At 41.0% G+C, this 144179-nt stretch overlaps 1 protein-coding gene and 1 pseudogene across 3 annotated transcripts; both read left to right on the top strand.

Moving 5' to 3' along the window:
- Positions 1-64937: 64937 nt before the first annotated feature.
- LOC122110966 lies at positions 64938-65846 on the top strand (annotated as a pseudogene).
- Positions 65847-73418: 7572 nt separating this feature from the next.
- On the top strand, positions 73419-141391 carry Ppp4r1 (protein phosphatase 4 regulatory subunit 1). Of its 3 annotated transcripts, none has more exons than XM_042683679.1 (20): positions 73419-73447; positions 73861-73905; positions 94113-94197; positions 95809-95915; positions 98935-99077; positions 99512-99658; positions 102476-102583; positions 103089-103154; positions 103735-103893; positions 105710-105837; positions 112166-112692; positions 118037-118209; positions 119603-119698; positions 129832-130017; positions 131965-132126; positions 135092-135192; positions 137059-137179; positions 137272-137406; positions 138964-139105; positions 140259-141391. In XM_042683679.1, exons 3-20 carry the CDS (start codon positions 94139-94141, stop codon positions 140420-140422), a joined length of 2724 nt encoding a protein of 907 aa, XP_042539613.1. In that variant the 5' UTR covers positions 73419-73447; positions 73861-73905; positions 94113-94138; the 3' UTR covers positions 140423-141391. The 3 variants fall into 3 exon arrangements, with proteins under 3 accessions (XP_042539613.1, XP_042539612.1, XP_042539611.1); XM_042683678.1 differs by lacking the exon at positions 73419-73447 and adding an exon at positions 73535-73637; XM_042683677.1 differs by lacking the exon at positions 73419-73447 and adding an exon at positions 73535-73637 and having other exon boundaries at positions 94062-94197.
- The last annotated feature ends 2788 nt before the right edge of the window (positions 141392-144179 follow it).

Here is a 144179-nt window from a genome sequence, read left to right as displayed (position 1 = left end):
TGGTAGTCTTGACGCAGGGGCGCTGTTCCTGGCTTGGGCATTTAAGCTCCCTTCCAGGGGCGCTCTTGCTCTGGCCTGGCCAGCAGAGTGTGCTCCACCGGCTGGTGGAGCTCTCGAACAGTTCCCAGTTTTAGTGGGTCCTGTGGTCCGGGTGTTGGGGTAGGGAGTCTAGGTCAGGATCTGGGGATTCCCTCCAGCTCTGGTCTCCCTTGAGGGATTCACTGTCCCCTGATGGGTACTCACCCTGTAGGTCGTCAGTTGTTGTTGCAGTCCGTCAGTTGTTGTTGCAGTCCCAGTTCAGTTGGGGTGGTTGCAGGCTGGGTTGGGCGGCCCCCGCCGGGTCGTTGCGATCGTGATTGGGCGGGTGGTCTGCGGGCAGGTCCCTTTGTCGCGCTGCTGGTGCCTCTCCGCTCCGGTGGAGAGTGAGGGGTGGGGGTGGGATCCTCCTGGAGACTCCCGGCTGGTAGGTTTCTCTGTTCCTGGCGATCCGCTGTTCTGCAATCCAGTACCTGGTGATCTGCAAGCAGCCCCCTGTGTCTCTGTGGCTCCGGCAGCCCCCGCCGGGCCGGCTGGCCGGCGGCTTGGCGCACTGCCGCGCGGCAGGTAAAGGTTGGGAGAGGGGTCTTCGCTCTTCTCTGTTCTGAAATTCTTCTTTTCCTCTCTTTCTTTTTTTGTTATTTTCCACCTCTGGTTTTTCTCTGAGTGTTCGTCTTTTTGTTGTTGTCAGTCTCCTGGGGAGATTAAGCGTTGGAACTCGAACCTCACTTTTTGGTTGGAGAGAGCTGTGGCATTTCCCTACTGCCCCGTCACCATCTTGGTCCCCCCCCTCGATTGCTTTTAATATTTAGTATTTAGAGGCTTTTTTCGGGGGGCTGGTTCTGGGGTTCAAGCTCTGGACTTAGTTGCTGTCCCTGAGCTTCTTTTCGTTCAAGGCTAGTGCTATACCACTGGAGCCACGGTGTCACTACCAGCTTTTTTTCTGACTAATTGGAGATAAGATTCTTTTTTTTTTTTTTTTTTTGGTTGGTCTTGGGGCTTGAACTCTGGGCCTGGACGCTGTCCCTCAGCTCTTCAGCTCAAGGCGAGCACTCTACCACTTGAGCTACAGCGCTACTTCCGGTTTTCTGGTGGTTTTTATTGGAGATAGGAGTCTCATGGTCTCTCCTGCCTGGGCTGGCTTTGAACCGCGATCCTCAGATCTCAGCCTCCTGAGTAGCTAGGATTACAGGCGTGAGCCACCAGCGCCCGGCCGGAGATAAGATTCTTATGGACTTTCCTACCCAGATTAACTTCAGATCCTCAGATCCACAGTCCTCAGATCTCAGCCTCTTGAGTAGCTAGGATTACAGGCATGTAACTAGAGTGCTTAACTAGAGGATATTTTTGAGCTGAAGTACAGATACTCCTTGAGAACTGCTAAATGAATGGAGTATAAAGCTTGAAACAGGTTGAGGACAAGAGTTGATCAAAGGAAATTTGACGAATTCACCAGAAGGCATGTGTGTCTGTGGTGGGGGCTGGTGGTGGAGGAGAACAGAAGCAAGGGGGGAGCAAGACCATCGGAAATGCCAAAGGAGGACGGAAAACCTGTATAGTGGCTTCCTTATAGCTTCACTGGGAATATTTACACGTTTTACTACCTAGCAGGACACTTGGTATATATGGTCACCTGGATGTATTTGAACAAGAAAGGATGATTCCATCCTCAGAGCTTGATAAAAAGTGTTTTCAGAATTGAATTTTGTACTTTATGAAGTAGGCTTTTGGTCAGCTCATTTTAAGTCCAAGAAATGCTGCCTATTTCCCAGATGAGTTTTTTTTTCTTCTTGTATTTCACAATTCCTTTCAATAAATGCTTTCCTTGAAACAAGAAAAAAAGAAAAGAGAAAACACGCTGAAGTCACATTAGTATTTTTTATATCTAGAAACAAACCCAGATGCAGAGTGGGAGGGAAGATCTGTAGTTGTCAGACGCTGTCATAGATATTATCTTTCTATGTATGTCTTAAAACTCTAGAAAACAAGCAGGTATTTTTGTAGCGAAGGAAATATATGTTAGATACTTATTTAAGTTCACATTGACAGTTCATAAGTCATGGAACATGAAATTTGAACATAGGCCTGACTTACCTTTAAAAAAAGTTTCCCTTTTCATTGCATTTGCTCAGTGAACTTTTAAAAATGCAAATATTTTAGACAATGTTTTCCTTAAAACAGCTGAAAAGTGGGATGTTGGTTTCTGTTTTTATGTATTGCTGTGTTAGGTGCAGAAAACTGGGAGTGATTTTGTCTGTTCTGAATGACCTGACATCTTTATACAGTTCTGTATTAACAGATAAATGTCCTTACTAAATGTCCTTATATGTACTTGATTCTATTAGGATTCCATTTTATATTAGTAAATGATTTGTCACATAGCTTTTTCATGGAACGATCCTGCTTTACAATTAAATATTAGATTTTGACGAATGCCTACATAGATTTTGCTGGAACTGTGCCTCGTGTGGACCCTATAGAAGATCTCCCTTTCTCTCTTTCATCATTGCTCCCCTGTGTCTAGCCCTAGCAGCTGAAACAGTAAGTTCACAGAGAAACAATGTCAGGATTTGAGGAAGGTGGATATAACTTGGAAAAGGCATTACAGAATGACCATTTTTTAAAAAACTATTCATTTCCACAGTTTTTTTCTTTTTCTTTTTTTGAATAAGTTTTTTATTGTGAAAATACTGTACAGAGGGGTTACAGTTACATGAGCAAGGTAATGAGTATATTTCTTATCAAACATTGTTGCCTCCTCTCTTGTTTTTCCCCTACCATCCCTTCCTTCCCATCTCCACAATTACACTCCCCCCCCACCCCGTCCTACAAATTGTAAAGTTTGCTTTTCAACATAGTGTCTTGTACACCTAATTGTTACAATGGGGGCAAAACCTGTATCCCTATTTAAACATTTTGCTTTTTCCCTTCCCCTCCCCAAATTATACCAACATCAAATACAGTGAAAACAGGGGTTACACTGTGGGGAAGAAACATACAAAGCAACAAAAAAATCACATGATACCTTATAAATATCTTAGACACAATAGCAAGCAAGAAAAAAAACCAGTGTTCCTATCTTGGGGTTAATTTTGCTTGACTTCATCTTTTCTTGTCACATGTACATAGCTTTTTGACCTTTTCTACTTGTTCCAGACATATACTAGTTATTGCAAATAAGGGAAACCATGGGACCTATGTTTCTTTGGACCTGGCTTACTTCACTTAATATAATTTTCTTAATATAATAGTCTTTCCATTTCCTAACAAATGGGGCGATGTCATTCTTTCTGATGGAGGAGCATATGGGTTGGTTCCATATCTTAGCTATGGTAAATAATGCTGCATTAGTTGTGCTAGTAGCTTTAGTATGATCCAAGATCATTTGGGTAAATGCCCAAAAGTGGGATTGCTGGGTCATAGGGGAGCTCTATGTGGAGTCTTGAGGAATCTCCATACTGCTTTCCAAAGTGTTTGAACAAGTTTACACTCCCACCAACAGTGCAGTAGGGTTCCCTTCTGGCCACATCCAGCATCTGTTATTATTAGATTTCTTGATTATAGCCATTCTAACTGGGGTGAGGTGGGGTCTCAATGTTGTTTTGATTTGCATTTCTTTTATGGATAGGGAGGTTGAGCATTTCTTCATGTGTCTATTGGCCACTCTTATTTCCTCTTCAGAGAAGTTTGTCTTTAAGTCTTTACCCCACTTATTGGGCGATTGTTTTTTGAGGATTTGTTGTTGGGGGATTTAATTTTTTGAGTTTCAGGTATATTTTAGATATGAGACCCTTGTCCGTTGTATGGCTAGTGAAGATCTTCTCCCTATCTGTGGGCTTTCTATTGATCTTGCTAGCTATATCCTTTGCCATGCAGAAGCTCTGCAGCTTCATGCAATCCCATTTGTCCAATCTTTCTTTGATTTGTTGTGTTTCTGGGTCTCTATTAAGATTTCAACCTGGGTCAAGGAAACCTAGGGTTTTTCCTATTCCTTCCTATAATGTTTTCAGGGTGTCTGCTTTGACACCATGGTCTTTGATCCATTTGGAGTTGATTCTGGTGCAGGGTGATATAGAAGGATCTAGCTTTAGTTTTCTACAAGTGATAAACCAATTTTTCCAGCACCATTTACTGAAGAGGCTGTCTTTTCTTCCATTCTATTTTTTTAGCTCCATTATCGAAGATTAGGTGGCTATAGGTCTGTGGGTTCATTTCTGGGTTTTCAATTCTATTCCATTGGTCTTGAGGTCTGTCTTGTGCCAGTACCAAGCTGTTTTGATTCCTATAGCTTTGTAGTAGTTTGAAATTTGGTTTTGATATTCCTCCAGCACCGTTCTTTCTGTTAAGGATCATTTTTGCTATTTGGTGTCTTTTATTGTTCCATATGAATTTTTGGATTGCCTCTTCTATTTCCTTGAAGAATGAGGTTGTAATATTGATAGGTATCGTATTGAATTTGTAGATAGCCCTGGGAAGTATTGCCATTTTTAGGATATTGATCCTTCCAATCCAGCAGCATGGGAGGTTTTTCCACTTTCTAAGTTCTGCTTTGATTTCCTTTTTCATGTTTTTACAGTTTTCATTGTAGAATGACCATTGTTTTTTATATACTTTTTAATCATTATAAAATTTCAAATGACTTTAAAGATAATATATAATTTTGATTTTTATTTTGTCAATGAGGATACCCAATGAGAGTTATGAAACTAGTGTATTGTTGGTGGTGGTCTTTAGTGTTCAAGAATCTATCATCTTTTGTTATCTAGAAAGAAATGTCACACAAGAAAGAATTCAGTCTTCAAAGTATTGACTATTGGTATACTTATGAAATATCTCTCTTAACTGTCTGTCTTCGTATCCTTTTTGTCATAATAATATGGCCACTCCAGCTATTTATGCTTTTTTTGGGGGGGGGGGCGTCCGGTCGTGGGGCCTGAACTCTGGGCCTGGGCGCTGTCCCTCAGCTCTTCAGCTCAAGGCTAGCTCTCAACCACTTGAGCCACGGCGCCACCTCTGGCTTTTTTCTTTTTGCTTATGTGGTGCTGGGGAATTGAACCCAGGGCCTCATGCATGCAAGGCAAGCGCTCTACCACTGAGCCACCTTCCCAGCCTTATGCTTTTTAATTTTACTTAAAAAAAAAAATGCTTTTCAGGCTGTGTGTATTCAGTGGCTCACAGCTGTAATCCTAGCCACTCAGGAGGCCAAGATTTGAGGATTGTGGTTGAAAGCTAGCCAGGCAGGAAAGTTCCTGAGACTCTCAATTAATCACCAAAAACCTGGAAGTAGAGCTGTGGCTATAGTGGTATAGCACTAGTCTGAGCTCAGGACTTTATTTTAAGCCCCAGGGCACACACACACACACACACACACACACACATACACACACACACACACACACACACACACACACACACACACACACACCCTTTTCAGGACTTTATTTTAAGCCCCAGGACACACACACACACACACACACACACACACACACACACACCCTTTTCAGTTTGACAATTTGAATTTCAGGTGGTTGAAATTTTGAGGTAGACTAACCATAGTTCAATGTTATTTTTTCATTAATCTGGTCATTTTTACCTCTTTACTGAAATAGTTTATTTCTCTTCATTGGTTGAATTTAGGTCTCCTCTTTTGCTGTTTGTCTTTTGAGTTAACTAAATATTTTATTTAGTATTCCATTCTTACTCCCCCATTGACTTCTTGCATGTTTTAGACATTCCTCTCAAGACTGTAAATGTTTATCTTTAATTTGTATATATTTAAAGATAGGAGGACTGGAGGCATGGCTTAACTTGTCAGAGTGCTTGTTTGCCTAGCAAGTATGAGACCTTGAGTTCAAAACCCGGTTCTAATTAACAATTGGTACCTTGTAGCAAAATAGCTTCATTTATTCCCCTTATGCTGTTACTCACTTAAAGGTATTACTAGTTATGCCATCCATTCAGGTATATATGACACAGAAATTTTCCAGTAGTTGTAGTAGTATTACTACTTGTGAACACATTGGTTCTGCTGGGTTAGGGATAAAAAGGGAACAGCTGTCTGTTCTGTGTGCTTGTTTGCCAGATTTTTGGTTGCTGGCACATCCTTTTGCCAGAAATGAACTTTGCCTTGTCAAGTTCTTTCAAGTTGGTTTTCTTATTCCTATGTGACACCCCAACATCATGAGTTATATCTAACATATTTACACACAGTCTTGACATTTCTGACATTCTTTGTCTTTTTCCACATTCAATTCCCACCTGGTGGTTTTTTGGATTTTTTTTTGAAAAGTTTAATATTAATACCTTCTATAACAATGCTCAATAGGAAGTGTACTCATTACCTTACTCATGTAACTGTAACCCTCTGTATAATATCTTTACAATAAAAAAAATTAATATCTTCTAACATACGTACTGTTTGCTGGTTAATGTTGGTTCAAATAATTCTGCTCTCATTATTAATCATTTTCTCAATATAAAGTGAGGTATTCTGGATAGTTAAAAATTTTTTATAATTGGCTTTTAAGCCACTTATATATATATATATATATATATATATATATATATATATATATATATGTATATTTATTTATTTATTTATTTATTTTTGTCAGTCATGAGGCTTGAACTCTGGGCCTGGGTGCTATCCCTGAGCTCTTCAGCTCAAGGCTAGCACTCTATCACTTGATTCACAGTGCTACTTCTGGTTTTCTGTTGGTTAACTGGAGATATGAGTCTCACAGACATTCCTCCCTGGGAAGCTTTGAACTGTGATCCTCAGATCTCAGCCTCCTGAGTAGCTAGGATTACAGGTGTGAACTACTGGTGCCTGGCTTTAAGCAACTTTATGATATGGGCTGTTGTAATTTTTTTTCTCATCAGATTTTACTGAATCCTTTAATGAATATTTTTTCATCAAATCTGGACAAATTTTATCCATTCTTGCTTCAATTTTCTTTTTTTTTTTTTCTTCTGGTTCTAGGGACTGAACTCAGGGACTATGAGCTGTCCATATTATTGGTATTTTCCTGCTTTTTCTTAAAAATTGAATTGTAGACCTTATGTATTTTACTTTATTGATTGCTAAATACTTTAACATTGATTTATATACTTTTGGATGTTTTTTGAGACACAGATAATGTTTCTAGGAAACAATCTGGTCATTTTGTGGCTTGCCTGATGCTTTGTTAGGACAAACTAGGGCTTCCATTAATATAAAGCTAATTGTTATTTGCCTAATCCAGTGTCATACCTCTTTCAATACTCTGCCTCTCACCCTATGTATTACATTTATTGTTGTTTTTTGTTGTTTTTGCCTTTTCCCATTGTGAATCCACCATTCACAATAAATATTCCTGATCCTTTGTAATAATCAGGGTTTTCTGTCCAACTGATCTTTTCAGATAAATTTTCCTGGATTCTCATATATATACAGTTCTAATACTAAAAACTCAAAGAAGGAGACCTTCTATGGTGTCAAGTACAGTGGTTCATGCCTGTAATCCCAGCACTCATGAAGGAGGATTGAGAGTTTGAGACTACCCTGTGCTAATATTAGTAAGGCCTCGTCTTGAAAAACAAATTAAGAAGGGAATCTTGTGTAGCTCATAGAAGCTCTTCCCTTTTTTTTTTTTTGGGTCCGGTTGTGGGGCCTGAACTCTGGGCCTGGGCACTGTCCCTCAGCTCTTCAGCTCAAGGCTAGCACTCTACCACTTGAGCCACAGCGCCACTTCTGGCTTTTTTCTTTTTGCTTATGTAGTGCTGAGGAATCGAACCAGGGCCTCATGCATGCAAGACAAGCGCTCTACCACTGAGCCACCTTCCCAGCCCCGAAGCTCTTCCTTTTTGAATATCTTCTCTGTTTCTGTACCCTGAAAATTCTTACTTCACTGACTCCCTGGCCTCAGGGATTTCCCTGTCACTCTCTTTCCAGGCAGTCAGCTATATAAGTATAAGGGTGAATCTTAATTATTTCATATTTCTCAGGAACCACTATCCTGTACTGCCTTTTGTCCAGTATCTGAAACCATGATTTGTTGTGGTCTTTCTTAGCAAAATTTAGAGTAATAGACTTTGCCAGAGAAGCACACAGACATCCAGGTACAGAGACCAAAGGGAGGTTTATTGCTAGGAAAGAGGCCAGCAAGACTCCTTCTCACAAAGGAGGAATGAGGGCTGGGAAGGTGGCTCAGTGGTAGTTTGCCTTGCATGCCTGAGGCCCTGGGTTCGATTCCTCAGCACCACATAAGCAAAAAGAAAAAAGCCGGAAGTGGCACTGTGGCTTAAGTGGTAGAGTGCTAGCCTTGAAGTGAAGAGCTGAGGGACAGTGCCCAGGCCCAGAGTTCAGGACCCACGACCGACCCAAAAAAAACAAAACAAAAAACAAAAAAAAAAACAAAGGAGGGATGAGAAGAAGCCCTGGCTCTTGTCTGAGGTGACTTATATAACCTAAGAGGTTTAGGAGGGACTAGAAGGGGCTAGGAGGTAGAGACCCTGGTGTGGATGTGAGGGCCAGGTGCTTCATCATGGCAGACTAGGATTTATGGCTGCTATCCAAATAGTAGATAAGGGGTCCTGCAGCTGCCCAGACCTGAAGGTCACTCTAAGGGGCTCTTGTTGCCTTATATGGTGGTAGCTGCTCCAGAGAAGTGGCATCCCAAGGTAGAGAGGGTTGGAAGTTGATTATTTACTGTCTTTACTAAGCGGGCCTAGTGTTGCCTTGGAAGGGAGCATGCTAAGCTGTGGAGAGGGGAAGGAGTGGACTAAGCTATGGAAAGGGACTCAATTTGCTAACAGTCTTTTAAAAAATTTTTTGATATACAACATATGAAGGTAAACTTTCCCCTTGATATTTCATCTTTGTCACAAGTGGAATTACATGTTTAGATTTTTTTTTTTTACCATCAGTACTTGTTTTTATTTTAGCAAGTTCAAATATTTTAAAGTAAATGCTACTTTTTGTAGGCTTTCTGATGATAATCTGTTGGGAGTAAAAATATTCTCCTATATTATCTGTTTAGTCAGTTTGCCAAGATTGGCCTTTGCTAGTATGTTAATTTTCTTTAAAAAATGGCATTTTAAAATATCAAAGGACAGGCTGGGGATGTGGCTTAGTGGTAGAGTGCTTGCCTAGTATGCATGAAGCCCTGGGTTCAATTAGTCAGTACCACATAAACAGATTCTTCTTTTAAAAAGCCTGAAGTGCCATAGTCACTCAAGTGGTAGAGTGCTAGCCTTAAGCACAAAAGCTCAGGGACAGTGCTCAAACCCTGAGTTCAAGCCCTAGGACTGGCAAAAAATAAATTATTTAATTAAATAAAATATCAAAGTAATAGCATTGGAAATTGGCTCAGGAAATAATGCCTCTTTTCTATTACTCATATACCAACACTTGGGAGAAACTTGTTATATGTTGTTTTCCTCCTAAGGAAAGTGGGTGGAGCAAAGATAAAATCTTATTTTGAGTGAAGAGCAGATTGATTTAAAAAATACTAAGTGTTGGGCTGGGAAGGTGGCTCTGTGGTAGAGCGCTTGCCTTGCATGCCTGAGGCCCTGGGTTCGATTCCTCAGCACCACATAAGCAAAAAGAAAAAAGCCGGAAGTGGCACTGTGGCTCAAGTGGTAGAGCGCTAGCCTTGAGCTGAAGAGCTGAGGGACAGTGCCCAGGCCCAGAGTTCAGGCCCCACGACCGGACCCAAAAAAAATACAAAGTGTTTACTTTGTGCCAGGCAATATTAATGGAGATAAACAGTGAATAAGGTGGAAATTTCAATCCTGGTTCAGCTCAGATCTTAATGTGGCTTACTAGACTACTGATTTGTCAGGAGGTGGCAGACACTGATGGGGAAAAGTCAGTCAAAAGCACCAGAGTAGGAATGCAAAAAAATGCTTTGAAAGCAATTAGGAATTGGGAAAGGCCTAAAGTGAATGAGATCAGATTTTAAAAGATAGTAAGAGCTGATGAGCAGATTGCTATAGAAATAATTTTAGTAAAGTTTGATTTAAATTCAAAATTTATGAAAGTAACAAATGAACAATATAATTTTAAAACAATGTTATACAACATTTGATAGTTTAAAGTGACTGATTACAGAGTGCTGTGATATTCCAATGTTAGTAAGTCAATTGATGCCCAAGGGGACAAAATTACTTCCTCAAGAAACAAAGCTCCTGCCGGACACTGGTGGCTCACGCTTGTAATCCTAGCTACTCAGGAGGCTGAAATCTGAGGATCGCGGTTCAAAGCCAGCCCGGGTAGGAGAGACTGTTAGACTCCTATCTCCAATAAACCACCAGAAATCCGGAAGTGGCGCTGTAGCTCAAGTGGTAGAGTGCTCGCCTTGAGCTGAAGAGCTGAGGGACAGTGCCCAGGCCCAGAGTTCAAGTCCCACGACCGACCAAAAAAAAAAAAAAGAAACAAAGCTCCTAAGTTCAGAAAGGATATTCACCTAGGCCTTCTGATTTTAAATATTAAGTGTTATCTCTTCAATTGTTCAATTTATAATGCTAAGTAACCCAAATGTTGTATTAAGTGATTTGTTTAAGCCTATGCCTAAAATAATACTGACAGTATAGGGTGCTGTATGTTTAGCCTGAGATGGGGTGGGCTTTGGGTATAATTTTGGTCTTAATTAGTCTTCGTTTGCTTTTATAGTATTAGCACTAATTAGCGCTTATTAGTTTTATTAGCACTAAGCTTAATGCTAAAGAGCTTTTGAAGCTATTTCTGGAGTATACCCCACTATTGATTTTCCATTGTAGAAGTTTTGAAATCTTTTTATACTGCTGTTTTGGGGGCTTAAGGTCAGTGTTGAAATTAAGTGCAGAAATGATAGGTCCAAGGGCTGAGAAGGTGGCTCAGTGGTAGAGCGCTTGCCTTGCATGCCTGAGGCCCTGGGTTCGATTCCTCAGCACCACATAAGAAAAAAGTCGGTAGTGGCGCTGGGGCTCAAGTGGTAGAGCACTAGCCTTGAGCTGAAGAGCTGAAGAACAGCGCCCAGGCCCAGAGTTCAGGCCCCACAACCAGACCTAAAAAAAAAAAGAAAAAAGAAATGATAGGTCCAGAACCCAGTCCAGATGACTGACTGCCCTGGTTGCTTTCTGCTCAGTCCCCAGGACCTGCTGCTACTTTTGAAAAATAGGTCTGAGAAGGTTTATACAGTACTTGCCACTGGGGGAGGTGAGAAAAAAGTAATTGGGACCGTGTCCAGTAGCAGACAAGAAATAATTCAAATACCCTAGAAAAATATCCTTGACTGGTGATACTGAGGTGTTAGAGGAATTTGAAGAGCTGAGCATGGAAGTGCAAGTCTATAATCCTAGTGAGATGGGAAGGGGGAGGAGGATCTGGAGGAGGGTAGCCTGAGCTACATAGCAAGACCTTGTCTCAAGGTCTTGAAGGAGGAGGGAGAGAGGGAAGAGAGAGAAAGGAAGAAAGGAAAGAAAGAAAGGGAGAAAAATTTAAGAGAGTAATTGATGAGGCTTGGCAACAGGTTTGGGTTGCTAGTCACAGAATTGCACCAATAGAAGTCTTGATTAGAGATATCCAAGGAAGGAGTGTTTTAAGATAGTTCTAGGTGCCACATATGTATTGTATCAGTTAATGATGCCTTAGTTAACTGGAGATTAAGAGTCTCACCATCTGTTTTTTTCCCCAGGCTGACTGAGCCACTGCTCTCCTTGGATATCAGCTGTTTGAGTACTAAGATTAGAGACATGAACACCTAGTACCCACTTTGAACTTTCTTTTTAATTAACAGATTTATGGAATTGTATTATCTGAAATATAAGTTAAATAGTTCCTAAAATCTCTCATTTACAAGTGTCCTTCCCTCCCTCATTCCCTTCCCTCTTTCCTTCAGCTTCAGAAACTTGTTAACTAGTAGGTTTTGCCTTCTCTCATTTGAAACTCAGATTCTTTAAGAAGATGGATTCTGGACCTCCATGGGCAAGAGTGAGGGTTGAATAAGCAGAGGTGAGGGAACCTTCCAATTTACCTGCACACTTGGAAAAGGAAAGAGGGTGAGTGCTGGCTGAGAACTGAAGGAGCCTCCATCTAAGGCAGTAAGTGGCCCAGAAATCCCCAGGAACATATGTGGCAGCTGGGAAAAGGTGCTGAAATGTAAGAGTAGTGAAGGACTATCCTCTCCTCACAGCTCAGGTAACTTTGTCACCATTGGAAAGGACAATGAGGTCTCTCAGAAGCTCAGGCACAGCTGTTAGAGGATTCTGACCACTCAGATGGTCAGACGGATGGGAGCGGAAGAAGGCAGGAATGCTCTCCAGTGTTGTCCCTTCCTGTGGTGATACCAATTGACCTGGCTGGACAGGCTTCTGTGAGGATTGGTGTCAGATGGCCATGTTAAAATGTTCCAGATGGCTGGGCATTGGTGGCTTACGCCTATAATCCTAGCTATTCAAAAGGCTGAGATCTGAGGATCGCAGTTCAAAGCCAGCTCAGGCAAGAATGTCTATGAGATGCTTATCTCCAATAAACTACTCAGAAAAAGCTGGAAGTGGCACTGTGGCTCAAATGGTTCTAGAGTTCTAGCCTTGATCCAAAGAAGCTCAGTGAGAGCACTCAGGCCCAAGCCAGAGTTCAAGCCCCAGAACTGGCAATAATAATAATGATAATAATAATAATGTTCCAAATGCACCTTCTCAGTGCCAGAACCAAGAAGCTTACAATATTCTTGTCATCAAGGTAGCCTCCGTGTGGCCAAACAAATGCAAAGACCTTGATGCTCTTGAAACTCTTGCTTGAGCTAAAAGTGTCAAAAGAAAATAAGATACAAGGTATGAATTAACAATTCCCTTGAATATCAGACAAATTGAATCAGATTCAGGCACCTCCTAAAAGCCATAATAACATAACCCAGCCAGTCCATTCTTACTGCAAAAATGAAAAATTCAAATTACAGTGATGCAGATCATGTCCTTATCACCAGGATTTTTTATCTTACACCATCAATAGGTTGTGCTTTCTGCCTGATTTTCTGAGATTTATGGCAATTTCTTTGAATAGTACTGTGTAGTTTAGATAATTTTGTGTCTCTATTTTTCATAGTTCACCCATTCAGGAGCTTACAGATGCCATCTCTGTGCACCACACAATCAAGCTGAAAAAGAGGATACTTGCTGGTGTGGAGTTCATATCTATCATTGTACCTATTCAAGAGGCTTAGGTCTAAGGATTGGGTTTTGATCCAGCCCAGGCAAGAAATTCCCTGTGCCTCTTATCTCCAATTAACCAACAAGAAAGCTAGAAGTGAAGCTATGACTCCAAGTGTTAGTGTACCATCCTTGATTTTAAAAACTCAAGTGAAAGCCCTGAGTTAAAGCAGCCCCCTCCCCCCACAGATGTATTGTTTGGGGATTACTTAAGATTTGTGTATATCAGTAGTACAGCTAGATGATGAGCTGCCATTTGCATGGGATCCATATATCAGCACTGAAAATGCTGCATCCTAGGAACCCTCAGCCTCAAGGAAACAGTAATGATTTCTGTCCTTATTCTCTTTTCTTAGGAAACTGTTTTATATTGCTACATATTAAAAAGAGAGTATTAACTTCCAAATACCTTCAGTTCCTTCCTCAGTTTTTCAGAACGGAATGTAGAAAACATCCCAGGTTCAGAAAACAGTATCATTACTTTCCACAAAAAGATAAACATTAATTATTCATGGTTGTCTCTCCCTCTCACACTTGGTTCACATGGCAAACTCACCATGCAAATTAAAACTTCAGCTAAATAACAACTCTTTTACCGAAAGACATAATCATGTGTAGAAAAAGGAAAAGCAAAAAACAAGAAAGGATGGGTTTACCAGACCCCCCCAAAAAACCATTGTTTCCTTCATTTGTAGTAATTAGAATGTGCCTATAAATCTACCAGTAAACACTGGACACCAGTGGCTCACGTCTATAATCCTAGCTACTCAGGAGGCTGAGATCTGAGAATGGTGGCTCAAAGCCAGCCTGGGCAGGAGAAGTCCATGAGACTCTTATTTCCAATAAACCACCAGAAAACTGGAATTGGCGCTGTGGCTCAAGCGGTAGAGCACTAGCCTTGAGCTGAAGAGCTGAGGGACAGCGCCCAGGCCCAGAGTTCAAGTCCCACTACCCACCAAAAAAAAAAAAATCTACCAGTAAACTCAAGAAAAAGAGGGAGGAGGGAAGAGGTGACACTATTTAAGAGAAATGTACTTATTACCAGATATGTAACTGGGACCCCACTGTACATCACCTTTACAATTAATAATTAATTTTTAAAAAAGAAAGGATAGCTCTTTGTGCTAACAATGAGGCCCTGACCTATACCACATTCAGTGTGTCTCTTCCTTTCTTCCACACATTTGTGTCTCCAATGTCACCTTCTTCTACTGACCTCAGCCTTTCAGCACCAACCATCAATAACTGGCACAAGAGATGTGTGTATATGCCAACATTGGGGCTTGAATTCTGGATCAGCATTTTTGCTTACATCTGGAAGACTACAACTTGAGATAAACATCCAATTCTGACTTTTTGCTAGTTAATTGGAGATAACAGTCTCACAGACTTATATGCCCCAAGCTGGCTTCAAACCTCCATCCTCAGATCTCAGCCTTCTGAGTTAATTAGGATTACAGGCATGCACCACCAGCATTAGGCTTGGCACAAGCAACTTTAAGATCTTCAAAGTAGAATTCTCCTTGGTAAGCATTTCTGGGATATTCACTTTCTTGCAAACAATCATTCACTTAGCCCACAGATGGTACCTGAGTTTTTTTTCAAGCTATGGAATAATTACAAAGAGAAAAATGGCAAGAAATTGCAGATTATAATTAGCTTTGTGAGTCTAGAATCAGGCAGCAATTTAGACCAAAGATGGACCAGAAAGGTCCTTCCTGGCCTACTCTTTGGGCCAAACTTATAATATGAAAAGAGGTAGAATTAGACCAAACTTGACAGAACCTATCTTGGCCCTACTGTCAGTGATTTTTTTAAAAAGTAAGTTACCTAGAGCATCTTGTGGTTGCTATGAATAAAACAGATAAAATCAAATAATTCACAAGTAGAATGTGCATACATATAGGAGATATAGAGTTTCTGCTGGACACCAGTAGCTCACACATATAATCCTAGCTACTCAGGAGTCTGAGATCTGAGCATCATGGTTAAAAGCCAGTCTGAGGAGAAAAGTCTGAGACCCATCTCTAATTAACCATCAAAAAGCCAGAAGTGGATCTATGTCTCAAGTGACAGATTGTCAGCCTTGAGCAAAAAATCTAAGGGACAGAGAGCCTCAGCTACTAGGGCCAGCTCCATTGCCAGCACAGAAAGCAAGCAAGCAAGAAATAAATAAGAGGAGAGAGGGCTGAGAAGGTGGCTCAGTGGTAGAGCGCTTGCCTTGCATGCATGAGGCCCTAGGTTCAATTCCTCAGCACCATGTAAGCAAAAAGAAAAAAGCTGGAAGTGGTGCTGTGGCTCAAGTGGTAGAGCGCTAGCCTTGAGCTGAAGAGCTGAGGGACAGCACCCAGGCCCAGAGTTCAGGCCCCACAACCGGACCCAAAAACAAAAAAAACAAAAAACAAACAAGAGGAGAGAAAAAGAATGTATGAGACAGAGAAAGTGCACTCTTTCACATGTAAAAAATTTATTAAATTCAAGACAGGTAAAGTTTTAAACATAAAGCCCCATATTGGAGTGAACGGAATGAAAGAAAAATGCTGAATCCGGCTGGTGACCTAATCATGGGTCTGTGCTTTTGAGTCACACTTTTTTTTTTCCTCGGATACAACATCCATTTTATGTAACTCTATAACTTTTATATTCCTGTTAACAGGTTTAATTCTGTGGCTGGTGAATATGGAAGCTAAAATGTCTGAAAGCTCTTTTCACCAAATACACATTTCTATATAGAGGATAAGGAAAGGGAAGACAGACTGAAAGGGGGGCTAGTAGGAGTAGATGATTAAAAGAAGGAACAAAACAAATATTGCATGAATACTCAATATACATGTATGTTTTTCTTATTGTGAAAATACTGTACAGAGGGGTTACAATTACATGGGCAAGATAATGAGTACACTTCTTATCAAGCATTGTAGCCTCCTCCTTTGTTTACCCTTCCCATATTCTCCCCCCGCCCCCCCAGCGCCGCTCCCCCAATCCTCCTCCCACATGTATGTTTTTTTAAAGTGAGAAATGTGAAATGAGTCTAAGGGGAGGGAACAGATGGGATGGGGGAGAATGATGGAAGAGGTGACTGATCAGGAAGCACTGGATACCTCCATGGCTATGTTAAACTTAATCCCCTTGCACAACCTTTTAAAGTTCAGAAGTAATTAAGTGAAATTAAACTTAATAAAATAAGGTAAAGCCAGGCACCGGTGGCTCACACCTGTAATCCTAGCTACTCAGGAGGCTGAGATTTGAGGATCACGGTTCAAAGACAGCTCGGGCAGAAAAGTCTGTGAGACTCTTACCTCCAATAAACCACAAGAAAACAGGAAGCAGTAGTGTGGCTCAAGTGGTAGAGTGCTGGCCTTGAGCTGAAGAGCTGAGGGATACCCCACCCAGGCCCAGAGTTCAAGCCCCATGACCGACAAAAAAAAAAAAAAGTGAGATGGCCACTGGTATTTCATGGCTATAATCTTAGCAGATCTTAGAGATCATGCCGATAATCTTAGAGATCTCTGAGTTTCTAAGATAGCCTGGCCTATGCAGACAAATTCAAGAGACTCTTAGAGCTGTGGCTCAAGTGGTAGAGTGCCATCTTGAGCAAAAGAGCAAAGTGAGAGGGCAAGGCTCTGAGTTCAAACTTGGTATTAACACAAAGAAGAAGAAAAATGGATTAGCCAAAGACATGAACAATCTTAAGTAGGTCGTGTTTTCAGTTGACAAGACAAATTAAGGGAGAAAGACCTGTGTGTCTCTGAGCACCAGCACAATAAATAAGTAAACAAATAAATGAGAAGAGGAAAGGAAAAAGACTTTGAATCTACTTAGTGGGATACTTCTCTGCATATATATGTATGTGTATATATATACATATATATGTGTGTATATATGTGTATATATGTGTATGTGTGTGTATATATGTGTGTATATACATATATATACCTGAAAGGAGCCTGGCACCGGTTGCTCATGCTTGTAAGCCTAGCTACTCAAAAGGCTGAAATCTGAGCATCTTGGTTTGAAGGCAGTTCAGGCAGAGAAGTCCATGAAACTCTTATCTCCAATTAACCACCAAAAAGCCAAAAGTGCTGCTGTGGCTCAAGTACTAGAGCACCAGCCTTGAGCAAGGTAAAGAATAGTACCCAGTCCCCAAGTTCAAGATCTAATAACTGCACACACAGAAGAAAAGGAAAGGAAGACAAAAGATTAAAACACCATGAAAGGAAGAGCAGCTCAACTCAGCCACTGAACTTTACTCTGAACTTTACTACTGAACCTTAATCACTAGCTAGGTACCAGTTACATGCCACTTGTGCCAACATCTGATATCAGTGAGTCACTGCTCTCTGCCTTCTCATGGGAAGGGACAATTGGTTCTCCACTAAAGCAAAGATCCCTGCAAAACTGTGGCAGGATGCACCTCAGGCAGCAAGGACTCATCCCAGAAGCTTCAGGAAACAGAGGAACTACCAAACCATGTTCACTTTACTCAACTTTGAGTTTGAGGCAATGGCGAGAACATCAGATAAAAAAGTAGAACAGAATGGGAAATAAAGCTTCAGAGCTCTATGTAAAGAATCACCAGCAATTGTTTCTTTGAGGGTTTGTTGTTGGGGGATTTAATTTTTTGAGTTCCAACTATATTTTAGATATGAGACCCTTGTCCGTTGTATGGCTAGTGAAGATCTTCTCCCAGTCCGTGGGCTTTCTATTGATCTTGCTAGCTATGTCCTCTGCCATGCAGAAGCTCTGCAACTTCATTCAATCCCATTTGTCCAACCTTTCTTTGATTTGTTGTGTTTCTGGGTCTCTATTAAGAAAATTTCGGCCTGATCCAAGGAGACCTAGGGTTTCTCCTATTCCATCCTGTAATGTTTTCAGAGTGTCTGCTTTGACTCCATGGTCTTTGATCCATTTGGAGTTGATTCTGGTGAAGGGTGATATATAAGGATCTAGCTTTAGTTATCTACAAGTAGTTAACCAATTTTGCCAGCACCATTTACTGAATAGGCTGTCTTTCTTCCATTCTATTTTTTTAGCTCCCTTATCAAAGATTAGATGGCTATAGGTCTGTAGGTTCATTTCTGGGTTTTCAATTCTATTCCATTGATCCTGAGGTCTGTTCTTGTGCCAGTACCAAGCTGTTTTGACAACAAATCCTCAAAGAAACAACTGCCCAATAAATAAGTGGGCTAATGACTTAAAGAGAAACTTCTCTGAAGAAGAAAGAAGGATGGTCAGTAGACACATGAAGAAATGCTCAACCTCCCTAGCCATAAAAGAAATGCAAATCAAAACAACATTGAGATACCACCTCACCCCAGTTAGAATGGCAAAAATCAACAACTCTAACAACAACAGATGCTGGAGAGGATGTGGACAGAAGGGTACCTTACTTCATTGTTGGTGGGAATGTAAACTTGTTCAACCACTTTGGAAAGTAGTATGGAGGTTTCTCAAAAGACTCCACATAGACCTCCCCTATGACCCAGCAGTCCCACTTTTGGGCATTTACCCAAATGTTTACAAACAAGACCACACTAAAGCTACCAGCACAACTATGTTTATTGCAGCATTATTTACCATAGCTAAGATCTGGAACCAACCCAGATGCCCCTCAGTAGATGAATGGATCAAGAAAATGTGGTATATATACACAATGGAATTCTATGCCTCCATCAGAAAGAATGACATTGCCCCATTTGTTAGGAAATGGAAAAACTTGGAAAAAATGATATTAAGTGAAGTAAGCCAAGCCCAAAGAAACATAGGTCCCATGGTTTCCCTTTTTTGCAATATCTAGTATATGTATGAGTCAAGCAGAAAAGGTCAGATAATGTGATGTTAGGAAAATGAACCCTAAGATATGTATTTAAATGTTTTTTTTTCTTTCATGCATTTGTTTCTAACGCAATTATAAGATTATCTCTTTGTTGCTTTGTATGTCCCTCCCCCACAGTATAACCCCTGTTTTCACTGTACTTGATGTTGGTATAATTTGTGGAGGGGAAGGGGAAAAACAAGTCGTTTAAATAAGGATACAGGTGGACCTGTTGCAACAATGAGAAGTACAAGTTGTCATGTCGAAAACGAGCTTTACAACTTGTGGGGGGAAGGGGAGGTGGAAGATCGGGTGGGGGGGAGGGAGGATGGGAAGGGATGGGAAGGGTAAACAAAGGAGGAGGCTACAATGCTTGATAAGAAATGTACTCACTATCTTGCCCATGTAATTGTAACCCCTCTGTACAGTATTTTCACAATAAAAAAAATAAAAATTAAAAAAAAGAATCACCAGAAAAAATTAGCAGCAAAAATAAGCAAATTCATTGAAGTTGGTATTATCACACATTGTTACTGATACAGATACAATGTCTCCTGTTGGTCAGTAGCTTCTAGGGGATTGACAACTACAGCCCAAGATTTTTATGTTACATATAGAAGTGAGGAATTTTTTGGAGGGGGTGTCCGGTTGTGGGGCCTGAACTCTGGGCCAGGACGCTGTCCCTCAGCTCTTCAGCTCAAAGCTAGCGCTCTACCACTTGAGCCACAGCTCCACTTCCGGCTTTTTTCTTTTTGCTTATGTGGTGCTGAGGAATTGAACCTAGGGCTTTATGCATGCAAGGCAAGCGCTCTACCACTGAGTCACCTTCCCAGCCCAGAAGTGAGGAATTTTTTTTTTTTTTTTTGTTGGTCGTGGGGCTTGAACTCTGGGCCTGGGCGCTGTCCCTCAGCTCTTCAACTCAGCCACTTCCCAGAAGTGAGGAATTTTTAACTCCCTAAATAACAAGTTAACTGACCACAAGAGATCATTTCTATGAAACACATCTTCCAATCAACTATATTATAATTATTATGACATCTATCATGGCATTATTATTAATTTTTAGGGTATTACTAATTGTTAGCAAAATAAGTCCCTTCCCATAGCTTAGTCCACTCCTTCTCCTCTCCACAGCTCCTAGGCAGCACTAGGCCCACATAAGAAAGGCAGTAAATAACTTCCAACCCCCTTTACCTTGGGATGGTACTTCCCTGGGGCAGCTACCACCATATAAGGCAACAAGAGCCCCTTAGAGTGACCTTCAGGTCTGGGCAGTTGCAGGAACCTTTATCTACTATTTGAATAGCAGCCATAAATCCTAGTCTGCCATGATGAAGCCCCTGGCCCACATGTCCACACCAGGGTCTCCACCTCCTAGCCCCTTCTAGCCCCTCCTCAACCTCCTAGGTTATATAGGTCACCCCAGACAATAGCCGGTGCTTCTCACTTCTCCCTTGTGAGCAGGGGTCTTGCCAGCCCCCTTTCCTGGCAATAATCTTTTCTTTATTCTCTGTACCTGGATGTCTGCGTGGTTCTCTGGCAAAGTTTAATTAATCTTAATTTTGCTAACACTAATACTATTGAGTTCTTACGTTAATAATCACAACAGTATTTGTAATTGTCCTTTTTATGTTTGAACTTGGCTAGCCTATAGTACCTGACTGTGTAACCCCTTTGTATATCACCTTTATAATAAAAATTAAAAATTAAAAGAAGACATGGCTTAGAGAAATAAAACAAAGAGGCCTTACTTCTTCCTTGTCCACAGGAACTAAGAGAAAGGGCTAAGTCCAGTCTAGGACTAGAAAACAGCCTATCTAAAAAATGAGAGAAAAAAATCCACAAAGACTTTTACATTAACCAATTCCTGTTAGCCAGACTAACAGAACTGTGGGCCTGCAAGTTAGCTACATGGACCATGGAGCTGTACTGGGACAGAGAGTAGATACTCAGCAAGTATTATTGAGAAATGAATAGGTGGATGCATAAAATCTGTGGGAGACATGACATGAATCAAAGGAAAAAAATGAAAAGGAAGCAAAAAAAGAGATGCAGTACTGAGGAGACAACTATGAAGCCTTGGGTGAGGCAATGGGTCACCACTTCTGCTCTATGGATCTCCATCTGCTGTCACTCTGCTACCCTTTCTTCCCCCAGGGTAGTCCCCTTCTTAAGTCCTCACACCAACTCACAGCTCTTTCCCCCTGCTCAGACTCAATATTCCTTTCCTAGACAAGACTCAGTTTCAGTGACATTATCATATCCAAATTGGTCCTTTGCTTTTCCTCTTTTTAAAACCTTTATAAAAATTTTAATTATTGGTAAGATTTGGTTATTACTGAAAAGAAAAATTCTGAATAAATAAATCACATTACTTTAGCCATCTAACATACACACAGAAACACACATACACCCAATGTTTATTATAGTAACTTACTTATTTCTGATCTTTTTTTCTGTAGATAAAGTTGAGGCATCATATAGTTATAACTATTCTACATAGACAGTTTTGTAACTTTTATCTCTTAGGATTGTATCCCAATATTTTCGGATTATATGATCTAATCTAATCATTGTGGTAAAGAATATGCTGCTTTTGCTGGGTAATCCTAGCTACTCAGGAGGCTGAGATCTGAGGATCAAAGTTCAAAGCCAGCCTAGGTAGAAAAGTCCATGAGACTCTTATCTCCAATTAATCACAGAAAAGATTGTAAACAATGTTGTAGGTCAAGTGATAGAGTGCTAGCCTTGAACAAAAGGAATTTAGGAATAGTACCCAGGCCCAGAGTTCAAGGCCCAGGACTAGCGGGGAAAAAAAAAATGCTACTTTTTATTATAATAAAATACACATTATTTTAGTGGCGTGTAGTAAATCATTGTTGTGTAGTTATCATTATTTTTTTTTAATTCCAAAACATTTGATCACCCCAAAAGGACACTGCATACCCATTTGTAGTCCCACTCCAGTCCCTCTCTCCCAGCCCCAGGCAACCACTGATGTTTTCTGCCTCTATATTTACTGAATCCAAGTATTTCCCAAAAATGGAATCAAATTATATGTGTCCTTCTGTCTATGGCTTCTTCCACTGAGCATGACGATATTTCATCCATCTTGTGGTATTTTTCAGCACTTCATTTCGTGTGTGTGTGTGTGTGTGTGTGTGTGTGTGTGTGTGTGTGTGTGTGTGTGTGTGTGTGTGTGTGTGTGTGTGTGTGTACCAGTACTGAATTCAGGGCTTCATATACTTCCCTTGACTTTTTTCTGTTAAAGGCAAGCCCTCAACTACTGGAGCCATATCTCGACTTCCAGCTTTTTGCTGGTTAATTGGAGATAAAAGTCTTACAAATTTGTGTGGCCTGCCTTTGAACCAAGATCCTTATATATTAGTTAGCCTCCTGAGTAGGCAGGCTTACAGGCATGAGCTACAAATACCTGGGCTTCCAATCCTTTTTATATGTTACAGTAAGGGAGATTTAGAGCTGTTTGGGCAGATAGGGAGAAACAGTGACCTGGGGAAGGCAACACCATCTCCTCTTTCTGGATACCCTGGGGAACGCAGAGATGGCCCTAGAAACCATACCTCTACCTCTTTCAAAAGACCTTGGGATTACAGAGACTGCCTAGTGTAGACTATACCCCTTCCTCTAGGAAAGTTAAGATAACAGAGATAACAGCTCTGAGAAACCAAGGACCTTGAGGACTCTGGAACAAAATCTCACAGGGGACAGAAATCCCTTGCTTTGGTGGTTAGAGATAAGCTAGGTACTGACTACTCATTCCTAGCTTCTTAGCAGATTGAGAATTCAGAATTCTGGTTTGTAGCCAGCCCAGGGAAAGATAGGCCTAGAGACTCTTACACCAGTTAACTACCAAAAATGCCAGAAACAGAGCTGTGGCTCAACTAGTACAGCCCCAGCCTTGAGTAAAAAACCTAGAGAGTGTCTTTAAGCCCCAGTACTAGTGTGTGCATACATGCATGCATGCGCACAACACACACACACACACACACACACACACACACACACACACACACACAGACAAGTGCTGAGGGTTAGAGCCTGTAATGCAAGCTACTCAAGAAGTCTTAAGAAGTAGAGCAGTGGCTCAAGTGGTAGAGCACCAGCCTTGAGCTCAACTGTTCAGGGACAATGCCCAATCCCAGGACTAGCACAAAAAAAAGTAATTTCAGCCAGGTGCTGGTGGCTCATGCCTGTAATCCTGGCTACTCAAGAGGCTGAGATCTTAGGACCATGGTTCAAAGCCAGCCCAGGAAACTTGGTGAGACTCTTATCTCTAATAAACTACTCAAAAAAGCCAGAAATGACTGTGTGGCCCAAGTGATAGAGCACTTGCTTTAAGCAAAAAGAAACTCAGGGACAGTACCCAGGCTCACAGTTCAAGCCCCAGGACTAGCAGAAAAAAGTAAAAGAGGCTGAGATCTGAGGATTATGATTCAAAGCCAGACTAGGCAGAAAAAAATGTTTTAATTTAAAATTTTCATTGCTTTAAGAAAGGTTGTAGTTACGTAAGTCAGGTAATGATTACATTTTTTTATTTTTTATTTTTATTTTTTTAATTTTATTTTATTTTATTTGAGAACATACTGTATAGAGGGGTTACAATTACATGCGCAGGATAATGCATACATTTCTTACCAAGCATTGCAGCCTCCTCCTTTGTTTACCCTTCACCTCCCTTCCCAGCCTCCCCCGATTACATTTTTTTAAAATAGTGTCACCCATTCCCCCTGCCTCCCCCCCAGGTCGTATAGTTTATTTTCAACATAGTGTCTAGTGAGTATCACTGCTGCATTTGTCCCACAATTTCTGTTCTCCCCCTCACACTCCCCCAAACAGTTAAACTTACAAATAAGAAAAAGGGTACAGAAAACAAAAATAGCAACAAAGGAGAAACAACTTTGTTTCCATTTGGGGGGGATTCATTGTGATAAACATCATTTTATATGGTCATCATATACACATAGTATTATGCTTTTGTGATTCTCTCCTAAGAATATCCTCCTTTGGTCTCACTGTGAATGTCTAGAGTCCTATATAATTTATCATGTCTGAGTGTAGGTTTTGTTTTTTACCATCCAATGTATTTACTTGTAGATTTATAGGCACATTCTAGTTACAACAAATGAGGAGAAACATACTATGTATATTTCTTTAGGTCTGGTTTACTTTGCTTAATATGATTTTTTTTCCAAGATTTTCCATTTCCTTACAAATGGCACAATATCATTCTTTCTAACGAAGCATAGAATTCCATTGTGTATATACACCACATTTCTTGATGCATGTGTCCATTGAGGGGCATCTAGGTTGATTTCTTATCTTGGCTATGGTAAACAGTGCAGCAGTGAACATAGTTGTGCTGGTGGCTTTAGTGTGGTCTTGATTGTCTTCTATTGGATAAATGCCCAGGAGTGGAATTGCTGTGTCATAGAGAAGCTCTATGTTTAGTCTTTTAAGAAACAGACTGGTTGAACAGATTTACATTCCCACCAACAGTGTAGAAGAGCTCCCTTTTGGCCTCATCCCACCAGTGTCCATTATTATTAGTTTTCTTGATAATAGCCATTCTAAGTAGAGTGAGATGAAATCTCAATGTTGTTCTGATTTGCATTTCTTTAATGACCAGAGATATTAAACATTTCTTCCGGGCTGGGAAGGTAGCTCAGTGGTAGAGCGCTTGCCTTGCATGCCTGAGGCCCTGGGTTCAATTCCTCAGCACCACATAAGCAAAAAGAAGCCGGAAGAGGTGCTGTGGCTCAAGTGGTAGAACGCTAGCCTTGAGCTGAAGAGCTGAGGGACAGCGTTCAGGCCCACAGTTCAGGCCCCACGACCAGACCCCCCCCCCCCCAAAAAAAACAAACAAACAAACATTTCTTCCTATGTCTATTGACCATTTTTACTTCTTCTGAGAAGTTTCTCTTTTAAGTTTTTAGCTCATTTATTAACTGGATTATTGTTTCTTTGAGGATTGATTTTGGGGGGAGTTCATTTTTTAAATTCTAAGTGTGTATATATATATATATATTTTTTTTTTTTTTTATTTTATTTTTATTTTTTGTTAGTTGTAGGACCTGAACTTTGGGCCTGGGCGCTGTGCCTCAGCTCTTCAGCTCAAGGCTAATGCTCTACTGCTTGAGCCACAGCACCACTTTCAGCTTTTTCTGTTTATGTGGTGCTGAGGAATCAAACCCAGGGCCTCATGTATGCAAGGCAAGCACTCTACCACTGAGCCACCTTCTCAGCCCTCTAAGTATATTTTTGATATGAGGCCCTTGTCTGATGCATAGCTAGTAAAAATCTTCTCCCATTCCATGGGATTTCTATTTATCTTCCTAGCTACATCTTTGCCATGCAGAAACTCTTCAGTTTGATGTAGTACATTTATCCAGTATTTCTTTGATTTGTTGTGCTTCTAGATCTTAGGAAGTTTTAACCCATGCCTAGGAACCCTGGTGTTTCCCCTCTCCTTCCCTGTAATATTTTCAGGGTATCTGTTCTTACATTGAGGACTTTGATGCATTTATCTGGTACAGGGTGATATATAAGGATCTAGGTACCATTTTCTGCATGTGTATAGCTAATTTTTCCAGCATCATTTGTTGAAGAGCCTTTCTTCAAACCTGTGTATTTGGCTCCTTTATCAAATATTAGATGGCTATATGTCTCTGGGTTCATTTCTGGGTCTTTGATTCTATTCCATTGTTCCTCAGACCTATTCTTGTGCCAATACCAAGCTGTTTTTGTTACTATGGCTTTGTAATAGAGTTTGAAGTTTGGTATTGATATTCCTCCAACACTGTTCTTCCAGCTAAGGATTTATTTTTTTATTTTTATTTTTGCTATTTAGGGTCATTAGTATTCCATATTAAATTTTGGATTGCTTTCTCTATATCATTGAAGGATGTTGTTGAGATTGTGATAGGTCTTGCACTGAATTTGAAAATAGCTTTGGGCAGCATTGAAGTCTCCATGATGTTAATCCTTCCAATCCAGGAGTGTGGAAGGTTCAGGAAGAGTTCTTGAGACTCTTTTTTTTTTTTTTTTGTCGGGCGTGGGGCTTGAACTCTGGGCCTGGGCGCTGTCCCTCAGCTCTTCAGCTCAAGGCAAGCGCTCTACCACTTGAGCTACAGCGCCACTTCCGGTTTTCTGGTGGTTTATTGGAGATAGGAGTCTCACGGTCTCTCCTGCCCGGGCTGGCTTTGAACCGCGATCCTCAGATCTCAGCCTCCTGAGTAGCTAGGATTACAGGCATGAGCCACCAGTGCCCGGCTTTCTTGAGACTCTTATCTCCAATTAACCACCCAAAAAAGTTAGAAGTAGAACTGAAACTCACATGATAGAATTCTAGCCTTGCACATCATGGGCAGTGCCCAGGCAATTGAGTTCAAGCCCCAGGAATGGAAGAGGGAAAGAGAAAGAGAAAGAGAGAGGGAGAGGAAGAGGGAGAGAGAGAGTAGACAGAGACAGAGAGACAGAGAGAGCGCACGCGGTAAAATTCTCACCTGCTTTGTGTGATCACACAACTTTCTAGGGCTTTAAATGCTAGGAAGGAGTGTGACTGACATAATGGGAAAGAAGCCTGCCTGTCCTCCAGCAGAACTTAAGTGAAGTCCCAGTCCTTCCACTGCATTATTTCTCCACCTCTTTATTCAGACATTTCTTGAATTTACAAATTTTAGCCAAGAGCTTGAGCTGTCTATTCAAGTTTGTTCAGCAAGTTTGTTCAGCATAGCATCATTCCCATCATTGCTCAGGAATGCAGAGGCTCCAGGCTGTCACTCAATATGTGGTTCTGACTCAGGCTTTTTTGTTCTGACTGGATTTCCAAGGTTGCACCCTGGTCATTTGTAACCTCTGGAATGCTGGGTAAGGCCACCTGAGCTTCCTAGTTGTTTACTAGCCTTTATCTTAGCATTAAAAATGTGTGGAATTTGTTTTCCATAAGTGTCATTATGTTTCAGAGGATTCTGAAACAAAAGAATGCTTAGAGGGAGGCTGGGAATGTGGCTTAGTGGTAGAGTGCTTGCCTAACTTGCATGAAGCCCAGGGTTCAAAATCTCAGTACTACGTACATAGAAATAGCCAGAAGTGGCACTGTGGCTCAGTGGTAGAGTACTAGCCTTCAGTAAAAGAAGCTCAGGGACAGTGTCAAGGCCCTGAGTTCAAGCCCTAGGACTAGCAAAAAACAAGCAAACACAAAAGAATGCTTAGAGCCAGAGTGCTTCTGTCTGTGGCTCAGAGTTCTGTGGTGTCCTCATCCTGACACTGTAACTGCCCCCAAACCTCAGCTAGCCTTGCTTAGATTCCAAACTATGGTGAGAGGGGCCAGGACTCCTGTGCTGTTCTTTAAGAGTGTTACAAGGTATGGCCAGTCCACTTCCTGAGAGACTTACTAGTCAAAGTTAATTATGACCTGGTTCTCCTCTCACACTCTGGAGCATTTGCACAAGCCTTCATTGCCCCCGGCCCAGGTACATGACAAAGAAGACTGACTCTTATACTCCAAATTCATCAAATTAGCTAAACTCACAGGGAGCCCAAGAACCTGTTCAACCACACCTTGCTGGAAGTGAGATGTTCTTTATCCCAGCTCATTACCACTCAGTGAAGCCCTGCCTGTCAGCATGCTCCCTGCCTCTGAGATACACATAACAAGCAGATCCTCTTCACATGTCAGGCAGGATCACTGTGTGGTATTCTGCCAGCAGAAGAGCCTTTAACTCTTTTAAGGATCCCAAAAAAAGCTCTGAACAAGGGTCTGAATGTAGATAGGATAGGCCACTCAGATTGATGACTCTCTTTCCCAAGATCATCATATACATAAACCAGACCAAGCCTTTGAGGAGAGTGTGGGATCTGCTTCCTTGGTCATCAGGAGCCTGAGCAGGGCTCTGCTAATACACTGCTGTGCTTTGGGACACCCCAACATTACCAGTCTGCTCACTCAGGATAGGTGTAAATAGTGCAGGTGGCTGAGCCAATACCAAGCTCCACTTTATTCCAGGTCACACAGGACTGAGTTGTGTGGCACTGTGGCATAGAGCTTTGCCTCCACCACTTCACTCCCCAGAACCAGGGCTTCACAGGTGGTATACCTGCAGAAGGCACCTACAGAGACCCTAAGGCATAGCTAGTGACTCCAAACATGGTTGCTGACCCTTGTGTCTTGTTCTGTGCACCCACCACAAAAGCAGGATGAGTTCTTTCACCCTTCCCACACACTCTCAGCAGACCCCACAGGAACCCAGGGCAGTCCAGCAAGGGACTTCACATCAGTAAGACTCACCTGGAACTGCTAAAGCTCTTTATGGAGGATTAGGGAGGTTGTGGTGGGGGAAGGTTTCCTAGGACAAGGGAGGCAGGTGGGTGCAGACAACTAGGTCCAGGAGAGGTTCTTTCCATGTTCACCCAGCTCAACTTGGTGCTACTCTGGGGCTGATTTGGAGCCTGTGGCCTGGAAAGGAGAGGGGTGCATGGGGTCCAGGGAGGAGAAAAGCCAGTGACTGTCAGCATAGAGGCTGCCCTCCATGCCCACATGCAAAAAGAGAACAGGTGATGTCAGGCCAATGAAATGGTAGTGGTGGGACAAGGATGTTGGCTGGGTCTGGCCCTGGCCCATCTGGGCAGATGACCTGGGGCAAGCAACTGCACATCCAGCTCTCAAATAGCACAGCCATGAAGGACCTAGGAATTGTGAGGTCCTCCAGCATAGCTGCCTCCTGTCTTTAAAGGACATTCAGGAAGGAAATCTGAAGGGAACGCTCAGGGGCTGGGAGTGCTGCAGAAGCAGATCCCACACCTGCTATGACAGCTGGAATTTCTCCTGCCCAGAGGGGTCCAGGGCAAAGAGAACAGACCAACAAGTCTCTTGAAACCTCATCACCACAGAGCACCTGGATATTCCCAAGTGTCCTCCCAAATGGACCTCTTACCCTAACCACTTCCTGGAGAGTAGGTTTCTGTCAGAGAAAGGAAAACAGGATTCAGACCCAGCAAATCATACAGGACCTCAAAGCTCCAGGGACCCCAGAAGAGACAGTGAGGATGAGATGCAGCCTGTTCCTGTATAGTGACTTGGTGACTTTTCCTCTCTGGGCTGTGGGGAGCTCAGCAGGCATATACTTTACCCCTTTGCTTGGGATGAAGATGATCTCCGAGTTGAGATCTCTGGCTCCTGTGACCCGCATTAAATCCTTTGGGGATTCTTGGTTGGTTACTGGGTCTCTGACTATAGGTGAGGTTGGAGGAAGACGAGAATGTGAGCGACAGGCTGGCATATAATACCAACATGGAGGACTGAGCAGTGCTGGGCTGAGCAGGAGACCTTGCACAAACATGAGGGACTTGGCTTGGATGCCTGGAGCCAGGAGAAGAGCCTGGCTAGGAAAGGAGGACCAGAGAGGCCTGAATGTTCCACCAGGGGACCATAGCAGCTGACCTGGAGGAGAGGGGCACGCTGCCCCTCAGCATACCTGTGCCTCTCCCAGAGCAGGAGGGGATGGCAGGACTGATGCCGCCCTGCAGGAGTCCCTGTTCTTGGGGCTCATGGCACAGTACCTTTTGCACTGTTCTGTGTTCACACACATCTGGCCCTGGCGAGAGTGCCAGAGGTTCTGAACCTTTATCTCTGATAGGAAGAGAACTGACAGCCAGCCAGTGAATCCTCAGAGTTGGATTTGCATGCAGCCCTCTCTTCCTGTTCCAGTCCCTCTCTCTTGCTGGACACCCCTCAGGAAAGCTGCTTAGGAATCACCCTATGAGGTTTGCTCCTGGAGTACTGGCATTTCTGACATTTGAGTCCCTCTGCTTCCAGCAGCAACTCCCTCCTGCCTTCCAAGGCAGAGACCTAAATTGGGTGATCCAGACCCTGATCTCTGGGGTGGGACTCAGCTTCCTTCAGGAAAACCTATCATAAGGCTTCTGTCTATGGGGCCTTGCATTCCTGTTGCTTTTCCTAGAGGAGAAATAGACAGGAGGCAAAGGGAACAAGGGGAAGGGCAGAAGACTGTGGCTGTTGGATGACATTACTCACCCACAAGGCTTGCCAGTCGCTTCTGTTACTCACTCAGCTCAGCTTCACAGAAGATATAGTCAGCCTCGATATGTGAGGTTAATGATGTGCACTGTATGCCTGTCCTCACTTGCAAAGGGGCCATGACACAGACCTGAATCAGCACCTGATCCTTCAGCAAGATTGAAGATGGTCTGGTACCTGGCTATGCAAACACCTCAGTATCCAAATCTGACATGTTCCCCACTGGACCTCAGTTCTAACCCCACAACTGTGGAGTCCCCACTTTCCAAGATCTGAACATTACCAGTGTCACAAGCAAGGTTTTAGGGGTGAGATGGCAGAGGCTATAGTCAGGGTCACTCAGCTCTGACAGCCAAATTCAATCCTGCTCCTGACTCCTGGCCAGGGCTCAGCTAGAGCCCTGCTACTTCCTGCTGCAGACAAATCCATCATACCTAGTACAGTGTTTGGTGTCAAATGTTTGGATCTTTCAGACAAATTCACCAGTGGGAGCAGAAGATAAGCAAATAATAAAGACAATGAGGAGACAAAGGCTCTGAGGCCAAAAGCATACACTGAAGGCCTGCTGTCTAGCTCCCTGCCTGTGTTTTCCAGGTGACTGGAAAATATACAGGATAAGCTTGGCTGTGTATCTGCATGGCTCATCAGTTTCTTCTAGGATGGTGTTCCTCTGCAGGCACTGACCCCCAATCATGGAAAGAGAAGCCCATCGGCAACTCTGTTGTGCCATGGCTCCCTGCTTGGAGCAGGCCTAGTGTGTGCCCTACATGTGCTTACCACATCTCAGGTCCAGGCAAGAGCCAGCCCTCCATGTCCCACTCCTTTGACAACTTCCAGGGTTCTTCCATGGCCACAACTCCTTTCCAGACTTCCAATTACCTGACTGACCCACCTCTACTCTCTGCCAGAGAAACCTTTGGGCTGCCTGGTCAATGTATACCATTGGTGACCATGGACCTGCTCCTTAACACTCACCCTGTCCAGATCCTGTCCAGCTGGACTACTTGGTGTTGAGAATTTCAGGGACCAGCCCCACGTAGATTTTCACCTACCACAGTGAGGGAAAGCGTCCATTAGAAGGATGTGGGGGAGGCCAATTACCCCTTCATTTCAAGGATGGGAGGCTGCCTAAGAACCAGAGCACAAGCCTGGTGCTGGTGGCTCACGCCTGTAATCCTAGCTACTCAGGGGGCTAAGATCTGAGGATTGTGGTTCAAAGCCAGCCCGGGCAGGAGAGACTGTGAGACTCCTATCTCCAATAAACCACCAGAAAACCGGAAGTGGCGCTGTAGCTCAAGTGGTAGAGTGCTAGTCTATAGCTGAAGAGCTGAGGGACAGCGCCCAAGCCCAGAGTTCAAGCCCCACGACCGACCCAAAAAAAAAAAAAAAGAACCAGAGCACAGACACACCATTATGCCACTCAGATGGGAAGGAGGGAGGTGCTGATGACAGACGCACAGGTGGAAGCCTCATCACACAGGTAAAGTCATGCAGGTGAGAGAAAATTCACACAGAAGGAGCTACAAGTCTGGAGTCACACGTGTGAACTACACAAACAGGAGCCACACCGGGATTTCAAGGGTGATATGCTTTGCCTCCTGGTGTCTTTTGCTTCCAATGAGTCATTCAACAAACCTCATCTCCGCAGGCCTACAGAGACCAAATTTACCATAACAGTCATAAACACCAGGGTTCAGGACACTAGCCTGCCAGCTCTTATTGGGTCTGACAGTCCCCAATGGGCCTGTGGGGTTGGCAGGTCTTCTGCCTTCAGGGAAGAAAATGGAACCACACCTTGACATGAGGTCTGCCCTGGGGTCCTCCCCTCCCCCACCTCTCTGTGCATGGCACCCTCAGTGGCACAGTGGCTCCCAGAGCGCCAGGTGCTGACTGTCCAGAGGCTGTGAAGGGACACAGTGCACAATCTACCTGCTGTACCCCAGCCTCCAGCTCTGCTGTGTGAGGCAAATGAAAGCCAAGCAAGTCCTTGGCCTTGTGGCCCATCTCCAGGATCTTGATGGTCATGGGGTTCACAGACACACACTTCTGCTTCTTCCAAGGAATCTCTGTCTTGCTCATGGTCTCTGACACCTGGAGTAGGAGCCTCCTGTCAGAGTTCAGAAAGCCCCTTCCAAGGCCTCTCCCTGCTCTGGTCTGCAGGCTGATAGTCTTCTTTGTCCTCCAAGAGCTGAAGGCCAGAAGCATTCTCCAGTCTCCCTCCTCACCCCCAAATCCCCAACCCCTCTTGTCAGGGCCACTGTAGTACAAACTCTGAATCCCTGGAGGTCAGCCAGGACCACAGGCTCCCTCAGTCCCAGGGATGAGTGAAGTGTGATGGATGCCTACCTCCCAGCCCAGCTCTTTCTGCACCTTGGTCCCCTGTGATCTGATGCTCTGTGGTCTTTAGCACACTCCCTTAGGGCAAGGGTTCAAAGGCGGACCCTAAATGTTGGGATCTTTTGGTGTAGGGAAGACAGGGATCCTCAGCCAGTTGTGCCAGCCTCCTTCTTCCTGCATGCCTCTGTTTGCTCCATCTCCTCCACTGCTGGGAGGGTCTTTACCTGAATGGCAGCAATGAGGCTGCCTAATAGCTTACTTAGAGGGTCAGTGTGGGTTCCTCTCTCTGCTGGCCTGAGTCTTCAGAGCATTTGGTACAGAACACCAACCTATTTGTTCCAGGCCAGGAATGTTGTCAGTTCAGTTAGATGTCACTATTGTTGGAAGTTGCTGAGGAATATTCTATACCCAGAGGATGACCATGACAGGGCAGCTGTCCAGAGGAGTGTGGCTGGCAGGAGCGTGAGTTCAATGGAGGTGTGATCTGTGTGGGAGCCCTCAAGTGCATGTGTTTTGCCAGTGACTCCTCATTCTCCTCTTTGGACACTGGGCTAGCACTTGCATATGTGCTCAACTACACAGAAAGCCATCATGGTAAATAAGCACAGGCTGGGAAGGGGTTGAGGCCACCGGCTGAGGTCTACAGAGCCCACTCTGGAAATGAGTTGAAGACCTCCTTTCTCCCAGAAAGGGGTCTGAGAGCCCTCTTCCCATCTCTTTTAGTGTCCCAGATTGTTATAATGCAGTGGGGAACTGCAGATCTAGGAATACAGGTGTGGGATTCTGTTCAGGGCAGTTGGTAGGCCAAGCTATTCTCTGACAGTCGACTCCATGTCTGTGTCAAATTCTCTGGCAAACATGTCGCCCGCACCCATCTGTATGTGGTCATCTGGTTTAGATGATACATTCCCATTTCCATTCCTCTAGTCAAGACCAGAGAATTCTCACACCATACTGGTGTGCCCAGGAGAAACCAGAGGCATTTCAAGAAAAAACATCCTCCTGGGAAGGATTTCCCATAAACTTGCTTCAAATTTCAACCTGCTTATTCTAAGTGTGCTAATCACCACATGTCCTTTGATTCTTAATGTTCTAACACCTGCTTCATGGTGTGTGTGTGTTTGTGTGTGTGTGTGCGCACGCTCGGCATAATATGTGCACCAGGACGTGTAAGTAGTAAAATCTTTAATTCATCTTCTGTCTCTCCTGCCCAATGAACACATTGTCTGTACCTTAATTATCCTAAATTAAGTGTCATAACAGAATGGAGAATGGGGCTAATGGTAGAAGTGAACAAAAACTGCTAGACTAACACAGCAGGGTAAAGACAAAATTTCACAGACACAGTGAGGTCTCTGTCTTAATAGATACAGCAAAGCAGTGTACTGACATGGAAAAGAAATATTACACAAAGAGATCAAAGTTTAAAAAACTTGAGTAGAAACTGTTTACTAAATATGTTAAAATTTAAAAATATGAACAAAATTCTATGAGGTACAAAAGAAGGAGAAGGTTGAGAGCAAGAAAATTCCTCTTTTTTCCCCACAATTTTCACAATGAGGGCAGAATCTTCTTCCCACCAACCTCACCTGAGGACACAAGAAAGTTCCCCTGCCATGGAAGAGGACCAGAAGCTAGAAGGCAAAGTATTTTCATGCCTCAGTGGTGCAAACCAGCCTTGGGGGGTTGGGTAGAGGCTCATTCCCACAATCCTAGCTAATCAGATAACTGAGGTCTGAGATTCCTACTTTCAAGCCATCCCAGGTCGACAAATCCAAGAGAATCATCTCCAATTATCTTCCAAGAAGCCAGAAGTGGCGTTGTGGCTCACGTGGTAGAGAATAGAGTGTGATAAGTCACATGGAAGATAAGTCACTTGTTCCTGCTGACCTCATCCCACAGCAGCCACTGCTATTGCCAGCTCCTATCAGTGCTCCATTGCTGTTTCTGGCTAGTTAGTGTCCTCATCAAGAAGTTAGTAGTGTCTCTCAAGCAAGTGCTCATGCTGCCAATTCTGATATCCTCCACCTCCATCAAATGGCTGGTTCCTGGAAAGACTGAGGCCTTGAACTTCTCTCTGTCCCTATGTCCCTCTCTTCTTCTTCTCTCTGTGTCCCTCCCTCTCTTTCTCTCTCTTTCTCCCTCCCTCCTTTTCTCTTTCTCTCTCTTTCTCTCTGTCTCTGTCTCTGTCTCTGTTTCTCTCTCCCTGATACTTGGCATAGCAAATGTGATTTTTAAAGACATTCAAATTTCAGGGTTGGCTTTAAAGTCTGGGAAAGCAGCTACACTTTCCAGTTTGAACACTTGGTCTGTGCATGGTGGATGAGACCTTTCCTTTGAGTAGAGAAAGATGGCAGCATTCCCTATATCTATCTGTATAAAGTCCACTGAGCATTGTGTAAGCTTTGCTGTTTCAAACCAAGTGGAAAAATATTTCATGAACACTGGAAATGAAATTGTAAAACCACAATGACCATACCACTCTAGAAACAGAATCTTAATATCAATATTCAAGTCTAACATTTTCTGCTTACAATCTTCTTCACCCAATTAGTAAATATTTTACTTTCTGCTATTTATACAAACATTCCTTCCTGAGCTCTCCAATGCCCAGCAAGTTCTCTCTGTGTTAAATTCCATTGGAGCTGGCATGACATTGACCCAAAGCGACTGTCTGCAGTGCAGGAGTGAAGAATAAGCCCATCAGGGGCCTTTCCTCTATGATCTAGAGCCCTGAGGTATGGGGCAGGAAATACTCAGTTAATCTTGATGGCAAGTATCTATTCTTAAGCTTTCCAACCCTTTCTCTTCATGTAAAAAAGGGTAGACCTGGATCCATGCTTGACTTGTGTTGTCAGGAGGTAGGTGTACTTCTGGAGCACAATGTTATATTTGGGCATAGATCTTCAAGGCATAGAAAACACTCACCTTGTCAGGGTCCTCAGCTCTGGTGCGAGAGGGACAGAGAGCTAATCAGCAGTACTCATGTGGCCTGGCATACAACAAACATTTGAGAGCCTTCTACTGCCCAGGTCTTAGCCTTGACCCTGAATTCCTCCAATCCAGTGCCAGGACCACCAAAGCCCTATAGGACCAACTCTGTGAACTCTGCTGAAATCCTTCCTGTGCTTTTCAGGAAAGAACCTGGGATTCCAGCTTATGCCAGCTCAGCCTGGAGGCAGCACAGGGATTCCCTGCCCTCACTGATGCCTTGAAATCATGACCTCCAAGCACAGCAGGCTTCCTGTAATGCACAAAGCCTCCTGTGAACCCTGGCCTACTGAGAGCAAGGTCCCAAAACTGCACAGGGGCTGGCCATGACTCAGGCTTCCTGCACTGAGTTATAGGGGCCTCCAACCCAGTGAGCCCCAAGCATTCAGCAGGTCTTGCCTTTGGGTGTTTATTTCTCCCATCTCCCCTGGCTGAGGTCTGCTGTCAACTAACCCCAGGCTGCACTCAACCCCTGCCCACATGGTAGTTTCTCATTCTAGTTCATTAGCCTCCCTATGTTTCTGACTTTCTTTCCTATAAGAGAGGAGCCCATGCTGCCTATATAATGAGAATATGTCAGGAAGGTAGGAAATTATTTATGCCACATCGCTAGGGAAGTTCTGATCAATGCTGATCATCTGCACAAAGAACTTCTTATATTCTTCAGCTTATTGCGAAGACAATACAGCAATGACAAAATGCATGATCATTTTTGTGGTCCAGGGATATATGAAATCTGTCTGTCTCTCTAGCTGTCTGTTTTGCTGTATTTCTCTCTCTTTCTCTCTCTCTTGATCTCTTTGTCTCTGTCTTTGTGTCTCTGTCCTTGTTTGTCTGCCTGTCTGTCTGTCTGTCTCTCTCTCTCTCTCTATGTTATCAGCCAAACTTATGGCTACTCCTCTCAACTCCTATATTTTTATTTATTCAGTTATTTTTATAGAGGTCCTAGCCTCCAACTCAGGACTTGGCACTACTCCCAAGCTTTTTGCTCAAGGATTGCACTTTATTACTTATCCTTAGCTCCACCGCTCGATTTTAGGTGGTTAATTGGAGATAGAGTCTCACAGCCTTTCTTGCCCAAACTGGCTTCAAACTTCGATCCTCAGATTTGTCTCCTGAGTAGCTAAGATTATAGGTGTCAGCCCCTGATGCCTTGCTTTCTGTTTGGAAAAGGAACCCACAGGAAGAGAAGATTTGGAACTTTCCTGTGGTCTCTGAGATCTCACTAGCTCTCCCTGGACCTGAGCTGTACTTGATTCTGTTTTTAATTCTTTTTCTAAGACATTGACTCTGATCCATAATGTGTGCCTTTGGTGCCCCTTGCATAGATGTATAATAGGATCTGTGGTGTATTGAAATTGGATTTTGGGGTGTTTGGGAAATCTTTTTTCTTTTTTTCTCTTTCTTTCCTTTCCCTTCTGTCTTTCTTTCCTTCTTTCTTTCTTTGTTTCTCTCTTTTTTTTTTTTTTTTGTTTGTTGGTCATGGGACTTGAACTCTGGGCTTAGACATTGTCCCTATGCTCTTCAGCTGAAGGCGAGCACTCTACCACTTGAGCCACAGTGCCACTTCCTGTTTTCTAGTAGTTTTATTGGAGATGAGTCTTACAGACTTTCCTGCCTGGCTGGCTTTGAACCTCGATCTTCAGAGCTCAGCCTCCTGAGTAGCTAGGATTACAGGCATGAGCCACCAGTGCTGCCTATCTGAACATCTTTTTTCAATGAGTGGGGGAAAGAGTAAGGGTCTTGTGAATGCTAGGCATCGCTTTTCCACAGAGCTACATCCCAGTCTCTAATTCTTTCTGAAACCATGTTTCCACATTTTAGCAAGACAATGTCTCTTGTAGAAAGCCATCAGGAGACCCAGCCACATGGAGCTGCATCTCCACACTTCTCACTGATAGTCTGTGCTGTGTCTGACCCAACACAGGCAGGACAAGGACAGGCCTGTTCATCTGCCTTTGAAATGTGAGGAGACCTGGAGCTTCCAGTGCTGGTGGGGGGCCTGGTGCCCAATGTCCACCCTTCTGCTGTTGCAGCCTGCACATGCGGCCCTTATGTCCTGCTGGCCCTCTTATGTCCTTTCTCTGGATATCTGCTTTTGACTCACTTTGATCCTCTGAGATGATCTGCACCAGCTCTAAGTCCTCTGGCTTGTACCCACACACCCTGTAATTTCTTCATAGCCTTGAGGATGGCTTCTTGGGGCTTCTCCTGGTTGGTCGCCTGGATCAGATCAGGAAATGGGCCATCAGGGGAAGTACCTAGTGTGTCTCCCTAGATGTCAGTGGCCAAGGATGCTCTGGAACCATCTCACGGGTAAGTGGAAAAATCGCATGTGGTATGATAGGCGTACTTCAACTCTTCCTTCCTGAACGTATTCTCCATGCAATGAGTATAGTTCTTTTCCAGCCAGTTTTAGTCTTGAGCTCCACAATAGTCTCCTACTTTCTCCCAGCTCTCCTTTTCATCTCTTTGTGCTCCTTAAGAGTAACAGTATCATTCTGCATGGCAAAATAATAATAATAATAATAATGATAATACACAACACACTCTCCTCTAACCCCAAGAAAAGGAGGAGCCAGCCAGGTGCCCAGCACCTCCTTCAAGCCAGGCATGCTGTACGATCCAGGATGCAGTGGTGGGTGACATTGCCTGGACCCTTGTCCCATGCCCCAGAGGTTGAAAGTACAGGAGAGAGGGAGACACAGCCTCCCTGGTGGCTGCTAATGCCAGCTATTCTAGCTTCCTGGGCAGGATGGAATGTCTTTGAGACCAGAACCAGCACAAGGCAGAAGGGGCAACACATGGCTCCTGTGCAGTTGTGAACTTGCTAGAGGAAAGAGACCTCACCACTGTCTTCTTGGGAGTAGATCCCGTTGGCTCCATTTTGAATGACACCTACAGTCAAAAAAAAATGATCACCTTCAGGGCCATCACCTTGCTGAGGCCCCTTGTCCCTCAACCTAGATTTGATTGTGATTGTAGCCTACTAAGCAGCTTCCTCATGTATGAGACAGCAAAGTCTCTCTCTAGGGAATCAATTTCATTGACTTCTAATTGCTCAGTTTCAAACAGCAGGGTCTAGATCTTGCTGAAATAAAGTCAAGAATATCAAGTTGATTCCTGGACTTTGTATACCTTATCCTGTTTCTTCCTCTCGGGACTCCTCACTGTCCCCAAATCTGAGGTTCCATTCCTGCCTGGGGGCTGGGCACAGTTTTCCCTTCTTCCTGTCCGGATTAGCCCTGAGCACTGCCCTCTGTCTGCACCATGCTCTGTCCTTTACCACCACAAGAAAGTCAGCTTGAGAAGCAAGGAAGGTCCTTGGGGACTCACACAGGTCTGTGTGTCCTGGCTGATAGATGACACCTAGAAAATGCCATGCTGCCTCACTTACCATGATGCTTTCGTATATCAATCTTTCTTCCACAGGCACGATCACCCTGATGATACAGGAGTCTCCCTGCCTGTTACACGATGGCATGGAGGAGCTGTCAGTGGTTACCCTGACTCGCAACTCTGGCTGTTGTCTGGTGGCCTCAGGTATACTGGAAGATGAGGGGAGGGTTTGTCTGGTGGAGGCCAAATTGATCCTGGAACTCCCTGCAGACAACTGGGCATCTGGGCCACTGACCTGTGGGAGACAGCAATGTCAGGAGAAGCCAGCACACCGAATGGGGCCCCGGCCTGGAGCCAGGTCTAGGGTTTTCAGAAACTGTGTGCAGGAGCTGGGCCTCTGGGGCTCCTTGTATGGACCTGCAATGGAGAAGGCTACCACCGGAAAGGAGGGGCATCGGAAAGGCACAAAGTCACCTTTCTCTTGTCTTCAGAGGATTCTGCCATGACATTCCTGTTGAGCTCCTGGTAGGAGCTAGATAATCCATCAGGCTTCATGTTGCTGTCAGAACGGACTTCAGTGATGTCCCTGCTGTTACTGTCAGGACCACATTGTCCTACTACAATGACTTAGTCTGGGAGCTGCCACTTCTACTGAGGCCAGTGCTTTGGGCCTGGCAGCTTCATAGATGGGCTGGCTTGCTGGAGGGAACTCCCCAAAGTTACAGCCTAGTCCCTGGCACCAATACGGTGTGAGCCTTGTACTCCATTCTTGAGTCTTGGTCAATCACTGATCCTCTGTTGCTCTCAATCATCTGAGGGATAATGGATACATGAAAGAAGAGGAAACGAAGGCAGCCTAGAAACAGTGCTGTTTATCAGGGAGAGGTCACCTAAGCCTGTCTGGCTCCAGGCTCCCAGTGATTCTCCTTTCCTGGCTACTGCCCACCAGGACCTAGGGGTGATCACAATGCCAAAGTATCTCTTGGTAGGAAAGCTTTGACCAACAGTTTGGGTCTGGGGCTCCAGCGCACATGACAGATTGTAGCTAAGGCCACATGAGTGGCTGTGAGGTGACCAGCTGCCATGTGTGTTCCCCTTCCAGCATCTTCCTGGAATTGAGGGCCTTGTGCCCACCCTCACCCGCTCCTATATAGTGTCACACTAATCCTGGTACAGATCTCAGGCCCTCTGGGCCCCATCCCGTTGACAGGCCGATCTCACTGTCCCAGTGTCTCCCAACTCACCTGGCTTCAGGCAATAAAATTCTCTTCTGGGATGATATTGTCATAGGTGCAGCTTGACTGTAGCTGCTTCGGTTGTTCCGTGATTGCATGATCCTGGTGAGGGAGAGTATGAAGACAGGGACAGGGCTGCGCTGTGGTGGCCAGGGAAGGACTCACTTGCTAGGCTTTGCATTGGGAGTTGTCCACTTAGTGGTAGCAGCCTGCTCTGTGCTCTCACACCTATGTCCACACTCAGTCATAGGAAGCTCTGCGGGCTCCCACTTCACTCTCCCAAAATGGCTTCTGGAAGATCTTCTCTCTGAACAAAATTTCCTCATACATCACAGGGACTGGGACAGAGCTGAGCTGACTCCATTGCTGCTCCCCACCCATCCAGAGAGGGCACCTGAAACTCACCTTTCACAGTTTCTCAAAATGGATGACTCCTTCCTAGAAGGCAGACAGCAATGTGAGTAACAAGCGGTCCCTCCTCCCTTCAGTCTTCCAACTGTCCGAAGCTGTTCCATCTGCATGGGTGGGGAGCACATACAAGGGACTGAGGCCACCATTCCATGTGGGACCTGGACAACTGGCACAGGGAATTTTGGGACCTAATTGTCCACCACCTCTGAGGACATGGGAGAGACTCAAGCTTCAGGAAAGAAGGCCTCATAGACCCATGGTTTGTCTCTCTTTGTCCCTCCACTGTCCCTTTCTCACTGCGCACACCTTCCACCCCCCATCTCCAATGGACTTGCAGTCCCAGGTGTACTATGTGTGTATAGCTCAATGTTCAGGCAACTCTGGGTGTCCCCTGGGAAAATGGGTGCAGAGTTTGTCCCAAGGCTCCGGAGAGTGCTAGAACTCGTGGCTCAGCTTGGAACTTTCTCTCCCAGGCCCAGAGCTTAGACACAAATTCCTTGCAGAAGAGGAAGCAGGCAGAGCAAGGCAAGCTCCTTCCTGTGAGATCCCACATCAGTGAGTGCTAGAGCAGTAGCCATGGCTACTCACATCCAGGAAATCCCTAAAGGCAGTGCCAATCATCCTGAAGTCTGACAGGAATATTTCCAGGTAGAGCTTGATCCTAACCCATGCCACTGGGTGCGCTGATGAGCAAAGGCCTTCTTAGCCAGCTCCTAGTCCCGCTGGGGCTTCCATGTTAGAGTAGCTTGAAGAACCTATGGCCACTTCTATACAGAGCCCCTTCTTTGCCCTTGGGACTCCAAGTGCATCAGGTCACATTCCAGGCTGGCATATTCACATCCCAAGGTATACAGGTCTAGTGGCCACATTCTTCATAAGCTTGGCCATGTGCTGGTCTTGGGGCTCCCACGCCTTTCTGTCTGCAGCTTCTCAGGACAAGGGTTTTCCAGAAGCAGAAGCCCATGTCTACATGATTATTTCAAGCAGGGGACTGAAAGGTCAGAAGGGCAGGTGCATGTCACTTCTCTCCTCTCTCGAGCATCCTTGGTGCCTTTAGGACACAGTCACTCACCATCTCTTCTGACTGCCTCTAGCCTCTCTTGGCCATCTTGTCCTTTGGGGCAAAGTTACAAGCCTCCTGTCATGATTGTGAGAGCTGCTGAGGTAGGTGTCCTCTTATCCTTTGTCCCTGAGCCCAGGCATGGAGAGCCCTGTGCTAAAGCTCCTGCCACCTGGCTGCTCTGGTACTCACTGATGTGACCTGGCCTCCCTCTGCCTGCTTCCTCATCTGCAAGGTATTCGTGAGAATACTCTGCCTCAGGAAGTGTCTCCTTCCACCATTTGTACTATCCTGAGTCAACCCTGATTTCAAGGCTTGCTAAGAAGTCCCTTGGACCTCATCACCCCCTGGGATGCCAGCCTTCCAAGAGCCTCTTGCCACAAGTGAGACAATAATTCTGAGGTAGAGGGAGGGAGGATGATTTTTCCAGGTCACTGTAGGTTTTCATGGAAAAGAGACCTTAAGCCAATAAGCAGGGCCCAGTCAGCTAGCCCTTCATTGTATGTCAGGATGCTGAGAGAAGGGGAGCCTCAGAGAAAGAGAGAGGACCATAGTCTTTCAGACTTCTTCCTGAACACAAAGGTCATGAAATTCCTTTCCTGGGGAGGGATCGTGGCCATTAGAAATCTTCCCTCATTGAAATTCCTACTCATGTGCCCTGGCCCCTCTCCCTGCAAAAATCTGCCTCTGTGCACCTTGTAATGGGGACTTTCCAATGGCTCATTCCTGCAGACCAACATGCCAGGTTTATGAAGCTGTACACTCTGCTTCTTCTTTCCATGGACATGGGCAATCATGCTCAATAATTTTTTAAGTCCCTCTTTCTTTGTACCTTAATTTTTTGGTTCTAATAGCATCACTTGGGCAACAGCTACATCTCCAAGTTTTGAGGTTACTTGGAGGTTGGTGGATTTGTCCCCTCGGACTAGATGTGAGCTATGGTACTCACATCTCATCTTTCTTTCTTTTTTTTTTTTTTTAATTTAATTTTATTTTATTTGAGAACATACTGTACAGAGGGGTTACAATTACATGGGCAGGATAATGTGTACATTTCTTACCAAGCATTGCAGCCTCCTCCTTTGTTTACCCTTCACCTCCCTTCCCAGCCTCCCCCCTCCCCCCGACCCAATCATACCCCCCTCCCCCGCCCACACACCGACATTGTAAAGCTGGTTTTGACATGACATTTTGTACTTCTCATTGTTGCAACAGGTCCACCTGACTCCTTAAACGACTTGTTTGTCCCCATCTCCTCCACATGTTATACTGACATCAAATATAGTGAAAGCGGGGGTTACACTGTGGGGGAGGGACATACAAAGCAACAAAGAAATATTGTTATAAATGTGTTAGAAACACATGCATGAAAGAAACAAAAACATTAAAATACATATTTGAGGGTTTGTTTTCCTAACATCACATTCTCTGACTTTTTCCACTTGACTCATACCTATACTAGATATTGCAAATAAGGGAAACCATGGGACCTATGTTTCTTTGGGCCTGGCTTACTTCACTTAATGTAATTTTTTCCAAGTCTTTCCATTTCCTAACAAATGGGGAAATGTCATTCTTTCTGATGGAGGCATAGAATTCCATTGTGTATATATACCACATTTTCTTGATCCATTCATCTACTGAGGGGCATCTGGGTTGGTTCCAGATCTTAGCTATGGTAAATAATGCTGCAATAAACATAGTTGTGCTGGTAGCTTTAGTGTGGTCTTTTTTGTAAACATTAGGGTAAATGCCCAAAAGTGGGATTGCTGGGTCATAGGGGAGTTCTATGTGAAGTCTTTTCAGGAACCTCCTACTGCTTTCCAAAGTGGTTGAACAAGTTTACATTCCCACCAACAATGAAGTAAGGTTCCTTTCTGTCCACATCCCCTCCAGCATCTGTTGTTGTTAGAGTTCTTGATTTTTGCTGTTCTAACTGGAGTGAAGTGATATCTCAATGTTGTTTTGATTTGCATTTCTTTTATGGCTAGGCATGTTGTACATTTCTTCATGTGTCTATTGGCCATCCTTCTTTCTTCTTCAGAGAAGCTTCTCTTTAAGTCTTTCGCCCACTTACTTATTGGGCAGTTGTTTCTTTGAGGATTTGTTGTTGGGTGGTTTAATTTTTTGAGTTCCAAGTATATTTTAGATATGAGACCCTTGTCCGTTGTATGGCTAGTAAAGATCTTCTCCCAATCCGTGGGCTTTCTATTGATCTTGCTAGCTATGTCATTTGCCCTGCAGAAGCTCTGCAACCTTATACAATCCCATTTGTCCAACCTTTCTTTGATTTGTTGTGTTTCCGGGTCTCTATTCAGAAAATTTCGGCCTGAGCCAAGGAGACCTAGGGTTTCTCCTATTCCATCCTGTAATGTTTTCAGAGTGTCTGCTTTGAGTTCAAGGTCTTTGATCCATTTCGAGTTGATTCTGGTGCAGGGTGATATATAAGGATCTAGCTTTAGTTTTCTACATGTAGTTAACCAGTTTTGCCAGCACCATTTACTGAAGAGGCTGTCTGTCTTCCATTCTATTGTTTTAGCTGCCTTATCGAAGATTAGATGGCTATAGGTGTGTAGGTTCATTTCTGGGTTTTCAATTCTATTCCATTGGTCCTGAGGTCTGTTCTTATGCCAATACCAAGCTGTTTTGATTACTATGGCTTTATAGTAGAGTTTGAAATCTGGTATCACATCTCATCTTTCTGAGTATCTAGGGTTACAGGCATGAGGCACAAGTGCCTGGCCACTCCTATTTAAAGCATCTGTGCTGTCCATGGCTCCAGCTGTGTAGTAGCTCAGTTTTTCTCTGACCATCAGCAGTCATCTGCTGAAGAGCACAGGGACACCCAGTACTACAAGACTGACATCTTGGACCTGGATGATTTGATCTAACCCAGTGGTTCCCATGTCCACTTGGCCTCTAGGGCAGACCTGAAATATCCCATTTCAGAGCAGGCCTCACTTCTTGGTAGTGCAGCTAACAAACTAGGCCTGTGAGTATCAGGCTTCCTGGAAAAAGGCCAGCATGGTTTGGGGAAAGGCAGACACATCCCCTTGGGCCTTCACAACATTCTGGCTGATACTCAATCCCTGCACATAGCAGGAGTGAGTCCCCAGTCCTGAAGTCTCACTGTTTACCTGGATGATCTTGTATTCATTCCCCTACAACATCCCATTGCCAAAAACGTCCTATTATTCAAAGTGCCCTCACCTGCATCTGTGCCATACAGACTCCTCCCTTCACTCATCTGGATGGGTAAGGAATGAAGTTTCTCATAAACACATTCAGAACGGAACTGATTCCCATGGTACCACCCTAGTCCTCTTCCTGGGCCCCTTTCCTATCTGGAATAGTAGCACTTTGGTCCTGAAGTAGAAGCATGAAGGAGAGGAGAATTGACGCAAGGCGTGAGATGGCTTCCAACCAGCACTGCATGGTGATTCTCTCTCAGGACCCAGCACCAGCATCAAGGTGGAAGAAGGCTCCAAGTCAGCAAAGGATGCAGGTGCTACCTTGAGAGTGACCAGTAGTCTCAAGTTGATAGATGGCTCCAAGTCACCCAGTGGTGCACCCTCAGGAATGACCACTGGAGCCAAGATGGGAGATGGCACCAAGGCATTCCTGGCTGCTATTGTTCCCTCAGATCTTGGCACCAAAGCCAATGTGGGAGATGGCTCAAATCCAGTAGTGGATCCAGGCCTGCATTGCTTTGTGTCTGAACATCAAAGTGAAGGTTGGTGATGGATCCAAATCAAGACTGGGTACTAGTGCACACAAAGTAAGTAGCACTAGAACTGAGGTGGTAGATGTCTCTACCTCCTGACAGTGGTGTTCCATAGGATCGCACACTGGAGTCAGGGCTGGGTTTGGCTCTTGCTCTGTGACTGTGGATGGTCCCCAACTGGTTTAGGTGCCAGTGTCAATGATGGACCTGAATCTAGCTGTGGACTTGGATTTAGAACAAGTACTGGGGCTAGTTTAAAGCTGTAGGAGGAGATACGGCCTCGACATGACTGCTTTATTCTGAGTCTTTGAAAAAACAGAGAAGACCCTCTTCTCCATTAATTCCCAACCTGTCTCCCTCTCCTCCCCAGATCTTATTCTTCACCTTCCCTACTCCCACTCTGTGTTTCAGGCTCCTCTTACCTCCTGGGCCAAGACCAGGTTTGTAGCCTGCTCCCAGCGGGGGTCCATACCATTTACACCCTGTTTTCTCTGCGTCCCAGTCCCACATTCCACACCATCAGGCTCTGCCTGGCTTTGTTCTTGGGCTTCCATCTAAGCCAGGAGAAGGTGTGCATGGCTCTCCATGTCCATTGCTGCCATGTAGACCTTCCAGTGAGCCAGGCGCTGCTTGAGGCAGGGAAACTATGGAGGCTGGCAGAAGTCCTCCCAGTACTGATCCAGCCTCATGCCCAGGATAGATGAGATGGCACTAGGGGCAGATGGTGGGCGGCAGAGTCAGAAACCTGGGCTAGTGCATCCACACCTCCAAGGCACACTCAGCACCCATGAAGAAGCTGGACATAAGTGGCTTGTCTGTCCATCCTGAAGCTAGTACACCCCATCCCAGGCAGCTTTGGTGGTGAAGGTAGTGACAGGCCAGGGAGCCAAGTGGGGACTACAGGTAATCTCCAGGGAGCCAGCCCACAGTCAATGCTATGAGCATCTCTCTTCTCTCCAAGAAGCTCTGCAACCTTTGGTCTCCCTCCAAACCTCCTCACTGAATGTAGGCTCCAAGCTGTCTACCTGGCTTCTAGTGCACCTCAGCTGGTGGCTTTGCTGCCCCATTGTCTGTAAGCTACTTGTGGTCTGTCTCCCACACCGTGTGTCCCTAGTGTCACAGCCTGGCCCTCAGCTGCCAGTGACACTATAATGAAGGGCCTATAATAAAGGAGCCATGCCCTGAGCCCTTCTTGGTAGCTTATGGTGAGGTTGGGCAAATCTAGAGGGAATGGACTGCATGGAGGATACATTCTCACAGGGCTCAGTTCTGAGGGCCTGCCTCCCCCATTTCTCACAACAGCCTCCTGCCTTGTGTCTTTTTCCTTCTGCAGACAAAGCCTGGCACCTCAACACATTTGTGCACTCCTGTGCTTGCCCATCCTCTTAGACACCACTCTGGAGAAAGATGCCCTTCCTGAGAACAAAGCCCACTTTGTGTTAGTCCCATGGTATGACATCATTGATGGAGTAGGGGAGGGTTTTCTCATGTCTGTTTGTTTTGTTTTTTTTGGGTCTGGTCATGGGGCCTGAACTCTGGGCCTGGGCGCTGTCCCTCAGCTCTTCAGCTCAAGGCTAGCATTCTACCACTTGTGCCACAGCGACACTTCTAGCTTTTTTTCTTTTTGCTTATGTGGTGCTGGGGAATCGAACCCAGGGCCTCATGCATGCAAGGCAAGCACTCTACCACTGAGCCACCTTCTCAGCCCGGGTTTTCTCATGTCTAGATGAGTTCATGAGGCTTTATACCTACTGAAACTGTTGAGGAATTTGAGAGTTAATGGATGACTTTGCATGGATTAGAATCCATCACAGCCATGATTTTCTCTGTTTAGTGCCTGGGAACTCGTCCTAGTATCATAGGGGCTTCATCTCCATGCAATTGATGAGGACCACCAGTTCCTTCCCTGATAATCCTGTGGATCCAGGGTCCCTCACTCTGCCTTCAGCCATCCCAGTTTTGTCTACATCTAGGTTAGGGACCCTCTTCCCAGATAGAGTTTGGATCCCTCTTCATAAATGGAAAGCCTTTTGTGAAGAGTTCAATCCTGGGTAGCACACCCTATGAAGGCAAGCTGGGTAAGCTCTTCCAGGCCTCATACGACATGACTTTGGCAATGGCCAAACAGCTTTCCAGAATAAAAGTGGAGGTCACAGATTTGCATGGCATTCTCAGGGCTCTACCTGGAGGAGTAGAGGAGTTTCCTGATGTTAGACTTAGTGCTCACCTTTGGAACAACAGGTCGAGAACCTGCTAGGTGTTGGAAAACTTTAGGTAAGTGGACAGGAAAGTAGGAATGAAGAAGTGGTCTCCGGTCAGCTGGGCAGGCACCAAGTGATCCAGTGTGCCTGCCCTGCAAGCCTCCTCCTGCTTGAGGCTTCCTCTTAGAGTGGGATCAAGGAGGGATAGAAAAGTACTGCCACATAGTGGAATGAAATACCTGAAATGCTGCAAAGAGTTTAACACACACACACACACACACACACAAATACACACACACAAATACACACACACATATACACACATACACACACACACATATACACACATACACACACACACATACACACACACACACACACTCACATGGGCAGAAAGAACTGGTGATGACTAGGAGTAGTAGAGTTGTGGACTGGCCAGCTGTTTTTTGTCCTGGGCTTTCTTATGTGACCTGGTGGGGTACTATGGAAAAATCTCCTGAAACAACCAGTGAGTGCTGACCCAGAGTCTATAGATGTTGGTCAGGTGCCCTCTCTGTTCCTCCTTAAGGCCTGAGCTTCAACAACTTGGGAAGCAGCAGTCAAACATCTTCTGAATGTATGATAGCCACACAAGTGAGCTGCATGGGGCTTGTGTGGACTGTGGGTGCCTGGATACCAAGGTTCTAAGTTCTCTGATCCATTCTCAGTATAGTTTGGTACTATCTGGAAGTCCTTTCACTTGACTTGTTTCTTCTGACAAAACCTCACCAAAAGGTCCCCAGTTTAACCTGCTTCTTGCCGTGACCATAAACACAACTGGCCAGAATGACACCAACACCCCACCCCACTACCCCCAGGTAGACCTGGAATTAGCTGCACCCACCTTGGAGGACATATAGATGGGTTCATAAGCAGCACACCTCCAATCAGATATGACCCTGGACATGACACTGTGTCTCTCAGGGAGTCCCAGTCCCCTTCCCCCAGCCCCCCCCCCCCCTCCGCCCTGACCACTGGGAATTACATTTGCAACTGCTTCTTAGGAAGTCATCAGGTGTTCAGGCTTGTAAGTACCTGTATTACTTGGGACAGAAGTCTCTCTCATCACAAAGGTACTTACTTGGACAGGGGGAAATGATAAGGAGAGGAGAAACAAAACAAAATACAACCAGAATTACCTCTGGGATCCCATAGCAGGATCTAGAAAATGCCACTTTACCCCTTGGCTATGTGTTCCTCTGTACCATAGGGAGACTTAAATGCCTGAGATTCAGGAACCATGTCCTTTTAGCAAAGACCTGCCAATGTCTTCCCATCACTCATAGAATTGACCCATGTGTCTACTCTCAGTCCAAATGGGTACTGCCTTAAGTCTCACAGTAACTCTATCCTCCTGGTGCTCAATCCTGTACTTTCTTCCCCTCAAGGTCAACTATAGTAAGTATCTGACCTCTAGGAAGTCGAACTAGTGATCCCCTCCAAGGTCAAGTTGTGAAATGTTGTGACTTCCTGTCCCTGAACCAAAAAGGCATTAGATATTCATGCCCAAGTGTGCTTGTGGATCTGAGGGTCATTCCTGTTTTCCAGAACACATCTGACCTGCAGTGGTATGAGCCTCTGTCTGGGAGACTAGAGATCATCACTCTTCTCCATCATTCACTGATTGTCCTGTGTTACAGCCTCACCATCCAGGACATCTGCTTGGTCAGCCCAGGCCCTGGACAGAAAGGAGCCACATGGAGAAGGTCACAGACTTATCTTTTGTTCCTAGCAATCTAGGGCCTCTACAGCACTCTACAGATCTCTTCTCTTCTACTTCATAGCTGGAGGAGCTGGTTATATGCACACAGGTCCTGTCAGCTGAGGGCCCGAAATTGAGCTGTCAAAGGACTGAGAGTGGGAGATGGTGCTGGTTTTGGGCCCATTTTGAGAGCCAGACAATCACAAAGAAAAGCCAGGTTTGCCTGGGTGGACAATTGGTTGAGATGGTGCCAGTAGACACAAAGGGCAGTGCACTGTACCATGAAGGTATGATAGACTGGGGACAAAAGGGCTCTGAGCAAGATGGCAGTGTACCTGGGCTAACGTTAGTGAGTTGTGCATTTCCCACATCACATAAGTTACTTTCAGTTTCCAGTGGCCCACAGAAGCTGCTTGAATGTCAGATGTAATGCTTTGTGGCAGGTAAGGCTCAGGTGAAACTGGAGTGTGATTTTATAGATTCATGCCTAAGTCCATTGGTTGGTGAGGCTCTGAGAGGGCAGTTCTCTGACTGGTGAGTGATGGAAATGGCTGAGTAGATGCTTCAGCAAACTTCAGATTTCTTGCTCCTTGCAGGGGTGTTGAGCTGGCTCCATGCCTTGTGTTCAATTCTTTGGCAAGGGTCCTTTCCACAGTAAGTTTATAACATAGAACATAGTGGTGGCCTAGAAGCCATTAGCCCTATGGGAGGGCAGAGAGATGATCAACTATGCTCTTGACAGGTTCCTATGCCAAGAAATAGGAAATCCAGAGAGGCAGGGCCAGACAGGGAGTTATCAGGGTGAGGTTGTGGCATAATTAGGACAGGGAAATCTCTAATATACCCGTCCTCCACCTAGAGAGCAGTGATGGCTGAAGGCTACTGTGACTGGACCAATGAAATGTGCAACTGTGCCCTTGAGATGACTAATGACCTTGCATTAGTTCCCATGATACATAAAACCTAATGTCAAACAGCAATACCATGAGAAAATAAAAACTGACAAAGATACCATCTCAGGGAGTGGGGAAAGATTGCTCTGGTTCTGAGGCAGGCGCTGTGTGGAGCTTAGATCTGGATGGATCCTGGGCTGATGCAGGCTCTGTCTTGCAGAAGTAGCTCTAGATTTACAGGGGAGATAACTAGAGATGATTATTACCTTCACTGTGGTGTGAGTGAGCTCTGAGGATAGCAAAGTTTAGTGGTTTTTTTAATGGGTGGTTAACACTCAGGGTGGCAGTAAATAGATACCTGCTGCTGCATACATGCATGAATGTATGAATGAATGAGTGGATGGATGGATGGATGGATAGATGGAGTTTTCCATCTGTAAAATTAAAACATCTACCTCCTATGGCCATTGGGAAGTTCATAGTGATTTATTTTTCCGTTGATTGTGCAAATAGTAAGTGCTTCTTTTTGACAGGGTGCTCTGTACACTTAGGGATATGTCATTGATACATGTGCACAAGCCCCATTCATGCAGAGCTGCAGAGCAGGGTTGAATAAGTGAATACAGCACAGCTGGGACAGAAATGGGGATCACAATTCATGTAAAGTTCATGTTCACAGGACAGAACCAGTCCATGTGGGTCCCATCGTGTGGAGGGGAGGTGTATTCTAGGTATAAGCAGTCATGCTACCCATGATTCCTTTGGCCTTCCCAACAACAGTCCTCAACCTCCCCATCTGTAAAGTGGCATCGAGGAAATTCATCCCATCCTTCTTTAATGAAATTTGCTTTGAATCTGAGACAAAGAACTTGGCTTATCCCCTCCAGCTAACTGGAGGAGATTAAGGTTTGAATTTGCACAGGAAATTGGGCTAGGTCCCCATGGAGCACTGACTTTTTTAGCTAGACTTGCAGCAGCCATGGATACAGGGTGGCTGGCTTCCAAAGCTAGGCTTTCTTCCCGGGCCATCACCCTCTTCCAAGAGCCCTCCTCCCATCCTAGACTTCACCCACATACAAGGACAGAGGAGCTTCTATGATAGGAGGATTAAAAAAAAATAGTAAACAGAAAGTTTATTTGTTGAAAAAAAAACCAAGTACATATTCTCTGTAGTGAGAGGTTTCACAGCTTGGAGTCTACTGAAGGCTACCCGTGGGACAGGGAGATTTGCAAGGGAGGATCCCAGAAATGGCTTTGACACAGTTTTGAGAGTCCTGTATAAAAAATTAATTACTGACTTTTACTAATTTTTTCTGCTGTTGTTTTTAGTTCTAGTACTGGGGCTTGAACTCATTTCCTAGGGCATAACCCTTAGCTTTTTGCTCAAAGCTGGTGCTTTACTACTTGAGCCACATCTCTACTTCTGTGGTGGTAGACATAAAAGACTCATGGACTTCCTTGCCTAGGCTATCTTTGAACTATCATTGCCAGATCTCAATCATCTGAGTAACTAGGAAAACAGGTATGAATTTTCAATACCTGAATCCACCTTTTTTTTTTTTGGCCCTTGAACTCAGGGCCTGGGTTCTAGCTCTGAGCCGCTCTGTGCTCAAGGCTAGTGCTCTACCACTTGAGCCACAGGGCTACTTCCGGCTTTTTTTCTGTTGATGTGGTATTGAGGAATTGAACCTATGGCTTCATGCATGCTGGCCAAGCACTCTACCACTAAGCCACAATCTCAGTCTGACTCCACTTTTATTAATTTTATAAAAATGTACTTCATATTTACATATGTGTTGATCATATTGCTAACCACTCTTTTCTCCAGGGCTTTTCAAGGCATTTAAACTTCATTAGCTTTCTACAAAATTCCCCACTGAGACCTTTTTATTCTTTTTTTGGGGGGGGGAGTCCAGTGGTGGGGCCTGAACTCTGGGCCAGGGCGCTGTCCCTCAGCTCTTCACCTCAAGGCTAGCGCTCTACCACTTGAGCCACAGCGCTACTTCTGGCTTTTTTCTTTTTGCTTATGTGGTGCTGAGGAATCGAACCCAGGGCCTCAGGCATGCAAGGCAAGTGCTCTACCACTGAGCCACCCTCCCAGCCCCTTTTTATTCTTTAATTAAATATGGTACAGCTATGTGTCTTCTATTTGAGAGAAAAGGGACAAGTGCTCCAGCAGCCATAGGAGAGAAGGCAGAGGGGAAGGAAGCTGGAGTGAGTAATCATATACAGGTGCAGGAGCCAAAAAGACCTAGCCTGGTATTCCAGAGTTTCCAGAATTAATCTTAGATAAATGACTAGTTTCTTGAGCCAATGTCTTCTTATATGCAAAAAGAAGACACAAATACTAACTTCAGAGGGTGATTTTAATGAAACTGCATATCTGACATATTTAGAAGAGTCTCTGACTGAGTATCATATTCACCAGTGAGGATGGACAAGACATCTGGAAACTGTGACACTGCTTAGATAAAACAGCCAGATGCACTTTCTTACCCACAGCTTGCTTATTCACCTCTATATCTGATATGAAGAGACTGCAAGAAATACTGTCAGTGTTAACCAGGATGTCCAACATTCTAGAGACGATAAGTATGCATATGTAACTTCTAAAATCCAGTGCACATAGCAATTAGTGTTGAGGTGAGCTGGCTATCCAAGATGAGATGCACATTTGCCAGCTGCTACCAGCTCAGTGCTCAAGTATGGAGGTAAGTCACAGTGCTAGAGCACAGAGACCAGAGAAATAAGTGGGGCCAGGAAACTAGAACAATTGAGCATGGATATTCTTATTAAAAATTGGTCAGGTAAGTCAGGTATTGGTAGCTTATACCTGTAATACTAACTCCATAGAAGACTGAGATTTGAGGACTGAGGGTGGCCTGGCATAAAAGTCTGTGATACTCTTAACCACCAAAACGCCAGAAGTGGTGGGGTAGCTCAAGTGATAGTGTGCCAGCCCTCGTCAAAAAGCCAAACAAGAGTGTAAGAAACTGAATTCAAGCCCAATTAATGGCACCAAAATTGTTTTTTAAAAAATCACACTACAAAATATATGTACAACTGAGTCCAGGCACATTAAAATATATTAAAGTAAATTCGAAAAGATGAGTTATTTAAGATTCCTTTTATCTTTGCTATTGCTCAAGTGCCCACTTTAAATGTCTGTAGCTGCTTTAAAATAAACTACCTATTTCTAAACTTTTTGTGTGTGGCGGGGGTGGGGTGGGGGGGCAGTGGATGTGTATTTGTGTACTAGTACTGTGGCCTGAACTCAGGGCCTCACACTCTCACTTGGGATATTTGCTTAAGGCTAGTGCTCTAACTTTTGAGCTACATCTTCACTTCCAGCTTTCTGCTAGTTAATAGAGATAAGAACTCAGGAGTTTCCTGCCCAGGGGAAGGGTAGGAAAAAGGGGGAAGTAGAGAGAGAGAGAGAGAAAGACAGACAGACAGACAGATAGACAGACAGATAGACAGACAGACAGACAGACAGAGATAGAGAGACCAAGAGACAGACACAGACACAGAAACACAGAGACAGAGTCAGAGTCAGAGAGAGAAGGAGATTTTCTTCCATTGGTTCCTGGCTTATAAATTCCTCCCAGGCAGGTCATAGAAACTTTATATTCTTCCACCTTTAGCTGGCCATAACTTCTTTGAACTACCTTTTCTGATCATATCATAAGACCCTCTTGATCTCAGAGGAGTCCTACCCTATGCCCTGTAGGAAGAAACACCTCCCAGAGAGTCCCAGGAGAACCTGAGTTTCCCACTTGCCTAACCTGAGACTGGTTTACCCTCAATCTATTAGAAGTCAGCATAATAAAGTCTCCTTAAGAAACCTAAAAGAGCCAGGTGCTAGTGGCTTATGCCTGAAAGCCCAGCTATTCAAGAAGCTATCTGAGGGTCCTGGTTTGAAGCTAGCCTGGGTAGGAAAATCCCTCAAGGCTCTTAGGTCCAATTAACCATGAAAGAAAGAAAGGGTGGGGGGAGAGGGAGGGAGGGAGGGATGAAGGAAGGAAAGAAGGAAGGAAGGGATGAAGTGGAAAGAAGACAAGAAAAATAGAGGAAGAAAAGAAACACAAGAGGACATGATTAGAAGCTTTCAGATAGCCTGTTAACCTAGGATTAAAGTGGAGATTTCTGGTGGGGAAGGAACCTGGAGAGGATGAGGAAACTCTACACTCCCTTCTTCCAATTCTCACCTGCGCATCTCTTCATCTGTATCCTTTGTAGAGTCCTTCATAATAAAGCAGCAAATATGTTTTTTCCAAGTTCTGTGAGCCATTCAAGTAAACTAATGGAACCAGAGAGAGAGTTGTGGGAATCTCAATTTATAGCTGGTTGGTCAGAACTCAAGTAAAAAACCCAGCTTGTGATTAGCATATAAAGCAGAGAGGCAGTTGGGAATTGAGCCCTTGACCTGTGGGATCTAATATGATAGTTTCAGAATTCACTTGAAGTATAGGACACCTAGCTGGCATCTGCTGTTGTAAGAGTGAATGCTTGCTTGTTGGCAGGTAGTACCCCACACTTTTGTAGGTCATAGGTGTTATCTGCGTTGATTGTGGTATGAGAGCTGAGGTAAGCAGGTACATGTTTTTCCAATACAGGCAGATAAAGCCAAGCTGTGGCACCCTGGCATCCTTTACTGTAGCCTTCAGGATCATTTTTCGTGTGGGTAGGTGGGGGTCGGGGGTGGGGGACAGTACTGGGCCTTGAACTCAGTGCCTCACACTCTTGCTGGGCATTTTTATTCAAGAGTAGTGCTCTACTACTTGAGCCACATCTCTAGTTCTAAACACCATTCTTTTTTCGGTGTTGGTGCTTGGGGCTTGAACCTAGGACCTGGGTGCTGTCCTTGTGCCTTTTTTTTTTTTTATGTAAAGCTGATGCTTTATCACAGCTCTACTTCCAGATTCTTTGCTAGTTATTTAGAGATAAAGAGTCTCAGATGGGCTGGGAAGATGGCTCAGTGGTAGAGCGCTTGCCTTGCATGCATGAGGCCCTGGGTTTGATTCCTCAGCACTACATAAGCAGAAAAAAAAGCTGGAAGTGGTGTTGTGGCTCAAGTGGTAGAGCGCTAGCCTTGAGCTGAAGAGCTGAGGACATCGCCGAGGCCCATAGTTCAGGCCCACGACCGACCCTCCCCCCCAAAAAATAAAAAATAATCTCAGGGACTTTCTTGTTTGGCTTCATCCACCATCCTCAGACCTCAGCCTCCTGAGTAGCTAGTATTACAGGTATAAGCTACTGTCACTTGGCTCCAAGGACTCATTTGTATGCTTGTCCCTACTTGTACATTAGACTCAGTCTTGGAGTTCTCAATGACTTCTCTATCCTGTTTAGAAATATCTGGGATCTGTGACTCATAAACCTGTACACCTTTTTGATGCAGCTGCAGCCTTCTGATGACATGAGGGTTACATGTGAGCTTGTAATCTTTTGGGGGCAAACCCCAAAGATGGCATTGTCAGAGTCTTCTTTGTTGGGAAAGACATAAAGATATTTTGTACAACCTGACATCTCTCTTCTAGGTGAGTTACCCCTCATTTTGGGTATAGTAACAAGCTGCATTTCAGGGTTGACATGACACAGCCAACTAAGACTGTGGGTGAATTACATGTCTCTCCTCTTCATTCTTTGTCTCTTTGAAGAAAGTTGTTTTGTTGTCAGTAACACTGACTCTAGAAGGTTTCAGTGAGATCTCATGAGAAAGCTGCAGAACAAGGTGCAGACACTATATTTGAGCTGACTTTAGGACTTGGCACAGAGGGTGAGGAGCTAGAGGCAAGCTCAGGGCCACTTGAGTGTCCCCAAGTAGATGGCAATGAGATGGACCACTTAGTCTCTGAGGCATTATATTTATAAACTCTACCTACTATCTGCAGAGAACTGGAGCAAGTGCTAAGTCTTCCCCAAGTTTCATTCCCCTCACATAGTATGGACACAGCAAACTGACAGCAGCCAGTGAATGCATCACATTCTCAAAGAACTTAGAGGATGACATGGGCATTGCTCATGGGGAGCTTCTCCTAATTGCTCACCTTTTTCCTTAGCTGAAGCACATAGAAGGCACTCACTATTCTTCTGATGAATGAACAAATGAATGGAATAGCCTCTTCCTTGAACATCTTCCTCCTGAAGGCCAGGACTTCCTGAGAATAAATAGAAATCAAAATGAAGACTTCTTTGTCGTTTAGTGTCTCAAGTGAGCACTGATGCTTTCAAGCAAGAGCAGTAACTCTAAGCCCTAGACTGCTCAGACTGGGGTCCTAGTGTTTCAGAATCTGAGACCAGAGGGCTGCAAAGACCTGAGATACAGCCTAGGGAGGCAGGGGTGCAGGGAGGGGTGCTGATTTACAAAGTCATGGAGACTAACTAATGAGTCATCTTCTCAGAGATAAGTTAGAGAAAAAGACTCAATCTACAAGCCAAGTAAGTGAAGACTAGGAGAGCTAGGCAACAGGGAAGTCGCTAGCAAAGGGCGGGAGATGGCCTAGTGAAACATGCAAACTTTTTTTTCTCTTTGCCAGTACTAGGGCTGGAATTCAGGACCTGGCACTGTCCCTTAGGTTTTTCACTCAAAAAGTGGTAGAGCTGGTGCTTTATCTCATGAGCCATACCCCCAATTTCCACCTGTATTTTTTTATAATGGTTAATTGGAGATAAGAGTCTTATGGACTTTGCTACCTGGGCTGGCTTTGAACTGGAACCCTCAGATCTCAGCCTTCTGAGTAGCTAGGATTGCAGGCGTGAGCCACTGGTGCCCTGCTGAACTTGTGTATTTTAAGAGGCTGAAGCTGCAAGCTCTTGCATGCTAGGATCAATGGATCTTTCAGCCAATTGGTCCTAAGAACACTTACTGTAGTGTGCTAGCTAGCAGGTGCTAAGCACTCTGAGCACATTCTCATTTGGATTGACGTGCACAGACTTATTCATTACCCAAACTGACCCCATATGAACACAAGTCAGTTACTCCTGCTAAGCAATAGCTTAGCCAACAAGCCTGACCCTCAAAATCCTTGATGAGGTCCTTTCTTTCACAATACCTCAGCAGGGCAGCATTGACCTCAGTGTCTTTGCACTTTTAAGATTAAGGAAAAAGTCACATAGTAAATAATACATTGATGGAAACCCTAGCTGAGTAAACGCTCGTGCCAATGGAAGTACACTATTTCTGAGACAATACTGATCTCACAACTCCCCATCCCTGACCCTAAAAGTCCTTTGTCTCCTCACATTTGCACATGGCTGTTTTTGACCTTCAGACCCCTTTGAAGTCTTTTACATCTTAGTCCTGAATTACTGAAGTACTATGCTTGTCTTGTCTGCACACTGTGGGTGCTAAGATCCATGATCCACACCATTTCCCATGAAACACTGGGAAATGCTTTTGCTTTGAAGCCAAATGCCTTGATCTATGTTCTTTGCCCTTTTCACTTGTGCTTACTGAGGTCAAATAAATGCAGGCCCTATATATAGATGTTTTAAGTATGATGTACATTTTGTGGTAAAATGTATTGGTGGTAGCTTATACTTATTATCTTAGCTCCTCAAGAGGCTAAGATTTGAGACCCTAGTTCAAAGCCAGCCAGGGCAAGAAAGTTCATAAGACTATTATCTACAATTAATCACCAAAAAGCTAAGTAGAGCCATGGTTCAAGTGATGGAGCATTAGTGTTGAGCAAAAAACTCAGGTACAGTGCCCAGGCAAGCCTTGAGTTCAAGGCCCTGGGCTGGTACACACAGGCGCACACGTTACGATTTTAAATATAAGTGTATGGCTCAGTGGCATTAAGTACAACCACACTGTCATACAACCACTATAGCATTTATTTATTTTTTATTGTTGTTGGTGATAGAGCTTGAACTCAGAGCCTCTCACTCTTGTTTAGCTTTTTCCGCTCAAGACTGGTGCTGTACAACTTGAGCCACACTTCTACTTCTGGCTTTTTTCTGGTTAGTTGAGTCTTATCTGTTGGCTCAGGATTGTGATCCTAGTTTCCTGACATCTGAGGATCCTGGTTTGAAGCCACTCAGGCAGAAAGGTCTGAAACATTTATCTCCAATTAATCAGCCAAAGACTAGCTCAAAGCCAAAGACTTCATTAGCAACAAAGCTAAGAGAGAATGCCTGGCCCTGAGTTCAAGCCCCAGTATCAACACACATACACACAAAATAGAGTCTCATGGACATTTCTGCCCAGAATAACTTCAAACGTTGATCCTAAGACAGCACTTGAGTAGCTAGTGCCACCAGAGCCTAGCCCATCACTAACCAAAACATTTATAACCAGAATAAGTTTTCATAATCTCAAACTGAAATTCAGTATCTATCACACAATAACTCCTAACTTCTACCCCTGCCTTGAAATCACCATTCTGCATCCCATCTTTATGAATTTCACCACTCTACATATCTCATATAAGTATAAAATATTTGTTAGTTTTTGTAATTGTTTGTGCTTTTTTATGCTGAGGATTGAACCTTAGGCCTGGTACCTGCTAACACACTCTATCACCGAGCTATCTTCTCAGTGCAATTGTTTGTCCTTGTTCCTGTTTGTCACTTAGTACAATGTCTCAAGGTTCATCTACATTATAGGATGTGCCAGAATTTTCTTTTAAAAGTTGAATCATATTTCTATATATGCCCACTTGTTTATTAATTCATCTGTTAATGGACAACTGAGTTGTTTCTACTTTTGAGTTACTGTGAATAATGCTGTTATTTTGTTTTTTTGAGACAAGAGTTTCACTATGGAGCCCAGACCTACTTTAGGCTTGAGATCCTCCTATCTCAGCATCTGTACTTCTAGGATTATAGAGCCTAGTTAGGTTAGTTTTTATTAATCCATATTGACTTAGAGGCTGTTGAGGAAAAATACAAAAAAAAGTTAATTCAGGTAACATGCATGTGAGTATTCATGCATGCAATTAACATATCTATTCAATACATGTACTGGTATATAAAATATTATACATATGTATATGATTTGAGCAGTGTACTGAACATATATCAGGCCAAATGCCAAAAGATAATTTTCCCATTGTTTGGGCTTGAACTCAGGCCTCTCACCTGGCTGACACTGTACCACTGTGCCATACCTACACTTTTAGCTTTTTTGCTGGTTACACAGACTTTTCTATTTGGACTAGCTCTGAATCATGATCCTCAGATCTTAGCCTTCTGAGTAACTAGGATTATAGATTCAAGCTACAGTGCCTGGCTCAGATGACAAAATCTTAAAAATAGCCATGTAAAGCTAAGAAATATCCAAACTCAATCAGCTCTAGGCCAGAAGTTGAATCTGAGTTACTGGGGTCAAATACTATTGTGTCCTCACAAGTAGGAAGGTAAGAATGAGAGGTCTGAGAGCAGATTACTCCTCCCATTTCATCCTGAGCATCATTAAATTTGGGAGCCTGAACTTTCCATTTACTAAAGATCAATACAACTAAAAATAGAAAACCATCAGTGACAAAGCTAATTGAAATTAGACTGGCTTTATTCAATAATTTTGGTTTCTCAGAATAAATAAATGGCTATTGGGGGGGGTGTAGTTGTGGAGGTGTGAGGGAAGGGATGGTAAGGGGAAAACGAAGGAGGAGGCAACAATACTCAATAGGAAATGTACTCATTACCTTGCTCATGTAACTGTAATCCATCTGTACAGCATTTTTACAATAAAAAATGTACAAAAATAGAGAAAAAACAAAAGTATAAAAAAGAATAAATAGTTATTTAATCCCTATATTGACTTTATTTATGTGCCATGTACCAGCTTTTGGCGCTGCACTTCACAGGTTTTACCTCTTTACACCTCCCCACAAGAAAGACAATTTCAGACCTGAGTCTGAAGTGGCATAATCAGGATGCTTATCGGCTGCCTGGTTCCAACACAGGCCCCATGATCACCATGAATGGAGTCACCAAGATGGAACAATTGTTTCACAGTGGCATGAAAGATTTCTTTGTATGTCAAGTTACAGGTTTGCAAGCTAAGTGCCTTTGATTTGACCAGATACTATACTAGTCTTAGTTCTCCAGAGGTTCCTACCTTAAGAGGATGGAGGTGTAGGGATAAGCACAACCGCATTTAAGCAGAAAGACAGTAAGAGACAATAAATGGGTAGAAGAAATGGAGCAAGAAACAGTGAATATAAATAAAAGTGCAGTTTGACATCAGGGGAAAGTATGTGTGGGGGGAACAAAAGAAAAAAGAAATAATTCCATACCATATATTAAAAACAACAGCAACAGAAAAACCTCTTGTTTCCATATCTTGGAGTTCATTTCACTTAGAATCATCTTATATGGTCATATGTATATAGCTATTAGCTATTGTGATGCTGTGCAAGGACTATCCTAGACATATACTAATTATTACAAACGAGGGAGACAATAGAGCCTATGTTTCTTTAGGTCTGGCTCACTTAATACATTTTTTCCAAGTTTTTCCATTTCCTTATGAATGAGGCAATGCCATTCTTTCTGATGGAAGCATAGAATTCTATTGTGCATATATGCCACATTTTCTCGATCTGCTGAGGGGCACCTGTTGTCACTGTATTTGATTTTGGTACCCTATATCTGGCATACACAGTTATCTGTTTTGGGGAAGGGAAGGAGATCAACAAAATGGTGAGACAAAGGACAAAGAGTGAACCAATGCAATAGCAATACTCACAAGCCAATATGTTGGAAATGAACTTCACAACCTGGGGGTTGGGGGGAGAACTGATGGGGGAGGAAAAATGGGAGAAAAATAAGGGAAGAGGTAACAATGTTCGAGAAGTGTACTCATTACCTTACATGTGCAAATGCATCTGTACATCACCTTGACAATAAAACAAAATTTTAAAAAAGAAATAAAAGGGCAGTTTTCTAATATGCTATTATCTCACTTAGAAAAACAAAGTAATTCATTAGTAACTAATTTCATTACAGTCAGGCGTGGTGATAGACATCTGTCAGAGGCTGAGGTAGGGGAACCAGTAGGTTGAGGGTGGCTTGGGCTACACAGCAATTCCCTGTAAAATCACAGTAAATCAGGTAAACACGTTTTTACTTCTTCCTCTTCTTCTTTCCTCTCATCACTCTTCCTTTATCTTACCTTCATTTATTTCCTAAAGGTAACAGAGCAAAAATTCAAAGTTTTTCAAAGTCTTTAGTTGCTAGTGTTGGGTTCAATCTTTTAAGTGTCTTCCAAAAGACAAAATAGTTTTTGGTAAGGCAGGCAGTACTGGGGATTAAACTCAGGGCCTCAAGTGTTCTGCTACTTTAACATATACTTCTAGGCCTTTTTGTCTTTTGACTTGTTTTCCAGGTAGTTTTGTACTTTGCCTGACCAACGTCTGACAAGAATTCTCCTATCTCTGCCTCTAGAGTAACTGAAATTAAAGGCATGTACCACTGCAGCCAGGGTTTCCTTTTAATAAACTTTTATGTATTAAAATTGAGGTATGAGGCCTGGAACCAGTGGTTCATGTCTATAATTCTAGCTACTCTAGAGATTGAGCTCTTGGGTCACAGTTTGAAGTTAGTCTCGGCAGAAAAGTCTTTCACACTATTATCTCTAACCACCAAAAAGCTGAAAGTGAAACTATGACTCAAGTGGTAGAGCACCATCCTTGAGTGAGAAAGCTGAAAAAGAGTACCCAAGCCCCAGTACTGGCACATATACAAAAAAGAGATGAGTATAGGAAAACAAAACTTACCCTTGAGCTGGGCACTGGAGGCTCATGCTTGTAATCCTAGCTACTCAGGAGTCTGAGAGCTGAGTGATGGCAGTTAGAAGAAACCAGGAAAATTCTGAGACTCTTATCTCCACTTAACCACCTGAAAGCCAGAAGTGTAGCTGTAGCTCAAGTGGTAGAGCTCCCATCTTGAGAACAATACTAAGAACAGTAGCCAGGCCCCAAGTTCAAGCTCCAGTACTGGCACAAAAAACAAAGAAAACACTCATAAACGCTCATAGAGGTTCACATATATACAACTTCTACTAAGGTTAAGAATTAACAGGCTGGGACCAGTGGCTCATGCCTGCAATCCTAGCTACTCATCATGATCCGAGGATCATGGTTCAAAGTCAGCCTGAGAGGCTGGGAAGGTGGCTCAGCAGTAGAGTGCTTGCCTTGCATGCGTGAGGCCCTGGGTTCGATTCCTCAGCACCACATAAACAGAAAAAGCTGGAAGTGGTGCTGTGGCTCAAGTGGTAGGACACTAGTCTTGAGCTGAAGAGCTGAGGGACAGTGCCCAGGGACAGTGCCCAGGCCCAGAGTTCAGGCCCCATGACCGACCGAAAAACAAAACAAAACAAAAAACCCCCCAAAAACTGAGGGTACCAAAGTCAGCCTGAGCAGGAAAGTTCATGCAACTCCTATCTCCAATTAATCTCCAAAAAGCTGAAACTGGAATTGTGACTCAAGTACTAGAGTGCTAGCCTTGTGCAAAAAAAGCTTACAACCACCTAAACCCAGCTTTCAAGTTCCAGGATAGGTATGCACAGGACAAGTGAGCACACACACACACACACACTACACACACTACCATCACCAAGAATCAGGATCCCTTAGCACCAAAAATTGTTTTTGTCTTTTTAAATTTTGAACAGGTGGCATCATATAGATAATATTCTTCAGTGTCTGGCTTCCTTGTTAGTGAGATTATCTGATTTTATAATGTGTGGCAGTAGTAAGTTTTCATTGCTATATGTTATTCCATGGCATGGATATTCCACCATTTGTATTTATCCATTCTAAATGACAATGGATACTTTTTTTTTTCTTGGTCTGGATTTTTCTTTCGTAAGGAATGGTGATAATTTTTTTTTGAAGTAGAATTACTGAATCCTCTGTTCTATATGTGTTTGACTTTACTAAGTATTGCCAAACAATACTCTGGTTTCTCTTTAGACCATATAAATCTTTTACCTTTTACCAAGTATTGCCAAATCAAAGTGGTTGTAGCCAGAGCCATTGTGTGGAAGCTATGTTTCTTTATGTGATAAGCAGAATAAGAAGTCCTCAAGATGTACCTGTCCTAATTTGGAGAGTCTGTTAATAGATTACCTCAGGAGGCAAAAGGGACCTTGCAGCCACATTATCTTGAGATGAAGATAGAATCCAGGGTTATACTTGTAGGCCCAGTGTTAAGTACAAAAATCCTGAAAAGCAGGGGAAAGAAGAAAAGAGTAAGAGGGAGTTGTGACTATGGAAGAATGATCAAGACACAGTGTTGTTAGCTTTGAAGACAAAGGGAGGAGTGGGGATGTCTCTTGAAGCAAAAAGGCAAGAAAGTAGATTCATCCCCAGAATCTCCAAGAAGAAAGACACATTATGACAACTTGACTTTAGCCCAGTGAAGACTTATGTCTGATTTCTAACCCACAGCATTGTAATAAATGTGAGTTGTAATAAATTGTTATCTAATTGATAGAAAATAAGATTCCACAGCCTCACAATATTTTGGATCATCTGAGTTTTACATCTTTTGTTATTCTGGTAGATGTTTTATAACACCTAATATTATGGTTTTAATATATATCTCCTTAATGAAAAGGAAGGACAATTGCATTTTTAAATTATTTTCTTTTTTTCTTTAAATTTTATTTTTTTGTGAACATACTGCACAGAGGGGTTACAATTACATGGGCAAGATAATGAGTACATTTCTTTCTTTTTTTGTTGCTTTTTTTGGGTCCAGTCGTGGGGCCTGAACTCTGGGCCTGGGCGCTGTCCCTCAGCTCTTCAGCTCAAGGCTAGCGCTCTACCACTTGAGCCACAGCGCCACTTCCGGCTTTTTTCTTTTTGCTTACGTGGTGCTGAGGAATCAAACCCAGGGCCTCAGGCATGCAAGGCAAGCGCTCTACCAATGAGCCACCTTCCCAGCCCCATGAGTACGCTTCTTATCAAGCATTTCAGCCTCCTCCTTTGTTTACCCTTCACATCCCTTCCCAGCCTCCCCCCACCCCCCCCCCACCTAATCCCCTCCCCCCTGCACCAAAGTTGTAAAGTTTGTTTTCGACATGACAACTTGTATTTCTCATTGTTGCAACGGGTCCACCTGTATCCTTAAACGACTTTTTAAAATTATTTTCTTATGCCGTGGAGTTATGTGGTATGTTGACATTTTCTTTTGTGAACTACCAGCTCATATATATTACTCATTTCCACTGGATTGACATTTCCTTAATGATTGTCCTTTTCTTTTTGTGGTTCTTTGCATACTCAATTTAAATATTTTTTAGACACTTGTGGTTCTCTTTCTTAATATGGAATGTTTGGGTAATAGAACTCTTCTTTTTTCTTTCCTTAGTTAGGCATGTGCTCTATCATCAATCTACATTCCCATCCCAGAACTTTTAATATCATCTGATTTAGTTTTTTCCTATCTTTTGAAGAATCCATTCCCTACCAAGGCCAAGAAGATATTTCCCTGTTACTCGTGAAGATTTTCTGTTACGTCTTTTGTGAGCATAACTCATTTCATTTGGAATTGGTATATGGAGGTAGGGATCAAAAAAAATTTTTTTTGTTCTTAAATAGCACCCAAATTGGCCAGCATTAGCATTTTCCTGTCTCTCCAGTGCTACTTTGTCTCTACATTGCCATTGTTTTCATAAAGAAAGTATAAATGTATGTGTAGGCCTGTTCCTGGACTTTTTTGTCTGTCATTTATTTGCTTACATTGATTGAGACACTATGCAATTATTGTAGCTTTAAAGAAAGTCTATACATTCAATAAGGTAAATCCATCCACTTTGTTTTTCTTTAAGATTTGATTATTGCTGCTTTGGTCTTTTGTATTTCAACATATACTTTTAGTATAACATAGTTGATATTCACACATACAAAAAATGAGCTCAAATTCTGGTAAAAAGTGAATTTAAACCCTTCTTCTTCTCCAGGAAAACACCAAATGGTGGATGATGCCAGTGCAGCAGGAGGGCCCGGAGGTCCTGGGGCCCCCGGCTTGGGAGGCCATGGTGCTTCCCTGGAGGCTTCAGTAGCAGCCTCCGGGGTCGAAGTCTTGGCTGTGGTAAAGGCCAGGGTCGCGGCTGCAGAGCTTGTGGAAGCAAGGCCGAAGGCAAGGAATGGATCCCCTGGTTAAGGACATGAAGATCAAGTCTTGGGAGGATCTATATTTCCTCCCTGCCCATCAAGGAGTCTGAGATTGTTGACTTCTTCCTGGGGGTGCCACTCAAGGATGAAGTATTGAAGATTATGCCCGTGTAGAAGCAGACTCCAGCTGGCCAGTGCACCAGGTTAAAGGGATTTGTAGCCATTGGCGACTACAATGGCCATGTTGGTCTGGGTTAAGGGCTCCAAGGAGGTTGCCACTGTCATCCCAGGTGCCATCATCTTGGCCAAGTTCTCCAATGTTCCTGTGCGGGGAGGTTACTGGGGGAACAAGATTGGCAAGCCTCACACTGTCCTGTGCAAAGTGACAGGCCGCTGCGGTTCTGTGCTGGTGTACCTCATCCCTGTCCCCAGAGGCACTGGCATTGTGTCAGTTCCTGTCCCCAAGAAGCTGCTGCTGATGGCTGGCATTGATGACTGCTACACCTCAGCCAGGGGCTGTACTGCTACCTTGGCCAAAGCCACCTTTGAAGCCGTCTCTGAAACCTACAGTTACCTGACCCCTAACCTCTGGAAAGAGACTGTATTCATCAAATCTCCTTATCAGGAATTCACTGACCATCTTGTGAAAACCTACACCAGAGTCTCCATGCAGAGGACCCAGGCTCCGCTGTGGCTACACATAGAATTTTATACAAAAATAATAAAGTGAATCAAACTTGAAAAAAAGAAGTGAATTAAACCATAAATCAATTGGGAGGACAATTAACATCTTTTAAAATTGAGTTGTCTCAGGGCCTGTAGCCTTGCTACTTTACATTTTATATAAGAATCCAATAAACAATTTCTCCCACAATATTTTGTGTAATTCTAAGTTCTACATATCTTAGATTCAGTTACATTTAACTTTTTTCAGTGCTATCACAAATAGCACTAATATTTAAAATTCTAGTGCTGGAAATGTGGCTTAGTGGTAGAGTGCTTGCCTAGCATGCATGAAGCTCTGGGTTTGATTCCTTAGTACCATATACACACAAAAAGCCAGAAGTGGTCCTGTGGCTCAAGTGGTAGAGTGCTAGCCTTGAGCAAAAGCAGCTCAGGGACAGTGCCCAGACCCTGAATTCAAGCCCCAGGACTGTCCCCCTGCCCCCCAAAATTCTATTTATAATTATTGGGTACTAATTTGCTAAAGTTTTATTTTTTAAGACAACCATAAAGATTTATTGTAGGAAGATGATCAGAGCTCCTGCTAGACAGGAGGGGTCCCAAGGGAAGGCATTGCCTGGGATGCAGTGTGCAGGGGTTCATAAGGTGTCTCTAGAAGATAGCTTCTCAATGTCATTGGCCAGCCCATGGGCCTCAGAGCAATCCCCAGATCCAATCAGAGGCTGGCATGAGCTCTCCATTTGTGTTTCAGACCCTCTTATTGGCCATTCTGGCTCATACCTCTGGGGTCCAATCAGCTCATTCTTCATGTGTAGGTCTCCCAGGGGTAATGGACCATGTCAAGATGCCCAGGAAGGACCCTCAATGTGTAACTGCTTGAGGCCATGGAATCTCTATGGAGGAGGACCTTTGCTTTGATTGCCCACCCAGGCACATTTTCTGCTCTCACTCCTGTTAGCTGACATGAAGTCATTCTGGCCACCTACATTCCAGTGGCCAAGGTTCTGCCTGGCTGTCTGTGTCTCAGGGTTGCCCTGGCCTGGCCCCTAACGCTAACCCCGCCTCCCCATAGTCCCTCATCTTCTTGCAGGCTCTCTCCCTCACCCCAGCCACCTCAGTTTAAAGGAAGCTGCTGTTCTGTCCTGATGGAGCCAGCCTGCCAGTCTTTCTGGCATTAAACTTTTCCTTCTCTCTTGAACGTGTGTGGGACAGGGACTGGGATATCTAACAACTCATATACATATATATATATATATATATGTATGTATATACATATGTATGTATATATATACATATACATTTTATATATACGTATGTAAAATGCCTGGATCATCTGAAGTTTCTTGGTGTATCACTTTTTTAATAGTATAAAATAACTTATTTACATAATTTATATCTATAAAACGTAACTGCTTTCTTTAGAACTAGAAAATTTACAAATGACAGATATTGCTCCTTTTGTCAAAGCTGTCTTCAAACAAGATAATACACATGGTCACTACTTAATATGGTGGTAAATGATAGATACTAATCTTTTCATCTGTGCATCAACATTTATCAACAACCATAGACTTTTAAACCATTATGTTGGTCATTTGCTAAGATTTAAGTGTTCAGGAGGAAAAGACAAGAGAAGATAAAGACTTTAAATCACATCTCTTTTAAGATTTATAAATTATTTGCAATATCAATCAGACTTAACAGATCTTTCTACTCTGAAAGGTAAATACACTGATTAAGGTTCTCTTTCTCCCAAGATCTGTTATAACAATAGGAAAATCTGCTGACTAATTGATTCTACACACGGTGTATTCTGTATACAGTAAGAAATTACATCTTCCAGAAAATTGGTTTACTGTATATGAACAAGTAACAGATGTAAACGAAGATAAAAAAATAAATACTAAAAAGGGATAATAGTTCAGTCATAGCAACCAATATTCCACTATATTCCACTAACACTACTTACATAACTAATAAGAACATGACATTTTAAAGAATTTTACAAAAACAAGGTATTAAAATAGCAAGGTAATTTACTATCATAATTTTTGTGAAACAAGTCACGTGAGAGAAATATGTAACTTCCACTTGGATTCACTTCTTACACTCTTCATTGAGCTCTGATTTATTTTATCAGTCTCCACTAGTGTGAAATTCTTGCTTTCATCTCTCCTGATTCCACCGACTAAATAAATCTAACCAAGACTGGGTGCTAGTAGCTCATGCCTATAATACCAGCTACTCCAGAGGCTGAGATCCAAGGATCTTGGTTTGAAACCAGCCAGAGCAGAAAAGTTCCTGAGATTTTAATCTCCAATTAGCCAACAAAAAGCAAGAAGTAGAGTTGTGGCTCAAGTGAAAGAGTACCAGCCTTGAGGAAAAAAAGCTAAGAGATGGTGTCCAGGCTTTGAGCTCAAGCCCCAGGACCAGCACCACCAGCACAATGAACCAGGAGTCTGACTTGGTGTTGCATGCCTGTAATCCTAGCACATACTGGGTACTGATGCAAATTTTATCTTTTCTGCGGTTATGATTATCTAACTCAGTGCATGTCAGGTACTCTACCACTTAAGCCATCTGTGTATTTATGAATCCATCTATTATCCATCCATCCATGCATCCATTCACCCACCTAACCATCTAATTAACATCAGGGGTTGAACTCAAGGTCTCACACTTGTTCAGTTAGCTCACTTAGATGGAATCCTTCTATTTGAACCATGCCTTGAGCCTGACTTATTGCTGGTTATTCTGGAGATGGGTAAAGTTGAACTTTTCTACCCAAGGTGCTTTTGAACTGTAATCTACTAACTCTCGGCCTCCTGAACAGATAAGATTGCAGTTGTGAGCCACTAGTGTCCGGCTTAGTTTTTTTTTCAGACAATCTTACTCCAACTTTGTCCACTTTGATACCACTTTCACAGTGGTATCAGACCACTGTCTTTTTATCTCTGTCTCCTGAGTAGCTGGAATTTTAGAAATGTACTACTACTCCTAGCCTAAATTTATTTCTTGACTTAAATACTGTATAGGTTGGTTTTTGTCTTTTACACATACATAATTATGTCATTTGTGAGAGTAACTTTGAGAGGCATGTTTGATGTAGGAAAATGTGAATAAATTAGAACTCACATTCATTGCTCATGGGAATGTAAAACTGTGCATTGCTTTGAATTATAGTTGGCAGTTCCTCAAAGTATCATGGAGTTACCATATGACCAAGCATTCCCATTTTTTGGTATCTATCCAAGAGAAATGAAGCATACATCTACACAAAAAGCTTTTTAGATATTTATTATTCATAACAACTAATATGTGAGAATAAATTTCTATCAATCCAAATTTCTATCAGCCAAAAATGGGTAGGTAAAATAAAATATAGCCATATAATAGAGCATTATTTATCAATAAAAAAGGGAAATACTGAACATGCTAAAACGTATGTGACCCTTGAAAATATATATGCTAAGAAGCCAATCATTAAAGAACATACATTATTTGAATCTATTTGCATAGCATACTCAGAACAGACTAAGTAATAAAGATAGAAAACAGACCGATAATTGCTTTGGACTGGGGTTGTATGGGGTGGCAGTGGTGACTGATTGCTAATTCAGGCCAATTCTCTTATCTGTATGTAAGCGCTTACTAGTTATAACTAGGGTTTTTCCATTTTTCTTTTTTTGTGTGCACTCATGTGCCCATGTACATGAGCTGCTACTGGGACTTGAACTGAGGGCCTTGGTCCTGTCCTTGAGCTTTTTTGCTCAAGGCTAGTATGCTACCACTTGAGTCACAGCTCTATTTCCTGATTTTTTACTAGTTAATTGGAGATAGTCTCATAAACTTTCTTGCCTGGCCTAGCTTTGAATCATGATCCTCAAATCTCAGCCTCCTGTGTAGTTAGGAATGCAGGTGTGAGCCACTAGCTATCCTACAGAAAGCTGGTGCTCTACCCCTGGAATCAGAATTCTACCTTCAGGTTTTTTGGTTTTGTTTTTCCTGAGTAACTGGAGATAGGAGTCTTACAGATTTTCCTGCCAGGCTGGCTTGAATCTGTAATCTTCAGATGCCAGGATTACAGGCATAAACCAATGGTGCCCTGGTTTAAATAGAGCTTTTACGTGTATTGGGAAATGGTCTCAAATGTGATTGCACAACTCTTGTGAACATTCTAAAAACTATTGAATTGTGCACTGGAGTAAATTTTATGGCAAATGAACTATATTTCAATAAATTTATTTTGTAACATACACAAATATTAAACTGTGAAGCTTAACAAAGAAGGCAAAGTGATAGTCGTTTTCTTGAGTAAAATCTGTATGCAAGTACTTTTGGTGATTTTATTCAATACAGTTTTCTGGATTTCTCAAGAAAATGCATTTTTATCACTGAAAGGCCAGAGATGTGTAAATATTGTAAAGATATAGAATCTTCCCAATGCTCCACATAACAAGAATAAAATAAGTCTCTTACATAGGACTCTACTGGCAGGGCAGACTTTATGGCTTCAGAAAGGAATGAAGTGGCAGTAAACAGTGGCCAAGCACTTGGTCCACATTTTCTGTATTTACAAATGCTCTGTATTTTCACAGAATTGTTACAAGTAAAATGTTACACAAGATCTTTTTTTTAACTTTTTTTTTTGGTGCCAGTAGCAGGGCTTGAACTCTGGGCCTCTCACTCTTGCTTAGCTCTCCCTACCCAAACCCTCAGGGCTGCTGCTTTATCCTGTGAGCCATATCTCCAATTCTGGCTTTTGTTGTAGTAACTAATTGGAGAAAAGTATTATTTTTTACTCTTAGATTTGCCTGTCCAGTCTAGCTTCAAATAAGGATCCTCAGATCTCAGCTTCCTGAGTAGTTAGGATTACAGGTGTGAGTCACTGGTGCCCAGCTGTTTTTACATTCTTTACTTGAATAAGCTTTCAGGTCGTGAATATCTTGGGTAGGATTTTTGGTTAGGGTGATGATTTTATTCTTGTAATTGGAAACAGTACCTAATTACTAATTAGGCCCAGGATGATTAGTGATGACCTTGGTGGAGTTGAAGATGACCCTATGTGAGGTAGGCAGGTCTCTTTGACACCAGAGAGGGTGGCTCAATGACAATTTGATGGAAAAGTAAACAAAATTGATTATATACAAATTCTACCATTCTGAAGAGAATCAGTATTCTAGTATTTTAATTCTAACTCCCCTGTTTTCTGTTGAGCCACTAAGACTTGATTAAGGTAGCTTTTAATGGAATTGGCAACGAGGAGATTGTACAAACACATCAAGGTGATTCACAGGGAGATCAGATCTGGAAAGGACTTTTAGGAAAGTCTAGAAGCTGTGTGAGCATCTCAGACACTGGCCAAGTGGAGAAGAAAGCAGTGTGGAAGGAATGATGAAAAAGAGGAGGGAAGAAAAAGGCAATTTGCCTGCTCATTACTGTCTGGGCATGAGTCACTGTCTCGATTACATTCCTCAGCCACTGCCATCAGGATCAAATTGACTCTACCATTTGAATTCAGAAAGGTAAATATTTCTTCAGCACACACTCTACAATGCACCTTGGCAGGTTCTCTTGCAGTGGCTTCATGCTTCCTAAGCAAGTACTCTATTGTTAAGCAATATCTCTATACCTTTTTTTTTGGGGTGGGGGTCGGTTGTGGGGCTTGAACTCTGGGCTTGGCCACTGTCTCTCAGCTCTTCAGCTCAAGGCGAGTGCTCCAGCTCTAGAGCCACAGCGCCACTTCCAGTTTTCTGAGTGGTTTATTGGAGATAAGAGTTTCAGGGACTTTCCTGCCCGGGCTGGCTTTGAACTGCGATCCTCAGATCTCATCTTCCTAAGTAGCTAGGATTACAGGCATGAGCCACAGGTACCTGGCTCTATACCTTTTTATGCAAGTTATTTTTGAGATAGGGTCTCCCTTCCTGCTGGAGGTATACTCCTGAGCCATGATCTATTTTAGACTTCCAATCACAGCTGGGATAACATGCTTACACTACTATGCCTAGCTTCTTTCCCTTGAGTCTCACATATTCTTCTGCTTGGGCTACCTCAAATCCTGTCCCAGTCTCAGTTTCCCAAAGATTCCAATATGAGCCACTAGTACCTGAAATTCACAATTTAAAAAAAAAGTGTAGACAAAAGACTTTTTAGACTACCTCCTCTGTAGCTGGGATTATACCACTACCACATCCTATGCCACTCAAGTATTTTAACAGGATTTTGACTATTTTTTCGTTTCAGGATTTTTATTACGTACAAAAAGGTCTGCCTTTTATATATATGTTCAATTCTAGGAATGGCCATTCTGAAAACAGTTCAATCACTGACAATAATTAATGGGATGTCATGTAAATGCATAGTATCAGATGCGTTTCCTGTTTTTATTGTTGCAATTTATTTCTCCTTACTTGAGTGAAGAGCTAATTAATTTCCAAGCCTCATTTTTCATTTGGAGAACTTTCGTAAGTTCAAGCCTTCATATTCATATAATTCGATGGTATTTTTTTAAAAAACGACTTGTGACACTTTCTTCACAGATTTCAGTAGCAAAGCTAGATAACAATTTGGAACTACTACTTTGCTCTGACCATTAGATAAAAACAGTCTCTAGTATCCACAAGATACATGAGAAGCGAAATTGGGGTATATGAATAGAACAATGATAACTATTTTGTTTAAATATAGTTTCTATAAGGTGAGAATAAAATGTATTTTGTGTAGATAAAACCATTTACCTTGACAAAGTAGATAGTACAAGAAAATTAACTATAAAATCACCATTATCCACCAAGAAAAATCACGCAGATCGTTAGGATTAGGGCCTCATGCCCTATCTGTAAAATTCTAGCTACTCAGGAGGCTGAAATCTGAGGATCAAGGTTCAAAACCAGTCCAGTGAGAAGTCCATGAAACTCTTATGTCCAATTAACCATCAAAAAGCCCAACATGGAGCTGTGGCTCACGTGGTAGCGAGCTAGCCTTGAGCAAATAAGCCAAGGCAGCACGCCCAGGCGGAGTTTAAAGATCCAGCCCTCCCACCTTCCCCAAATTCTGTGGTACAAACTTCGGTGGAGGAAAGTGCTGCCAAAATTACTGAACAGAGAGAAGAAAGAAAAAGAGGGCAAAGGCAACCCCTAGGCGCACCACTTTCCAGCAGGCTCGTCCTTAGCTATCAGTTGGGCTCGCCAGGGGTCTAACCTGGTCCTTCGCCTCGCCGGGCGGGCGCCTCTCGCTCAGCGAGCGCGGAGGGCAGAGCCGGCCTGACACGAGTCGCGACGCAGGGCCGGAGGAACCGGCCAGACTTCGTCACTCCACCACCGCCAGGCTCAACCCAGGGCTTTGTTCGCCTCCGCTCGGCGCGGCTAGGGAGGGCGGAGGCGGCGCTTCCTCTCTCCGAAGGCGGGAGCTCCGGCCGCCGTCCGCTGGCGACGCCCGAGCAGGTCTGGGAGGGGCGCGAGCGGCGAGCGGAGCGCGGCCCAGCAGGCGGCAGCCGCCCGGACGGTGGGCGAGGCCGGTGACCCAATAGAGCCGCAGGCCGCGGGGGACCCCACCCGGCCAGGCTCCGGCAGTCGCCGCTGGTCTGGGCGGGCCAGCTCGCGAGCCTGGGCCGTACACTCGGCAACAGGGCAGCTCTGGCCGAGGGTGTGGACGCGCTGCGGGGCCAGGCGCAGAAGGCGGAAGGTGGGCGCGGCGGGCGTCCCGGAGCCACCGCCGCCGTCGCCGCCGCCGCAGGCCCGGACTACCGTCGCGCCCTGCGCGCGCCCCCGCCGGTCCTCCCCGCCGGCCCGCGCGCCTTCGCAGCTCCCGGCTCGCGCCGTCCGCGTAGCCGGATCCGCGGAGGCGAGGAGGCGGGGGCTACACAAGATGGCGGGTACGTGCCCCTGATTCCCGGGCGGCGGCGACGACGGCGGCGGCGGCGGCGGCGGCTCCGGCTCCCCGCGCCCAACTTCCCTCTGCTCAGCCCGGGTGGAGGCCGGGCGAGGCCGGGGCGGGGGCCTGGCCGGGGAGGGGGGCCGCTGGGGGAGGGCGGCGGGCGGCTGGGGCGCCGCGTTGGCTCTGAGTGCTGATCGGCCTTTTTTCTCTTCCCGGCGCAGACCTGTCGCTGCTCCAGGAGGATCTGCAGGAAGACGGGGACGGACGTGAGTGGCTCGGCCCCACCGTCGCGGGTGGCCTGGGGGAGCCTGCGCGGGGCGGCAGGAGGCAGGCGGGACGGACTCGGGGACTCGCTGCGGAGCAGGAGGCGGCCCGCGTGGCCCGACTTCGGCCTCCACCCCATAGGGGTCCGTGGGCCTGCGGTCGGCGGCGGCTGTTGGGGACGCCGAGGCCGGTGGGGCTGAGGTGTGAGTGGGGACGTGGGGTGTGTTGTCCGCACCCCTGAGCAGGAGCAGGAATTACCGCACCGCTCCTCCGGGAATCGAGGCTCCCCGGCCAGGCCTCGTATTGTGCGGACTTCACAACTAGGGTTTTACTCTCGGCTCTTGGCAGCCGTACACCCCTCCAAGTGACTTGTACATTACGGGAAGGTTAGAAGGTGTGGCCTTGGCAGCCAGGATTGGGTTTACAGAACAGATTTCTTTCATGCAAAACATTGAAAACTCATCCATATCTTCTTCAAATGCTAACATTGCAGCTTCCTTTGAGATACTGAAGTTTTAAAGAGTTAATTCTTTTATACATTTAAAAAAAATCGAACTTTGTTATGGTTTCCATCACGCTTGACAACTTGGGTTGATGACAGAAAAAGAAAGGAGTTAATTAATTTTATAGGGAAAGAAGTTTATAAGGTGCATCTCATTTTAAATAACTTCTGTTAATGCAAATGTTCCAAAGTAGTGACCTATAGGAAAAATCACTAGGCTTTAAAGTGCATATTAGCGGAAAAGAGTGTGCAAAACATATTGTGTATTCCTTGGACACTTACGCCAATAAATTGTGCTGAGTTGAAATGTTTACCATGGTAGACTTGCTGTATAGTTGGGGAAAGATTGCTTGAATAGGACTTTACAGTGGCCTAATACCTGTGTAAATAATTCAGAGATGGCCAGGTTTAAAATGGCTCTTCTAAATAACTGTGTAGTTAAACCTTCACATTATCTAATGTAGTTCTCCTGACTCACATTAAACCCTCAAATTTTATTTTATTTTAAAGGGTTGTACAAAAGAGTTTCAGTTTACAAGTACAATGCATCTTAATCACTGCCATCTCTTTCATAATTTTCCTTACCTCATTCAACTCCACTCATCCCTTCAGTTTTCCTGTTCAGTTTTCACATATGTACCTTGAATATTAGGATTGCTTTTTTCCTTCCTCTCCTCATAACACTTTTATAGTATTTTAAAAAATACTCTCAATATTCCTAAATTACAAAATCTCCCTCACTTTGCTCAAAACAACTAGGAAGCTGGAACTTAGGTGTAGGGGAGAGAGGTCAAGGAGATGGGGTTAGAGATAGAGGAGAGGAAGGGAAAAAGCAGTCCTAATATTCATTTACCTGTCTAATAGCAAGCTTAGCATCTTAGTTTCAGGTCTTTTGCAAGGTTTGGATCAGAGAGGTGGCTATTTTTGTATTTTTATATTTTTTTCCCCTGTGTGTGTATTGGTTCTAGAGCTTGTTGGTATCTGAGCTTTTTTGCTCACTGTACCACTTGAGCTCCACTTCTGACTTTTTCATAGTTTTGGAGATGTGAGTCTCATGGACTTGCCTGTCATGACTGACTTTGAACTACAATCATCAGACCTCAGCCTCCTAGGATAGCTAGGATTATAGGCATAGGCCATTGGCATCCCCCTGTTTATGCTTCCTTGGTCTTGTGTTAAGATTTATGGAAGATTCACTTGAGGATTTATGATTGTGTTAAAAACATCTGAGTATGAGGTGACAAGCACCCCAAAAGGAAGAGATGCAGTTCATATGTCCTTGACCACCAAGGAATAGTATGGAGGGGAAGGCACAGCTGGGAAGGAACTGCTAAGCTTCTAGGTCTGAGGATAATGGGTGTGGAAGGAAAGTTACATTGTGGGTGGAGACTGTCTAGAATCTTAGTTATCAGCACAGACAGAAGTCAGACTGCCTTATTGCATTCTGACTTTGCCAACTCATTTGACCTCTCTCTGTCTAAGTTTAGCCCTTTTTGAAATTGTAAATATTCCCTACTTTATAGAGTTGTTCATAGATTAACTTGAATTAATGTGTGTGAGGCACTTAGAATAATACCTGGTAAATAGCAATTCTTATGCTTAAAGAGCATAGGTCCCTTAAAGGAAAAGCAGAGAAAGGAATATTCATACTGACCATTACAGAATCAATGTGCATAAAATTGCTGCTAATGCTTTCATTGAACTTTTTTTTGCTTTTTAGGTTCTGTTCTTTGTTCAGTTTGTTTAGGATAAAAATCTTAAGGTAGCAGAACAAGGGTGCTTAAGCCTGTAATCCTTGGTTTTTGGGAGGGTGATTTTGGGAGATCTGTGTTTAGAGACAGCTGAGGTGTAAAAGTTCATGGACTCCATCTCTGCCAGTGGCTGGGTGTGATGGTGCACTCTTGTACACCGGCTTCTGGTGCACACTGACTACAGAGGAAACAATGACTGGGCATATTGTCACGTGGCTGTCATTTCTAGCATCTAGGTGAAGCATGGTATTGCAGTTGATGCAAGACCTTACTTGGACAATAACCAATGCAAAAATGGTCTAAGAGGTGTTGTTCAAGAAGTAAAATTTCTGCTTTGCAAACATAGGCCAGGAGTTCAATCTCCAGTACCAAGAAAAAACAAAAACCCAACTAAACCTTAGGGCATTTGAAGATACAATTCATTTACATATTTATAGTTTAAATACTTAGGACTAACTTCTGATTATCCTCATTTGCTAAAGTTTTACCTAGAATATTCAGGAACAGAATTAAAAAAATTGTTATTATAAAGGTGATGTACAGGAGGTTAGAGTTACCTAAGTCAGGTAATTAGTACATTTCTTTTTTGAGAATATCACACAGAATCTTAAAAAAAATTTTTTTTGTTACTATAATGGTGATGTACAGATGGTTACAGTTACAAAAGTCAGGTAAAGAATACATTTCTTTTTGGATAATGTCACCCCTTCCCTCGCTCTCTCCCAGTTTTTCCCTTCTATCCTCACCCACAAGTTGTATATTTCATTTTCAGTATTGTGTCCACACAGAGAATATGGAACATTTGACATCTATGTAAAGGGAAAAATAATGAGAAAGAAATCTGGTTATAGTACCCACATGCAGTTCAAGATGGTAGTCAGGGGGTGAAAAGGCTTGTCACAATCTAGAGAAGCTGGGGAAAGAAGAGGGACAGAGACTGGAGATAGTGAGTGGTGCTTTGGCTGCCCTTACAGCTAGACCTTTCTGTCTCAGGCATAACAAATGGAAACCAGTCTGTCTCCAGAAGTAGTTGTACCCCAAGTCCTCCCATATGAGCCACACTAGATCTAAGGCAGTCCTTGGACAGAAAGAAGTTATTTTTTGCTGAAGCTCTAGAACCTTGAGACTGCCTATCTTTAATGTAGAGCTTAGAGTAAGTATGATTGAAGAGAGAGTAAAATTTCTGGTAGATAATAAATATGTGGCTGTGAAGACCAGAAGAGGATGTGGGTGGGGTCCAGAGTTTGAAAAGGGAAGGTTGTTAGATTTTAAGCAGATTGCTGGTCTTTTGTTTTGTTTCAAGTGCCAAGGTATGAACAGTGTGAAAGACTGACTTGGCTGATACCTTTCGAGAAAAAGCTTCTGTCCATCCTAATAAGTGAAAAATAATATTGGATTATAGTTGAAAAGGCCATAAAGTTATTTACAATAAAAATATTTTTAAAGTTTAGAAATATATTAAGACTGCATTATAAAATATACTCTGGGGCTGGGAAGGTGGCTCAGTGGTAGAGTGCTTGCCTTGCATGCATGAGGCCCTGAGTTCAATTCCTCAGCACCACATAAACAGAAAAAGCCAAAAGTGGCGCTGTGGCTCAAGTGGTAGAGCACTAGCCTTAAGCTGAAGAGCTGAGGGACAGCGCCCAGGCCCAGAGTTCAGGCCCCTTGACTGACAAAAATAAAAAAATAAAAAATAAATAAAAAATAAAATATACTTTGAATTTGAAAGTGAAGGCAAACCAGTAATTCTATTTGAGTAGATGTCTCAGCAGATTTCATCGTTGGATACAAACCTTTTTATGTTTTTATGACAACTCTGTTTCTTGACTAATGGGGAAGTACAAAACTATAATTTTTTTGAGTAATATTTCAAATTCTTTTGAAATACACAAGTATGAACCTTTCATTTATGCTGGTTACTAGATTTCTAAAGTGAATCAGATAGTTAAAGGTCTAGTAAGATTTGATGAGCAAATAGCTATAAAATAATTTTAAAACTTACTAAAGTAGCATATTGAAGAATGTCATTTTCAAAGGATGTTATACAACACTTGATAGATTATGGTGGCAGATTGTAAAGTACTGTTTATATAGGCTATGAAAAGTCAATTGATGCCCAGGATACCAGTTTTGTTTCTTCAAATAAAACTCCTAAGTTTAGGAAGAATTTTCATGTAGGCCTTCTGATTTAAAATATTTAATGTTAAGTGTTATCCTCCTCAGTTGCTCACTTTACAACATTGAGCAGACCAAACTTTGTGTATTGTGATTTATTTGTGGCCATTAATTTAGGGTGCTATGTGTTTAGCCTTGGGTGGGGTGGGCTTTGGGTGTAATTTTAGTTATATTTAGACTTTTGTTCACTTACATTTCCTTTGTAACTTAGCATACTGTTGTAGAGTTTTTGATGCTCTTCAATCAGCTGGAGTGAAGTGTACTTCACCACTGATTTTTTCCACTGTTAAAGTTTTAAAATCCTTTCACACTGTTTTTTGGTCTCAAGGACAGTGTTGAAATTGAGTGCAGAAATGAAAGATCCAGAACCGAGTAAGGAGGATTGCCCTGGGTGCTTTCTGTTCAGTCTCCAAGACTTCTACCTGCCACTGAAAACCAGTTCTGAAAAACTTTATAAGTAGTCCTTGCAACTGGGGGAGGTGAGAAATATGAAACTGGAGCTGTGTCTAGTGACAGATGGAATAATTCAAACAGCCTAGCATAATGCCCTTGATTGGTGACACTTAGGTGTTAGAAATATTTGAAGAGCAGAGCATAGTGGTACATACAGGTCTGTAATCCTTGTGAGGTGGGAGGAGATTCTGGAGGTCAGCCTGAGCTATATAGCGAAACATTGCAAAAACAAGAAAAAAAACGAAATTTGAGGAGTTATTAGACATCCTAGGAAGGAGTGTCTTAAGATGGTTTTAGTGAGACTTACATATGTATAGAATCAGTTAATGATATCATGGCTACCAGTTCCTCACACAAAATTTTTTAAAAAAGAAGAGAGGAAGCTAGGCACTGATAGCTCATGCCTATAATCCTAGTAACTAAGGAGGCTGAGATCTGAGGATTTCCATTCAAAGCCAACCCAGGTAGGAAAGTCTGTGAGACTTACCTCTAATTAACCACTCAAAAACTGGAAGTGATGCTATGGCTGAAAGTGGTAGAGCACTAGGCTTGAGTGAAAGAGCTCAGGGAGAGAGCCCAAGCCCTGAGTTCAAGCCCCATGACTGACACCCTTGCCCCCACCCCCCAAAAAAAGACAGTCCTTTGTACCTGTGCCTGAGTTTGTAGCTGCAAAAAGAAGATAAAAGTTTGCTTATTAAACTATTATTATCATATCTATGTTTGTATATTTATTTTTAATATCTGGAGTTACAGGATTTTTCTCTTGCTGTAACTATTTTTTTTCTTTGTACCTATCCTGGGGCTTGAACGCTGTGCCTAGGTTGTTGTCCTTAAGCTTTTTTGCTGAAGGCTAGTATTCTACCACTTGATCCACACCTCAACTTCCCTGTCTTTTGTAGTTGGTTGGAGATAGGAGTCTCTGGACTTTCCTACTCAGGCTGGCTTCTAACCTCAATTCTCATCTCATTCCCCTGAGTAGCTAGGATTACAGGTGTGAGCCACCAACATCCTGCTGTAAAGAATTTTTGCCATCATATCCCTGGTGGGTTGGCAGTCCCTAAACTTGAGTTAGGGTTGAGTTTTGAGTTTGACTTGTATTTGAGAATAAATCTAATTTAACATCTTGGCACAAGAGCAAGCAACATACCTGCCACGATGGTAAAAATGCCTGTCATTTTTGTGTTGTCATCATTTGTGCTAATGGGTCTGGAGCCTGCTCTGCTTTTTAGGACCTATCATTGAGGTTGAGATAGATCACCTTAGGTTCTCTCTGCCCAGATCCATTCCTTTATGCCTCCTGCCTTTTAAGTTAGCCCCCTAGAATTAGGAGCAAACATTTCCTGGTTTGGTAGGTATTTGAATATTTATCATGTAGTAATTCTTGAATATATTATGGTGTGGTTTTGTAGGGAAAGGAGCCCCAGGTCATTTAAGCTTTAGATTTGGGTTCATATTCTGGTCCTGCTGTTTAAACTTTTGATAATTTTGAGCAAGTTACTTAATTTCTTTTCAACTTGTTTGTTTTTGAGACAGGTTGTCACTATGTAGCCTAGGCTGCAAATGAACTCTGGATCTTCCTGCCTCAGCCTTCTGATTACTAAAGCTTCTATTACAAATAAAGTTTTTACAGACATTTCATGTACAATATCTTGTGTAGAATAGTATGTTCTTTTGTGCTTTTTTAAAAAATGTATTTCGCTGTAAAATGGCTGTTTAACTTTTTGAGAAATTGCAAGTTTTTCTTGAGTCATTGTACCCTGTTGCACGTACCAGCAATGTGAGGCCTAGGCCTTTGTTCTTCCTTGCCAGTCCTCTATAAACCATCTTAACTTTGAATATGCTGGTTGGTTTGAATATACTGTGGTCTGAATTTGCCTTTTGTTAATGACCGATTATGTCTTATCTTCTCATGGTTATCTTATCTGTTGCCTGCCACAAAGGATCTGTTCACTTTTTTTTTTTTTTTTTGGTTGTGGGGCTTGAACTCTAGGCCTGAGTGCTGTCCTTCAGCTCTTCAGCTCAAGGCCAGTGCTCTACCACTGGAGCTACAGTGCCACTTCAGGTTTTCTAGTGGTTTATTGGAGAGAGTCTCACGGACTTTCCTGCCCAGGCTGGCTTTGAACCAGGATCCTTGGATCTCAGCCTCCTGAGTAGTTAGGATTACAGGCGTGAGCCACCGGCGCCCGGCTATCTGTTCACATCTTTTGGGGCCTGAACTCTGGGCCTAGGCGCTGTTCCTCAGCTCTTCAGCTCAAGGCTAGCGCTCTACCACTTGAGCCACAGTGCCACTTCCGACTTTTTTCTTTTTGCTTATGTGGTGCTGAGGAATTGAACCCAGGGCCTCATGCATGCAAGGCAAGCACTCTACCACTGAGCCACCTTCCTAGCCCCAGGTTTTTATAGATTCTGAAACAAGTCCTTTATTAGATATGTGCTTTGCATATATTTTCGAGTGTTTGTATTTTGTCCATTTTCTTTATGGTATATTTAGGGGAGAAATTTTGAATTTTGGTGTTTTAACTATTTCCTTGATCATGCTAAGGAGAGTTATTGAGTTTGCTGAGCTTTTTGGAAATTAGGAATGGGAGTTAGATCTTGTCACTTTTTCTGTGTTTATTAAGAGGAATATATATATATATGTATATATTTTTTCTATTTTAGTTTTTCAACATAATGTTCTTTTGCTTTTTTTGGAATAAGTATTATTCATTTTGGAGGAAATGTTGAACTTACACAAAAGCAGATAAACTACTGTATGTCACACTCAGCTTCAGCTTCATCTAGCCCATCCTAAGGGTGGAGTTTTGAGGAAAGGAAGTGCAGCTGAGTGGCTGCTTACAGGAGGTAGATGCTCCACAGTGTCACTACTGAGGTCTGAATTTAATTTTAAACTCACTTTACATTTAAGTATATTGAATTTGTTTTTGTATAAATAATATATTTTGTTTAGTATTTAAGTTGTTGAGGATTGATGGTAATTTGGACCTGAGGGAGCTTTTGGACTCCCTATAGAAAAAATTAGTTAATAACCGGTCATTGGGTTATTAAAAAGCCTATAAGGAAAAAGGATTTTCGGTGAAGGGAACAAACAGCAGAATTAAGATGTATAGTGTCCACACTGTGGAAGTGTTTTTGAGTAGGCTACACGCTTTACTATCAGGTGAATTTAGAAAATATGATCTTGCCTCATTTCAAAATAAACATGCCACTTTCCTTCTCTTTTATACAGTTCCCTTTATTTAGTGTGTATTATTTTGAGGACTGCCGTTTAACCCCAAAATCTGTTCTCAGATATTCAAATCCCTTATTAAATGACATGTTTGTTGAGTGCTGGTGGCTCACACCTGTAATCCTAGCTACTCAGGAGGCTGAGATCTGAGTATTGCTGTTCAAAGCCAGCCTGGGCAAGAAAGTGTGTGAAACTCTTATCTCAAATAAACCACTAGAAAAACTGGAAGTGGTGCTGTGGCTCAAGTGGTAGAGCACTATCCTTGAGCTGAAGAGCTGAGGGACAGCGCCCAGGCCCTGAGTTTAAGCCCCACAACAGCAAGAAAGAAAAAGAGGGAGGGAGGGAGGAAGGGAAGGAAAGAAAGAAAAAGAAAAAAAAGTGAAAAAGTGAAAGAACTTTTTTTGTCAGTTGTGGGGGCTGAACTGTGGGTCTGTCCCTCAGCTCTTCAGCTCAAGGTTAGTGCCCTACCAGTTGAGCCACAGAGCCACTTTGGCTTTTTTTCTACTTTTGTGGTACTGGGCCTCATGCATGTGAGGCAGACACTACACCACTGAGTCAACTTCCCAGCCCCTGAAAAACTCCCATTTTTGATAACTGAAAAAGTGAGCAAGAAAATAGTGGAGGAGGAGCTGATTTTTTTTTTTTTTGATCAGTTGTGAGGCTTGAACTCTGGGCCTGGGCGCTATCCCTTAGCTCTTCAGCTCAAGGCAAGCGTTCTACCACTTGAGCGACAGAGCCACTTCCAGTTTTCTGAGTGGTTTATTGGAGATAAGAGTCTCACAGACTTGCCTGCCCAGGCTGGCTTTGAACCACAATTCTCAGATCTCAGCCTTCTGAGTAGCTAGGATTACAAGCATGAGCCACCGGCGCCCGGCTGGAGGAGCTGGTTTTATAAGGTTCATACAGACAGTTGGATTTTCACAATATAGTACCATAATGAAGTGTGTGCAAGCAGTAATGTGGGATCAGGACAAAGGAAAATTAGGCATATCTGCATTGTATGTGATAGACATGACACAGTTTACCAAAGAGAGGGAGCGGGGTGCATTTTGTGCTCCTTTAACAGAATACCCATGCTGCGTATTCCTAAGAAATAGAAGCTTATTGACACCTGGTCCTGGAAGTTGGGAAGTTCTAAATTAAGGGATTATTGCATCATCTGACAGCAGCAGGGCAAAGAGAAAATGAGGTGGCTTTACCTTTTTGTGTGTGTATGTGCCAGTCCTCGTGCTTGAACTCAGGCTTGGGCACTGTCCTTGAGCTTTGTTTGCTCAAGGCTAGAGCTCTACTGCTTCAGCCATAGCTCTGCTTCTGGCTTTTTTGGGTTTTTAGTGGAAATAGGAGTTTCACAGACTTTCCTGCCTGGTCTGACTTTGAACTGTGATCCTCACATCTTAGCTCTGAGTAGCTAAGATTACAGCCACAAGCCACTGATGCTTAGCAGAACTCTCATTTTTATAAGGAGCCAAGTGTCACATTTATGAGGCCAGTGACCCCCAAGACCCATCTATCACCATTAAGTCCCACCTCCCAAAACTTTATATTAGGGACCAAGCTTCTAACATGAACTTTGTATGTATGTGCCAGGACTTGGACTTGGAATCAGGACCAGGGTGCTCTCCCTTAACTTTTTCACTCAAGGCTAGTGCTCTGCCACTTGAAGCACAGCTCTCCTTCTGGCTTTTTGGTGATTAATTGGAAACAAGAGTTTGATGGACTTCTGCCTGGGCAGGATACAAACTTCGATACTCAGATCTCAGCCTCCTTAGTAGCTAGGATTTAGGATTATAGCTGTTAGCCACAGTGCCTAGGGACTTTTTAGGGACACATTTAAACCAAGAGTTTGTATGTGTGTGCATGTACAAGTGTGTGATTGTCACAGTGAGGGATGTGCATTAGCACAGAGAAGAGATAACCACATGAATGTAACACTAGTCCAAGAAGACAGAATTGTGTAGAGTGTTGACATTGTGACATGTTGTGGAGAAGTGAGATCATGGATATGAAAAGGGCCTGGTTTATGAGAAGAGGCACAGTAAGGAAAAATGGGCATTTTCTATTGCTCCTATTCACAGAATATATGTAGTGTCCACAAATCTTGTTTTACCTTCACTCTGGTAGCATCATTTATGTAGCTGAGCCCAAGAAGAGGTGGTTGGTATTTAAGAGTGTTGTTGGGTAATTTATGTCATTATATAGTGGCAGCTAGATGAGAATCATGTGGGGAATGAGGTCAGTGCAGGAACAGTACTTTATCTCCTGCAGTGGTCCAAAGTGTGTCAGTAGTTGCTAGTAAAGTGCTGCTTAGTGTTACATTTAAACTTTGTCTCTTGCTTTTGTCAGCTGCCATATCCTCTCCCATTGGAAACAATAAAATTGACTACAAGATAGTAAGGTAGGAATAGTAGTTGACTTATTCAGGATGCTTCCAAGCACTCAGAGGTTTAGGTTATCTTCTGAGAAGTATGATTTAAGAATAGTAAGTTCAATTTGTGTGTGTGTGTGTGTGTGTGTGTGTGTGTGTACCCATGTGCCTGTGTGTGCCTGGTACTAAGGCTTGAACTCAGGGCCTTGGCCTTAGCGTCTTTTGGCCTTGTCACTCAAGGCAACCACTACCACTTGAATCACAGCTCCATTTCTGGCCTCTTGTTGGTTAATTGGAGATAAGAGGCTCATGAATTTTCCTGCCTCGGCTTTGAACAGTGATCCTCGGGTCTGAGCAGCTAGGATGGCAGACATGAGCATTTGATAAGATTCAAAATTTTTAATTGAGTGAACATGCCAGTAGCTTGATTGTTAGTGTATCTAGGTGTGTTTGACAAGGGATAGAAAGGAATCAATGTAGTTGGATCTGGAAGTGTCCTTTCTTAAGAGTCTTTGTTCCTTCTTCCTTCCATCCTGCTCTTTGAAGGTTAGAGTTAGAAGCAGTGGGATAAGGAAGAACTGGAGTTCTCTTAGAATGTTCTGTAAAGATAATGTTGAAAAGTACAGCATGATCTTTGTTATTAATTTTTAAAAGATGACTATTGTAACTGTCAAATTTTATTTTATAGCACAGTTGAATAAACATATTTGTTGCCCAGACTTGTCTGTTGCTCAAAGGACATGACTGTCAAGTTTAGATAAGTTGTTGTTTAGGAAAGTCTGAATCAAATTACATGCAAATTTTAGATAGGAATGGTTTTCCTTAATTTCTTGTGTTTTGGATTTCTCTGCTCAGAATGGCCTTTCTGTCCTGCTTCGCAAGCTCTATTGTATCTTCTAAGGATTGGCTTGACTTGGAAGCCTTTTCTTACTCAACAGGTAGACTAGAAGTCAACAACATATATTAACAACATGTAGTGTTATCAGTGAATTTCATATGTAAAAATTCTTAACCATAGAGCTTTCCTTAGTAGAATGTATCTATTTGTGCACCCATGAATATACATATCTTCATATGTATGTGCTCACATACACTTTTTATCTAGTTTTCCTATTTCATTTGATGAGTGCCTGATGCCATATAGTAAACAGAAAGCACACAAGTCACATTGACATTTTTTGTATCTAAAGCCAAAAGACACAGTAGGAGGAAAGTTCTGGTAGTAGACAGAAACTCTAAAATTCCTTATAGATATTTATTTTTACATATATATCTTAAACCTCTAGAAAACAAGTATTTTTGTAGGTAAGGAAACATCTGAATTAGATATTTTCTTAAGTTCACATAGTCTGTAAGTATCAAAACATGAAATTTGAACCCAGACCTGGCATACCTTCAAAGGCTTTTTCCCTTTTTTCATTCTACTTATTAAGTAAACTTTTTTATTTTTATTTTTTTGGTGCCAGACCTGGTGCTTGAACTCAAGGCCTGACTGCTATCCCTGAGAGCTTTGTTGTGTCTCCCAGACTTTCTTTCCTGGGCTGGCTTTCAACCACAATCCTCACAATCTCAGCAGCTAGGATTACAGACATGAGCCACTGTACCAGCTACAGTGAACTTTTAAACTCACATATTATGTACAATGTTTTATTTAAAACATCTGGAAAGTGGGATATTGGTTTCTGTTTTTTTTTTTTTTTAATTTTTGTGTTATGTGCAAAGAATTGAGAGTAATATAGAAGCACTTTTTACACTATGAGGATTATTTTGTCTATTTTTAAAGACCTCACAATTTTATATTGTTCTATATTAGCAAAATAAATGTCCTTTTAAAATATCTTTGATTCTATTAGGATTCTATTCTATATTATTAAGATTTCTTAAAAACCTAGTTTTAATATAAAGATTTGTCACATAGCCTCTTCATGGAAATCCTCTGACTTTATATTAAATACTAGGTTTTGCCCGGCACCAGTGGCTCACACATAGCTATTCTGAGGATTGAGGCCGCAATCTGAGAATTGTGGTTCAAAGCCACAGGCAGACAAATCCATGAGACTAATCTCCATAACTGACACTGTGACTCAAAGTGGTAGAGGGTTAGTCTTGAGTGAAAAAGCTCAGGGACAGTGCCCAGGCCCTGAGTTCAAATGACCCCCCCAACCCCACGCAAAAAAAAAAAAAAATTAGGTTTTTGATGAATGCCTATGTAGGTATTTATTGAAAATCTATCTCATGTTGAACTTATAAATGATCTCCCTTTTCCTGCCTCCCCTTTGGCTAGCAAAAACATTTGAAATACTAAGTTCACAGGGAAAGAGTATCAGGATTTGAGGAAGGTAAATATAACTTGGAAAAAGCATTACAGAATAACCTTTGTTTTTTTTTTTTTTTTTTGTCAGACTTGAACTGTGGGCCTGGCCACTCTCCCTCAGCTCTTTACCTCAAGGCTAGTGCTCTACCACTTAAGCCACAGTCACTTTTGGCTTTTTTTGTTTATGTGGTGCTGAGGAATCGAACCCAGGGCCTTGTGCAAGGCAAGCACTCTACCTACCACTGAGCCACCTTCCCAACCCTGACCTTCGTTTTTATGTACTTTTTAGCATTACAAAATTTCAAATGAGTTTAAGGATAACATATAGTTTTTTTTTTTTTTTTTTTTACCTCATCAGTGGAAGATGCCCAATTTTGAGAATTATGAGACCAAGTGTTGCTCTACTTGTAAAGTTCAAGGATCTATAAATGTGTCAGTTGTCCAAAAAGAAATACCACAACAGACTCAAGAGTCTTGAATTACTGACTCTTAAAATTATAAACATTGTTCTTCATCTGTCTGTCTTTATGTCTGTTTCGTCTGATAATAATACAGCCACTACAGCTTTTTTTCTGCTATTTATACTTCTAAAAACTCCTTTTCAGGCTGAGTGACAGTGACTCATACCTGTAATCCTAGCTACTCAGGAGGCTGGGATTTGAGGAAGGAGAAGCCAGCCTGGGCAGGAAAGTTCTTGAGACTCTTATCTCCAATTAACCATCAAAAAATTGAAAGTGGAGGTGTGGTTCAAGTAGGAGAGCATTAGCCTTGAGCTTAGGGACAGACTCAGGCTCTAAATTCAAGCCTCAGGGCTGGTTAAAAAAAAAAATTCCTAGCTTCTTGGTTGAAATTATGAACTTAAATATTTTGTCTGAGGTACACAAGCCATAGTGAAATGTTACTAGTTTTCATTAGTGTTTGCCTCTTTACTGAAATGATCCATTTCTACTCATTAGTTGGAATTAGGTCTGCTTTTTTGCTGTTTGTCTTTGAGTTTACTGATTACCCTTTAGTATTCCATTCTTCTCTATTCTCTCAAGATTGTAAATTGTTTATCTTTAATTTATATGTATTTAAAGTTACTGTTCTACTTTCAGTGAAGTATGGGAAGACTGGGAGTGTGGCTTTAACTGGTAGAGTGCTGCTAACTTGCCTAGGAAGTATGAGGCCCTGAGTTCAAAGCCCAGTTCTGATAAACAATGGGTATTTTGTAGCAGAATAACTGCATTTATTCCCCCTGTGTTATTTATCAATTAAAGATAACTAGTCATGCACTAGTGGTATAGCCCTGTAATTCTACTCTGGAGGATGAGATCTGGGGATCATTTTGAAGCAGGGAAGTCCTAAGACAGTTAGTTGCTAAAATGCTGCAAAGTTCAGGGACAGCACTTGGGCCCTGAGTTCAGGTACTAGGAACAGCATGCTCGTGCACCTGCACACACACACACCCCATGATATTGCTACTTATGCCATCCCTTAGGATATATATGGTACTGGATTATTTTCCCAGTTGTGGTATTTTATTATTATTTTTTATTACTGTTTGTTTTTCCTTGTAACCTGTGACAAGTATTTGCAGTATGGCTGAGTAAGACTTAAAAATGAGATTCATGCTCTTATCAGTATAATCACAGATTGATAAAGAAGTAGGTGTGGGGATACTGTAATTGCAGCACTCAGATTGAGATAGAAGGATCCTGAGTTCAAGGCCAGTGCTACATAGAGAAACTCTGGCTTAAAGAAACTAAAGAGAAAAAAGTTGGTGAGAAAATGTTTGAAATGGCTTAAGCTGGCAGTGGATCTTAGAAGTAGTACTAGGAAATTAAGAAGTGAGCTGTGTCACTGGTGTCTGTTGCTAGCCAGGATTGATAGAGTAGTAACAAAAGATTGCAACAAAAGGTGATTTGGGTACATTGTAGGATTATATTTCTTCAATATAGTTGTAATACAGTGGGTTTATTAAAATAGAAGTTCCTAGGCTCTCTCTAAAGACATATAATTATTACCTAAGTGTGAGATTTAGTACTCTACATTTTAGCTACAGTGTTCCAAGCTTGTCTTAAACACAGTAATGTTTGACAACAGCCACCATGAGTCTTGCCTACTGCTCCTCGTCTTGTGTAGACAACAATCACTATTTTTAATGTCTATCTTTAAGATAGACTTGAGTGAGACTCTATGAAACAGTTTGGTCATAGTCATAGAATTCTAGAGCCTGCATAAAGGTGCCCTTAAGAAGTCATGCTAGCTCAACAGTCTTAACATTATGAAGGCGAAAACAGAGCCCAAATGAGTGTCCAAGTGGTTTTTACAGCTCTTCAATTCATAATGAATAAGGTACTTGCTAGAAGCTCTGTTAATATTTTCTGTGCTATGTATGTTTAGGTGTTAGTTTTAATCCCGTTTGATAATTTTTGCCTTTTAATTGTAATTGTTGAGACCAGTAGCACTCAATATACTTCTTGATCAGATTTAAATCTCTTACTGTGCTATTTTTCTGTCTGTTGTCTCATCTCTTCTTTCCTCTCTTTTTCTTTTTTCTTTTGGTTGAATATTTATGGCCTTTATTGATTTATTTTTATGTCTTTGGTGGTGTAAAAAAATAGTGGCTGCTTTAGAGTTTATTTGTGTGTGTGTGTGTGTGTGTGTGTGTAACAGTCTACTTTTGTATAATGTGTATCTTCATATCGTGTAAGGAATTTACAAGGGTATAGGTTAACCTTTGCTGCTTTGTGGTGATTATCATTTTCCTACTACATATGTTATGAATTCTAAATACATATTCTCAAAACAGTATTACTATAGTTAATTCTGTTTTTAAAAGATTCAAAAAATAAGAAAACCCACATTTGCCCACATTCTTGACATTTCTAACATTATTTGTTGCTTAAAAAATTTTTTTTTTATTCTAAAGGTGATATAGAGAGGGGTTACAGTTACAAAGATCAGGTAGTGAGTACATTTTTGAGACAGTGCCAACCGCCCCTTTCCCTCACTTTCTCCCAGTTTTTCTAAAACGATTCCCATTTGGTACAATTTTCCTTTTTGGGGGTGGAGGGTACTTTAATTAATTACTTTAACAAATTAATATTTGTTCTAGCACGTTTATGTTGTTCCAGATGTCAGTTTTTGCATATCTTAAGAAAAGCCTTTTCTTTATCTTTGTATCTGAAAGATACCAGATTTTAAAAGTAGTAGGTAGGTTGACTAAAGTTGTTGTACTATTTGCTGTTTGGTATTGGTTTGATATTGAGTCTGATCTTATTCGTATGTTTGTTCTCTGTGAAAGCTGAGTTTTTCTGGGGTGAATCATTTTTATTACTAGCTCATTGAACTGGTATATTTTTCTGGCTCATGAGATTTACTGAATCATTTGATCAATAATAGTTTTCACCAAGTTTGGAAGCATTTTGTTTATTATTTCTTTGATTACCTCTCCTTCCTTCCCTCCTCCTTTCATGTCAGTCCTGAGCTAGCTTAAGGCTAGTGCTCTACCACTTGACTTACTTCTGATGATTTGCTGGTTAATTGGAGATGAGTCTCAGACTTTTTTTTTCCCTGTCTGGCTTCAAACCTTGAACCTCAGCTTGCCTTCTAAGTAGCTAGGATTATAGGCATGAGCCACAGATGCCCTGCTTCTTCAATATTTCTTATATTTTTCTTGAAGTTGTCCTTTCAGTTAAATAGTGCTCTGTCTCAATCTATATTTTTGTTTTGTTTAGGATATTTTTCCTCATGTTGTATCTTTAGGATCACTGATATTTTCTTCTGTATTTCTAATTTGCTCTTGATCTCAAGCCATGTGGTATTTTTCATCTCATTATTTTTAGGTGTTTTTGATTTTAGTGTTTTTATGGTTTGTACTCAGATTTCCATACTTTGTAGGCAAATGTTCTACTACTTGGACCATGCCTCACCCCCCCCCTTTTTTTTTGTGCTGGTTCCGGGGCTTGAATTTAGGGTCTGGGTGCTGATCCTTAGCTTTTTTTTTTGGTGGGGGGTAGAGGGTTTCAGTCGTGGGGCTTGAACTCTTGGCCTAGGTGCTGTCCCTCAGCTCTTCAGCTCAAGGCTAGTGCTCTACCACTTGAGCCACAGAGTCATTTCGGTTTTCTGGTGATTTATTGGAGATAAAGAGTCTCACAGGGACTTTCCTGCCCAGGCTGGCTTTGAACCATGATCCTCAGATCTCAGCCTTCTGAGTAGCTAGGATTACAGGTGTGAGTCACTGGTGTCCGACTGATCCTGAGCTTTTTGATTAAGAGTATTGCTCTACCACTTGAGCCACAGCTTACTTTTTGTTTTTTTGGTGGCTAATTGGAGATAAGAGTCTTGGAGACGTTTCTTCCAGTGCTAACTGTGAACCTTGGTTCTTGTATCTCAGCCTCCTGAGTAACTAGGATTACAGGAATGAGCCATAAGCTATTTTCTTTAAAAACTAGGGCTGGGTAGGTGGCTCAGTGGTAGAGTGCTTGCCTAGCATGCATGAGGCCCTGGGTTCATTCCTCAGCATCACATAAGCAGAAAAAGCCAGAAGTGAGGCTGTGGCTCAAGTGGTAGAGCGCTAAAGCTGAAGAGCTGAGGGACAGCGCCCAGGCCCAGAGTTTCAGGCCCCTCGACCCAACCAAAAAAAAAAAAAAAAAAAAAACCAAAACAACTAGATCAATTATAACAATGAGATGTACAAGACACCATGTTGAAAACGAGCTTTAGAGTTGGGTTGGGGGGGGCAGGGAGAAGTTGGAGGGGTGGGTAGGGAAGGGATAGTAGGGGAAAAAAATTTAAAAAAAACTAGCTCAATTAAAGATTTCAAAATATGTTTTGTGTTTCTTCTTATTGTGTCCATGTTTTCTTGAACATTCCATTGTCTTTCTTTTCATTATCTTATCTAATTCATCTCTATTACTTCCAGATCTGTTTCTTTTGAAATTTTTTCTACATTATTTCTCTTTCCTGCTTTTGGCATGCCTAGACTTTTTAAAAATTGAATCCTAGATATTATGCCTTTTACTTTATTGAGTGCCAAATATTTTTGCATTCATTTTGGTACTCTTGAATGTTATTCTGAGACACAGAAAGAAAACAGTCTGGTCATTTTGTAGCTTGCCTGATGCCTTGTTAGTCTTATGCTGCATAAGACTATTAGACTAATTATTAGACTAATCCAAGGACACACTTCTTGAAGTACTTGGTCTTGCCCCTTGTATTACAGACTTACTGTGTTTTCTTCTTTTATTGTGAACAGTGGAGAAATAATCTATTCCTGATCCTTTGTGATCATCAGGGTTCTGTTCACCTGATCTTTTCAGATAACCTGCTCTGGATTCTCACATTTATGTTGTTCTAATACTCACCTAAAGAGGCAAAGAAAGGGACCCTATGTGGTGAGAGATAAAGTGGTTCATGCCTATAATCCCAGCACTCAGGATTTAAAGCAGGAGGCTTGAGAGTTTGAGACTAGACTGGGCTAAATAGCAAGACCTTGTTTTAAAAGACCAAAAAAGAAGGGGACCTTGTATAACCTAGTGAAGCTTTTCCTTTCTAAATTGTTCCTCTCTGTTTTTCTACCCTGCAAGTTTTCAGTATTGGATTCCTGGCTTCTGCTAGACTGTGTGGGGATCTCTCTTTTCAGGCAGTCAGCTAGGGCAGTATAATGGTGCATCATCTTACTGTTTTCTCTGTCAGGGACCATTGCCCTGTGCTGCCTTTTGTCCAGTGTCTGAAACCATTATTTATTGTTTGTGGTCTTTTTTTTCCCAACCCTTTTATTTTTTGATTCTTAAGGTATGAAGGTAAATTTGCCCCTTCATAGATCACCTTTGTCAGAAATGGAATTTTTTTATTCAGAACTATTTTAGCAAGTTCAAATATTTAAAAGTAATTGCATTGAATTTTTTGTAGGATTTCTGATAGTGGTGTTTGGCATAAAAATATTGTCTTAATACCTGTTTAGCCCAAGATTGGCTTTTGCCACTCATTTACTTTAAAAATAAGCATTTTTTAAATAGCTAAGCAATAGCATTGGAAATTTGACCAGGAAATGGCTTTTTTTTTTTCTGTTACTCATATAACAGCACTTGGGAGCAGTTTGTTATGTGTTGTTTTTCTCCTAAGGAAAATGGATGACAAAGATAAAATCTTATTTTGAGTGAAGAACAGCTTATTTAAAAAATAAAGTGCTTACTTTGTGCCAGGCAGTATTCCTGGAGATAAAGCAGTGTATTAAGTGAAAATTCAACCCAGATCTTAATGTGGGTTACTAGACTACTGACTTTTGAGTTAGTGACATATGCTGATTGGGAAAAGTCAGTCAGAAATGCAGACTATGAATAAGAAAAATGTGCATTTAGAGGAAAGCCTGGAATAGTATTTACATCTGCCCATTTGTCTTAGCTCTAGGCTCCTTTTCCCCTGATGTTATGAGTTTTCTATCAATTTTCTATCAGTTGCCTCTGTTTATTTCTAGAACCTCAATTTATACTTATTTGTCTGTTTCAAATATTTCTCCTCTTTTAGATATTGGGAACAAAATGTTCCTTATGGCTGTATGTGGCTCAGTGAGTGAATCTAATGGATTCCCACACAGCTGCAAGCTGGAAATAGTATAAAACAAACGTTGGAAACCTTATTTTATATGTAGTATTTTCTCTTACATTTTTCTTGACCTCTTCAGTAAATATGATTTGGCTTCTTGAGTTTCATACCATGGAAAATTGCCTTTGCTAGTAACCAAGATGCTACTTACCATGGCACAGGAGTCCAAATTCAGGAGCAATCTTTTGATCTTCCTAGCCTTCATAAGCAATAGATGCTGTTCAGTCATACCTTCCAACTCTGTTTGCTTACTCCCTTTGAAATCATGATCTCCTGGTTAGGTTCTATCTATTTTTTCTTGGTCTTCTCTTCCTCCTCCTCCACCTCAGGCAGGTTCCTGGACTTTTATAGTTTGTACATGGTTCCATCATTTTTAAATAGATTGTTTTTTCTACAGAGGTTTTGTTCTAAGGCAGAAGCATTAGTCATTAGTTTCTTAAACATCTAGCCTAGTACTTGGCATAAGTATATTTAATAAATGCAAATACTAGTAATTTTCAGCTTTCTTCTAGTAAGTGAAGTGAGAAACTATAATTTCATTTGTTTTCTCTTCTACATTGAGTTTCTGTAGCCTTTGGCTTTTGTGCTTCTTAGAGGCCAGTGATAACACATTTGTAGCAAGAGGAAAGTGTCCTTCAACCTTTCCTGGTAGCCAGATTGATCTTGATTCTTCTGTAGTTGTTGCAACTTTCCAGAAACATTTATGCTGCTTTCAACAGGCAAGGAATGCTTTTTAGCTTCAGAGTGTTATAAGGAGTATTTCTGGTGTCTCTGATAGTTGGTGTGGATGACTACAGCTCAGAGTCTGATGTGATTATTATACCTTCAGCCCTGGACTTCATCTCACAAGATGAAATGTTGACGCCGCTGGGAAGATTGGACAAGTATGCTGCAAGTGAGAACGTATTTAACAGGTATTGGTATATTCTTTTCACTAATGTGAAAGTGGGGGATATTCATTTCAATAGAGAGAACATTATCAACTTAAAGTAGGTACTAATGAATATACATTTTATTATTAATCACAACATGACCTTATTGCAGATACTTACTCCTTGATCCTAGTAAGTATACACTTACTCTGCTTTTTTGGCAAGCGAAAACCTCTGCCTTTATTGCTGTTGGGCACAATTTTGGTATTAGTGTAATTTGCTTATTAGCAAGTGGAATAGTGTCCTTTAATGAGAAGATATTGTACACCTTCCGTGTGTCCAGAGCCCAGCATGCTTCTTAGAAGTGCTTTTCTCTCCATCTGTAGTCTACTGGCCACTGTATCAGACTAAAGGTTTTTGGTTTTTTTCCCTTAAGTTTTGTCAGATTTTTTGAGATGTTATATAAAACTCCTACTAGTGAAGATAACATGAATATAGCCATATGGCAGTGGCTTATGCCTGCAATCCTAGCTACTCAGGAAGCTGAGATCTGAGATTGGCAGTTCAAAGCCAGCCTGGTCAGGAAAGACCATGAAACTCTTATCTCCAATTAACCACCAGAAACCAGAAGCACTGTTGAGCACTGTTGCTCAAGTGGTAGACTGCTTGCCTTGAGCTGAAGAGCTCAGGGACAGCACCCAAGCCCAGAGTTCAAGCCCCATGACCGACCCTCCCCCCTCCCCAAATGAATATATTTCCCAATATTAGGATAATTGAGGAAAAATTGAAATGAATCATCAGTGATTTTAAGATTTGCCATATCTTATTAAGATAATAATATTTTGATAATACGCATTCTCATTAATCAAGTTAATACTAGCATTTTGCCACTTAGAAAGTTACAGGTTTAATATGAAAAATTGTCCTTAAAAACAATATGGGGAAGTGGCACTGTGGCTCAAGCGGTAGAGCACTTGCGTTGAGCTGAAGAGTGCAGGGACACACACGCCCAAGCCCAGAGGTCAAGCCCCACGACGACAAAAAAAAACAAAAACTTGTTAAACAGAAATTAGCCGGGCACTCAGTGGCTCACGCCTGTAATCCTAGCTACTCAAGAGGCTGAGATCTGAGGATCGCGGTTCAAAGCCAGCCCGGCAGGAAAGTCCGAAAGACTCTTAACTCCAATAAACCACTTGAAAAACGAAGTAGTGCTGTGGCTCAAGCGGTAGAGCACTAGCCTTGAGCTGAAGAGCTGAGGGACAGTGCCTAAGCCCAGAGTTCAAGCCCCACAACAGACCCAAACAAAACAAAACAAAACCCAACAACAATATGGATAAACTGGGCACTGGTGGCCCACGCCTGTAATCCTAGCTACTCAGGAGGCTGAGCTCCAAGGATCATGGTTCAAAGCCAGCCTGGGCAGCAAAGTCTGTGAGACTCTTTTCTCCAACAAACCACCAGAAAACCAGAAGTGGCGCTGTGGCTCAAGTGGTAGAGTGCTAGCCCTGAGCTGAATTTGTGAGGGACAGCACCCAGGCACAGAGTTCAAGGCCCACGGCTGACAAAAAAGACAAAAAAAATTAATAATGTAGATGCTGAACTGTAAAAAATACTTGCGACAGGATATAATCTAATTAACCTTTTTCTGTGTAGACAAATGGTGGCCCGGAGTTTGCTGGATACATTGAGGGAAGTCTGTGATGATGAAAGAGACTGTATTGCAGTTTTGGAAAGAATTAGCAGATTAGCTGATGATTCAGGTACGTTTATGTAGAGAAAGTGAATTTATTCCTTCTGGGAATATGTCTTTTACCAAATTTGTGATGTTTGTTTTGTACTAGTACTAGAGCCTCACAACTCTTGTTTAACTGGCGTTCTCCCACTTGAGCCACAGCTTTACTTCGGTTTTTTTGATGGTTAATTGGAGATGAGAGTCTCATGTACTTTTCTGTCAAGGCTGGCTTTTTGAATAGCAGTCCTTAGGTCTTAGTCTCCTGTAAGCTAGGATCATAGGTTTGAGTCACCACTGCTTGCTACAAATTTGTGTTTTAAAATTAATGGAAAAATTAGTGTAATAGCAAATTTCTTTAAAATATTTTCTAAGGGCCAGTCATAGTAACATCTGCCTGTAAGCCCAATACTAGTGATGCTGATGCAAAAGGATTGGAAATTTGAGGCCAGCTTGGGCTACAGAGGTAGACCCTATATGAAAAAAATTTAATAATTATTAAACCCACTAATAACAGAAAAAAGAGAATCGTTACTAAAATCCAGTTTATTGTAAGCCCATTTGGCAGAAAATTCACCCTAAAATGAATCTAAGAACATTGTTTTGTATCACTTACGTTAATATTTTAGGTTAATTAAATTTTAAAATAATTTAGAAAAAGTAAAGAGATAGAAAAAAATATATAAATATGGTAAATATAACATTCTCTTGGTATGCTTGATTTGCAAAATGAATGAATCAGTCACTTATAAAAAAGAAAACTGGTTTATTAAGGTAGGATTATCTCTTTAAAAAATAAACTTTTATTTGAAAATTAAAATACAGTAATGTTTTTTGTTTGTTTTTGCTTTTTGTTGGTTGTGGGGCTTGAACTCAGGGCCTTGGTATTTTCCCTGAGCTATTTTCTGCTCAAGGCTAGCACTCTACCATTTTGAACCACAGCTCCACTTCCCATTTTTTGGTGGATAAGAGGAGTCTCACAAACTTTCCTGCTTCGGCTGGCTTAGATCTCAGCCTCCTGGGTAGCTAGGATTACAGGTGTGACCTACTAGCCACCCTGGCTCTTAAGCCTATTTTTATTCTTGATTCTATACAAAACCCAAAATAAACTTCAAGATCTCTTTTTTTTAAAGACATTATTTAAATATATTTTTAATCTCTGACAAACTTTCTGGTATGTCATCAAGTCTCATCTTTTAATTTTTAGGTGAACTTATGGTATGTGAGTCTTCTCATGGGAATATGTTAATTTTTATGCAAAAATGCTTAAAATTCCTTAACAGTATAAAGAACATAATTAAGTTTATCAATAATCCACCTTTGTGTACAGAATTCTTGTATATCCTTATTCTAGGATGGTTTTAGGAGAGTCTCATCAAGTACAGTTTTGTTTTTTTTTTTGTTATCCTAAAAAGTTTAATTTTAGGGGCTGGGGGTTTAGCCCAGCGGAAGGGCGCCTGCCCGGCGCGCGCAAGGCCCTGGGTTCGGTCCTCAGCCCTGGAAAAAAAAACAAACAAACTTTAATTTTATTGCCGTTTTTAGACAGTTGACTGTTTCAACATGGCAGCCCCTTTTCATCACCTGGGACAAATTTGCTGAATTTCTAAGCTCTAGAATGAAGCAGTGGAGGACTAGATTATATTGTGTTGTGCTAAAGATTATGAGCTATACTGAAAAAGATGAATGGAAGGTTGCACTAATAGATATAATGATGAGCTTCTGAAATACAAGACACTATTCCAGACCTGACTCTGAGAAGAGCCAAAATGACCCTGAGATTTCTTTTCTTTTTTTTTTTTTTTTTTTTGTCGGTCGTGGGGCTTGAACTCTGGGCCTGGGTGCTGTCCCTCAGCTCTTCAGCTCAAGGTGAGCACTCTACCACTTGAGCTACAGCGCCACTTCCGGTTTTCTGGTGGTTTATTGGAGATAAGAGTCTCACAGTCTCTCCTGCCCGGGCTGGCTTTGAACCGCCATCCTCAGATCTCAGCCTCCTGAGTAGCTAGGATTACAGGGGTGAGCCACCAGCGCCCGGCACCCTGAGATTTCTGAATGGGTTAATCTGACTGTAATGTCTAATTAGAATAGATGACTTTCGTAGGAATCTAGATGTTAATACTTTTAATATTATTCCATTTTTTTCTTACTATTGAGAAATTTGCAAGTCTAATTTTGTGTTTTTGTATAGATTATCTTTTTTCTTCTTCCTGGTTTAAAGTCCCTTTTCCTTGCTGTTCTACCATTTCATTGTGTTCTTAGGTTCACACTTACTCTACTCAGGATTTACTCTATTTCTTGAATTTGAGGATTCTTATCTTTCTATCAAGATAAGGGTTATATTTTGAATTTCTTCCATTTTAAAAGCTGTTTCAAAGTCTAACCTGCTATCTGTCTGACTATTGAATGTTTTATTGCTGTTATCTCTATTTTTATTTTCAGGAATTTTAGGTGCTTTGTTTTCAGATCTTGTTTTTCTGACCTATTGTTTTATTCAGTTACTTTTCTTTTATTATATCTTTAATATAATGTTCAAAAGGAGTAAAATCTCCACAGATTATTTATAGTAGGTGAAGTGTGCTAAGTGTTCTAATCCTTTTTTTTTTATGTCCAACCTTTCTGTTCCTGAGGGATCATTTTCTTGTCTGTTTCCAAGTGTGAGTTCATTAGTGCACTTTGTAGAATTTTTGGTACTTGGGTTTAGAGCCTGGCTCAAGTGGTGGAGTTGCCTGCCTAGCAATTACAAGGCAAGGCCTTGAGTTTAGACCCCAAGTACTGAAAAAGAAAAAGAAAAAGAAACAGTATCCATTGCAAGAAACTACTAGGTATTAAATGCATACTGTGAGTGATAGAGGCTAGTATTGGAAGTAATTTGCTCCTTTCATTCACTGTAGACCTGTTAATCTTGTGAAAAGTACTGCATGGTTAAAAAGTAACATTGTAAGTCTTTTCTGTGCTGAGGATGAAATTCCAAAGCCTTCTAAATAGTCTCAAACCAGCTAAAGATGTGCTTAACTCTGAGCAAATGTGCGTTCTCATTGTTCTTATCTTAATAGAACCAACTGTGAGAGCAGAACTGATGGAACAAGTGCCTCATATCGCACTATTTTGTCAAGAAAACCGGCCTTCAATACCATATGCTTTTTCCAAATACTTACTACCTATTGTGGTTAGATATCTTGCAGATCAGAACAATCAGGTAAGATTTCCATTTACTTGTTCTTAAAAAGAATTTTAAGTAGCATAATGTATGTACAATGGCCTAGCCTGATTGAACCTTCTTGAATATTTTTTTGGTGTAACTTTAGTATTCTCTTTTTCAAAAATGACAAGTCATGCTAGATATGTTGATTGTCTTTAATGGCATTTATAAATGACCTAGTAAACTGTATTCTCTCACTTGGCACCATGCTAAGCACCCCTCAGAAAGTTATTTTGTGGGACATCTTTACAAAGATAGCTTTGTGTTCCACTTCATCTATTAGAACACTACAAGCTTTTGTATTTGTAGTAGTTGAATAAAATAGCCACAACATTTATTTATCAGTTATGTATTTGAGTTGAGAAGTCTTCAAACAAAGTAATATACTTTGTTTATGCTTTGTTTATACTGTTGTTTGTTTTTTCCCCTAGGTGAGGAAAACAAGTCAGGCAGCTTTGCTGGCTCTGCTGGAGCAGGAGCTGATTGAGCGATTTGATGTAGAGACCAAAGTATGCCCCGTCCTCATAGAGCTGACTGCCCCAGATAGTAATGATGATGTGAAAACAGAAGCTGTGGCTGTGAGTAGAATGGCATTTCTCCTCTTAGACAAAACTTGACTGATACAAAGTGCTCTTCAGCTGTTAGGCTGGCTTTTCTCCTTTATCATAGATCTATTAAAGTAGCCATAAATTTTTAAATAAACAGGAATGGGGGGGATATAAAGACCTCCAAGAGAAAAAGTGTTTTCACATGCTTAAGACAGACGTAACTATAAATCTTTATTATGCCAGGATGAAAAATAAGATGGTTATTACCAGTGCATTTAAATTAAAAACAGTAGCTATATTGAAGGAAGAAACATTTGAGCAGTTGCTATTGAGCACTTTTCTAGACATTTTATAAGGACCGTGGAAATGGAAAAAGCAATACTTCCTACTTGGGTATTAAATCATATTCGTAGTACCACGTATGTTACATGATGCTTTCTTCAATAAAGTCAAGTGTTTTAGTAAGTTTTTGAGTTTTTCTTGATGTGACTAGCAAATATTCTTATTATTTGAAATAATAGGACATGTGTTAGAATTTAGTAATATATGTTGTGGTTCATGTTGATGGTTCCTGAGTTATAGTACAATAGAAAAGTGATTAATTTCAAAGTTTATTGAAATCTATTTTGTTAGTGTTTTCTTCTTTTTTGTGTGTCTCTGTTGAGACACAATTGAACCACAAGTTTATACATCTTCTAAATTACAAAAGGTAGAAATACATTAGATGATTACTCTAGTTTCTTTCCCTTGAACAATTTCTTTACTTGATTATTTTTTCTTTTAGATACCCAGTTATCAGTCAGTAATAAAATTAGATGCTTTTTTCTCTTTTTTTTTTTTTGTTGGTCACGGGCCTTGAACTCTGGGCCTGGGTGCTGTCCCTGAGCTCTTTAGCTCAAGGCTAGCACTCTACCACTTGAGCCACAGCACTGCTTCCTCTTTTATAGAAATGAAATTTATATTACAGAAATAATCATTTTAAAGTGAACAGAGAGCGACATTTATCACATCACTTCTACTAAGTTCAAAACATTTGTAATTTAAAATTTGAGCATAACTCTTGGTTTTATGTTAGAGTCTAACCTGCTGTGTTATAACTTTTGGTGGTATTTAAAAATAATAAAATTGTTTAGAAAAAACAACAAAATAATTATAACAAAATATATTTTTGGTTGGAAGTTTGTGGCTCTCACAGTTGGTTTATGTTTACTTTAGGCATAATTTGTTCTATTATCTTCATTTATCCTAGATTAGTGATTCAGAGGAACTTTGGATTTTTAGCTAGGGCTTGGTGAGGTTTATTGAAAAAGCAAAGCTAGTTCTAGTCCCACTGCTGAAATCTGAAGATTGTGCTGAACCTATGTATGAGGAGAATTGCCAGTTTAGCTAGACACAAACCTGATAGATTACTCTTTCTACTTAAGAATTTGGTTACAATGTTTCTTTTGTAGTTTTCAGGAGACAGATTTTGTGTGTATTTTGATAGACTTCATGGTATTTGAATGTGTATCTGCACATAGCCATTATGAGGTTTGACTTATTTAGGATCTTTCACTTGCTAGGTTGGTATTCTACCACCTGAAGCTATGCTGCCAGCCCAGTTTGCTTTAGTTATTTTTTCAGATAGGGTCTTGTGCTCTTAGATGGGGCTGGCCTTAATCCATGATTCACCCCCTTAGACCTCTTATGTGGTTACATTACAGGTGTGTGCTACTACCCCAATTTCCAGATTGAAATATAGTCTTATTAACCTTTTTGCCTGGGCAAGTCAAACCAAAATTTTCTTGGTCTCTATCTCTTTAATAACTGGGATTGCCCAGCCCAGATTTTCATGATTATTTTTTTTTCCTGGTCCTGGGGTTTTCTGGGCCTGGGTGCTATTCCCAAGCTTCTTTTGCGCAAGGCTAGTGCTCTACTACTTGAGCCACAGTACCCACTTTTTCTGAGTAATTTATTGGGGATAAGACTCTTCCTGCCTGGGCTGGCTTCAAACTGCAGTCTTCAGACCTCATTCTCCTGAGTAGCTAGGATTACAGGCATGAGCCACCAGTGCCCAGTGACTTTTTTTTTTTAACATTATAGTGAGTGATATTTTTTATTTTTTAAATACTTCTGATTGGTTGTTGCTAATCTATAGAAATAAATTAGTATTCTGATATTTATCCCTCAACCTTAAATTCACTTACTTGTTTTGGTGGCTTCCTTGGATATCTAAATAGACAATAATGTCATGCATGAAGTTTTTTCCTTTCCAATATTAATTCCTTTTTACCTCTTATATTTTTATAGTCTAGGAATAGATATAATTAGTAAATGATGAAGCAGATTTTTTTTAAGATTTACTATGGGTTGAATGTACTTCTATAACAGACAGTTAATCTTCACTTGGCTTATTAGCATACTGTATTAACTGAAACCTATGCTGTTGAAATCTGTTCCCAAACTGAGACTTTGTATAATTAAGACACAGTTCCCATACTTGGATGTGCATTAACCATGTGGTTTACAAGTTGAAGATTACCTTTACGTATTTTCTTCTTGGCAGTACAGAGACTAGACCAGATTCTTCTTAGGGTAATCTTTCCATTTGTACAGTCACCATGTTCTTAATAGAAAAATATAGACTTAAAAATTACCTGGAAAATGTTTTAAGTAATTGAATAATAATGATTAAGTAATATGGCAAATATGGAAGCTTTTAAGAATTGTCTGGCTTTCTGTACAGTTAGTATGTATTGGTCAATTTATATTTCCTTGAATTATACATCTTTATTAAGTTACCAGATTTAACTTGGAAAATTTCTTACCTTAAAGATATTTTTAGTTGTTGTTTTTTCCTTATTTTAGATAATGTGCAGGATGGCTCCCATGGTTGGGAAGGATATTACAGAACGTCTTATCCTCCCTCGATTTTGCGAGATGTGCTGTGATTGTAGAATGTTTCATGTTCGAAAGGTATGATTATTGTATTAAGTATGTACAATTTAATAAGATTAGGCTGTGTGTGTGTGTGTGTGTGTGTGTGTGTGTGTTTTGTTCCTGGGGCTTGAACTCAGGCCTGGGTATAGTCCCTGTGCTTCTGTGTTTTGTGCCCAAGGCTAGTGTTCTACCACTTGAACCACATCTCCACTTTTGGCTTTTTTTTTTCCTTTGCTGGTTAAGTGAAGATAAGAGTCTCACCAACTTTCCTGCTCAGGCTGTCTTCAGATCCTTAGATCTCAGCTTCCTCATTAGCTAGGATTAGGGATGTAAGCCACTGGTGTCTGGTTAAGATTGGGCTTTTTTGAAGTTTTTAAAAGATACTTATTTTTATTTTTGTGTTACTGGAAATTGAATCCAGGGCCTTATTTGTGCTAGAGAAGCATTCTGCCACTGAGCTAAATCCCCAGCCCAATATAGATTGTTTTTAAGGGATTCTATAGGTAGTACTTTAAATTGTCAATGATACTTTTGTTTTCAGGTCTGTGCTGCCAATTTTGGAGACATTTGCAGTGTAGTTGGCCAGCAAGCTACTGAGGAAATGTTGGTAGGTGTCATAGGTATAACTGATTAGGCAACATGATACAAAGTAGCTTGTGAAGTTTGAAATGTCATCAGTTACTCTGTATTTTATTGGCACAGTCTGTGAGTATAAAGTAGAATGGTAATAGCTTTTGGTGTATTTTGTTGAATTTCTACAATGTAGACACTTGAATTATGTTTTGATCAGCTTGTTGAAAATACAAATATATATGAGAAGCATGGACTTACTGTTAACATCCCATTTGTATTAAATCAATATAATTTATTTACTTGAGTATTTAATTTTATTGCAACCTCAAGTATTTTATTGAGTAGTCAACATATGAGTGTTATGTGTTTGTTCTATAAGTTCACAGATTTTCTGAAAACATACAAAATGAATTCATATAAAGCTATGTATAACATTTTTCAGCTTTGTTTCATAATTATCATTTGTCAATGGTGAATTAGAGATTGTTCACTAAAAATCACTGAGCCTTATAAGTATTAAATAGTTGCTCCAGATTTTAAGAAAATGCAATGTTTTAAACAGAGCAAATGAGAAAGAAATAACTGTGGAACCATCTGCTTTCCTCCCTGTGTAGCTGCCCAGGTTTTTCCAGCTGTGTTCTGACAATGTGTGGGGAGTCCGGAAGGCGTGTGCAGAGTGCTTCATGGCAGTTTCATGTGCAACATGTCAGGAAATCCGAAGGACCAAGCTATCAGCACTGTTTATTAACTTGATCAGTGATCCCTCACGTTGGGTAGGGTTTTTAAAAATTGTACATTTAAGTGTATTTTAAGGTAGACATGATACTATAAGAGATGATTTATGTTGTTTTATACATTCCTTCAAAAGTAGATGGTAGAAAGGCTACCACATTAGAAGAATTTTAAATTTTAGTCTGAGGTTGTAGCTCAGTGGTAGAGTATGTAGCTGTCATGCTCAATGCCCTGGATTCCATTGCAGCATTTAAAAAAATGTGTACCTTTTTGGGAAAAGTGGAAATCCCTGAGTTCTTGTTTTCTCTTCTTCATCCTTATTCCTTCTTCCCTTTCCTTCCCTGTCTACCTTCTCTCCCTTTCTCTCCATCCTTCTCCTCTTTTCATTCTCTCTCCATTTCCTCCCTCTTTCTCACACACACACAATTCTAGCTTTTTAAGAAATCCAATGGAAAGTTTTTACCAGGTAGGTAAATGCTAGTAAATATATATTACATTTATTTATCTGTAAAATTCAATTACACTCATTTATCTAAAAAGTATCTATAAAATTCACACACGTCTTTATTAAAATTTGCAGAAGGGATTAGTTATTTTATCATTAGAGAACTTGGTCTATGGCACAGTTGGGTTTAATAACACATGCCAGTGCTTCTGTCTTTGAGGTCTTTGTCAGCTATGTCTATACTTCTTCCCATAAAACTCTTCTCAAATGTCTTATTTTAAAAAATCTTGATCCTGAAAATAATACAGAAATCCAATATGAAATGGAATTCTAGCCACCGTCCTCCACATGAACTATTCAGTACTAACAGTATATAATGAAGGCCTCTGTGAAATAATGTTCCATGTCTGCCAATTGGATTGTATGCAGTTCTGATACATCTGGTGCCTCCTTGTTTTGAAAAAATTGGTCTTCCTACCTAAGAACTTTAAATGTATTTGTCACATTTTTTTGGGTTTATTCCTTTTATTTTCTGTTTAATGTTCTTGGTTCTCTTCATTGTTTTCTTAAGAATACAGCAAGGGAGCTGGGAAGGTGGCTCAGTGGTAGAGCGCTTGCCTTGCATGCATGAGGCCCTGGGTTCGATTCCTCAACACCACATAAGCAAAAAGAAAAAAGCCGGAAGTGGCGCTGTGGCTCAAGTGGTAGAGCGCTAGCCTTGAGCTGAAGAGCTGAGGGACAGTATCCAGGCCCAGAGTTCAGGCCCCATGACCGGACCAAAAATAAAAATAAAAAAAAATAAAAAAAAAAAAAGAATACAGCAAGATTCTAAAGACTTGTTTGCAAAAGTTTTATAGGATTTCATATTCAGATTATCATGGTTTGAATATTCAAGCCACAATAAAAACAATTGAAAGGAAAAATATAAAGATTTTTAAAGCTAGGTGAAGAATAATTTTGTAATTTGGAATCTGGATTTCTTTTATAAAAAGCCTTATTCCCAAACATACTTTGGTTTGGTATGTGGAAAGAGCATATTGACTATTTAATATATAAGTGGAACTTCTTTTTCCTGGTGGTGTCAGGGCTTTGTGCTTGTTAGGCAATTACTCTGACACTTGAGCCACGCCCCCAGCCCTTCCTTCATCTGCTTTTCAGGATTATTTGCTTAGGGCCAGCCCCAGACTCTTACCCTAGATTTCCATGTAGCAGGGATCACAGGCATGAACCATTATGCCCGTGCCTGTTGATTGAGATGAAGTCTTGCTAACTTTCTTTGCTAGGATTGGCCTCAAACTATGATCATCACAGGCATTAGCTACCATGTCCAACCTTACATATGCTTTTTTATTTAAAAAAAAAAAACAATTTTGTGCATATATTTTATTACTGTCTTTTTTTTTTCTTCTTAGGTTCGCCAAGCAGCTTTTCAGTCTCTGGGACCTTTCATATCTACTTTTGCTAATCCATCTAGCTCAGGCCAATATTTTAAAGAAGAAAGCAAAAGTTCAGAAGATAGGCCAGTAGAAGACCAAAATAGGTATAATATTATAACTTTGTTTTCCAATTCTACAGTTTATGGACATCATTTACACTATTTTACCTCAGTATTCTTTTTGGAGGGATAACTTTGTCTTGAAAATAAAAATTGTTAAATTTGTCTAGCATTTTATTTTGGACAAAGAGTGGTCACATTTAGAGTAGTATGGTCGTAAACTACATTTTGTTTTAAATTTATATGATTGTTAGTTTTTCCAGTTTAGTTACTTATTAAATGAGAAGATATATCTAACTCTTAGCACATGCCTAGCACCTAGGCTTTTGAATACTGTTTTTAATAAAATTACCTAATAAACTGTTGGTATTTAGAATATAAAGGGTGTTAGGGATTATGATTATTATCAGTGTTTAAGGAGTAAAACCTACTTTAAGAATATATTTGACTGGATGCCAGTGACTCAAGCCTATAATCATAGCTGTTGAGGATGCTGAGATCTGAGGATTGCTGTTTGAAGCCAGTCCAAGCAGAAAAGTCCATGAGACTCCTACTTCCCCAGCAAAAAGCTGAAAGTGATGGTATGGCTTAAATGGTAGATTAGTGCCAGCCTTGTGCAAAAAATCCAAATGAGAGCAGAGGCTCCTGAATTCAAGCTCTAGTATGAGCATTCCCCCCCCCCCCAAAAAAAAAAATATATAGTCCATTTTGGACTACTTTCCTTGCAGTCCAATGTGTGTCTTGACTTCTCAGCAAATAGAATGATAATTGTAATCTCCCAATTGAGCATTCTAATGATTAGCCATGAAGAAGTTTGCTGAAATACAGATTTTAAGTAAATCAATTTTCAAATAATGCTTAAAATAATGTGACTTTTATTTTTTAAAATTTGCATTGCTGGGTGCTGGTGGCTCACACCTGTAATCCTAGCTACTCAGGAGGCTGAGATCTGAGGATCATGGTTCAAAGCCAGTGCAGGCAGGAAAGTCCATGAGACTCTTTAAGATAACCACTAGAAAACCAGAAGTGAGGCTGTAGCTCAAAGTGGTAGAGTGCTAGCCTTGAGTAAAAGAGCCTCAAGGACCTGAGTTCAAGCCCCATGACCAAACCCCTCCCCCAAAAAAATTAGCATTAAAAATTTGAATTAAATTTTAGTCCTTAGAAATTATAATATATTTAGAGGAAAAACTATATCTAACTTAGATCATAGGAGGTATACATAAATAAACTTATATAATTACTCATGGGAGATGATTTGAGCACGTGCTTTTGGAACAGTCTTTAATTGTTTGAGTTACCATAGTGTCTTGTCCCTCCCTTGTGATGATGCTAATGGACATTTTCTTCTGTAGGTCTTGGTACTGTGATATTTGCTTTCTTGGTGTTTTGATTTGGCAGTTCTTCCTTTCTTCTCTGCTGCCTTGTTTTACCTTTTTGCCTGTTCTCCTACTGTCCTGCTGAATAGCCAAACAAACCTGAGGTACTGTTTTTTGTAAAGGAAGAAAAATCACTTTAACCTTGTCTTCCCAGAATCTGTCAGTTCTTTTGACAGGAATTTGGCAAAAATGATGAGGGGGGTGGAAATGTTATGTTTTTCACTTTTAAAGTTAGTATACTTTTTAAATTTTGTTTTGTTTTCACTATTGACTTCCCTGAAGACTTACATAACTTTTATTTTCCAATTTGGAGAGTGTATATTTAGAGAAATTGTGAATTACAGAGTATTATGTCAGACAGGGGACTGCACCCTCTTTGTAAAAAAAAAAAAAAATGGCAGGTAGTAAAGTTTTCATTGTCACAACCAGGCAGGGTCTGCCTTAATAGTGTGAAAACAGCCATAAGGTTGTGAATGGATGGGTTTGTCTGTGTTCCAATAAAACCTTATTGATGAAAACAGTTGTATGCCTATTAAGGCCATGCTTGCTGACTGGCATTGTATGGAAAAGCTATTGAAAGATAGTTTAATTCCTTATTTCTTTTTTCATTGTAATGAAGTATACTTTGTACCCCTTGTTGTCAAGTCAGTGTAGCATTGGATTTTCATTATAGTTCTAGACTTTATTGAATTGTTAATGGTTTGGTGAAGAGAAAGAGTTTCTGGGTAAGAAATAAGTTGTAATTAAGTATTGTAAAAGCTTTTAAATACTTTTGACTTTGTCTAGCTTATAAGGTGCTAGTCCCATATATTAGTAAGATTCAGAATGATTGGCTTGGTTGCCTTTCCTGAAATATTGTATTGGCTTTTGGTTTTAAAGTGTCTTAAAACTGTACGATTGTTGACAATGATTGATTGATTGATTGATTGTGCAAAATGTAACTGAGCACCTACTATGAACCACAGGCTGTAAATAGAAAGGTAGAACTTGGTTCCTATACTCAAGCTTTCCTAGAATTAAGATTTCTCTTAACAAATACCTTACAAAGTAAGCTGTTAATTCTGCAGTTCCTCCATTATTTAGTTTGGTGTTTCACCTGGTGCTGGAAGTCATTTAGTACTCCAGGATGCATTTATTGATTACAAATCTCAGATTTGTCTTTCATTTAGCCTAAGTCAAGTTATTAATGCATCTTTGAAAGTGCTGATAAAGGCTGTTTACAGAAGCAAAGTTAAAACATTCAGGTTTTAAAAGTGTAAGCATTCTCTTTTATATTTCTTGGAAGTTACATTGCCTGACTATATTGTGCTGTTTTGGTTCTCCTTGTACTTGCTGCTTTCTTTTAGGATGTCGTGTTCAGTCTGAACCATCTTAACAAATGACATGACAGGGTATTCACTACCTTCCAAAATCCCTTCCTGACTTATCCAGGAAACTCAGAGCTTATTTCCTTTGTTGTCAGTAGCACTGATTCTAGAGCACTATTATTTTTAAAATTTTTATGATCTTAAAGTAGTTGTATAGAGGAGTTGCCACTTTTAACAAAGCAGTTTATTGAATGCAATACATCTTGATCTGTATCACTCTTTTCAACATTCTCACCCACCTCTCCTACTAGCCCCTTCCCTTTTTTCTTAATTTTATAGGATACATATTTACTTCTTTACTGCATCCTGCCCCTTTCCCTTTGGCCCCACTCCTCCCCTTTCTGGTATTCATTATCTGGTTTTTGTTTTGTTAAACTTTGACTGCCTTTTCTAAGGAATTCAAGTTCTCTCTTGAATCTGCCATATTTCAGTTAGTACATTTGTATACACTTGGTTACCACCCAACATATTCACTTAGATGTTACAAACTACTTCTGGCTTACACATGTGGGAACACATTCAACCTTTGTCTCTTGGAGACTGATTTACTTCACTTAACATAATTTTTTTTTTAGGTCCTTCCATTTCTTTGTAAGTGATATAATATTATTTCCAATGAATGAGTAAAATTCCCACATTTTCTTGATCCATTTGTCCATTGAGGGGCATCTGTGCTGATTCCATACCTTGGCTATGGTCACTAGGGCTACAGTGAACATAGTTGTGCTGGTGGCTTTACTGTATCCTGGTTTGTAATGTTTTGGATAGATTCCCAGGAGTGGAATTGCTTAGTCATAGGGTAGTTCTATGTTCACTTTTTTGAGGAATCACCATACTGCTTTCCAGAGTGGTTGTACAGGTTTACATTCCTACCAGTAGGGCATTAGGGTTCTCTTTTGATCACATTCATTAGCATATTAATTTTAAATCATATCTTTTAAGTTATATCTTTGCATCTGTCATGTAGTAGGCTGCAAACCCATATAATTTTCATCTTTTTTCTGTTAGCTTCTTCACTGGGTCTCTATACATGATTGATGTCCTGAATGAGTTATTTTAAGAACACAGATCTAATATCAGAAACCTTAAGTACCTGAACTGCTTGGGCTAGATTTTGTCTATTGAGCTTAATACCGGCTCTAAAAATAAAATTGCCATAAATTTGAAAATACTTGGAAGGTGTGTCCTGAGAGTTATTTCTGCTTTCATCTTTGAATCCATTTTTTGGGGGGATGCAGTTCTGGGACTTGAACTCAGGGCCTGGGCATTGTCCCTGAAATTCTTTTCTTCAAGTCTAGTGCTCTGACACTTGAACCACAGCATCACTTCTAGCTGTTTCTGAGTAGTATATTGGAGATAAGAGTTTCATGGACTTTCTTGCCTTGTTACCATTGAACCGTGATGCTCAGATCTCAGACTCTTGAGTAGCTAGGATTTAAGGCATGAGCCATCATTATTCAGGGAACCCAGTGCTTTTTAACCAGATATTCTATAGTTCATTTCTCCTCAAAATACCATTTGGTTTTCTAGGCCCAGCAGACTAAGTGTAGGAAATCTGATTAAGCATAAATTTTTGTGGCCATGAGAAAAAACTAAAGGTTCTTTTTGAGAGAAATTTCTGATCCATTCTGTAGTGCTCCTGTTTCCGAATATCTTAGAGGCTAGGATGATTATTCCATTGTGCAGAATCACAGGTTTCCTCAGTTTTCAAAACCATGTTGTTTTTGTACAATAGCATTTAGAAGTCTGACCTTTGGGAATATCAGAATCTTGATGTTTAGCCACTTGCACTTACACTGACAGTTATCCAGCTCCAGGAAAAATTGTAACTTACAGCATTTATTGTGTAGGCAGTTTAAATCCACACATGGAGTAATCCCACCCAGAACTTAATTTCAGGACAACCTTTTTTTTTGTATATTTGTTTCTTTTAAAAAACAACAACATTCTATGAAATATAAGTTTAAACTTACTAGTAAATTTACATTTGTTAAACAAGGTTTAACAAAATGATTTTATTGCTAAGAATGTTAAAATCTAATCATAATGGTAAGGTGAGAAAGAGATGAGGAGCTTCAAGTCCCCGGAGTACTTTTCCATTTGAATGACCTTTTAATTAGGGGTGTGTGTGTGTGTGTGTGTGTGTGTGTGTGTGTGTGTGTGTGTGTGTGTGTGTGTGTGTGTGTGTGTGTGTAAGAGATGAGGAGCTCCCTGTGTGTGTGTGTGTGTGTAAGAGATGAGGAGCTCCCTGTGTGTGTGTGTGTGTGTGTGTGTGTGTGTGTGTGAAAGAGATGAGGAGCTTCAAGTCCCTGGAGTACTTTTCCATTTGAATGACCTTTTAATTAGGGGTGTGTGTGTGTTAAGTGGAGTTTTCTTAAATGTATCACATTTAAATATATAATAGAAGCAGATTCAGTCCATCCAAACATGAATATATTGGCATTTTCATTAAACTGCTTCTGATGATGATCTTTGTTCAGATCGTCTCTCATTTACCTTCAGTTTCTACAGCAAGTCTGTGTTCAGCTTATTGTTATATACTGCTTTTATAATGATCTTGCAAAAAGGATATATCTAACATAATTTCCTTAATTCTTGCATAAAAAGATAAATTCAGAGTTGCACAGTTTTTCATCTCTATCGCCCATCATTTCCTTCTCTTAGGGCTAGTGAAATCATTGTTACTTAGAATGGCTATCTTTCTTGTATTGGTTCTTGCCTTTGTGTGCTATTTCTTTGAATACTTTTCCTTCCCTTGGCCTCTTAAAGATGATTCTTCTAAATACAATTCATGTCATTTCCTCTAAGGCCTGTGCTCCTACTTCCATGTGCTCAGTGTATAAGCTTCTCTTCTCACTACTCTGAGAGTAATTTGCTTATTTTTCATTTCTTCTCTGTTTGCCTCTAACTATAATCTCATTCACATTCAAATCCTCAAACCTGGTATCATTTCCTGGTTCCTAGTAGGTGCTCAATAAGTGCTTGTTAAATTTTATGGAGTTTAATTGAGAGATAAACAGTAAACTTACATTAGTGCTTTAGTTTAGATAGAATGGGCAGCTTCTATTGTGGACTTTAATTGGGATTTTGTACCATTTACTAGCTAAATTATTACTTCCTTTTGAGGGACTTTTCTGGGAACAGAGATGGAATTTACAGAAGAAATAAAACTTCTATTTTCAGTTGTGCAGGTTTTAATATATTTTATGAGTTAGTTAATAGATTTTTTCCTTTCCTCTTTTTATATTAGCATAAAAACTTCATCAGCTTTTACCTTGAAGCAGATTGGCAATACAAATTCTAAAAATCAATTAAAAAAATCTTAAAAGGTCTTGTAGGAATTTCTTTTTCCTACTGTTAGTCAAATTACCATATTATTAGATTTTCCAACTAATAATAATGCTTGCATATACATGTAGCCTTATGCTCAACAGGTGTTTATATCTCTGAACACAGAACAACTGATGGAAAAAGAAGCGTTATGAGTAATATTCATAAACTATTCAAGTTATGTGGATAATTTATAAATTTTAGTATTTAGCTTGTGTAAAGGCTATATGTAATATCTTTCATTGATTTGTTTTCAGTAATTATTTTTATGTTTTTATTTTTTCTAAATAAAACAATAAGGATCTGCAATCAAGATGTCCCTGGGGAAGGACAGATGAGGTCAGAAGCTGTTCCTTCAGATCTCAGTGTATCTAATTCCAGTGTTAAACTGGAAAACATGCTGGAAGATGATGCTGTAGAAGCATTCAGGAGCTCTTCAGATGAAATAAGCATTCCAGTGGACAGTTCTTTACTTTGTACTTTGTCTTCAGAATTTCATCAGGAAGCAACTAGTCATGAGAATGATAAAACACCTGGTAACTACCAGTCTGCATTGCAACCAGAATTTGGCACCAGTTCCCAAGATTCTGCTCCCTTAGATCAGGAATTGTACAACTCTTTCCATTTCTGGAGGACTCCTCTTCCTGAAATTGATCTAGATATAGAACTCCAGGAGGACTCTGGGAAGAGTCCTAGCTCAGAGAGAGCAGAGGAAGCACTGGAAGTTCCTGTGCCTGGTTCTCCAAACATCACCATGGCCACCAGGAAGGAACTAGAAGAAATGATAGAAAACCTGGAGCCCCACATTGATGACCCAGATGTTAAAGGTATGGAAGAGTTAGGCAAGTTTGTGCTTTATTCTAAAATTGTTTGAAAAAAAAATGATGTGGCATTAAATTTTTTTTTTCCTGAAAAGTCTCCTTTTTTTTTTTTTTTAGAATTGGCACGATAAGTCTTTATTTTTAGAGAAATGTATTTAAGATTGTTCACCGTTGGAACAATCTGTCTGATTCTGCACTTAATCACTGAAAGCATAAATGTATTTAAAACAAAAACCAAATTTTGAAAACTCATAACTTAAGGTTTTTCTAATCACCTACATTTTTTCCCTCAGTTATAAAACCAACATTGAAAATTCCTAAACTATTATTAGTTTGTTCACTGTGGAAAATAAAGTGAAACCTTTAGTAGTCTTATAAAAGATTATGCTATAAAACATGAAACAAAAACCCTTATATTTGAAAATCGCATCATTTTTGTAAGCTAGCAGTTGTCTTTATTTGCCTTTTATTTACCATTTTTAGAGATTTCTTACTATAACTTTTTGGGGAAAATTAATTATGACCAAATGTTAATTTATGTTCTTGTTAACATTTTATTTTGATGAAACCTTTATGAACGTATAAATTTTTTTCTTGATAAAAGTCATTTTCTGAATGGACAGTTCTTTGAGATTTGAAAAATGGTCAAGTAACTGCCAGTACTGCCTTCCTTCCCAAGCTTTTGGAAACATTGATCTGAATCAAATCAAATAATATGTAGCTTTTTGGAGTCTGACCTATCAGTACAAAGTATGAGGTGTGAACATGTCAGTAACCCATTCCTTTTATTATTTTATGAAATAAATTTTTTTCTTCACTGTACATTATTTTTATTTGTTTAGTTTTGGTGATACTGAGATTTGAACTCAGAGCCTTACACTTATGGTACTTTACTATTTGAACTACACCACCAGCACTGTTTTCTGTTGGTTAATTTTGAGATAGAACCTCACTTTCTGTAATCTACCTGCTTCCTCTCAAGCTGAGAACACAAGTCCAAGTACTATATCTAATTTTCCTCTTCAAAGGTGAAGTTTTAAGGACTTTTTTGTCCTTATTGGCCTTAAATTTCAATTCTGATTTCAGCCTCAAGTAGTAGTCACCAGTGCTCAGCTAGATTATTATTTTTTTAATGAAAACTTTACAGCTTTACTTTCTTTATATTATTCCTCATTTATGCAAACTCTCATCATAGATTTTTTTTTACTACTCTCAGCTAGTTCTGTACATTTCATCACAATACGATAATAGAGCAAGTACTGATGGTTTTTTAAATCTTATTTGGCAAACTAGAATCCTAACCAAAACCTGTTTTGTTTTTTTTTTTTATTTTTTTGGTCAGTTGTGGGGCCTGAACTCTGGGCTTGGGCTCTGTCCCTCAGCAATTCAGCTCAAGGCTAGTACTCTACCACTTAAGCCACAGCACCACTTCTGGCCTTTTCTGCTTATGTGATGCTGAGGAATTGAACCCAGAGCGTCATGCATGCAAGGCAAGCACTCTACCACTGAGCCATTTAGCCCCCAAAATCTGCTTTACTGTCTTTTTTCTTTCCTTTCATTTTTCTCTTACCCTTAATTGAAGAGAACTGGGCACAGAGAATTACCTCCCAGTGATGTCTTTACAACTTTCAGCTTTATTTAAGTTTTATTACTTGTATTGTAAGTTTTATTAGGCTTGTCATACTTTAATAACTTATTTTTCTTAAAGTTCATTTTTATGGTAAAAGAATTGGTAGCTAGTTTATAAGCCTATTCTGAGGTTCTCATATTATAATACTTGATAGTTCTGTTCCACATATAAGACATTTAAAATTGTCAGTTACAGTAGTGAATGAGCTGCTGTAAATTTTTTTCAGTAAATAAGCTAAAAATGATTTCCATAGTTTTCTTTTTGAAAGATCTAGATGTCAGTTTCTGAAGATGGCTAATCATACATTGATTTAAAATTGCAACTTCACAAGGCATCATTGGTTATAATTTGAATACACTATCTTGTGTTTAACTTGTTCATAGTTTAATACTTACGATAGATAAAATTTATCACATTGTCTGTCAGTAATGATGATTCCTTGAGCAGCTATCCACTGATCCAGGGAGTCATTCACTGAGCAGTACTTGTGGAGCACCTCTGTGAACCAGGTACTAAATATATACAACAGGAACCAGATGACACTCCCAGCCTTCGAGAGCACTGAAGTGTGACACTTGCATACTAAGTGGCACATGGTACCAGTAAGGTCTACCATAAGCAGAAGGAAGCAGGTGGCAGTGTTGGATTTGCTGCTTAGGCTGCACAGTTCTGTAGCATTTGATATTGAAGACATACATGTTTAAGCTGTTAATTTAAATAACTGTTCTAATTTTCCTTTGTGTTAGAAGGTATTTTGAATTGCAAGGGGTAAGCATTAATTTGGGGTACATTTTCCTTTTCCATTTCTAGCATTATGGGGCTATGAGAAAATGTCTACATTTTTTAAAGGAAAAACTTCAAAAACAATTTAAAAATTAAGGTCTGGCTGAGATGTATATTAAAATTACATTGCCATGTACATTTTTTCTTGATAGTAAAATAGGAAAATGATGGAGACTTACAGGCAGAATCTACCTAAAGAAGGGCACATTATCAAAACTGATTTATTTCACCTCTATGTATGTCACTTTTTTTTTCTAGTTGCTGTCCTGTGGGAGGTGTCTTGGGAAATAAAAACAAGACTTTAGTAATTTTTTTCTTCTAAGTCAGCTTTTGCTTCAGTCTTTCAAAGTTTTACCTTCCTTTGAGCATGAGATTTTTTTTCCTTGTGGGTTTTGGTCATGAATGTTTTGATACTACAGTGAAATGCTGTTATCAGGGAGGGAAAATGTCTTCTGTCAGTTGTAGAATACAATTGATCTTGTGAATCCTTTGTGGAACAATCTCTAGAATAGATTCAAGATAGAAAAACACAAGGTAGAATTACACCCTTTCCTGAAAGACTTCCTGAGAGAATTTGAGGTCTTTTTTCTTTGTTAGTAGTTTTCAGTTCTGGCATTTGGGATCAGATTCAGCATTAACCTAAGTAAGACCCACCTACCTAAAGTACTGAGGCAGAGTTTCTGATTACCAGCTTAATCCATCACGAGGTTCATAGGTTTCATAAACATAAACTGCTTACACAAATGTAAATTCCAGGTAAAGAAGGAGGCCTTTTAAAAGCAGTCCTAGTTAAGAATCATTATTAGGAACTTCCCAACACTGTTTGTGAGAGAATTGGAGATTGTGAAGTTATGTTGTGACCATCTGTGCCAACTTCCTCAGGAAAGAAGTGTCTTTTGAGATTTCCAGGTCGCTCCATTTCTGATAGATGTTGCTGTGGACTGTATTTCTTCATAAATTCGTGGTTAAATAAGCAAGATTTATTTGGCAGGCTCATGTTCCCTAACCATCTTCTACATGGATTGTGTTGCCTAATTTTTCTCTCTCCTCTGAGTTCTTTTCCATGTATCAGTGGAATTAAACACGGTGAACTGGAATAGCTGAACTGATAGTTTCAATTGAGAATGATAGTGGGTGACTATATCAGATACTAACTGAACTAGGGAGAAATCAGCTATCCCATAGTAACTCCTGGGTCTCAGAATACCACTCTAAAACCTTTAGTAAGAAAACTAGCAATAGGTTTCAGTAACTTGAGTCACAGGATTCCATTTTTTTATGTAAAGTAAAAGGCAGGTTTGACAGAGACTTGAAGTTTTACTTAAGATTTCTCCTGATGGTACTTTGTATGCAGGTGTGATATTTCAGTAGTAACCTATGTTTATAAAACTCTGCCTCCTTTCTGTGACTGGAGAGTTTCAGGATCAAGTGCCCTAATGATTCAGCCTAAGTCCTATGTGGCTCCCCCCATCTTATATCAGTTTTCTAAAGGAAAAATGTTCACAACATTTCATTAAAATTTTTATGAACATACAGATTTAAAATAAGGATTAATATGGATAAAAGGAAAGTTTTTAGTCTACTTTGAGACGTGACTTTAGTCAGACATTTTCTGTGAAAGGCTCAGATTTAGTAGTCACAGCTCAGAACATCTGTGATGCATAAGAGACCCCCCTCACATGTCACATACTGCTGTTGTACAGAACATTTTATTTAACCGTTGCTTAGTCTGCTTTGAGTGCTTTTGTTGGGAAACTTGAAAGAGCCCAAAAGGGAGAGCTAAAGTGATGTAAATAGTTATTACAGTTCTAGCTGAAATTCTGAAAACAGTGAAAATCCTCCACAGCACTTTTCCTCACTTAAATAATGTAGCTAATGTTGATCCACTAGATAGAATAGGATCTCCTCATGCATGTGTCTTGCATACCTGTGCCAAGTACTACACTTAGTACTGCAGCATATTAATAAGTTGTCTTAAGCAGTTACTGATTATTTTAAGAACTTAATATCATATTTTGCATATCTGTATGAATTACTTGGAATAAATGCTAAGCAATATTTTTATACTAAGTAGTTTATGAGGGGTAAGAAGAATGCTAGTTAGTTCATGCCACTACTAGTGTTCCAACTCAGGGCTAGGGCACTGTCCCTTTTAGCTTTTTCACTGAAGGTTGGTGAAACAAAGCTCCACTTCCAGTTTTTGCTGGTTAACTGGAGATAAATGTCTCATGGACTTTCTTGCTATGGCTGGCTTTACCCATGATCCACAGATCTCAGCCTCCTGAGTAAGTAGGATCACATCTACCACTGGTAGAATTTTTTTTTTTTTAGTTTTGAATTTCCTTTATTAGGCAGACAATACTGATTTCTAGATTTAACAACCACCATATATAGTAAGTTGTCATTTTGATTCCTGAAAGCAAGTTATTACTCATACAGGAGCCCTGTGTTTGAGACAAAGTATATGAATTTCATTTTCATAAAGAATTAGGTGAGAATAAAATAAAACAGGTTGCCACAAAATCTTTATAATTCCATTGTTTTATGTTGGCAGGATTTGTGTGACTGCTCTTCTGATAAAATAGCTTAGTAAGTAAGCCTTATTAGTTTGACTTATAAACTACCAAAACATAGTTAACTTATACTGAAATTGACCCCTTTTAATATACTGGAGATACCTCTCACAACTAGATAGCATTTATTTTTCCATACTAATGCAGAATAATGTACAGTAGTGGATGGGCACTTTTAATCTCATGAAAACATAATTTGTATTCTACTTGTACTCTTGAAAGACTAATGATTTTCCCACATTAGAAATTGTTTTCAGCTTTTGATGGCAGTATCAAAACAAAGTGTGCATTTAGCTGATACAGAATCATGCCTGTGAGATCCTGCAGTTATTTCACTCACCCCATCTGTCTCCTTTACCCACAGCACAGGTGGAAGTGTTGTCTGCTGCGCTGCGTGCTTCTAGTTTGGATGCTCATGAGGAGGTCATTGGTATAGATCAAACACAGGAGCTGCAAGAAGAGCAGGGTATAAAGGAGCTACCCAATTGTAATATAAGTCAAGAAGAGTCTGTGCCTCTAATCAGCAAATCTGTTGAGGTAATGAGCTCAGTGGTACTTACTGAATGAGAGCAGTGTGTATCAGCAGTCTATTATTGTTGGGAGACAATTTGTGTTAATCACTTTCTACTTTAGTACCTCTGATGTTTTAGCTCTTTCTTTTACATAAAGTAGAAGTAATTATTCTCACCACATCCTGTCCTTGTCATATTAAATGCCTAGAGAAGTAAATCCTATAAGCCCTGTCTATATGACTATTTTAGTGGACTCAAATGTTAATGTAGCTCACTGCAGTGAAATAGTCTTACTGGAAACAAAGCCCTTTATCAAGAATAATTAACTCTTCCCTTTTCTTTTTGGAGAGGTGCTTTGTTTCTGATCGGACCATTTCACTGCAGCAAGCAACACAGTATTCTGAGCAGAAGAACGGGACTTGAGGCCATGTTGCGGAGGGCCAATGGCATTATCTGGACTCGAGTCTGAGGGTGGGTACTGTTACTAGCATCATCTTTGCTGCATTCCTGTAGCTGTACATATACAACCCTTCCCTGACTACCTACACATACCCTTCAAGCCAAAATCATTTCATTATCTGTATTCCTCTTTTGTTTGATTAAACATAGAGAAGGACTCCACAACTCAGAATGACTTGATTTATATGCCCACAAAAGAGTATTACTTACACATCAGGGATGGCAAGAAAGTTCTTGGAGATATAGTAGTTAGAAATCTGTTCAGTACCAGTTCTTTAGAGTGAAACTGACCATTTGAGAGTTTATCAGTATTTTAGTAGGGTTTTTGTGTGTGTGCGTGTGCATATGTGTGTGTGAGTGCATATGCGCATTTTGTTTTATGTGTGTCGGGAGGGTGGTTGTTAAAAGCAGAAAATAACTGCCAAGGATTGAAATAGATGTTACATGTGGCTCCCAGTGGCCTCTAAGACAACTAACTGAACAGTTCTGTCAATCCTGTTTAATAAATGAATTAATTTGGCCTGATACCAGTGCCTCACACCTGTATTCTGTGCTGCTCAGGAGGCTGAGATCTGAGGATCCCAGGAAGGAAAGTTCCTGGGACTCTCTATTTCCAATTAACTAGCAAAAAAGTGCTCAGTTCAAGCCCCAGTACTGGCATTAAAAAAATAATAAATAATTTGAAATTCTGGCCCCTTTTAAAATTGCTCTTGTTATTTCAATTTTTCTGAAAATGTTTTTCTTACATTTAGTTAGGTGGTCAGCAAGCTTGATGTAAATTAGGGGAACTTCTTATGAGGTCTTAGGTAGTTTTATAACCTTTTTAAGCACCTGAAAATTTTGTGTGTGTGTGTGTGTGTATTTTTGGTCTTGAAAGGTAAGTAACCTGTGGAATAGTTTAAATAAGGAACACTCAGGCAGGCAAGCTCGTTCAGTAGATTTTTTTTTTCTCCTGACAGAATGTAGATGCCACTCCTCAGTACGTCCATAGCAGTGCAGATGTGAGCAGCAGCAGTGACTTCAGCCCTGACCAAGAAAGACGGCCTAAAGTGCAGGTGAGTGGCCAGAATGCTGACCTTTGTCTCTGAGCTCCTCAGAAGCCTGTTTCTGACAAGCAAGTCTGCATTTAAAACAACATGTCTTCGAACATGTCTAGTGTGTCATATGTACTACTGAAGAAAATTCAAATAGTATGATGAATAGCACAAAGCACAGATCTTCCCATAACAGTTCCTGCCAAGCTTGGTCATATTTTTGTGGGCATATAAAAATATGTATATATTCCTTTCTTATCTTTCAAGACAAATACAGTTACCACCAAGGAACCTTGCTATTTCCCCATGCCTAAGTTGCCAAGAGCTGCATTATAAAATACTGCTCTGTTTTAGAGATTAAATTGTAAACAAAAAAATAAAAAATAAAAAAAATGCTTCAAGTACAAACAACACTTAGTTATATTCTAGTTTCAAACAACATCTAGTTATATTCTAGTTTCAGAGACTTTTTTGCCTTATTTAATGCTGGTCCTGGGGCTTGAACTCAGAACCTGGGAACTGCCCCTGAGCTTTTTCACTCAAGGCTAGCACTCTACCACTTAAGCTACAGTTCCACTTAAGCCCTTTCCCTCCCCCCCCCCCCTTTTTTTTTTAATGGTTCATTGGAGTTGAGTCTCAGGGATGCACAGGCTGGCTTTGAACTGAGATCCTCAGATCTTAGCCTCCTCAGTGGCTAGGATTATAGGTGTGAGCCATTGGCACCCAGCCAATATCAGAAATTTTAAGTGTGGGGAAATCATTGGGCTATGATTTATACTTTGCCTCCTCTTCCTCTTCCTAGGAGCACACAAGTCCCTTAGTTTGATTGCAGCACAGTTGCCCCAAGGCATTTGTGGTTTGTGGATGTTAAAAGTACCACACACAGGGTGGGAAGGTAGCTCAGTGGTAGAGCGCTTGCATTGCATGCATGAGGCCCTGGGTTCGATTCCTCAGCACCACATAAGGAGAAAAAAAAAGCCAGAAGTGGCGCTTTGGCTCAAGTGGTAGAGCGCTAGCCTTGAACTGAAGAGCTGAGGGACAGTACCCAGGCCCAGAGTTCAGGCCCAGGACCAAAAAAAAAAAAAGTACCACACATAGTTCTCTGCGTTGTCAGTTTCTGAACTGTACAGAGAAGATTCCCAGGGTCAATTGGTATATCTGTTTAATTTTTGTTTCTAGTTAAAAGTAAATCATCATGTAAAACATACCTTTTCTCGCTTACAGTGAGAAATATTTTTAAGTCAGGACACATAGGATTATTTTTTGTTGTAATGGGGTTTAAACTTAGGTCACACTCTCAGTAGACAGTCAGTGTACCACTTGAGCCACGACCAAACCCTTTTTGGCCTTATTTTTTAGGTAGTTTCTTGAATGGCAGATTAGCTCATGCCTTTAGTGAATAGGTCTAATTAATTAGCAATACTGGAGCTTGAGCTCAAGGCCTTTTTCAGTGAGGCTGGTACTTTTTAACACTTGAACATGCCTTCAGTTCTGCTTTTTACTGGTCATTTTTGGAGATGGAGTCTCCATGAACTTTTCTGCCTAGGTTTTAAACTCCATCTGCTGGATCTCAGCCTCCTGAATAGTTATTATTATAGACATGAGCCACAGGTACCCAGCTCAAATGCTTTGTTGTTGTTATTTTTGTTGGTCATGGGGCTTAAACCTCAGGGCCTGGGCTCAGTCCCTGAGCTGTTTTTGCTCAAGGCTAACACTTAACCACTTTGAGGCACAATGCCATTTCCAGTTTTCTGGTGGCTAATTGGAGAAGTGTCTCACAAACTGTTATGCTTTGAATGGTGATCCTCAGATCTCAGCCTCTTGGAGTTGCTAGGATGACAGTTATAAGCCACTAGTACTCGGCTTTTAGAAGTATAAAATATGTAGCAGAGGGAAATGCAGTCAGTGAATTTCTTTGTTTTCCTCCTCTGTTATTCCATTTTGCTTCCTCTGGAGCAGTCTTGTTCCTTGTGAATGTTCCTTCCATGTTATGTTGCACATAACATTAGCAAGGCTATATATACTTCCTTTTCCTCATATTCTACACATCATTGTGTGTACTTCATTTTTCTCTCAGACAGTGCAATACCCTTATTCCCTCACCATCTATAGACAGTTTGGAAACCTTACCCACCACTATTTTTAAACAACCTGAAATTACCTTAATACAGCAAAACAGCAAAATAGCCATCTTTTTTTCATCCCAAAAGTATGTATCTCCCAACTGGCATTTTCTACATTGCTTTTCTCTCTATAGCTTCCTTTGGAAACTACTCTTCAAGAAAATGTGATCTGGTTTTGCCCTGGCCATTTTGTACAAAACCATGATTTTTCCTACTACTTACTAGTAAACCATTTTTCTCTGAATTCTGCCACACAGTTGATAGTTACCAGAGGGTACTATACAGAATTTGCCATCAACTAACCCTCAGATTATCACTTTGCCTCATCTTCTGCTTTAGCTAATTACATATTCTCATCTAAGGAGTAAGCAGTGTAACCAAATATTTGTATTTTACCAATGTAAGACACTTCTGTACAATGGCAATTTTTGTGTGTATGTTTTGTGTATATTTTTTGTGTGTACTTTGAACTTGGGCTTTGTACTCTCACTTGGCTTTTTTGCTCCTGGCTGCACTCTTACCACTTGAGCCATGCTTCTAGTCCAGCAGATAGACATGGTTTTTTATGCTGGTCGTAGGGCTTGAACTCAGGGCCTGGGTGCTATCCGTGAGCTTTTTTGCTTAAGCCACAGCTGTACTTCCTGCCTGGGCTTGCTTCCAATTGCAATCTTCAGGTCTCACTCAGCCTTGTGAGTAGCTAGGATTGCAGGCTTTGGTGTCCAGCAGCAAATAGAATTTTTACAGTAGAGAGGCCTTGAGAGACATCTCTTTTTGGTGGTACTAATGCTTGGGACATTCAATTCCTGTCAAATAAGCATCTTTTGTTAAGAAGTGAGTTGTTATTATACCTTATCTGAGAATAATTCATTAAAAACATTTTTAGAGCCTTCAGTATTATACAAGAAACTATCTATTTAAGGTAATAATTAAAGTGAAATAATCTCCATAGTCTAAATATAAGGCACTGAAACTTCTTTTTTTAACAAAAGATTTTTTTTAAGACTGAAAATAAACTATTTCATTTGAAATCCTGCTACTTGATTAGTATATTTCTACTTTGAAACATTTTGTAAGTGCTCTGAAGAGATTATGTGAATTATGGGCTGAGAGTTTGTATACCACTCCTGAATTCTTACGTTGAAGTGCTAACCCAATGTAATGGAATTTGAAGCTCAGTTTACAGGAGGTAATTAGATTTAGAGACCAAAGGGCTTACATTTACATGCGTCAGGTAATTGAGTACATTTCCTTTTGTACAGTGTCATCTGTTTCCTCATTCTCTCCCATTCCCTCCCTTCCATCTCCACCGATGAGTTGTATAGTTCACTTTCATCAGTGTCCAGTGCACTCCATTGCTGTACTTTTTCACCCTTTTTCCTTGGATTCTGTGCCATCCCTCCCACCTTCCCAAAGATATGCATGTGGATACCCTGTATATAAGATATAGAATATAGAATCATCAGCAAAAGAAAAAAGTAGAAAAAAGTCCTCTGTTTCCATATCTTTGGAGTTTGTTTCAATATATTTTATTTGATGCACATATGAAGAGGCTCTTGGGTATTACACCTTTGTGATTCTCTCCTAAGACTATCCTCTTTTGGTCTCACTGTATGTGAGTATCTAGTTTTCTGTGTAATTTGTCATATTGCAGTGTATTTTAGATCTAACTTCACATACCAGAGAGAATATGCGCCATTTGTCTTTCTGATCTTGGCTTGCTTCACTAAACACAATTTGTTCTGCAAATGACATTATTTTATTCATTCTAATTGCTGTGTAAGATTGCATTGTGTATAGGTACCACATTTTTTGACCCACTCATCTATTGTGGGGCATATATAGGTTGTTTCCATATCTTGGCTACTGTGCATAGTGTGGCAATGAACATGGATGTGCATGGTTTATGATGCTCAGGGTCGATGCCTAGGAGTGGTATGGCTGGGTTGTTTAGTTTTTTTTGAGGAACCTCCAGACTACTTTCCAGAGTAGTTTACATTCCCACCAGCAGTGAAGTGTGTACGGTTCCTTTTTCCCCACATTCCCATCTAGCATTTGCTCGAATTAAAAATGTTAGCCAGTCAAACTGGGGTGAGATGGAATCTCAGGGTTGTTTAGATTTGCATGTCCTTATGGCTAAGGATGTTGAGCATTTTCTCATGTGTTTCTCTGCCATTCTTACCTCTTCTTCTAAGAAGTCTCTCCTTAACTCCCCTGCCCATTTAGTAATTGGTGTATTTTTAGGAGGGGTTACTTTCTTGATCTCCTTTTATATATTGGATATTAGGCTTTTGTCTGATGTATTATTGGTAAAGATCTTTTTTCAGTTGGTTGGCTGTCTTTCCAGTTTAGTAACAATGTCCATAGCCGTGCAGAAACTTTTTGTTTTAATGTAGTCCTACTTAGCAAGTCTCTCTCCCATCTGTTGTACCATTAGGACTCTATTTAGGAAGTTCTTGCCAGAAGTTCTAATGTGTTTCCTATTCTTCCTTGCAGTAGTTTTGGAGTTTCTGTCTGACATTGAGGTCTTTTTGATCCACTTTGAATGGAATATTAGTGCATTGTGACAAGCAGGAATCCACTTTTAGTTTTCTACATATGGCTGCCCAATTTTCCCAGCACCAGTTGTTAAAGAGGCTATGTTTTTTTTTTTTTTCACTATATGTCTTTGGCTCCTTCATAAAATATCAGATGACTGAGTATGTGGTTTTAATTCTGGGTCTTCAAATCTGTTCCATTTACCCTCAGGTCTACTTTTGTGCCAATATCAAGCTGTTTTTGTTATTATGGCTCTGTAGCAGTTTGAAATCTGGTATTGTAATACCTCCTGCATTTTTGCCTAGAATTGCTTTTGCTATTGTAGGTCTTTTATTGTTCCATGTGAATTTTGGATTGTTTTCTCTATTTGAGTAAAGAATGTCATTGGGATTTTGATGGGGATTGCATTGAATTTATATATCATTTTTGGTAGTAAGGCCATTTTCACAATATTGATTCTATCTATCCATGAACATGGAAGGTCTTCCCATTTGATTTCTTTCTTTAAATTTTTATAGTTTTTGCTAAAAAGATCTTTTACATATTTGGTTAGGTTAATTCCTAGGACTTTTTATTTTTCGAGGTTGGGTTTGTTTTCATGATTTCCCTTTCTGCTTTTGTACATGGTTGTCATATGGCTACTGGTTTTTGTGGATTAATTTTGTATTCTGCTATTAATATTGCCAAAGTGGTTGATCAGCTGTGGGAATTTGGGGGTGGAGTTTTTGGGTCCATTAGTTTTTTAGGTCCATCATGTCATCTGCGAATAGGAGTAGTTTAATTTCTTCTTTCCCTATATGCTCCCTTTTATGTCCTCTTTATGCTTTATTTTTCTGGCTAAGAATTCCAGAACTGTATTGAACAGGAGTGGAAAGAGTGGGCATCTTTGCCTTGTTCCTGATTTTAAGGGAAATGTATGATGTTGACTGTTGGTCTGCCATATATAGTCTTTACTTTTATTCCTAGTTTCTCCAAAGCTTTTAACATGAATGGTCGTTGCATTTTGTCTACATCTATTGAGATGATCATGTGTTCTTGTCCTTGGCTGTTCATGTGATGAATTATATTTATTGATTTGTATATGTTAAACTAGCCTTGCATCTCACTGTGGGATGAAGCCTACTTGATCATAATGTATGTTTTCTTAAATTTGTTTCTGGATTTTTTTGACTAATATTTTATTGAAGAGTTTCGCATCTGTGTTCATCAGAGAAATTGGTCCATAGTTCTCTTTTTTTGTTGGATCCTTACCTGGTTTTGGAATGAGTATGATATTGGCTTCATAAAATGGTTTAGAATTGTTCCCTCTGTTTTTGTTTCATAGAAAAGCTTTAGGAGTATTTGTATTAGTTCATCTTTAGTCTTATAGAATTCAGTAGCGAATCCATCCAGGCCTGGGTTTTTCCTTGTTGTAAGACTTCTGATTACTTCCTTTATCTCCTTGTGTGTTACTTGCTTCCTTAGCTGGCTATATATATAGCCAGTTCAGTTTAAGCAGTTTATGTGCTTCTAAAAATTCATCTGCTAGGTTTTTCTTTAGTGAGTATAGGTTTTAAAAGTAGTCCTTTGTAATCATTTGAATTTGTTGGATGTTTGTTGTAATGTTTCCTGAGTCATCTTTGGTCTTCCTGATTTGAATCTTGCAGATGATCTGTTAATTTTATTGATTTTTTTTTCAAACAAAACAGTATTTTGTTTTATTGACTTTATAGGGTTTTTTTTTGTTTCTATGTCATTGATTTCTGCTCTAATCTTTGCTATCTCTCTCCATCTAGTGGTTTTAGATTTGTTTTGTTGTTGTTTTTCTGGCAGTTTTTGTTGCATCATAAGGTTATTTACTTGATCTGTTTGTTTTCTTTATGTTCTTAGAGCTGTAAGCTTTCCCCTCAGCACTGCTTTTGCTGTATCCCATATGTTCACTTGTGATGTGTTTTCATTTTCATTGAATTATAAAAACTTTCTAATTGCTTCCTTAATTTCTTCTGTGACCCAGGTGTTTATTCAGTAGTGTGCTATTCAGTCTCTATGTGTTTGAGTGATTTCTGCAGTATGTTTTGTTGTTGAGAACTAGATTAATACCCTGTGGTCAGATAGATGCAAGGAATTATGCCAATCCTCTTTTATTTGCTTAGGTTCTTTGTATGTACTATGACATGATCTATTTTGGGAAATGTTCCATGGGCTGTAGGGTGGAATACTCTGTACATTTGTTAAGTCCATTTGGGTTATGATGTCATTTAGTTCAGAGGTTTCTTTGCTTATCTTTTATTTGGTAGACCTGGGGTATTAAAATCTCCCACTATTACTGTGTTTTGGTCTATCCTGTTCTGTAAATCCAAAAGTATTTAGTTATTTAGCATTTAGGTACTCCATTATTTGGCACATAGATGTTGACCATTCTGATTTCTTCTTCATTGATTGTTACCCTTATTAATATGTAATGACCTTCTTTGTCTCTCTGTATTGATTTGAGTGAAAAGCCTATTTTATCAGATACCAATATGGCTACTCCTGCCTTCTTGCAGGGTGCATTTGCACGAAAGATCTTTTTCCATCCCTTCACTTGGAGTTTGTTTTTATCTTTGACTGTGAGATAGATCTCTTGGAGACAACAAAAGGGTGGATCTCATTTTTGATCCAATCTGCTGTTCTTTTTCTTTTGATTGGGGAATTGAGTCTGTTATAGAGAAATGAGTTGTGTTTCCTGGCATTTTCTTGATTTCCTGTATTTTGCTTCTTTCCTCTTCCTGTGCTTACTAAATTGGTCTTCTAATGGTTTTTGTCCAGTGTGTTTCCTTGGTTTTGTTTGTTTTCTTCAGATTGTATGCTTCCCTTTACTATTCGTAATGCTGGTTTAGTGATCATGAATTCCTTTAATTTTTGTTTGTCATGGAAGGTTTTGTTTTCACCATCTAACGTAAATGATACCTTCGTGGAATAGGTCAATTTGGGTTGGCAATTGTTTATCTTCAGGGTTTGCATTAAACTAGCCTGTCTTTGCATTGAGAGTTTGTGGAGGGATATCTGCAGTGATGCTGATTTTCTTTCCATTGTAATATAGCTCCTTTGATTTTGCAGCATTGAAAATCAATTCCTTGCTTTTCAAGTCTAATGTTTTTACTATGATATGTCGAAGTGTTTCTTCTTGGATCCTGTCTACTACGGGTTCCGTATGCTTCTGGCAAGTGGGTGAGATTTTCTCTCAAGATTGAGAAGTTCTCTGTTACTATTTTATTGAACAGGTTTTCGATGCCTTTAGTATTGAGTTCTTCACCCTTTTAGGTCCTTACTATGTGGAAATTTGATGTCTTGGCTGGGTCTGCCAGTTTTTGGATTTCTCTTTGCTAGTTTCTGAGTTTTTTCTCCATACCTTTGACTTTTTGTTGTAGCACCTATTTTATTCTTGACTTCTGGTATTCTGTTTTTCATTTCACTTATTCTGTTACTTAGGCATGCCACTGTGGTTTTCAGTATCAAAATTGAACCTTTTATGCTTCTGAGATCAGTTCTCATAGTATTAATTTTGTCTTTTAATGAGGTATTTAGTGTTAATATTTTTATCTCCATATCTTTTGGGGAATCCTGGATCTTCTTTGTACTCTTTTGAAATTTTTTTTTCTTCTCCCCTTTTATTTCATTGGCCAAACATGTCCTTAGTGGTTCTTTTGTCCTCCATCTCTTCTTTACTCTCCCTGGGGTCCTTCCCTGGATTGTTACTGGCTTTTGGATTTGGTTCCTTGTCTTGATTGCTCATGAATCTTGTCATCTTTCATTGTGATTCACACATTTGAGTTCAGGGATTGTCACGTCTATCACCTAAGCTTGGACTACTCATCCCCCCCCCCCCCCCCAGGTGGTAGCCCATACTTGGTCTGGGATAGCTCACACTAGGGGAACTGGCCTGAGCTCTGCCCTGGAGCCAGCAAGTGCTTGTGCACACATGCATGACATCAGGCCAGCAAGCTTGGTCTAGGCAGGGGGTGGAAAGCCAGATTCAGGCCTCTGAGATCAGTATGGGCTTTGGAAGGGGTGCACGGGAGTTTTTCTGCACTTGGGCCCGTAGTTGGATCTCACCCCACAGGTGGCTAGTCCTTGGCCTCCGGCTTATGCATGTGTTCTTGGCGGATGGCTTGTGTGTATCCCATTGGCTCAACCCTTGGCCAGTAGCTAGCAGCTAGCAGCCAGGCGAATGGTCTGTCTGCAGCAGTGGCTGGGAAGGCTAGATTCAGCCCTCAAGGATGGCACAAGGCTTTGGAAGGGTGGGCTCCTGCAGTGCATGTTTTCAAACAGGTCAGGTTTCTCTGCCAACAGCCAGAGTTGCAGAGCACCCAGTGTCCTAGCACCCACTCAGTATGAGTCCCGATGGTCTCCCACTGGAAGCTGGCAGGTGTGGTGAGAGGGAATGAGGAAGGGCTCTGGCCTCTTTGCCCTCCTCAAGTGTGGATCCCCTTCTTGGGTGGGAGGGAAAGAATTGGTTCACATTCTATGGGTCACCACCAGCACTGGCCTCCATGGCACAGGGGTTTCCTGGCAGGGTACTTACTGATTCTGGAGTTGGTTGTGGGCTGATTGGTGGTACTGTGGAAGTTCTCAGTGTTTGGATGCCTTAATATCACATTGCTCGTCTGTGTCACTCTCTGCTGGCCGGTCCCTGCATCTGGATGCTGCAGTCTCCCTTGTCCTGTAGTCCGGGGTTGCCATGGGGCAGCTCTTGCATCTTAGCTGCGTCATTGGTTATGGGCTGAGCAGTGATGCTGTGGAAGATCTCTGGGTCTGGATGTGGCAGTCTCCTGTTGCTGGGATGGGTTGCTGGGATGGGAGTTTGGTGAAGGACTCTGCAGTTTTTCTGTCCTTGTCTGTGCAAGAACAGAAAATGTCAGGACCCTAAATCTGTTTGATTAGAGAGACCTAAGGTGATTTTTTTATTGCTTCCCCACCATCTTCATCCCTTCGAGTTCCCTTGCTTTTGACTGAGGAAGCAGCATAAGGATGACCATGTGTGAACTAGGAAAGGTACCTCCTCTGGAGATCCAAACTGTCTAGCATGGTGACCTTGGACTTTCTGGCCTCCTGAATAGTGAAAAAATAAATGTTATATATTAAGAAGAGAGAGATAGCATCTTGCTATGTAGACCTGCTTCAGCCTCTTAGTGCTGGAACTACACAAGTGTACATAACCACTTTCAGCTAGGAAGATATTTCCAACATGTTGGGCACATGGAAAGGTACTGTATCTTTTATGTTTAGTGGTTAATTCTAAATTACTTTAAAGATTTTACTGCTTCACATTCTTTCATTTTTTCCCTTTAATTGCTTTTATTTATATATGTGTAGTTACATTTCTCTTAATATGTGTTTTTTCATCTTTAGGTTATGTAAAAAAAATTGCATGTTAAAATTGATGTATTTTATAGTGATTTTTACCTAATTTATGTGTAATCTGCTGAAAATGGATCTAAATGCTTAAAATGTGCCACTGCTGCTGTCTTTCATTAGGACATTGTGCCTCAGGCTTTGTTAGACCAATACTTGTCTATGACTGATCCCTCCCGTGCACAAACGGTTGACACTGAAATCGCTAAGCATTGTGCATACAGCCTGCCAGGTGTTGCCCTGACCTTGGGCAGGCAGAATTGGCACTGTTTGAGAGAGACTTACGAGACCTTGGCATCAGACATGCAGGTGAGTGAGCAAGGAAGGGATTGACAAGTGTGTTCACATGAAGCACAGGGCTTTTCTTCCAAAACCTGAAGAATTTCTGGGTGTTCCAGTATGTGCTGGTATTAGAGGAAATTATGTATGACAGTTCAAAAGCAGTATCTCTTCCTGCAGTCAGTTCCATTTTGTCTTTTTCACTTTTATCTTGAAATACTTAGAAATTATGTATTGTCTGAAGTTTATCTGTAGATAAACTCTTGAGGCTTAATTTTTCCTGTGAAAATTTTGCTGTAAGTGCTTACAGATTTCTTCATTAAATCTCAAGATTTAATGATTTAGAAGATTTAGGCCTTGCCTAAACTTTAAGCCCTGGATGACTAGGGCATTACAGTGCCAGAAAGATTTACTGGGAATTACTTCTTAATCCCAGCCCTCTTTTGAAAGAATTCAAAGGTGACCCATTGACTCTGGTCATTGTGTTTGGACATCTGACTTTGTGACTCTCTTCCTGGGTTTTAGACAGACAGACAGACAGACAGACAGACAGACAGACAGACAGACAGACACACACCTATTAAATAGCCACACACACACACACACACACACACACCTATTAAATAGCCTCACACACACACACACACACACACACACACACACACACACACACACACACACACACACACACACACACACACACACACACACACACACACACACACACACACACACACACACCCCTATTAAATAGCCTGATTTCTATGTGCAAAAAAATTATTTTTTGTTTTTTGCCAGTTTTGGGGCTTGAACTTAAGGCCTGAGCACTGTCCCTGACCTTCGTTTGCTCAGGACTAGCGCTTTACCACATTTCCAGCTTTTTCTGAGTAGTTTATTGGAGATAAGAGTCTCACAGACTTTTTCTGCCCAGGCTGGCTTTGAATCGTGATTCTCAGATCTCAGCCTCCTTAGTAGCTAGGATTACAGGTATGAGCCACCAGCACCTGGCAGTGTGTGTTATTAAGGGAGCAGTTGGTTGAACTAATTTCATTGAGGTAAGTATGTGTTTCCTGTTAAATTCATAGTACATAATGGTTTTTCAAGGCATTAGTGTGCCATTGACTCAACAAGTTGGAAGTTTCAAATACTCTTGAAGTCAATCTATGACATTAGGGCCTAAGGTCCCAGATCACTGAATGTATCCCTTGTTTATACCTTTCCTGAATGCTGGCTCTGCATGGAACTACAGAGGCTCAGGTTTATAGAATGCTTGGTCCTATGTGCTATGGTTTTCAATCCTGTTGCACAGAACTCAGGAGTATCTGTAAGATATTAGGTACTCCCACTACCTGGAGAACTAAGATGATCTGAGTGGGCTGGGCTCCATGTCTACTTTCCTCATTAAAGCCCTGTGTTTGTCTCCTTTCCTCATTAAAGCCCTGTGTTTGTTTTTATAGTATAAACTTGAGGGTGCAAGTTGACATCAGATGTGTGGGGTGGATAGTAAAGTCTTTGCTGTGAACTGCTAGTTTTTAGTAACAACGTTAAACAATAAATTGAGACCACAGGAAGAAAAAGATGTTTTGACTATAAGTTTCTTGTCAGTACAAGGCATTGCTGTTTAGGAGTTTTTTTTCCAAAGGTTGTATACAAAAGATTTTCAATGTTGCACACAAGTTTTGTTTTTTTGTCCCAGATAAGCAATTCAGGAGCATAATGGGAAGTCTGGTGAGGCTGATGTGAGATTATCATCAGCACATGTAGGCATCTGTAAATCAGGATTCTTAGCATTTTCTTTGAAAGTGGAAGGGGGGACTAAGTTCTTGTGAGGATTTGTAAAATTTGTCACGTGTTGAGATACTTAAATTTTAGGCTGTTGTTTCTTTTCTACTCAAATTTAGTTTGGGGGGATTTTAGTAATACTCAAAGTACTAAGCATTTTGGGTTTAGCTTCTCATGCAGTTTTTGCTTTTACAGTGGAAAGTTCGAAGAACCTTGGCATTCTCCATCCATGAGCTTGCAGTTATTCTTGGAGATCAGTTGACAGCTGCAGATCTGGTTCCAATTTTTAATGGATTTTTAAAAGACCTTGATGAAGTCAGGATAGGTGTCCTTAAACACTTGCATGATTTTCTAAAGGTAACTTTAAATTCTTTTGTATACAAAAATTCTACTCTAAACCTAAAGTCTTTGTGTGAGAGAGAAATAAAGGGTAGGGTGGGGAGCAGTGAGCAAGTAAAAGAACAGGGTTTCTGGACTGGGAAGGTGGCTGTGGTAGAGCGCTTGCCTTGCATGCATGAGGCCCTGGGTTCAATTCCTCAGCACCATATAAATGGAAAAAAGAAGTGGCGCTGTGTCTCAAGTAGTAGAGCGCTAGCCTTGAGCTGAAGAGCCGAGGGACAGTGCCCAGGCCCAGAGTTCAGGCCCCATGACAGACAAAAAAAAAAGGGGCGGGGGGTTTCTGTTTGTTCTTTTGTAAGGAAATACATTCTGTTTGTCTTTTTATAAGGAAATACAGTCATGAGTTGATGGTAACACGTGATTTAAGAAATAATCTATTAGGCTAGGAAGGTGGCTCAGTGGTAGAGTGCTTGCCTCGTATGCGTGAGGCCCTGGGTTCGATTCCTCAGCACCACATAAATGGAAAAAGCTGGAAGTGGTGCTGTGACTCAATTGGTAGAGTGCTAGCCTTGAGCTGAAGAGCTCAGGAAGAACACCCAGGCCCAGAGTTCAAGCCCCATGACCAAAAATAAAAATAAAAAAGAAAGAAAAGAAAAAGTGGAATTATAGCTCAAATGACAGAGCCACCTTCCTTGTAGTTGTGACGCCTGAGTTCAAACTTCAGTACTGCTAAAATGAAAAGCTCCATTCTAATCCATCTTGCTCTGGTGTCCTTTAAATTGATGAATAATGATGCTAAGTGGTGCACCAGTGGTCCATGCCTATGATAATCCTAGTTACTCAGGATGGTGAGACCTGAAAGGTCAAGGTTCAGAGTAAGCCTAGGCAGAACACTCTATGAAATTCTATCTCAACTTCAATATGCCTGAATTCCCCTCAGTTTGAATTTATTTTTGTGTTTCAGAATTTGATTCTGGTTAGACCAGGATAGATATACATAGAGATATTTTTTTATGCCAGTTCTAAGGCTTGAGCTCGGGGTGTTCAAAAACTTGAGCCACATCTCAACTTTTCTTTTTTGCTTTTTGTCAGTAATTGGAGATGAATCTCTGATTTTTTTGCCTAAGCTGGTTCTGAACCAAAGTCCTTATGTACCAGTCTCTTAAGTAGTTAGGTTTATAGGAATCTGCCACCAGTGCCTATCCTAGATGAGGATTTTTTTCCTCCCAGATTTGTTACCTATCTGTGTGAGTGTTGCTTCCCATCATGGTACGAAATCTATAATCATTTGAATATAGAGTTAGCCCAATTTCTCTTTGAGAAGTAGCCATTCACTGTAGTGGTTAATAAGAAATGGTAAAATGAAGCTTTGAGCTCTATGAGTGTCTCCCCAGTGCTCCTGAAGCTATACATATTCTTGCTTGAATCAGTTATTGAATGGATTATAGTCATTTTCAATTTTCATAATTTCTTCTGCCTTTATTACTTAACATTCCCATATGAGAATAAATGTTCTTTCTCTGCTCGCTCTCTCTCTGCTTGTGCTCTCTCTCTCTCTCTCTTTCTGCTCTCCCTTTCCTTGTCTGAAAGCTTTTATGACATTAGTATGGACTCTCAGGTTTTTAAATTTTTTATTCAGAAAAATGTAAGCCATTTCTATGACTTGTTTAAACATCAGGTTTAAGTAATAGGAACAAACCCATTACAGCTGTCTCCTGTGTCCTTTTGTTTCTTTCTTTCTTTTTTTTTTTTTTGTCAGTCATGGCGCTAGAACTCTGGGCCTGGGCATTGTCCCTGAACTCTTCAGTTCAAGGCTAGTGCTCTACCACTTGAGCCACAGTGCCTGCTTCCGGCTTTTTCCATTTATGTGATGCTGAGGAATTGAACCCAGGGCCTCATGCATGCGAGGCAAGCACTCTACTACTGAGCCCATTGTTTCCAATTTTAAGCACATCTTTCCTGTCTCCTTTTCTTGTACAGCACTCTGGATTCGGCCTCTTGCCCAAAGACCCATGTTCTCCCCTTCTCCTTGCAGTCATTTTTCAGGCCCTTTCAAGAAGTGGTTTTATTTTTAGTTTTTTAGCTCATTTTTTTAAAAAAACTTAGATTTATTATAGTATTTAAATATATGAGTAGCTTGTTTAGTATCTAAGTCAGTCAGGGTAGATATACTTTATTTCCTCAAATACATTTAATAGTGATATACTATGAATCCAATACCATTTCCTCTCTTCATTTTTTTCTCCTTTCCTCTTGTAGTAAACTCTATTCTAAACCACATTAATTTGCTCAGTTTTATAACACCAATGAAATAATTTCAGAATTATTCCCAGTAATATGATTCCAACATATTACATATTCCAACATATTCCAACATATGATACTCAAAATTGCCTTTAGCATGCTCTCTCCTTATTAAAATATGCCTCTGTGGTGTAGTCAGTAGACTAAGTTCAAGCGTGGACATTTTTTCCTGTGTGATAGTTATCTAGCTCATAAAGTAGTTCTAGTCTATGTACAATCAAAGTTTAATAGTATTCCTCTTGTTAACTATAAACCTGTTTCTAAATATTAATATAGTGGTTAATTAGGGTTATTTCTTTTTCATTATTTTTATTCAACAAGCATGTATTAATTACCTACTGTGTGCCATTCATCAGACTCTGGTGGGATTAGCAGCATAGCTGCTGCGTTGTTTCAAGGAGCTAATAACTAAAGTATCATAAGAACAATGAGGCTGAACTCTGTCCTGGTATGGTGCCCAGTGTCCTGAGGGCACTAACAGGCAGAGATTTCCAAAGAAGATGGTGACTCTTGAGGGTAAATGAATAGTCATTTTAATACCTATTTTTAAAACAATACTGATAACAGATTTCTTCTTCAGAATAACCACATTTCTTAGAGTTTATTTTCAACCAGTATAGTAAAAGAAATAATATCTTGACCTTATTCTGGTTATTTTTGTTGTTGTTTTTTACTTAAGCTTCTTCATATTGACAAAAGGAGAGAATACCTTTATCAGCTTCAGGAGTTTTTGGTGACAGATAACAGTAGAAATTGGCGCTTTCGAGCTGAACTGGCTGAGTAAGTAGTTTCTGCAGTACATTTGATGGGTTTTTGGTTATTTCATTGCCTTTCTTTGTTTCTGCATTTATTCATTGTCTTTTGAAGGTTAGATTCAAGCTTTTGTCCAATATTCTGTGCCTTGAATAATTTCTTATAGTGTCTATCTTGCATCCCCATCTTCCATTGTGTGTGTGTGAAAAAAATCTAGTTAGCATCAGCTGGCTATGGGCACCACTGCACACTGTGGTCTTTCATTGTCATTTGAGATCACATTACTGTTGCCGAGAGTGGAGCTGTCCCTGTGTCCTGTGTTGCAGTTGGCTTGTGTCAATCGAGAGGTCTCTCTCTCTTGGCTCTGCCTTGGTCCTTAGGAGCGTCTTTATTGTTGGGCTTTCTCAGAGGTCCTGTTCTCTGCCCGACAAATTTCTGCCCATATCTGTGTTTAATTATGGGTAGGTCTTCCTCCCCATGGAAGTAGGGAGGGACATTTGCTTGGCGTCAGAAGGGGGACTTGGCTCAAGAAGGTTTCCTGTCCCTCCTGGAATAGAATGTTTGTTCAGTTCTTACCCCTTACAGGATCTGACTGAGCCTTGGCCCCTTTCACCAGTAAGCTAGGCGTTGTTTTGTAAGAGAAAGGTATCTGGTATTTCATAGCGGTCCCCAATCACTGTCTCCTCTCCTAGGGACAGCAAGTACTCCGTGAAGGCAGTTTGCAGATAGGTTTATGCTTGTTTATTGATGAACATACAACCTCATTCATTGGCCCTAGGTGCTGGATTCCTGTGTCTGGGATGGTTGGGTTTTTTGTTTGTTTACTTTCTGTGTAACAGGAAGCACTGCTTCATTTAATTGGATTAGACACTCACATTTTCTCTCTTGCAGAGCGATTTGTCCCTCTTTAGAATTAATGTCATTTGATGACATAAAAGTTTTTAGGAAAATTCAAGGACTTCCTACTTCTTTTATCCCTAACAAATACATCCTTCCCTAAGAGACTGGACATGTACAACAGTAGGTTCCATCAGACTTCTGCAACTTTCTAACTGATACTAGAAAGTTTGGGTCAAATATGTGCCATGGTCCTAGTAGAACATACTAGGCAGTGCTTTATACTGTCTCCATTCCTTAGTGTGTTTTGTGATACTATAACAAAGTACATGAAGCTATTTAATGTGTAAAAGAAAAAGTTTATGTGACTCATGATCTAGTAGCTGGAAAGTAGAAATGGCCTGGTGTTGCTATCTGGCAACATTACAACATGGTGTGGGTAAAGAGAAGAATTTGCTATCATTTGCATGCAAGGAATCAAAAGATTGAGGAAGGTCAGGCTCATTGTATATGCCTTTGTTGGAGGTTGAGGAGGTGCTGGGGATTGCACATGCTAAGTGGTGGGTGCTATACCACTGAACTACATACTAAGTTCCAGTGTGAATCTTTTATGACAACTCATTCATTATACTCTTTTAAACTAATAGTCTCATAGTTCCTTAATGCATTCTGTGGACACAAGCCATAATTACCTCTCATGAGCTCCCATCTCTTTGATGTCCACTACTTCTCTAACACTGGGCAAAAGCTTATAGAAGGCACATGAACTATATACCCCAGACTGTAGCCTGATGGACCTAGTCCTACAGCTTTTTCCTCCTTGCCTTCTTCAGGGAAGAGAGACTCTCTGAACTTGGATAGCATTTAGATTATTTCCAGATATTCAGAGACTGAAGGTGATTCTGCCCAGGAGAGGCCACTTACCAGTCTGTGATGTTATTTTATATTTGGTATCCAGTATTACAAAGTATGCAGATGGTTAACTTTTTATTCATCTTATTTGTTTTTGAAGTTGGGGTGGATTTTCATTGTATGTTTATAATTCATCTTTTGTAGGCAGCTGATTTTACTTCTAGAATTATATAGTCCCAGAGATGTTTATGACTATTTACGTCCCATTGCTCTAAATCTGTGTGCAGACAAAGTTTCTTCAGTTCGTTGGATTTCCTACAAGTTGGTATGTTTTAAACTTTTAAACTTTTTAAATCAGCAAACCATTTTAAAGATCACAGATAAAAGAGTTCCTCACTTCTTCCATGTTCCCCTTAGGTCAGTGAGATGGTGAAGAAGCTGCACATGGCAACACCCCCAAATTTTGGAGTAGACCTCATCCATGAGCTGGTGGAGAATTTTGGCAGGTGCCCCAAGTGGTCTGGTCGGCAAGCTTTTGTCTTTGTTTGCCAGGTAAGATCAGCCTGACACGCCCTCTTGTGAAGGTGCTCCTGGAGCTGTGTTCCCTCCCTTCTAGTTCTGCCGTTCTCATTCTTTTATTGTTCAGGAATAGAACTTCATCACACTCTGTCCATTTATAGGTTCATCTCCTCCCAGTTGGACATCTCTCAGACTCATCCCCAGTCAGCTGAGCATAGACACATTATACACGCATCCACCAGGGTCCAGAGACATGTTACAAAGAAATAACTGACCACCACAAGTCTTTCCAGAGCCACTTAAAAACTGCATCTGAAAGCTAGTTGCCAATGGCTCATGCTTGTAATCATAGCTACTCAGTAGGCTGAGATCTTAGGGTTGCAGTTGTTGCCAGCTGGGACAAGAAAGCCCATGAGACTCTTAAGTTCTAATTACCAAAAGGTCGAAGTGGAGCTTTGGCTCCAGTGGTAGAGCACTAGCCTTAAGCCATTCAGGGCAATGCTAGGGCCCTGAGTTTAAGCCCCAAGATCAGCACATGAGTGATACACATACACAAACTGCATCTGAATATATGGAGAGTAAAATGTCACTTTAACAACTTTTAAATTATTTAGTTATTAATTGGCACATTAATTGGTACATAATAGCTGGGTGCCGGTGGCTCACACCTGTAATCCTAGCTACTCAGGAGGCTGAGATCTGAGGATCATGGTTCAAAGTCAGTTTGGGCAGGAAAGTCCATGAGACTCTTATCTCCAATAAACCACTAGAAAACTGGAAGTGGCACTGTGGCTCAAGCGTTAGAGCACTCTGCCTTGATCTGAAGAGTGCAGGGACAGCACCCAAACCTAGAGTTCAAGCCCCGAGATCAAGCCCCATGACTGACAAAAATAAAAAAATACATAATTAGGGTACCATGTGATATTTCAGTGTATGTAGATACTATATAGTGTGTTTGTATCAGGGTAAGCCTGTCTCATGAAGCATTTCTCATTTGTTATAGAAGCAGTCTAGGGACTAGGAAGGTGCTCAGTGGTGGAGTGCTTGCCTTGCATGCATGAGGCCCTGGGTTTGATTCCTCAGCACCACATAAGCAGAAAAAGCTGGAAATGGTGCTGACTCAAGTGGTAGAGTACTAGCCTTGAGCTGAAGAGCTGAGGGCAGCACCCAGGCCCAGAGTTCAGGCTCCACAACCAATAACAACAAAAAAAGAAGCAATCTAAACTTTTCCTTTTAAGGGTTGAAAGCATAGCTCAACTGGCAGAGCAACTGCCTAGAAAGTGCAAGGCTCTCAGTTCAAACCTTTCTTAGTCTTTAATGGTTCATCACCATATTCTATATTTGCCCTACAGTGCAGTAGAACATCAGGACTTTCTTCACCTATCTAATAGTATCTTAATACGCCCTTAACTAACCTTCCCCCACGCAGTTATGTCATTTTTCTTTGAATTTTCAAGTACCTGGCATATTTGTAAAAGGGTAGTGACTAAACATCTACTTGTTAATTAAGTTGGTAACAAAAGATTGGTAGCCAAATTAAGAGTTTGGTAGCTGAATTGACAGATGTGAAGCAGTTACTTCTTTCCCCAGACTGTCATTGAGGATGATTGCCTACCCATGGACCAGTTTGCTGTGCATCTGATGCCACACTTACTAACCTTGGCCAATGACAGAGTTCCAAATGTGAGAGTGCTACTTGCAAAAACATTAAGACAAACTCTCCTCGAAAAAGGTAGGTGGCTGACCCAGGTGTGCGGAGTGAACTACACGGAGGTACATGTTAGGCAGGACTGGTGCTCGTTCATAGAAAATACTCTGGCAGAAGAATTTTAGTTGTTCAGAGTGGTTCTCTCCAGAGGACACAGAAGATGGAAGATTAGGACTCTGTTCAGTGGATTTATTTTTAAACTCCTGGACATAACATTATTTTTTATAGCTTAAAGCTTAGTAATATTAAAAATGGAACATTGCTCATGACACAGGAAGCTGTTCTCTTGCAATGCTCTGATGCCAGGCGCTGTGGTGTCGGGTATGAGTGGTACATTGCTTTACCTGTCAGCTCCATTCATTCAGCAAATAGACCCATTTTATTTGTTTCGCTGCAAATACAAGCTTGGAAGCTTGAAGTTCAACTTGTGCTTTGGTACTGTAACTGCATTAAGTGTCTCATAAATATAATCAAGTTCATAAACTCAAGAATGAAGCTCAGAAGCTTCTAAGAAAAAATTAATATTATCTTTCCTTTGCCACTCATGTAAATTTTTGTTTTGTTTTTGGGTTTTTTTTTTGTTGTTGTTGTTTTTTTGTTGGTTATGGGGCCTGAACTCTGGGCCTGGGCACTGTCCCTCAGCTCTTCAGCTCAAGGCTAGCTCTCTACCACTTGAGCCACAGTGCCACTTCTGGCTTTTTCCATTTATGGGTGCTGGGGAATCGAACCCAGGGCCTCACGCATGCAAGGCAAGCACTCTACCACTGGCCACCTTCCCAGCCCCTTGTCTAAATTTTTAAAAGCACTAAAAGCTAAATGGCTAGAACAGATTGTTTTGGTTTTGAGAGAACATGTATAGTTGGTGTTTGGGAATGTTTTTCCTTTTATGAAGCTAATGGATAGCTAAAAGGCATATTTTCATTGTTAATTGAATATTCTAGTTGCCATAGGAAATCATGAGATTTCATGTGTCATAAAAACAGTCAAGATAAACTTCACAACTGTTTTTATTACCTTTTCTTCCTATAACAAATCAGTTTGAATTACTATTTAGGAGTCAGCATAGTTTGTGTTTATACTTGTAGGAAATTGTGTTTACAATGGCTTAAGAGCTTTTATACTAAAGTCTTAACATCTGAAGGCTCATCTTGTGCACCGCACAATATGTCGTTTCCAGAATGTTTCTTAACCTCAGCTGGCTGTCATCAGGAAGCCGTGGAGCAGACTGTCATGGCACTTCAGATGGACCGAGACAGCGATGTCAAATATTTTGCAAGCATCCATCCTGCCAGCACCAAACTCTCTGAAGATGCCATGAGCACAGCTTCCTCAACCTACTAAAAACCATGAACCTTGGTGTCTGTGTCCACAAGAACCAAGGTTCGACCACTGAATGCGGGTCTGGGACAGCTGTGGGGGGAAGAAACCTTCCTCCCATTGACTTATCATAGGTGCCAGTTGCCTACACCTGATACCAGGGGTTTTAAGAGTCAAGAGAAAGTACAGTAAACACTATTATCTTATCTTGACTGAAGGGAAAGTAATTTCTCAGAGGATTGTAATCGTCACCAAAGCCTTAACTCCTTCGTCTTCCTGACTGAATGAAACTTGAATTGGCAAAGCATATTCCTTTTGGGAAGGATGAGGTTCCCAGAGACCTGCATTGCTTTCTCCTGGTTTTATTTAATGACTGATAAGTGGCATTCTTTGGCCAGAAGGCGGATGTGCACCTGGATATGAAAGACCTTCAGTATTAGCCCTAACCATTTCCTCTAGGCATGGATGTTGGGCTCTGGGGCAGGCTAGCCCAGCCCTAAGTGTGAATAGTTCTTGATGTGTGTAAATGGCAAAAGAGATTTGTTTTCTAAGGGCTTGATGCTAACACTAAAATAGAATCTGATTTTAACCCTTAAATGCAGCATATTGCTGTACACATTTACAGAATGTTTGCTGAAAATCTGTCCTTTTTTTTTTCATGCTGGTCATGACCTGAAGGAAATTTCTTAGTACATATATGGTATGTCAGGAGTTTTTAACTTGATCATGGTCAGCTCTGAGGTGCAACTTTTTCTTCCCATGCTGTACATACCTGTGACCACTCTGGGAGTGTGCAGTCTTTAATCATGCTGTTAGAACTGTCATGGTACAAGTTCTCTTGTCCAAATAAAATTTATTAATAAGATCTATAAAGAAAGATATATACACTTTTGATTGTTTTCTAGATGTCTATGAATAAATGAAATATGACTTGTATTAATGACTTAGTATAAAGTGGGAAAACTAGATTAAAATGCTTTTAACTAGTTTGAAGTCTTCGGAATATGCCTTTGTTCATTGGCTCAGTTCTACTCTTGCCAGCCAGCAGAGCCTACTGAAGTTTCTTCTGCAGCCCTGAGTACCAATGGGACAATCTTGTATATGACAGATTATATATATGTTCTTAGTGTATAACTACCTTGAGGTTTGTCCTAAAACTCCTGAGCTACAAGAGCATCTCCTTAGCCTCATTCTTATCTTTATCTTTGCTGTTTCTCACAGGGCTGTTTGGCAGTTACACAAGATTATATGAAAAGGCCTTTTGGTAAAAGGCTATGTGTATAGAAATGGTATAGTGACCTCCTACAAGCTTGTGTGAAAAACCTCAGGCCTGGGTCCTTGTGCTTTGTGTTTTGGCTTTACTTAGTTGGCAAAGACTCCTCAGTACATTAGAAGTTCCCTTGAACCTTGTTTGCTTCTCTTTTAAACTGTTACAGATAAGCTTTCAGTTTGTTACTCTTACATTATAACTCAGACCCCTGAGAACAATGTTCAGATGGATAATCTCTCCAAAAGCTGTACTTTTGAGTTGCAAATTCTGTTACTATAGTAGTACACGGCTGCCCCCTCAGCATTTTAGTCTCTACCAAGATGGAAAACTGGACTTCCAAAAGCTAGCACTGTGAGGCAATGTGGAAACAAAACTAGTTAGTACTTTTAATGTCTTAATGGAAAAAGAATTATTTCCCAAACAAAAACTAGCACATAAACATAAACTAGGGAATTAATCTTAGCAGATACTCAGGAATATTGAGTGGGTAGGTAGTAAGAGGAAAGCTGTACTTTTCATAATGACTTAGCTAGTGCTAAGACTTCTCTCCCTCAGTGCTCCCAGAACACCTACCCATCCTCTCCCAGGACACAAGGGCCCCCTTCCCAGACCAGCCTGATGACCCCAAACCTGGGTAACTTTCTGTGGTCTTTGCCATACTTCTTTTGACTGAGGAGAAGTTAGATGGTGTTTCATGTATTCTTTGCTGACTCTCCCCAGCTCCAGGTTACCAGACTTCCTGTTTGCCTGAAGCCCTTGCTTGGGGACTGATTTTTGCATATGACCTTTTTGCTGAAATCTTGGTATCCACTTTTGTTTATCTCAAATCCTCTGATTCCAAATTGAGAGAACATGCTAACAGCTCAGATTGAAAGCCTTGATCATAAGTGCTTTGGATGGGTCTTCAAGACTGCTGACAGGTAGGGTAGTCTTGATTCTCAAATGAGTTTGGTGAGGTACTACTTTCTATAAAGGGTGTCTTTCCAGGAGGGCATGGACTGCCCTCAGATGGCTGCACAGGGCAAGAGTGAACTACCATAAAAGTGGCAAGGCTGTGAACTGGCTGTTGGAAGCTACCTCAAGAACTGTTGTTTCTGTGAAGTGTTTCAGGAGACAGAAGCAGTAAGCAAAGGGTGAAAAAGGGAGACTTCTGAACCATCAAAACCAGAGCAACATCCCCTCTAAATTTCATACCAAAGAAGAAATTGTGTCAGGAAATAAATTTTTAAACATCCCCTCTAAATTTCATACCAAAGAAGAAATTGTGTCAGGAAATAAATTTTTAAAAAAGATTTAGGGCACCAGTGGTTTATGCTATCATCCTTGGGAGGCAGAGATCCAAAGGATCGTAGTTCCAGGCCAAAAGTTGCTAAGATCCCATCTCAATAGAAAAAGCTGAGCATGTTGGCTTATACCTGTTATCCCAGAAACATAAGGGAAACAGGAGTGTGGACCAAGTTGGACAAGACCTTATCAAAAAATAATGTTAGAAGCTGGACACTGGTGGCTCATGCCTGTAATCCTAGCTGCTAAGGAGGCTGAAATCAGCATCACAATTCAAAGCCAGCCGAGTCAGGAAAGTCCTCCATTTACCCACCAAAAAGCTGGAAGTAGAGACATGATTCAAGTGGTAGACCATCAGCCTTGGTTGAAAAGGCTGAAAGGGATAATGCCTAGGCCAGTACCGGCATTTCCCCTCCCCCTCATAATAACCAGAGTAAAAGGGCTGGAGGTGTGCTCAAGTGGTAGAGCACCTGTGTAGCAAGCCCTAATTTTTGAAACCCAGTACCAACACCACTTTTTAATTCATGATAAATCTTTACAGTTCTCATGTTGGATCAGCAGAGCAGGGACAGTAAGGGAGCTGTCATGTTAATAGGCCCTCAACTTTGCCTAGTCCTAAATGTCTAAATGACATAGTAGGGTCATATATGTTTTTCCCTAAAAGACCAGTATGTTTTATCCCAATGGAAAGTTTGAACTTAGCATTCTGTAAACAAAAATTCCCAGGTGGGCACTGGTTGCTCATACTTGTAATCCTAGCCATTCAAGAGGCTGAGATTTGTGGATCATGGGTTCCAAGCCAGCCTGGACAGCAAAGTTTGTGACACTCATCTCCAATAAACTATCAAAAAAAAAGTGGAGCTGTGGCCCAAGTGGTAGAGAACTAGACCTGAGCACAAGACTCAGAGACAGCTCCCAAGCCCTGACTGGAGTTCAAACTCCAGGACCATCAATCTTAAAAAATTCCCACACTGACAAAGTAACACACTCTTCTGCAATGAATTCCACTAAGCCTGTTCATTGTCTACTTCCTATAGAAAACTGTCACAAATTATCTTCAAAAATTCTTGGAGCAGGATCAGTGATCAGACTGTTTTAAGTCTGTGAGGTAGTTTGGAACATTGTTGATTTACGTTTGTATGTGTGCCAGCTATGGGTCTTGAACTCATAGCTTGTAGTATCCGTGAACTTTTTTGTTCAAGGCTAGCTAGTACTTGACTTGAGCCA

Source organism: Dipodomys spectabilis, unplaced genomic scaffold, assembly GCF_019054845.1.
Source record: "Dipodomys spectabilis isolate Male_0828 unplaced genomic scaffold, ASM1905484v1 ptg000083l, whole genome shotgun sequence".
Taxonomy (NCBI): Eukaryota; Metazoa; Chordata; class Mammalia; order Rodentia; family Heteromyidae; genus Dipodomys; species Dipodomys spectabilis.
Note: the sequence above shows the minus strand (reverse complement) of the source record. Positions and strands in the feature narration are given on the sequence as shown.

Bases quoted from the DNA above. Each gene is read 5' to 3' on its own strand.
- Ppp4r1 (XM_042683677.1), top strand. The intron at 112,693-118,036 runs GTATGGAAGAGT...CTTTACCCACAG, and splicing joins TGATGACCCAGATGTTAAAG to CACAGGTGGAAGTGTTGTCT. The intron at 139,106-140,258 runs GTAGGTGGCTGA...TGTCGTTTCCAG, and splicing joins ACAAACTCTCCTCGAAAAAG to AATGTTTCTTAACCTCAGCT.